Below are 130,397 nucleotides of genomic sequence, written 5' to 3'. Positions count from 1 at the left end.
CTCATGTTGTAGCTCATAGATACCACAACCCATGTATAAAACAAATTTGCAATCATCTCTTTTGGTCTAAACACAATTCTCATGAAACTTATGATCGACAAAATTCACTCTCGAGAGTGAAAAATGATTTTTTTTGGTCATAAATGTTAAACCACTTTACTCACGTGGCTCTAATCTTCACAGACTCCATGAAATGATGCCTGCCTCCCAAATATTTGGTCACATGCTAACTTTTTCCTATAGTTTCCTAGAAACAAGGGGTGGGTCAACTTACCCACTGGCTCATCTTACCCCACTCTCCCCTACAGGATTTGGTTCCTTACAAAGTAAAGGTTAGGTTAGATTCACACTCTGAAATATGAGTGAGGGTCAATCTCAAATACTTTTAAACAGATTGTTTAAAAGTATTTGAGATTGTCACAAACTTTGATCTATGTTCATGATCCTCTGAGAATAACTCTGTTCATCCCTGAATTTTCCTCTTTGTATATAACCGAAGCACATTACAGGGCAAACTTATGAAGTATGGTGGCCCTGAAGGATCAATAATAGGTAAGAAAACTGGGACTACTATGCTGCAAAACGGGGACTATACTGTAGGTGGAAATTAGCAAATACATCTTTTCTTGTCCTACGAGATTAATGTTTATTTGTGAATTGTCACAAATGAGGCCTGTGAGCATGAGAATAACACACAGCGACATAAACAGCCAACAACACCAACACTTCATCCTGCCTATCTGCAGCCGTCACAACAGCCAACAACAAACACACTCCCCCTCTTTCTCTCCCTCTTCCCATCACTGACCCTTGTTGTGAGTACAGGATTTGGTCCCTTACAAAGTAAAGGTTAGGTTAGATTCACACTCTGAAATATGAGTGAGGGTCAATGTCAAATACTTTTAAACAGATTGTTTAAAGGTATTTGAGATTGTCACAAACTTTGATCTATGTTCATGATCCTCTGAGAATAACTCTGTTCACCCCTGAATTTTCCTCTTTGTATATAGGCTACAGTAACCGAAGCACATTACAGGGCAAACTTAGGAAGTATGGTGGCCCTGAAGGATCAATAATAGGTAAGAAAACTGGGACTACTATGCTGCAAAACGGGGACTATAGGTGGAAATTAGCAAATGCTGCAATAACCTGGCTCAAGACATCTTTTCTTGTCCTACCAGATTAATGTTTATTTGTGAATTGTCACAAATGAGGCCTGTGAGCATGAGAATAACACACAGCGACATAAACAGCCAACACTTCATCCTGCCTATCTGCAGCCATCACAACACCCAACAACAAACACACTCCCCCTCTTTCTCTCCCTCTCTCCCCTTTCCCTCTTCCTCCTCCCCTCACTGACCCTTGTTGTGAGTACAGGATTTGGTCCCTTACAAAGTAAAGGTTAGGTTAGATTCACACTCTGAAATATGTATGCAACTAAAAGTAGCCCGAGGTGCGGCGGGATAAAAAAGCGTCCACCCACCCACCGTGAGGAATACGCTCTGTTTCTCACGTCGTCTCGTCTGCACCGACTGACTCCAGCCATCTGTAACCTGCTGCATGCATCCACTTCAGGACGGACGGGGGAAATATTTATTTATAAGATGTCAGTTCTTAGAAAACATAGCACCTGAACTCAGGAAGGAAGGACAGGACCAGACCAGACCAGACCAGACAGACAGGTGCAAGCTTTGTGTCTCTATAGCTATATGTGGCCGTTGTCATGGTGAAGAAAAAACATCTTCGTCAACACCATGAGTGTCATCATCATCCATCCATCCATCCATCCAACCTGTGGCCCCATTTTGCACCAAGTCATCCCCTTTCTATCAGAACTGAGGCAGAAAAATAACGTGAAAAAAAGAAAAAAAGAAGTAGAAGTCACAATTGGAGTGAATCCCATTGAGGTGCATCACTTTTACTGTCCCCTTTAAACACTGGACTGAATTTGCAGCATGTTTGTTGATTTTTTTTCTTCTTTTTTGCAGCACATGAGCTGTCGAACTGATGAAGATGTTTTCTGAGCCTGTTAGTTCATTTTCTGTTTTCTGTCTATTGAGTAATGAGCCGTAATGGGCGGCGCAGCTACAACCTGGTAAACTATGGGAATCACATCAGCCAGTGTATAGCTACCTGTGTGTGTGATGATTGGCAGATGAAAGAGAAGTGTTTCCAATGGGACACTAGTGACGGAAGGACGGACAGATAGATAGAATTGAGAGTCAGAGAAATAGAGAGAGGGTGAGATACAGTAGAATATGGAGAGAAAGATAAATAGAGATATAGTTTTGAGATAGATCGAAAAGAAAGAAAAGTAAAAAGACAGAGAAACGGAGTAGATAGAAAGAAATAAAGACAGAGTGAGATGGATGGATGGATGGATGGATGGATGGATGGATGGATGGATGGATGGATGGATAGATGGATAGATGGATAGATAGATAGATAGATAGATAGATAGATAGATAGATAGATAGATAGATAGATAGATAGATAGATAGATAGAATTGAGCGTCAGAGAAATAGAGAGAGGATGAGATACAGTAGAATATGGAGAGAAAGAGAAATAGAGATACGGTAGATAGAAAAGAAATAAGTAAAAAGAAATAGATAGATAGATAGATAGATAGATAGATAGATAGATAGATAGATAGATAGATAGATAGATAGATAGATAGATAGATAGATAGATAGATAGATAGATAGATAGATAGATAGATAGATAGATAGAATTGAAAGTCAGATAAATAGAGAGAGGGTGAGATACAGTAGAATATGGAGAGAAAGATAAATAGAGATATAGTTTTGAGATAGATCGAAAAGAAAGAAAGAAGTAAAAAGACAGAGAAACGGAGTAGATAGAAATAAATAAATAAAGACAGAGATGGATAGATAGATAGATAGATAGATAGATAGATAGATAGATAGATAGATAGATAGATAGATAGATAGATAGATAGATAGATAGATAGATAGATAGATAGATAGAATTGAGCGTCAGAGAAATAGAGAGAGGATGAGATACAGTAGAATATGGAGAGAAAGAGAAATAGAGATACGGTAGATAGAAAAGAAATAAGTAAAAAGAGATAGATAGATAGATAGATAGATAGATAGATAGATAGATAGATAGATAGATAGATAGATAGATAGATAGATAGATAGATAGATAGATAGATAGATAGATAGATAGATAGATAGATCTGCGAGGTGAGAGGCCGATGGGCCGAGACGAGCCAGACGCCTCAAGGACATCATCACAACACAACTCGAGGCTGTGTGGGCATCAGCATCACAGGCGGCACGGAGACGGTGAAGGAGCAGCTAAGTGTGCACATTCACTGCCATAGCAACTACCCCAGCCCATAATAATAACACACATACAGACAGTACTGTACTCTGAGCTTCATCGGAGGATTCATGGGTGATGAGCTCTGCTGCTGCTGCTGCTGCTGCTGCTGCTGCTGGTCTGATTGTCCTTCATTGTGACTCAGACTCAGCCACAGTGCGGCTCATTTTAAAGGGTCAGTGCACCCCACGCCCAAAAAACAGGATGTAATGTTGTTAATTGGTTATCCATGGTTGGGGTCGTTCCAGGTCTTCAGATACATTCATATTTTCCTGCTATAATCTTGTTTGTGGTGGTGAGGGGAAAAATTCAGTGGAGTCACCTGATGAAGCACAAACATGTTGAGATGCTGCTGGATTTGATTAAAGTCACTGGGAGCTGCTGCCGACACGGAAACCTTCTGTTTAAATTGGAAATGTCCTCAACTGTGCTCCTATAGCTCCTCCTATGGATGGCAGTGAGGGTCAATCTCAAATACTTTTAAACAGATTGTCACAAACTTTGATACTGATTCTCTGAGAATAACTCAAACATATGAAGTATGGTGGCCCTGAAGGATCAATTATACACTGCGATGTAGGCTATAAGTGTAAGAAAACTTGGACTACTATGCTGCAAAACAGGGACTACAGGTGGAAATTAGCAAATGCTGTTTTAGCCTGAATCAAGCCATCTTTTCTTGTCCTACATGATTCATGTTTATTTGTGCATTGTCCTTGTTTTAAATAAATAAATTAATATCCTATCCTAAAACACATGTGCAAACTGCAAAGATACAAATGTGCAACAAATTCAGAAAACCAACTTTTGAATTTGACTGCGCAATTTCAGTGTTTCCAGGAAGAGAAAAAAAAAGTGACAGACCTGGCTGAAGGTTAATGCTAAGCTAACTGTACACAATCTGAATCATGAAACCAAAACCAAAAAAACTCACCTTATTTACAAACAACCCTAACTTAAGTCAAGAAACATTGAACAAAAAGCTTGCCTCAGCTCGGTCTGTCACTTTTATTGAGATTTTTGCAGCTTATGTTTTGTCAAGGTGAATTTGAATTTGTAGCTTTTGTGTTTTTGCATGTGTTTTCTCTTCTTAAGCTGTAGTCAGTGCGTTGAGCCTTCAGGGCCACCGTAGCCGATACTGACGCTCTTAAAAAAGTGAAGATGCTTTCAAAAGAGCATCCCACAGCTCTTCTGTGGACTCGTCTGTCTCTTCATGTGATCACACACACTGCCTCCATGATGCTGAGATCAGGGCTCTGCAGGGGCCGGACCATCTGCTGCAGGAAGAACCTGCACTTCTAAAGCCGCTCAAAGCTTCGCACGGTGCTGTGACAGGATGAACCGGTGATGTGTTGATGAATTGAAAAGTGTTCAATTGCATTCATGGTTACTAGAGGATGATGCATGATCCTTTGACCTTTTTAGCTCCATATTAAAATCAAGAAAAACTGACACTCCTGTGAGCTAGTTACCTTATACAGGTAATTAGGGAAAACAAACAATTTCATTCTCTCCATTTCAGCTGATTTTGAACATCAAACAACTGAACTAACAACTGGTTTAACTTGATTCAGGTTAAAAAATCAATTCTTCCTTAAAGCAGAAGTAAGTGATATATTTGTGTTAATATAAGAGTTATATCTTCCGACAGCAATCACTTACATAGAGTGTTTGGACTGAAACACGGGTCTGTCAGTCCCTCTGCTCTGCTCTGAGCCGAAGAGAAAACATTTATCGTATCCTACAGTTTTTATCCAATGAGGAGAGAGAACGGCATGCAGGGCTGTGTGTGCAGCCAAGGGACGCCGTGAATGTGGTGACGTAGGGACGAGGACTGTTATGGTGCGTTCAAGGAAACTCGTATTTTTCCGACCTGTGAAGTCGTACCAGTTCGATCTGGTACGAGTTCACCGGTCGGAAGTTACGAGTGGCCGTTATAGTGACTTTCACCGGTAAAACAGGTCGGAAAAACACGAGTGGGTTGCCTGGAACGCTACAAAGTCGTAAGTTGTGACTTGAAGCTGTAATTTACGATTTCAAAAGCCTGCCTGGAACGCAGCATTAGCGAAAACGACCGGATCACTCACTTCTGCTTTAATGTAAGACATGAATTAGAGACAGTATACTGAATAAACAGGTGAAGTCTTTTTAAGCTTTGCGGTGCAGAATAACGCTTTCTATTTGCATTTCCATTCCTGTTTTCACTTTATAACGATGTTGATGTGTGACCAATGCGAACCTCCAAGGCCACCACAGCCTCTTTATTCCACACACACAACTCGCACATACCTCAGGTAAATAAAATGCAAAGATGGTCTTCTATCTTATAATCCAGACATTAATATTCACCGTCACCTTTCACCTCTTAACTTGCAAAAACTGCAGGTAAAAGCAAGAGTGAGAGTGAAACAGACTGAGAGGAACTCACGGGAAATCAGAGGTGAGATTCACTTTTCAGCTGAAATGTCGACATTGTGACAAAAATATAAAGGAGAGCGTTTTTTTATCAGGTAAGAGAAAATTAATCGCCTTAATATGCTCCTGTCTATCTTCCTTTAACTTGTTTCTGTTACTTCAAAACATTTTTAGTTTGGATAAAATCAAAATCACATGATTTATTATGAAAATACGTCTGCGTGTGTCTATTTAAGAACGAAGACATTAAATGCTTCAAAGAGTTTCTTGACAGCAGATTTAGCTGCATTTGATTAAATCTAACTTGACTGATCGTGTTAGACTTCATTTTAAGGGGGAAAGTACAAAGACTAAGATCAGTTTACGTTTATCAGAGAGGAACTTCTGTTGGGTTTGGGAGCTGCATGCATGCAACACTTAACTCCTCCAACCATGGGATCATTTAAATAAAAACCAGACAGACATGATGCAATAAAAGAAATGTTGAGCAACTTACAGTAACCACAGACAAGGTTTAAGCGTTGCTGCATTAATCTGTTAAACATCGGGACAAGATTAACACGACGTGACCAAGCTTTGATTGTTGATCTCAGGTTATGATTCACTATGCAACATCAAATTTAAGAGTTAAAGAATCAACAACAAAAAATCCACCAAATGGATCTTCCTCAAGTTTTTTACTATATGAAAAAGAGTTTAAACAAAAGTGTTGAATGTGTTGCAAAGTAAACGATGAGCAGTGAAGCCTGTTTAGTTCCTTTTTAATGACTTGGATTTATAAAGCACTTTTCATACCCGAGGCGCTTTATTCATTCGTACCACATTCACACTGTAGGTGGTAAACTACGACTATAGCCAGACAGCCAGACCCCTGTGACCATGTCTTTAACAGTTGACTATCATCTGCATAGAAATGAAACTATTTTTGGTACGTCCATTTTTGGTATGTCTAATCCAGGGATGTGTTCTTTTTAAATCTAATGACGTTAAACTGGGGGAAACAGTTGGCTATCATCTGCATAGAAATGAAACATCTCTGCATATATCGCAGTGTGCTCATCATTTACCTGATGTAAAATGAACAGAAGGAATGAATCAAGTCCTGGAGCTCACAACACACACACAACATACAGCATACATAATAGATATAATAAATAAATAAATAAATAAGATAAATAAAACCAGGCTAGGATGACAAGACATCATGACAAAGATCACAGTGCACAACGCATTGTGAGAACATAGTTCATATTGGAGGCGACCCCTGAAATATTTATTATTCATGTGGCACAAATCTGTTTTTAGCATCAAGAATCTTTCAAGTATTTCAGTCTTGCATACATTTTAAATATTGAAATGGAACAGTTTACATATGCTAGTATTTCAGAAAGTGACACTCCAAGTTTCCTTTAGCACTAAGGTTATATAACTTTAATCTGAAATCTAAATATAAAAACATATAGGTGTTGTACTAATACTGTATTTTGGCTGTAATCCAGAGCTGCAGACAGAGGAGGAAGTCTGGCTACAGTCAATGAAGGACACAACAGCTGACTCATGACTTCTAGGTCAGTCCTAAAAAAAGAAAAACACGCCATCAGTGGAAAAAAAAAAAAAAAAAAAAACTCTGCAGGTCTCTCAGTTTTTAAAGTAATTACTTGACAGTCTCTAACGCTCTCTCCACTTTCTGTCTGAGACTCGCACACAGCAGGGCAACCGGTGAATTTCATGCTTCAGTAATTGTTTTACATTTAAAGGGCATTTTCTGACACATTTCCTGCCAGGCTTGTAATATTTAATCAGAAGTTCAGCCTCCGTGGTGAACTGTCAAACTTCTTCTCATCACCTTTTCACACTTGTCACGACGACGACCACAGATGAGTTTCTCCTTTTGACCCCGTGTTCCTGTTTTTAAACCGTAACTGCTGATGTCCTTGTTTTGTTTTTATCTCAACTTCCCACATTTTTCATGACATAATGTCCTAAGATCCAAGCTATGGTTTCTTTTTGTTTATGTGTGCAATGAAATGTATCTTGAAGGTAAATAATTTAACTTTTAAGGTACATACCTTTTAGTTGCATGTACGTATGACCTTTAAAAAAGCAAAATCCAAAAGGATAAAAGCATTTTAAACTTACTTACAGACATGCTTTTACACTTAATGATAGGAAATGTAAAACAAATGGATCATTCTACACCCATTTCAGACCTATTCTTTATTCTTGTACTTATATTAATTACAAGAATAAAGAATAGGTCTGAAATGGGTGTAGATGTTTTTGAATAGGTCTGAAATGGGTGTAGATGTTTTTTTGAATGAAAACATGAGTCTGTCTTGCACCGGTCAAAGAATTTCATGGTGCGCGGAGGCTCATAAATGTAGTGTGAGAACACTTTGCTTTTCCAAAACTCCTCGTTGTCCCTTTAAAAGTGTCACCTGGTTTCTGCCCATTAAAGAGGAACTATGCAAGATTTTTTACCCTCATTGAACAGCTTTGGAGTAATTGTGATGGTTAAATGACTTGTTACAGGGAGAATGGAGGCTCTCTGCTTTCCACTGGGCGTCTCTTGGCCGAAAACCAACCTTACAAGCTCAGTGCCACCGACCCGGTGTCCCAGATCTCTCCTCTGCAGCACCATCTCTTTTTTATGACAGATTCAACAACACAAATATACACATTGTTAACACGTACATGATATATAACATTATCCACCATTCAAAGGATTGCTTTCGCCCCAGCCTCATTGAAAACAAATGGGGGGCTAGCAAAATAGCGACCAGACTTGCATAGTTCCACTTTAAGAGGATGTGTTTACCAGCAGTCACTTGACCTAATTTTGAAAATAAAGTCATTAAAGGGGTCTGAAAATGAAAAATGTAATGTAATGTAATCAAAACTGTTAGCACCAAATTATTTTGGAGGAGCAACATCTAGTAGGAACAGTCCAACACTCAGCCAACCAATCATGTAACTTCATCACTCATCACAATCAATCACGTCAGATGTAGTTGTACATACAAAAACTGTATTTTACTACATTTGTGACTTCTTGCAAAAAATCACGAGTGCATTTCAGAATAAGATGGTGCCTTCAAACATAAGTTAGGGTTAGTTCACTTGTAGTAACCAGTGTGAGAAATGTTTTAATAGAAAACAAGGAGCTCTCAAGAAGTGGTTGAAACAAACAAAGAACGACAACTTCACCCAACACACGATGACTTAATGCCATTGAAAATTTATTGTGATATTTGATAGTTTACATTAGAGTGAAAACAGACATGTGACATGGCTTTACTAAGACAGAATGCAAAGCAATGTAGTCAAATAAAAAGCATATAATATTTTTTGTTTTTAAATTTAGGAAAAAAAATAAAAATAAAACAGGCACGACATATAGCCATTATAAATACAACATGCTTTAGACCTTAAACTGTATTATTAACAGTCCTAAGAAAAGAACTTGTACAGTCTTTTCCCCCTGTGTAACCATCTTGCCTTTTGATCAACATCCTTTCAGGTATGTGTCACAGTAACAGAGCTCAAAAAGTAGGTAGCCAGTGTCACGATAAAAACAAAAAATAACAATAATAATAATAATAATAATAAAAAGTAAACAGTATTCAGCAGCAAGTATCTACACACTGTTCGTCCAGGCTGCTTTGACGCTGTTGAGTTCAGAGGATCAAAACATTCTACGGAAAGACGAGTGTCATGAGTGGCAGGATTTTTCCGCTTTTAATTTTGGTATAACTGTTGAATCTCCAGGAGACACTTGAACCCCCCCGTGACCCCGTGTGACCCCTCCCACCCCCCAAACAAACCCCCCACCCCCCACCCCCGGCTTCCCTCCTGCCGTTTGACACATGACACCGTCGCATTCGCTAGAACCTGGTTCTTTATTTGGTACAACACCGGCGGTGACACTGGCAACTGCTGCTTTTTGTTGGTTCAACTTGGACTGACTGATCGAAAAGGGAGTGTGTGTGTGTGTGTGTGTGTGTGTGTGTGTCTCTGTGTCTGTGTGTGTGTCTGTGTGTGTGTGTGTGTCTCTGTGTGTGTGTGTGTGTGTGTGTCTGTTTGTTTGTGTGTATAGAAGATCTGCAGCTGGGTCAAAAAAAAAAAAGAAAGAAAAAAAAAAAAAAAAAGATCTCCCAGCAACCACTGCTGGCGCCATGTTGGAGGCCGTTTGGAGAAAATGGCTGCATGTGTGTGTGTGTAACAAGTGGAAAGTGGAACCAGTGTAGACATTATTAACATGGCTGTGTTAATATCAGAGGGTACAGAAGATTAGTCGATTGGGTCCTTTATCAATAATTATGATCAGTTATTGAGTGTGAAATGTAAAAAAAAAAAAAAAAATCCAATAGCACCAGCTTCTAAAATGTAAATATTTCAAAGTAAGGGATTGTAATCTTTATATATCTTTGTATTTCCAACTGACATATTTTATTTGGGCGTTAGGAGGATGTAACAATGAGTCTCTTATTACACTGGACATTCAATAAGTTATTTAACAGGATAACCGTCAGATGTATTGATAATAAATAATTAATAATGCTGCCCTGCCTGAGCTTTTTCTCTGTGTTGGGGATTTGACACAGAAAAAAAAAAGATGGAAGCAATTTGATAAAATAATATCAGTACAAATTGAACCTGGACCAGTTGTAGATTAACAATTTGGACAAATTGATTGCAATTGATTAGGAGTGTAAGTGATAATTCAGAGTGGTCGTGGGGCTTTTGAGGCCCCTCAGGAGTCTCTGGAGTTTCCAGACTTTATATATTAAAGTAGAATCTGATTAACTTACAAATGCTGAACTTTGTGATCCTGAACAGCACTAGAACGTGTGTCACTTGAAGGACCTTGAAGGCCACACCGAGCCTCAACTATCCTCCCGTAAATGGTGCATTCAGGTGCTCCTCCACAGCGCTACAACTTACAGTTATCACAGAGCTACAGATGTTTGAGTTACTGACATCGCAAAACTCTGAAACACGCTCCAAAAAGCCACCGATTTTCAAGATTTTTCTGTTAAATGTTGTTTTTAAGGCCAAAAAAAAAAAAAAAAAAAAGATCTTTCAGTCTCAGTAGTTTTCAAGTTTATCACCAGGAAACGGCGGTGTGACAGAGTTTACTTTATGTAGATCACCTGAATGCACCATTTACAGAGCGATTGTATAAGGTTCTTGTTTTTTTTTTGTTTTTTTTGGGGAGTGCGTGTGTGCAGGGGGGGGGATTGTGGGATATCGCAACTGATAACGAGTTGACGTTATCATCGAAACAATCAAATCAGCTCAGGACCTCCAACATGGCGGCCAGAGAGACACTGACTGTGGCGGCGGCGGCGGCGGTGGTGGTGGTGGTGAAAGGGTTTCGTAAAGGCTCTCCCTGCGACATGGTGGGAGATTCCAGCTCGCCCTCAACGTCTTCATGGCTCAGCAGAGACCTAAACACCGGCCCCCTCTAACGGGCTCTCATCACCACACGAGCTAATTAAACAAGCTAACAGAAAAACAAAAACAAAAAAAAACAAAAAACAAACCAAACACAACGGGGATAAATCAGTTCCAAACAAAACTAGCGTGACTCTCGGCCTGACAGATCACCAGGAGAGACAGTGACACCAAACAAAGAAAGAAAAGAAAAGAAAAATCAAAGAAAAGAAAAAGAAAAAGAAAGAAAACAGGACAAATAATAACAATAATAACAACAAGAATAATAATAATAATAACAACAACGATAAAAAAAAAAAACTTCCAAACACAAGAGAGGAAATTAAACTGTCCGAGGAAAAAGGAAGTAAACATTCACTTTGGTGTGCAGGCATGCATGTGGGCTAATACACATGCATGCACACACACACTCACATGCACACACACACTCACTCTCACACACGCTCAAACACACACACACTCAGCCAGAGGTACAGTGAACAAAAGTGCTTCAAGTTGGGGAAGTAAAAGAACTAACCCAGTAGAAATACGTATAAAACCTTAAATATGTTACTTTATGTACAAAAAACTGTAACACGGGCCAATAATCAATATCTCAGCTGTTTATGTCTTTTATATTTTCAAGTAGGTTTCACTGCTGACTGGTGAGGGTTTGCATTGTCATCGTTTTGTTTTTTTTGTTGTTTTTTTTAGGATAAAAGGTTGTGTGATCTGACTGACCTTGCCGGCAAAGTAATCAATCACTGCTGATTTTTTTTTTTTTTTTTTTTTAATCTCTCTCCTCTCATCTCATCTCATCTCATCCGATCAGGCCCCTCCTCCTCCTTCTCCTCCTCCTCTACCTGCCGCCATCTTTAATTTAAGCCTTCCAATAAAAGAAAAAAGCCCTGGGCCTCCCTCATAGTCCGAACCTTTCTTTCTTTCTTTCTTTCTTTCTTCTCTCTGAGAAATAATAAACTGAATATCCATCTGCTGTTGCACCTCTAAATCTGAAAATGTAGAAAATATATGCGTTTCATTATGTTTTATATACCAAGTCTCTGTCGTTCAAAATAACAGGGCACAGCTCTATGAGGATTTTGGTGAATATCGTTAAATTCAAGGGCCACTTTGAACTAGAAGAGATGGGAGGGGGCGTCGGGGCGAGAGGGTGGAAGAGGAGGAGAGGAGAAAGGGAAGGGGACGAGGGGGGGGAAGACACATCGGTTCACATGAAGGTTTTCGGAGTTATGCTCTGCACAACGGAAAAACAAACAAACAAAACAAAAGAAAAGAAGGGGAGGCCGTTCATGTTTTTTGAAGAGGCACAAGATTCATACGGCTTAGAGGCAAATCACAGATGGGCGTCCACAATGAGACGATTATTCAAACGAAGAGACGGAGAGAGGGATAAGCATAAAGTGCAAAAAGACCTACAGGAAGAGGAAGAAGAGGAGGAGGAGGAAATGGCGGGATTTCTAGCAGAGCAGCGAAGAATCTGAAAAACTTTTGTCGACATTAAAAACTGAACAGATCAGAAAAAGCTGCTGGACACAACTACAGTTCCCACGAAAACCCTCAACTGAGTGACGCTCAAACATCTTTCTCTCCGTCTCCGACAATCTGTTGTTTGTTTGTTTTTGTTTTATCTGTGAGAAGGCCATAAAAAAAAAAACCGTGAGCGTGAACCAACTTTTCTTTTTTTTTTTTTTTTTTGCCTCTAAACCGAGATGAACCAAAGGCCTCTGCAAAGTGCAAACGAAGTAGCGTCGTCGTTCAAGTAGCGTGACCGTGCACACACGGTGCATGTACACAAACACACACACAGTCATGTTGTGCATATATATACACACACACACGTAGTATGTGCATGACAGCAAATATATAGAATCCATGTTCCAATGTCTACGTACTACGAACATTTTCATAGTATTAATGGATATGTAATCATAGTATGTGTATATACTTCTATATATATATATAAATGTATCTATAAAATCATATGTAGCTGTGTCTCTTTCATTACTAGACAATGGAATAATACAGTCTGCCATAATGTTTTATGACGAGTGGTTCCCCGGTCTAGAAACTTATTCTCTGTGTCTTTTCACCTTCTTTATGTTTCTGCTGCAAAAATGGGACCAGCCACAATCGCATTCATCCAAACACAAATATCCATATATATGTTTATATATATTATGTGTGTGTTTGTTTCTGTGTGTGTATATAAATCCATATATGTCAAATACTAGGTGCTGCTTTCAATGCTTTTCTTTTTCTGTTGAGTGCTGCTGAGAAGTACCAGAAGGGGAGGATATAAGGGAAAATTCACGATAAAGAATAAAGATAAAAACAGGAAAAAAAAAAAAAACATATTAGGTATAAAATCTCACACTACTGCAATCCCATCCTTTGCCGCTTTTAAAAAATAAAAATAAAACACGCGCACACAAGAGAAAGAAAAAAAGAAAAAGCAAGATGCTGCTACATTTTTGTAACTACAATAAACTCCCTTTCCCCTCGGCTCCTCACCCCGTCCCTGATTGCTCATTTGGACATTAGCAAAGAAAAGCATGCTCAGCTAGAGGCAGAGATACGACAAGCCAACGACGAGTAAACAGAAACATAGAAACATAAGAACAAAAACATGAACAACGTGACAGACTCGACAGGGAAATAAAATGCTAACCAGTAACATCCATCTGCCATCAAACCGAAAACAAAGAAAAAGAAAAAATAATAATAATCATCATCATAATAATAATAATAATAATAATAATAATAAACTTTACCAAACCCAGAAGTTAAAACTAGAGCAAATAACATTAAAAAATAACCAAAGTCGTCCGAGTCCGAGAAAAAAACAAACAAAGAAATGTTCTCTCAGTGAAGTTTATCTCCGTACGCACAGTGGTCGCCATGATCACCACAATCACTTGTAAAGCGTGGTTCAGTTGGGTGGAGGAGGAGGAGGAGGAGGAGGTGGTGGTGAGTGGGTGGGTGGGTGGGTAAAAATGGCGGGAAGGAAGGGGAGGCGGGAATCAAACCCACAACGGCTCCGGAGAACGTACAATCTTCAAAGTAAATGACAGGCCTCCTGTTGAAGCTCCGCCCCCTCCTCCTCCTCCTCCTCCTCCTCTTCGCCGTTCAGTTTCACAATGTGTGCACGTTTAAAGGAGACGAACAGGTGGCGTTTAGTGGAGGAGGAGGATGTGTTTGTTTTGTTTTTTTCCCCCTCTCTCTCTCTCTCTCTTTCTCTTTCTCTGAGGGAATGGTTGCCGGGTGGTGGCGGCGGCGGTGATGAGGGGGGGTGGGGGTAGTGGGGTTGGTGGTCGATGGTCGTCGCTCCACGCAGTTCAATAAAGAGCATTCCAAGGTCAGAAAAAAAAAGAAAGAAAGAAAGAGAGCCGCGGCCGCGTCACTCCCATCCGTTGTCCTTGATCATGTGAGCCAGCTCGATGATGAACTTTCCCTCTTTGTACTTTTGACTGCTCTCGAACGCGTGTTCCTGCAAAACAAACAAACAAACAAATGCGACGCATCAGTTAAAGGAACAAAAAATCCGACGCCCACGTTTCTTTTAGAAAAATAAAAACACAGAGAATTAAAAAAAAAAAAAAAAGAAACAAAAAGAAGAAGTGTCGAACATCAGTGAAAGAAATTAGAAATTAAACTTTACATTAGAGTTTATGGTGGCCCAGAGAGGTCAAACATTCGATAGTTGAAAGAAAGCAAGAAGTAAAAAGATGCAGAGAGGGTAGAAAGAAAGAAAGAAAGAAAGAAAGAAAGAAAGAAAGAAAGAAAGAAAGAAAGAATAATAAGACAGAGATACGGGTTAGATAGAAAAATACAGAAAGAAAGAAGTAAAAAGACAGAGAAAGGGGGTAGAAAGAAATAACAGAGATACGGGTAGATAATAAAGAAGGAGATAGATAGATAGATAGATAGATAGATAGATAGATAGATAGATAGATAGATAGATAGATAGATAGATAGATAGATAGATAGATAGATAGATAGATAGATAGATAGATAGATAGATAGATAGATAGATAGATAGATTTGAGAGTCAGAGAAATAGCGAGAGGGTGAGATAGAAATCAAGAGATACTGTATATGGAGAGAGAGAAATGGAGAGAGTTTTGGACAAACAGATCATGAAAGAAAGAAAGAAAGAAAGAAAGAAAGAAAGAAAGAAAGAAAGAAAGAAAGAAAGAAAGAAAGAAAGATTTTTTAGGGTTTCTAAGGTTGCAATGCATTGACCACTTCGGGCCACCGTACTTTTCTCTAAACCTCTGAAATGTCATGATGTGACTTCTACTGTGACGTGTTGAGCTGGTGGACGATTTAGCTCCACGCTGACGATGAAGATGATGAGACACTCTTCAACTATTGATTTATTATTAGTTTCATCATCATCATCGTCGTCATCAGGCAGAAAACAGAGTCAACTACAGGTCTTCACTTTGATCAGTTTGATGCCTGGCCTCATCATCATCATCATCATTTGTCTCTCTTTCGTTCTTTACTTAAAGGGATAGTTCAACATTAAGGCAAATTGTCCCATTGCCGTAATCCCTATAGTCATAGCAGTAGGTTCGTTACCTTTAATTGTCAGTGCAAGCTATTTTTAGAACGGCGGAGCAGAGCCGTGAGCTGCTCAGAGCTACGCTACGGAGGCTCATGGGATTTCTTGGTTTCCCTCATCAAACTCATCAAATACACAATCCAACAACTCCAAAACGCTCTGGTGGACAAGTTGTGACCTGCACATTCACCACGTTATGAGATAATAACAGAACGTTACCACACAGAGTTGTTTTAGAGGGAAATGCAGAGACTGCTTGATGAAAAACTGTCCCTGAAGGCAACGCGCATCAGCAGTTTTGCATGAATTTACCTTAAAAACAACTCTGTCTGGTAACGATCTGTTATTATCTCATAGCGTGGTTGTTGGATTGTGTATTTGATGAGTTTGATGAGGGAAACCATCGGAGCTGGATCTTATGGAAACAGTGAAAACCAACGTTTCCTCCCGTCACCGACAGCTACGCTCCTAATTGTTCCTGTTACCCGAGGAGCCGCTTTTAAAGCGAGCGAGTGTCCCCGGCTCGAACTCTAACTCTAACTCGTCCTCGTCCTCCGCTGAGTTATTTTACACCGTCTACAGTCATTTCAGACAATTACTGGGACAGGCCTCTTCAAAACGGCCTGACATTTAATCACTGCAGACTCTCCGAGGTACCAGCCTGCCTGTCTGTCTGCAGCCAACCTTTCAGCTCTGTAATTATCCCGCGCTCCAGGAGACCACAGAGCGCTCGCACTCACCGAGCCTCAACACAAACCTGAGCAAAAGGAGAAGAAAAAGAAGAAGAAGGAGGAGGAGGAGGAGGAGAAAAAACTGTCACCATGGTTTTAATGGAGCGACGCTTTAATGAGCCGCCGTGTTTCCTTATGACCTGTGGCCGCGGCATTTTGTCCACGGTTGCGCAACAACACAGCGACCGAGTGTTAAGTGGTGCATCAGAGGGAAGTGAAAGGAAAAAAATGTGCAGGTGAAAAGTGCGACATTTTAAAGTGTTTAAGTGAAAGTGTGTGTCGCTTACATATTTCCAGCCCAGAGTGGTTTTACAGTTTTCACAGTAGATGTCCGCCACGGCGTGTAAACCTGTGAGGAGAACCCGCTCCTCAGCTGGCCCGCAGCCGACATTCACCCTGTGGAGGAGGAGGAAGAAGAAGTCAAACAAACGTCAGGAAGAAGAGGCTGAAGTAACACTTGACTGTTGTTTGCAGTGCAGCTTAATACATTTCATTTAAATGAGTTTGTCACTTGTGTGAAAATAGCTGACAACCTCAGATATTATACAGTTTAGCTGGAGGTCTGAAAGTTACGGATACAGTACGAATACTTATTTTAACTTGTGTATTTTGCTCTCTTTCTCATCATTTAGGCATATTGGTCCATTGCCATAATCCCTATAGTCATAGCAGTACGTTCGTTACCTTTAATTGCCGGTGCAAGCTATTTTTAGAACGGCGGAGCAGAGTCGTGAGCTGCTCAGAGCTACGCTACGGAGGCTCATTGGATTTCTTGGTTTCCCTTATCAAACTCATCAAATACACAATCCAACAACTCCAAAACGCTCTGGTGGAGAAGTTGTGACCTGCACATTCACCACGCTATGAGATAATAACAGAACGTTACCAGACAGAGTTGTTTCAGAGGTAAATTCATGCAAAACCACCAATGCAAGTTCCCGTCGGCAAGCAGTCTCTGCATTTCCCTCTAAAACAACTCTGTCTGGTAACGTTCTGTTATTCTCTCATAGCGTGGTGAATAGCGAAGCTCTGAGCAGCTCGCAGCCCTGTTCCGCCGTTCTAAAAATAGCTTGCACCGACAAATAAAGGTAACGAACCTACTGCTGGTATGACTATAGGGATTATGGCAATGAGCCAATTTGCCAAAAATGTTGAGCTATCCCTTTAATACTGACAACTGTACTCTCTCTTGATCCAAATATCTCACACGAGAAGTCATTTGCCCACACACACACTCGCACACACAGGGAAAAATCTAAGCCCACCTTTTTTTTTGTCTTGTTTTTGTTTTTCTTTTCTCTCTGTTCGCCTATTTGGAGTCTTGTTTGTGCTGTGCTGTTGTTTTAATCACCCTTGTTGCATCCCTGTAGTGTTTGATTGTGTGTCCTCACCCTATATTGCACTAATAAAAGTTTTTTTTTTTTTAAGAAAAAAAGAAGATATTATACAGTTTATTGATCACTGATCACATGACTTGGTGGGCGTGGTCACAACACAACCACAGGCCACACTATGGTGGGGCGTTCAGGGTCGAGTCTACTCTCTAAAGCTTTGTTCTTTACAGGCCTGTCGAGATGACAATAAACACACAACAAATCTATTGTGTTTTATTGATTAACTGATCATGGGAACAATGATAGATCAACTTTGACAGTTGTCTTGTCCCACCAAAATAAAAGCCTGTGTTTACATTAGTAAGAGAAATGTAAGAGAAAAAAGTAGTTAAAAGTCGTAGTAGCCTAACTGATTACTTTGATGAACCAGTATTTCAATTACTATTTGAAAAGTAACTACTAGTAACTGTAACTAATACCTAATTTTGAGTAACTTGCCCCGCACTCTTCATCAAAAACAGCCCCTGTCAAAGTCTCATTTACAGGTAAAAAATGACAAAGATTCGGTATAGATGCTAAAACTGCAGATAGAAGTGCTTTCTATCTCAATTATTTCTGTAGATATTAAATATTCACATACTGCTTTCTATCTCAATTATTTCTGTAGATATTAAATATTCACATTTTCTCACATGAGACTTCAACAGTTTTGGTTTATTTTCCTGCACGATTCACTGAAAAACTGTGGAAAATATGTTTCAATAGAAAAGAAAAACAGTTGACATTTTGGCAGATGGATTTTCTTCCTGTCAACAGTGACATTTTCCGAGATTATCTCGTATTGGATATAACATCAGCACTAATTCCAAAATGTATTGGAGAAAAGTATAAATCCTCCCCGAGGTGCATTTGAATTGAACTATGACTGAAACAATCTTAATGTTATATAACCAAGTTGTATCTGGACACATAAAAACTTTTATTGTCTGATTTTCTTAAGCTGTTTGAAGGCTAAATGTCTTTTTACCTGCAGAACGCTGTAAGAAATGTCGACTGGGCTCCAGCTGCTTTGACTCTGAGCTCGTCTGGAAACGATTTCACTCAGACTCTAGAGGCTCTCGTTTCTCTCAGTCAATTGTTTTTTCTGGCAGGTGAGAACAATGTAATTCAGACTCAGGTGGCACAAAAGCAGCTGCACCGTGACACCTGAAAATGTCCCAGGCCTCTGGAGGAGACAAACGTCTGCCTGGTTCATTAAGACTGAAAACCAGGTCAAACAAACAACCAGCCAACCAACTAGGAAATAAACCACTGAAAGCTGTTTCAGGATTGAAGAGATGGACGTTAACCAGCTCGACTGATGTGTTTGAAAGTCTCATTAGGGCCTGATTTACACTGAAACACTGTAATATTAAGGTCCAATATAGTATAAAGTAAGAAACCTGTGTGTAGAGTGATTATAAAGCAGCTCTAGGTTCTTTATTAATACTGTGAAAGTATCAAACAGAGAAATGCACACAGACTGTATTCAGAAACTGAGCCTTAAAACCAGCTGTCAGGACTTCCTGTCACTTTGTGATGTCACAACAAAGCCCCGCCCACCTTCAGGACCCACCATCCATCCATCCATCCAACACTTGCAGGATTTGTTTTTCTCTGAGTGTTTTATTCTGAAATCTGCTCAATTTTTAATCGGATCAATCAGATCAAACAGTCAGCCAATCAGAAGAGAGGCACAGAGCCTCCTCTCTTCTGATTGGCTGACACCGACCTGTTGTTACTGGAGCTCCAGAGAGAAGCTGAGAGAGAGAGGAGATGGAAAACTACACCGAGATGGCTTTTTGGTTCACAGATACACTTGCATCTCCTTATGAATCAGCTTTGACTCTTTAAACTGAACTCAGACCAGATATGTTTCTGTTGAACTCTGAAAAACGTGACGCCCCAAAAACATTTTGGCATCAGTTTTCGTTTTCTACCTGAGAGGGTTTCTGTGAAACTCTGATAAAACAAAATGCAGCAGAACAGGAAATCCTGCCCAGCTCCACAGAAGTCTGACTTTGGGTTTTTAGACACAACACGACAATCTGTTCTCCCAGAGCATGAAGTCTGTGTGTGTGTGTGTGTGTGTGTGTGTGTGTGTGTGTGTGTGTGTGTGTGTGTGTGTGTGTGTGTGTGTGTGTGTGTGTGTGTGTGTGTGTGTGCGCGTCATGCTAATCACATCGTTAGCAGTGGTTCATGAATAAAAAGCCTCTCAGGTGAACGGACAGAGAGGCGTGCGTGCCCACCCACCGTGGACATTAGCGCAAGGAAGCTGTTTAGTCTATTTTATTAATACTTTTAAACTTGTTCCTCATTTTTAGAACAACCTGTTCCCTGCGCACGTACAACCGCTAAACTGCAGCTGCATTGATTAGTTAGCAAACTGACTATTTAAAGGGATAGTTGAACATTTTGGCAAATTGGCCCATTGCCATAATCTCTATAGTCATAGCAGTAGGTTCATTATCTTTAATTGTCGGTGCAAGCTATTTTTAGAACGGCGGAGCAGAGCCGTGAGCTGCTCAGAGCTACGCTACGGAGGCTAATGGGATTTATTGGTTTCCCTCATCAAACTCATCAAACACACAATCCAACAACTCCAAAACGCTCTGGTGGACAAGTTGTGACCTGCACATTCACCATGCTATGAGATAATAACAGAACGTTACCAGACAGAGTTGTTTTTAGGGGTAAATTCATGCAAAACCGCTGATGTGCGTTGCCTTCAGGGACAGTTTTTCAGCAAACAGTCTCTGAATTTACCTCAAAAACAACTCTGTCTGGTAACGTTCTGTTATTATCTCATAGCGTGATGAATGTGCAGGTCACAACTTGTCCACCAGAGCGTTTTGGAGTTGTTGGATTGTGTATTTGATGAGTCTGATGAGGGAAAACCAAGAAATCCCATGGAAAGCTCACGGCTCTGCTCCGCTGTTGCAAAATGCAAATGTGAATTTATAACTCGGTCCAGTGCCCGAGCTGCTGCTGCTTGTGAGTCCATGTGACTTTTGTTTACAATCCCCCAGATCACAGTGTGGTGCGAAGGTGGAGGAAGCAGAAGCAGATGAACTGTGGGTGTGAGGCTCATACTCACACTGAGTTGAACAGATAGGCTCTTCCTTGACTGCCCTGAAATGACTGAAAGAGAGAAAGAGAGAGAAAAAAAAAACATGTAAGTTGACAATGAAGAGCTGAAATCACACCGCTGAGTACAAGAATGTCGGCGACAGACACCCTGGGGTGCTTTTCTCTTTTCAACCCGTAACTGCTGTAGCACACTTGTTCTTCCTCCTTGTCACGGTTCCCATACACACACACACACACACACACACACACAAAACTCTGGCAAGGAGCTAAAAGAGACAAAATGAGGCTGAGGCTGAGGCCTGGGCACACAGTCTATCATCAGCACGTCAGCTCTAATGAAACTGTGCTCAGAGTCGTTTCTTTGGGAACAACTTTCATTTCCTTGTTACAAATCATTACATCAGGCCAGAAAGACAAAACAACAAACTTGTTCCAACTTTAAAACAACAAACGGCTCCTTCCTGCAAAACTCTTATTTAAAAAAAGAAAAAAATCATGCAAATATAGAAAGTTTACAGAGTGCTAGGAGAAGAGAGAGTGTGTTTTAGATGATTAAAAAAAGAAGAATAATCTGGATTAAACTGTAATAAGAGCCACGTTTTTCTCTGCAGCTGCTGCGACGTCGAGCTTTAAAGGGATAGTTCAACATTTTGGCAAATTGGCCCATTGCCATAATCGCTATAGTCATAGCAGTCGGTGCAAGCTGTTTTTAGAACGGCGGAGCGGAGCGGCGAGCTGCTCAGAGCTACGCTACGGAGGCTCATGGGATTTCTTGGTTTCTCTCATCAAACTCATCAAATACACAATCCAACAACTCCAAAACGCTCTGGTGGACAAGTTGTGACCTGCACATTCACCACGCTATGAGATAATAACAGAACGTTACCAGACAGAGTTGTTTTAGAGGTAAATTCATGCAAAACTGCTGATGCGCGTTCCCGTCGGGGGCAGTTTTTCATCAAGCAGTCTCTGCATTTACCTCTAAAACAACTCTGTCTGGTAACGTTCTGTTATTATCTCATAGCGTGGTGGATGTGCAGGTCACAACTTGTCCACCAGAGCGTTGTGGAGTTGTTGGATTGTGTATTTGATGAGTTTGATGAGGGAAACCAAGAAATCCCATGAGCCTCCGTAGCGTAGCTCTGAGCAGCTCATGGCTCTGCTCCACCGTTCTAAAAACAGCTTGCACCCACAAGTAAAGGTAACGAACCTACTGCTAAAACTATAGGGATTATGGACATGGACCAATTTGCCAAAATGTTGCACTATCCCTTTAAAGTCGATGAGCAGCGCTGAAGATATCTGGTGTATTTGCAGAATAACAAAGCAGCGAGCAGACGGAGGAGGAGGAGGAAGAGACTGTAATCCACCACCACCGTCAGAATCTGAGCTTTCTGAATGAAATATCAATAAAAGACGCAGTTTAGTGGGATATTACATAAACCTCACACACACACACACACACACTCACACACACAACACACAGCTGATCACAAAACCGAGCTCTAGATTTATTGATTCTAAACATCCGTCTCAATCCCAAATGAGCACAAGCTGAAAACCTCAGAGCAGAAGTTTTATGTTAAAGATGATAAAGATTCCCCTGTGGAGGTTTTTTCTTATAAACAAATACTGCTGTGTTTACATTCTCACCAAAATGCAGTGTGTGTGTGTGTGTGTGTGTGTGTGTGTGTGTGTGAGAGAGAGAGAGAGAGAGAGTCCTCGAGGCACCATAATGCATTTCCTTCCTCATGAGGCTGTGATTGAGATCCACACAAGTGTCTCTCTATGCAGAGAAAGGCATTATGGGTAACCACAGGTAGGGTTGCAGAAAAGTCATCACGCACAACATCTCAACACCTTGTCCTCTGTGTGTGTCGTGTGTGTGTGTGTGTGTGTGTTTGTGCTCTCTACTTCCTGATGAGCGGAGGCTTTGAAGCATGAATAGACGACATGCAGCCCTGACAGACCTGTTTCATCAGCTGATGTTTTTAATATTATACATTATGTAACCTTTATTGTTTACGTCGTCCACATCCCGTCAGGTCAGGACGAAGCTGCTGCATGTTTTCTATCAGAGTCTGGAAATCTAATCAAACCAACCGATGTTGAAACAGAGGAAAAACTTTAAATTTAACCTGCTTTTAGTGTCGGCCCATGAATTTATCTGTCGCCTTAATGCAATTAAACGCAGCAGCGCAGAGTCAAAGTGGAACAGGAACCTCGGCTCCAGACAGAGGAAGGATGTTAGCGACAAATGCAACAAAGACTGTCTCAACAACAGCCTGACTTGTGGTTTGTTACACATGTCCAGACTAGAGCAGCTTTTTTTGTAACTGTCTGACACTGTCTTTGACTCTATATTTACGGTTATTTTCGTGGCCCTTTTAATGGACTTCATTACCCATAAGCCCTTGCTGTTTGATAGGGCTAAAAAACATCACGGTTCAATGGTAGTGCCAATGAAAGGTCACAGTCAGTTCACACACGTCTGACAGAGATGTGGTTTCACTTTGTTAATGTTTCAGTTTTTAACAGCAGTTGTTTAAATATGCATTTATAACATTTATGTTGTTTTTTAAACCATAAAAATCCTCTGATGCAGCTGTTTTATATCATTTTATGTGAATTAGCAGGAAGAATAGCTGCTGCGTGGCAAAAGCTAATGGGGATCTAAATAAACTAAACTAAACTAAATTAGCATCAACGGATCAAGTGAATACTTCTAGATCTGTTGGGGCTTGAGTGCTTGAAAATTAGTTTTTAATAAACCTATTTGGTATTATGCATTTGATATTCAACTTAATGTCTGTTTATATGGCTTAGATTGATCACATCACATGAATACTGATGGTTTTTGGACAAAATAAAGACATTTAAAAGACATCTTTTGTCTTTGAACTACATTGTTGTTACACTTAAGGTTTCATTTTCTAATAGCAGCGGCTGTAGTGGTCGTTTTTGCCAGAAGGAAACTGGTCGTTTCATGGAGACAACATCATCATAAAAAGAAAATTTGGACTCCAAATTTCAGTTTTGGGGGAAAAATAAAGTAAAATGTAAAACAGGACATCATCATGTTGGAAACACCTTACAATTAAGGCAGATGTGCTTCGCTCTGTCTCCTTTTCTGCTTCACCCAAAATAAACCTGCAGATTCATCTCTACAGTCACGTCGGTGTGTTATGATGAACCTCATGAACCACAGTCTGAGAGACACACAGTATTATCCTTAAAATAGTTGTGTTGAATATAGAGGGGTGGGCTGAATCAAATCTGCCTTTATAAATAAATACTCTGGCTGCTGCTGCTGCTGCTGCTGCTGCTGCTGCTGCTGCTGCTGCACACATGACGTTACTGTATGTTAATGTAAACACGGAGCAGTAAAGCCGTCACAGTGGGTGAGGACGGAGGCTGCCAGAGCCAGAGCCAGAGCCAGAGCGAGCCGCTCTCTGCTCTCTGCTCTCCGGCCTCGCCGCCGGCCTCGGCCCGACAGGCAGGCAGGCAGGCAGGCAGGCAGGCAGGCAGGCAGGCAGGCAGGCAGGCTCCTCAATCGGCTTTGCTTTTTTCCATCGCAAATGAGTGCGGCAGATAAAGTTTGTGGCTGCGGTTGAGGGCGCTGAGCTAATGCTACCTAATAGGAGCACCAGCTGCCTCATCCGCTGACTGCAGCCAACCACCACCACCACGGAGGCTCAGGGGATGATTTTGATTTCTAACCTCAACGTTTCAGAAAAGTTTTTTTTTTCTGGCTCACAACTGATTTATAAAAAAAAAAAAAAAAAACCGCAGCTTATTATCCTTCTTCTCTGCCTGTCCCACTCCCTCCTCTTGTCGCTGTAGGTGCTGATGTCTCACTGTTACATCCTCAAGTTCATTGTTTGTGTTTGAAGTCAAGTCAGTCCAAAACACACACACACACACACACACACACACACACACACACACACACACACACACACACACCAGAGCCACGAGACATGTGACCTTTAGCAGCGAGAGGGAACTAGGTCGGTCCCCGTGGAGTCGACAACAAGTCCTCTCCACTGTGTTTAGGCCAGCGAGGAGGGGAGGAGGGTGGGGGCTGGGGGGTGGGGTTACTCCATGTGACAAGAGCTGGGTGTCATATCTGTGCTTCAGCCATCATCTTAAAGGGATAGTTCAACATTTTGGCAAATTGGCCCATTGCCGTAATCCCTATAGTCTTAGCAGTAGGTTCGTTACCTTTAATTGTCGGTGTAAGCTGTTTTTAGCTACGGAGGCTAATGGGATTTCTTGGTTTCCCTCATCAAACTCATCAAATACACAATCCAACAACTCCAAAACGCTCTGGCGGACAAGTTGTGACCTGCACATTCACCACGCTATGAGATAATAATGGAACGTTACGAGACGGAGCGGTTTAAGAGCTAAATGCAGAGACTGCTTGCTGAAAAACTGCCCCAGAACGCAACGCACTTCAGCGGTTTTGCATGGATTTACCTCTAAAACAACTCTGTTTCGTAACGTTCTGTCATTATCTCATAGCGTGGTGAATGTGCAGGTCACAACTTGTCCACCAGAGCGTTTTGGAGTTGTTGGATTGTGTATTTGATGAGTTTGATGAGGGAAACCAAGAAACCCCATGAGCCTCCGTAGCGTAGCTCTGAGCAGCTCGCCGCTCTGCTCCGCCGTTCTAAAAATATCTTGCACCGACAATTAAAGGTAACGAACCTACTGCTATGACTATATAGGGATTATGGCAATGGGCCAATTTGCCAAAATGTTGAACTATCCCTTTAACCACCAGCACACACACCCAAAAGAAAAAGAAAAACCCACTGGCCCTTATCTGTTTTCCACAGTCTATTTTTACTCGGGCAGCGTTTTCCTCTCTTGCCCGAGCTTCACTGTGGAGAAACTTGGCTCCGGAGCAGAAGGATGCTTGTCACACAGCCCGATCACAGTGCAACAGCACTACAAGTCCTACAAGATCAGTTAAAGGAACATTGCTTTTTTATTTTTTTTTTGAATGCATGGTGGAGGGCCTGACAGCTTTAAAGGCTGCAATAAAAACCTCCAGACTCCCAACAATCCTATTAGAAAGGGCCTGACGGGATTGTTTCTAAAAATGTGTGCAGAGAGACTCGGATACAGACTGGAAGTACTCCCTCAGGTTTTTACCCTTTTTTTTTTTTTGCTGCTGCTGTTTAATAAAACATGAGCAAACGGGGCGAGTGTGGTTACCAAGCTCGTTTTCTTAAGCCTCTGCAATTGCGCTTGTTTAAAAAAACTCTGCTTGTTCCTAAGAAATGAATTCTACAAAGCAAATCTCAAAATCCCTGAATCCTCTCTTGACCACACGGGACTGAAGGGAACAATACCTCGCACAGAGAAATCCGCTCCTTCAGCCAAACTCACGGAATGAAAAAAAAAAAAACACAAATCCAACCCCCCGAGAGGCAAAACGCATCAACTGCAGGAAGCAGCGAATCATCACAGGCTGCTTCTAATTTCACCGACAAATTCACATATGAAATAAGTTTTTTTTTCCTCTTTGCTCCTTTAAAAAAAAAAGAAAAGAAATGTATAACAATGAATCAAACCGAGGTTTAAAATAAAAGATTAACTGGAAGCTATTAACAAACCTGCTGAGGTTGACTTTTGCCATCTGTCTCAACAGATGTCGACTGTTGTAGGTGAGGGTTCAACTCCGACTTACAAGCATCTTGTTAAACCCAGAGGCTCCGTTTAGATTCAACATAAGGCAACTTCTTTAATCTGGCACTGGCAATGTTACATTATGTGGTGGCGCTTGTACATGTAATAATTCTTACAGTAGTTGTCTATGATTTAATCTATTTATAAAGCCCCATCTGAATTAAGGTTAGGGAGCAGTCTCGGCCTTTTAGACCCCATTGTTCTCCAATAATGGAAAATACTTACATCAGCTGATTATAACTGAGAATATCTGCCTTTTTTACTCATGTAAACAAACTTTTAATTAATAGCATCGGACAACAACAATAACTTGGATTTGGTTGTTGTATTGTGTCAGCATTACTTTTAAATACTGAATGTCATGCATTTAGAAACCCCCCCCCCCCCATCAAATTACATATAACATTTTACATGTTAAAGGGATAGTTCAATAATCCCTATACTCTTAGCAGTAGGTTTGTTACCTTTAACTCATTGAGTGCCGCGCTCCTTTCCAAAGTTTTAGTCAAGTGTACCGGCAATTTAGACCATTTTTGACTTTTTATGTAGAGCCATAGTGTATTCTATATTATTGCCACCAACACATACTGTAGCTCAATTGAAAGGTTTAACTTAATGCTTCAAATGACCACAAACCGTTTGTTTCTACGTGCCTCCGTTCCTGAGAAAACTCAAGCTAAACATGGCTGGGTTTCACCAAAATCCCTCCTTTTTTTCTAGAAAAGGAGATAGAGCGTCTTTTATGAAAGGTGCGCTGTTTGTGCCTGTCGCTCTTCTGACACTCGCATTTCTGGATCAAAGGGCTCGTATAAGATAAATATATACAACACTGGTTGTTCTATTCACAAAACCACCATCGGGGGCGGGGGGGGGCGCCACTAAACAACAATAACACAGACGCACCGTGCCATGTCACAGCCACTCGCCGCGGAGCGTGAGGGTCAGTCGGCCACCGCGGCTCGCGAACAACGGTCCCGCCGGTGGTCGCGGTCCGTCTGTGGTACGGGTCGGTGGTACCGGTCTGCTTTGGTCCAGAGACCATCAGATTTTACCGCGGGAGGACTTTGGGGAGGACACGGTGTTGCTCGAGGTGAAGACCGGGCGGGACTGTCGGCTGAGAGCTTCCTGGTTCAGCTCCGAGCTGCTGCAGCAGCGCGGGTGAGAGCAGAGCAGCTGCAGAGCAGCTGCGCTGCATCTGCATGCAGAACTCCGTTTGCAGAAGCCGAGTTATGATAAAAACTTCCAGATCATGAGCTGTCATGTGACTTTGATCGTCATCTATTTCAGTTCTCCTCGTCGTAGAGTCCCCAAATTTACATATAATGTGTATTAAAGTGTCTATTTTCATAATATAAAAAAAAAGCAAAAAACGAAAAATCTCCTTTTTGGCACTCAACGCATGGGAACGAAAAACGAGAAATTACGTGGTTGGCACTCAATGAGTTAATTGTCGGTGCAAGCTATTTTTAGAACGGGCAGAGCAGAGCCGTGAGCTGCTCAGAGCTACGCTACGGAGGCTAATAGGATTTCTTGGTTTCCCTCATCAAACTCAACAAATACACAATCCAACAACTAGGCTTGGGCGATAGGTAAAAAATTTCCAATCGGCCACCGTACCCCTTTAAATCGGCGATTGACGATATATTCGGCAGTTATGACACGTGTGCGGAGCGCAGGTGTGTATGTATAAAGCGGATCAATCACAACCAGAGCACCGACGCGTCAGAGAGAAGCGAGGTGAGCGCAACGCACACCTTATTCTCCTGTGAGGAAGAAAAAAAAAAGAAGCCCGTGGTCCAACCTGACCCGAGTTATTCAACGTTTACGTTTATTTAGAAGTTTAATTGGTGCTGATTAAACTTGTAAATGAATGCTGCTCTGGATCCAAACAACAGAACCATTTTATAGACTATATATTTTCCATCTTTGCTGAGCATAAGGTTTGTTCTAAATTAAATAAAAGCCTGTCCCATAGACGCGTGTCCGCTCGGCGCACACACACACACCCTCAAAAAAAAAAAAAAAAAAAAACTATTGGCAGAAGTCTGGGCCGTGAGAACCGGCAGCCTACCTTTCGTATGGATAATCAGCTTGATAATCTAACGGATTTGATCTGTCCCGGAAAATCCGTTGTTGTGATAGACACATGTGTTTTCATAATGCAATTCTGTCCGGAGCTTCGCTACTTTTATTTCCGTATCCTTCGTAACAGTAACAGTAACCCCCGGTACAAGGATTTCAAAATAAGGGCACACTGAATATCATAAAACATAACGCTCTTCTAAAAATAATTCAGACTCGTCGGAAATCAGTGTGAATAACATAGAACAACATACATATTACATAACTATAGCTGCCAGATCCAATTTACGCACGCTTTGAATTGTGCTCCATGTAAATTAGAGTTGAATTCTGTGGAGGCAGACCATTAATTTGGCGAAATAAAATGCAAAAAAAATCGCCCAGACAATCGCCAAAAATTAAATCAACCGTGACGGACTCAGCCGGTGGTCGATTGGCGATACATTCGTCCTATCGCCCAAGCCTACCAACAACTCCAAAACGCTTTTTGCCATGAGATAATAACGTTACCAGAGCGTTTTGGAGTTGTTGGATTGTGTATTTGATGAGGGAAACCAAGAAATCCCATGAGCCTCCGTAGCGTAGCTCTGAGCAGCTCGCGGCTCTGCTCCGCCGTTCTAAAAATAGCTTGCATCGACAATTAGAGGTAACGAGCCTACTGCAATTTGCCAAAATGTTGAATTATCCCTTTAAAGGCCCCTTTAAGTGCATTTACTGTGCAGGAAAAGTCAGTGTTGCATTATAACTCTTTGGGAGATGTCTTTACTAAATATCATGACGATTCATCCAACTGCTGGTGTGACGGCTAAATAGTCTAATAGAAACCTGCTGGACTGGAATATACTTGGTTTAATTATGATGTAAAAAAAAAAAAAAAAAAAAAAAAGGAGCGAGAACAGCAACATTAAATTGACTGTTCAGTCACGGTCGCCGCAGTCACATGTTAGCCATCAGAGTCTGGGCAAACCTCCAGTCAGAGGAGTTAAAAAATGAAAGCGAGCAGAGGGAAGTGGGTCCATTAATGGCGAGAAATGAAAAGTGTGATCAATCCATTAGAGGGGCTCCCATCAGCCTGATGATGGGTGGGACGAAGCCAAGGTGCTGCATAAAAAACACTCAGCCTTCAGCCTCCTCCTCCTCCTCCTCCTCCTCAGTATTCAGGCTGCGTCGCCGTCGCCCGGCTCGACCACGACCACGTTCACACTGCAGGCCTTCACGCTCGGCTCTCAACTGCTGCTGCTGCCGCTGCTGCTCACACTGCTGCTATCTGATTTCAGGATGGGGCTTGAATCTGCTCTGAGATGTAACCCATATTATCTGATAAGAACAGGAACTGACAGCGATGGTGAAAAGATGCAGCGTGCTCTGGATGACAATAACAACAGATGTCAGCTCTGATTTGGTTCCCCCGCTGTTTCTCTGGGTTTTTTTAACGGCATGTTTTGGGTGAAGGTATCCACTTAAATAAAAGTCAGTCATTATGTTTCCTTCTCACCTCCCTGTCAAAGTTTCGTCCTGTTGCCTTTCGCACTAACAGATCCTCAACCAGTTGACTGTTTGCCAGCAGCAGCTGTGCAGCCGTACAGACTGTGGGTTTCTCTACATGTTGAAGTGTTGGACATGGAGCTGCAGCGAGAGCGATACTCTGTTTACAAAGAGTCTCATCAGTCTTTACAAAACCAGAAACCAGATTTTGACTGTGTAGCTAATAACAGGAGCAGTGCGACATGTACGAAATGAATGAGATTTTTACATTTCTAGTTATTTATAAATACTAAGCTAAATCAACCTTTGTATGAATTCTTAAGGGCATCACATTAAAGGGATAACGAGGAGTTTGTATTTGGTTATAAAAGAGTTTCATATTAATGTGGATGAATCAGTGTTGTTTTTGGCAGGCATTTTAGATTTAGTCTTAGTCTTAGTCTTTTTGACGAAAATACTTATTAGTTTTAGTCAATTTTAGTCATTCCTATATGTGATAGTTTTAGTCTAGTTTTAGTCGACGAAAACTCAATAAGGTTTTCGTCTAGTTTTAGTCAGTTTCAGTAAAAAAAAAAAAAAGTCTTTCAACAAATTAATTCAATAAAGGAATGGTTTTACACATAATGTTTCCACCCAATGCCAAATACTTTATGGTCTAAGGATTATCCATTAGCCTACACATAGATAAAGTGGTAACAGTAGTGCATTCAGTTTTTTTTCTGATGGAGTGACGGCAGGTGTGTTGAGCAGAATGTGCGCTGCATGCCAGGTGGTGGACGTGACCACACAAGGATGCAGCAGTGTTGCAGACACTTGTTGATTTTAATGGACAGATTACACGCACAATAAGCAGAAATGTCATGCATTTGAACGTCTGACCACCCGTCAACGCCGCGGAGCGGCTGCACCGCACTGACCGAGGTCACCAGAGCAGCGGATCACTGCCTGCTGCTCTCTGCCGCTCTAATCACAACCACTGGGCGGCGGCGCACCGCGGCTCGTCTCAGCAGCGTTGTTCTGTTGTTGACGGAGCCGTTGCTAAATCGTGTGCAGCTAGTAATGACAATCCATAATATGGAATGTAGAGGCGATCGCAGCCCGACCACTAACATTTACGTCCGTTCTTGTCTCGTCAACGAAAACTCACACACGTCTCGTCATGTTTTCGTCATCAGAGAGCCATGTTCGTCTCGTCACCGTCTCGTTATCGTCATGAAAAAAAGGGGCGTCAACGAAAATATTTCGTCATCGTCATCGTTAACGAAAACAACACTGGGATGAATACGTTACCCACTTGTTAATGGGTCCATTTTCGATAAATATATTGTTTTGTCTTTATCGTTATTTCAATATTATTATTTAGTTGTCGACTCGCCCAGCATTTCCTACTTTCGGTTTCCCGGAATAACGGGAATAACGCCGCCGAATCGCCATCTATGGTCGGAACTACGATGCTATCTGATCATCTTCGAACCTCCGACTTTAGTTCTTGATCAATGAAAACATTCTTGGCAAATGTTTTCACTTTCGTCCATCTTGTGCCGGTCCAAGAACTCCTCATTGTCCCTTTAACTAAGCATAAACAGGGAATTCATTTTTCAATAATTCATAAATGACTCATAAATATTGATGATATTTTAAATTGAGCCACTTTTTATTTGTTCATTCAAATCTACCTGGAAGTCAAGAACTCAACCCTAACTAACCCTAACACAAACTAATTAACTGGCTACAATTAGCACCAAATTACAAAGGTCTTTCCATGAACCTTTCATGAAACTATGAGGAGATAAAAGAGAAAAGAAAAGAAAAATCAGATTTGCAGCCATAGTGAGACAACTAATAGGTCAAAATGATTAGTTGATTAAATAATTGGCTAAAACATGTTCCTGTTTCAGCCTGTTCTCTGTGACGACATCGCTGTAAACTGAAAACTTTGAGGCTTTGAAAACAAGACATATTTTGAGCACAAAACTGAACGGCATTTATCTTGTTTTGTGATCATGTTTAGATACAAAACAACTAAATGTATTAATAGAGACAATAACTGGCAAACTAATGGACCAACACTGATGAAAGTTGCAGCTTCGAGTGTGTGTGTGTGTGTGTGTGTGTGTGTGTGTGTGTGTGTGTATCACTGCAGGCAACGACTCAGTCTCAGTATCATCCAACACTATAAGAAGCTTTATCAGGGAGTTTCACCGCCAACAGAAAGTTTGCAAGTCTGCAGCAATAAACTGGCTTCTTTTTCCTCTCTCTATCTCTCTCTCTCTCCTCAGCAGCTTCTCACATTTAGTTTAGTGGTTGAGGGCAGGATTGTAGGAGGAGGAGGAGGGAGGGAGGGAGGGGGAGGGGTAACACTGCTTGCTTGCCATACTTCCTTCTGGCCCGTGTGCTCAGGTTAATCCTTTCTTTCGGGCTGCTCCATCTGCATCCTAGCCCCGCCGGCTGGCATGCCTCGAAGACTCAGCGCATAAGCTCAGGGAGCGGAAGCAGTTTCTTTTTTTTTTTTAATTCTTTTTTTTTTTTTTTTTTTATACCTGGCTCAGGAGATTTCCACCAGAACTCAAACTGCAACTGTGGGGAGAAATCTGCCAGAACCTGCAGCTCCTGCACCAACGCCTTGTTGTTGTGTGACTGAGTGTATAACTAGTTTCTCCTGTTGTTAATGTGCACAAGTGAAAGGAGCTCATAGGGAGCGTGGTGTTGCTGCTGCAGCTGCATGATGACACTTGATAAATTTCATTTGGGATGAAAATCAAACGTGGACGGGGCGAGCGGGGGCCCTTGGCAGCGTGTAGTGGAAAACACCAGACCATGGTGTTATCTTCTCCTAAGTAACATAATCGGCTTAGAAGGGGTTGATGCTGAGGACTGGTGATGCTGCCATGGACGACTGAACACACAAATGCCAACGACCGACGTGTGGCACAGAATAGAAGAGCTTATTAATAGGTCAATTTTCAGACATCGATCCACGTCATCGTTTAGGAAATAAAACACTTGCCACCTATTTAAAAACACAAAATCAACATTTAACTCATTTATGATGTAATCGTGCCAAATATTCACTCATCACATCTTCTGAAATGTAGAGGATTTATTACATTAAACTGATGGTTATTGCAGTGGATTGTGTTCCCTCAGATCACAACTGAGTGAGTTATTGTTGAGTTTGTATGTAATCAACATTTTGCAATGGAGAGTTCTGTAAAATGGTAATTGTTGATTTTACCTTTTTAAAATTATGTTTTGAAAAAATTGAAAGCGAAAGATTTCTTCCGGGAGCTTAAACAACCTGATTTTGCAAGACTCTTAATATCCCATCAGTCAACATTGCGATTTCTAATTTTCTGCTTCCACTGTTGATTAACATTAGGATTTTAAGCTCTATTTTAAGTATCTGGGTGATGGGGAGTGGGGACTACAACTATGAACTGTGTTTCCCACGTGGCAGCATGAAAAAGCACAGGTTTCCTCTATTATAATATGTTATTATAAACCCTGAGAGTGTATTTTCTACTTAAATAGTGTGCAGAACCATTGTTAACCTTTTGCACCATTGTGTCTTTTATTATTAAAATCAGCAGCACTAACATGAGTTATCATGACAAAGTCGTATACAACGGCCTGATATCTACCTTTTCTGTTAGAGATTTAAAAGTAATAGGAGCACACATTTATGGAGTTTAAAACCTCAATGGTCTTAAATCCTCAATGAGGTTGCTGCTGCTGCTGATCAGTTACTGAGCTGCGTCCACTTCCGCAACATGATGACTGTGTGAAACCTTCCACAGGAGAAAGAAAGACAGACTGCTGGTGGAAGCTCCCTTAATGAAATCCAATTATTATCAAAGTGGATTGTTGAGACTAATGAGGTCATTTGTCAAGAGTCGCCTTATGGCTTTGGCCCAGTAAACAAGTCGACACAATCCAGACAACAGTTCAGTCATTAAAGCAGCGAACAGCTTTTTACTGCAGAGGAACTCGTTTTCCTCACTCAGAAGCTGAAGGCCGGATGAGGTCAGAGGTCAGAGGTCAACGATTCAAGATGCAGTCAGCATGCTGCATTCAAGTTGCAAAATGTTTCTGGCAGTGAGTTCAGCCCATGTTAGCAATGTTCTTGTAAACAATCCCATGATTACAGTGAAATCGATTCCTCCTGGTCCTGAAGTCAGTGTGTGTGTGTTTGTGTATGTGTGTGTGTGTGTGTAGCTAATGTCGTCACAGAGCGTTCAATAATTCACTGCCTCTCCAGGAAAATTTAAAAAAAAAGATCGTCTGACGTCCTGTCCAAAAATATCCGTCCACGGTGTCCAAGCAAATGTGTTTGTATTTAGCAAAACTTGGGTTTAAAAAGTCGACACAAAGCCAAACATCTGCAGGACAGAGGTTCAACCAGACACAAGAGGGAAATCTTAGATTTCCAAACCGGCTCCTAGTCACACTGACAATCAATCAATCAATCAATCAATCAATCAATCACCTGCTCAGATCGAGATGATGCCATAAACAAATTACATTACTTCCTGCACCGTGCAAATGTGTTAAGGCACTTAAAATGTTTATATTCTCATGTGTCACAGACAGACAGAGTCATAAAGCCCCATCTTCAGAGACTAGAAGGACAGGCAGTCCTGCAGCAGATGGTCTGGCCCCCACAGAGTCCTGACGAGCATCGTGCACTCAGTCTGGGATCACAGGAAGAGACAGGAAACCCTTCAAGAGCTGTGTACGTGCAAGTGTACCGAGGAAAACGAGCGCTGCTTTTCTCTTAAAAAAGCCAAAGCAAAGCAGGGTCAGGTCACAGCAGACTGATACCGACTTGATTTAGTTTTATTCCTGCTGCAGGTCTTCGTATTAAAAAGGTAGAGTCTGGAGTTTTGTTCGTTGCAGTTTGTAAACAAAACATTGAAACTGCGCTCCCTCCTCTCGGGCTAAGCAGCGGTTGTCATGACAACAAAGGAAAGAAATACAGTCCGAGAGAAGCGCTTAAGCCGTGGGCCGATAACCAACTGTCACCAACATCGGGAGCCTCCAGTGTTACGTTGTTACACCGTTGTGGTGAGTTGGGAAGACGGTGTTAGCGGCGGATGCTAACCGCTACCGCTAGCCGTAGTTAGCATCGAGCTAGCTCACCACAACGGTCCTCATACTTGTTACCAGTCGAGGCTTTAGTTGTCGGTGACGGTCGGGAATCGGTCCGCGGCTCCAGCGCTTCACTCAGACTGTATTTCTTTTTCTTTGCGGTCCTGACTGCTGCTGCTGAGAGAGAGAGAGACATGCTAACACTCGTTAGCATCAGAGACAGCTAGTGCGGCTAGCAGCCCTGAGCCTCCTACTCTGCTGCACGTAGCTGAGCTCCATCATTGGCCGGAGAGAAAACACTGACTCTCTCGCCATAGATCTATGCTCTCTCGCGACTCTCTCGCTCTCCACCCAGAAACATCCACATCCACGTTTCAAGTCTAATGTTTATTTTTGGACACAAAACTCAAGCTAACTGCTAAGCTACAAACTGTTCCTGGCAACAATCCTCGTTTTGCTTTTTCTGTTGAGTTATCTTTCAAAGTTTTGCACAGACAGTCAGACTGATGGTACTTTTCTTTACATTTCTTATGATAAGAATCAGAGAAGAACTCGTAGGCTATGCGGAGGTATAAGGACGGTTTCTTCTGCGGGCAGATCAAAAACACAAACTCGATATCAATGTCTTAATATCTAAACCGCAAAATAAACCATGGAGCAGTTTTAATTTATGCTTATGTAAATAGAAACCAGAAACCAGGCTACACCACTTTCCTTAATGTGGCCGACTATTTCAGCGCTCGGGGAACTCCCTGAGACGTGAGCAACTGTGCGGCAATAAATCTAGTTCATTTGCATTTCCCCAGCGCTACTGGTTCTCCAGCATTCCTCCTCCTCCTCCTCCTCTTCCTCCTCTTCCTCCTCCAGCGTCACCTCTGCTAACACTGTGGCGTGCGTGTCACGAATCAAACACACAACACACAAACATTAACGCCCTTTTGACACTTGCAGCCTCTCCCACGCCTCTCATGAGTTAATGTCTCACTCTCTCATCTCATTAAGTGTCATTTAGGAGGCGACAGTCAGTCATAATAAGTCAAAGTCACGCTCAGGAGAGGAGTTTCTGCTGAGAGATGAACAGAGGCAGAAAGAGAAAGGCTGCGTTTGGAGGCAGTGACTTCATACACCTGTGATGCAAAGCGTTTAAAGAGAGAGAGGCAAGTCTTCCCAAGTCGGTTTCGTGTCATTAGACCGTGCAACCAGACATTTAGTAGCATCAAACGGCTCATCAGAGACACACAGGTCAGACAACTGTACAGTAAGACTTCCCAAATAGATCCTGCATTTTTTAAAGCCTCCATGCAGCTGCCTCCAAACAGCTTCCAGAAAAAACCTCATTTACAAGCCGACACTTTCAACAACTGATCTCTGTTTGGCTTTTTGGCGCCGGCTGAACTGTGGATGTTCAGCTGACCTCACTGCGTCGCATCACGGCCAACGATCCTCCTCTTACTACTACTTCAGTCAGTCCGTTCCTGCAGGGCCACATGGGCTTCACAATAACGTGAAAATGCCGCGCTAAATTCTGAAAGAGCAAATTCCACTTAACATTTGGAGTATTACATTTGGGAAAAGAGAACCAGGAGATTACAAGGTCAGGAGAAAAATAGCTACATATTTCAAATAACGCTGGTGGACTGGCAGCTAAAAAAAAAGCCATCACCAGAAAATGGCTAAAAACTGATGCACCAACAATGGAGGATTGGGTCGAGGTAATGCTCATTTATAGAATGGAGAAGCTGACTTTCTCAACTAGACTAAAAACAGAGACTGGGTTAGTTTTGTGTCTCCATTGAGAGCAGACTTTGTGCAGTAAGGACACTGTGTATGGTAGATTACTGATCCCCTTGGTTCAGGCTACAAACTTGTTCATTGTTCATATGTTTATTATGTTTATACCCTCCAACAGGAGAAAATGGACGAGGTAAGAGAGGGGTGAAAATAAGGACAGGAGTGGAAAAAGTGTTTCTTTTTTCTTCAAATTTACTCTACGGTAACTTTCATTTCATTTTGATTAATTCAATTCATGGTATACATTCTACACATGGTTGCACATATTTACATAATGTACACATTGTCACCATGAATGAAAAGGAGCAGGATGAAGAAAACTTATAGTACCTGCCCCTCTCTGTTGTTATAATTACATTGGCTTACTTCAACACCAATATTATACTCTATTTCAAAATATTAAAGATGATGAAACATAGTAGTGACAAGAAAACAAACAAAATATTGTAGCAGTGGACACCACTTGTCTATCTATCTTTTCTTCCCTTCTTTTTCCTCTTTCTCCTTCTTCTTTTTTGTAGATGCTTATCTTTTCTTTTTTAAACATTTTTCTTAAACTGATAGCCTACATACTTGTACAACTTTTCAATTCCTTGCTTTGTGAACTTTCTTTGAGAATGTATGTTTATCTTTGTCTCTGCTCCCTGGTGGAGAAGTATAGGAATGTTTTATACTGTTGGAAAATTGTATATGTAAAATGTTGAATATTGATATGTGGAATAAAAAAAAATAAAGAAAGAAAAAGCCGCGCTAACCTGCAATGATCTGGGTCTCCGAAGAGGAGAAACAGCATCCGATATTTAATATGTTCTGGGAGAGAGAGAGTCCTGTGAGGTTTGGTGCTGCAGCTCAAACAAGTTAAAAAAAGAGACGTCCTGTGGAGATTTTCTGACCACCACCAACTAAGCTGTGTTTTTTTTAATGTTTCTATGTGTGGCTACTTGTTTTGGTTGCACACGGGAACACTGGTGCACGTGTGCGAGCAGCATGTTTGTGCCGCAGTTACACACTCTCCCCTGCCAATGGTTTTCGCACTTTCCCACGGATTTACAGGTGGTGGAAAGGTGTCAAGAGACACCGAGATGAGCCAAAATAAATTTCAAGGAAGACGACTCGTAGCCTACCGCTGCTGCTGCTGCTGGCAAGGAACACGAATATGAACGACACAGGAATCAAAATGTAAGAGAAGAAATGTTACCAAACTGTGAGACACTGTTAACACCGAGGCAGCCTCAGACAGCCGCTCATTTAAACTTGTGATATTTTCATGTCACTGTACTTCTACAGCAGCAGAGCTTTTAAGAAAAATGAGTTATGCAAAGTTTTTCAGGCATAATGAGCCGTTTCCACTTCCTCTAACGTGATAATTTGCTGCTTTAGTTTGACATCAGATGCTTTTCTCTGGCTCAGTAAACTGGATCTGAACCGTTTTAATCATTTCATATTGTCAGATCAGACAAAATGCCAAATGTGTGGACGTTTCTGAGACACTGTGATGGAGATTTTCTCACATTTTAACAACAACCAAATGATAAATCATGAACAGACTCAGCTGATTAATTAGTTGTGATAATAGTCAATGGTTATTTTTGTTAAAGGGATAGTTCACCCACAATTCAAATTGCACTCATTATCTACTCACTCTCATGTCGACTAAGGGCTGGGAGAAGTTTCAGAGTTATCTGGGGGTCTCCATATAACAGTTGCAAATGGATACCACTTTTCTTCGTAACAAAAAGACACACCAAAAAACATCCAAACATCCTCCATGCTGCTCGTATGTAATGTCCATCTTGTATTCCAATTTGGACGAACCAGGAAGAGGAGCTTCCGCTACAAACAAGCTTGAAATATAGACTTTACTTAATTTTTTCGGAACAATTTCTCATGTTGGGGCTTCAATACAAGAGGGACATTACATACGAGCAGCATGGAAGTATTTGGATGTTTTTTGGTGTGTCTTTTTGTTACGAAGACAGTTGGTATCCATTTGCAACCGTTATATGGACATGCACTGCTACGCCGAGACCCCCTGTAACTCAGAGAAGCCACGGAGGACTCTGAAACTCCTCCCAGCCCTTAGTCGACATGAGGGTGAGTAGATAATGAGTGAAATTTTAATTTTGGGTGAGCTATCCCTTTAACATTTTATTATACAACCAGTGTATGACTATGTATTTGGTTGGTTGGTCCCCTATACAAATCCTATACACTCACACTGAGCTACATCCTCTTTGTAATGATAATGAAATGTGATTTATCCATTCAAACAGCAACATTAACATCCTACAACTGAGAGTTTGACCCTTCTTTATATTTTGTTGTCAATTTTACAATAATATTTTACTATACTGTCATAATGTATATCGTCCTGTGAACCTCCACATCAGGCACATCTGCTTATTAAATGTTAATACAACATATGATCCTACATTAAGCGACCTCCTCTTCTGCTAAACTCTTATTTTCCGTATCCAGTTTCAGTTTGTTGCAGCAGCCGTTTAATTTCCCCACACAGAAATTAATCATAAAACACTTTATTGTTCCTTGTCACGGTTTCTGCTGCGAGACAATAAATCCACAGATCTGACGTGGCGCTCGACAGGTTAACTGAGGTGCAGATAAATGATTGTCTCTGTCTCTGTCTCTCTCTCTTTGCTTAAAGGTGTGTCAATGTGATTTACGCGAGTCTTAAACAATTAAGACCCTGTGAAATCCGTGTTGCGCAGACTTCACAACTCCAAATTTACCATCTCGAGGCGTCTTGATCCTGCAGAAAGGAACAACACAAGAGCTGTTTACCGAGCTCGTCTTCCTGCCTGCGTGTGTGTGTGTGTGCGCTGACAAACCGAGAGCCTCCAAGTCTCCGAGCTGCAGGAGGCAAATGGATTTCGACACTGAGATGGGGCGAGTGCGCAGATTGATCATCTTTGCCATTTGAATAATCAGCTTAGTTGCGTGGTGAGAGTGCAACGCACGGAGAGCACAGCACACTGTCACCGTCTTATAATAATAACACATAAAGGTCATCGCTCCAGTTGCTGCAACTCTGGATCATCTGATAGTTCAGAAACTTTACTCACACTTTGCTCACCAGCTGTTTGCGGCCTCAAATGTCAGCGTGGACCATTCGCACAATGTGGACTTCAATATCCAGAAATCCTGTAGCAGCTGACTGATTTCTTTTGCTGTGAAGCTTAAACTGTGTCAGAGGGTGCAACGACACTCACTCTCTCTCTCTCTCTCTCTCTCTCTCTCTCTCTCTCAGCTGTTTGTATTTCACTCACAGGTTCAGATTTGTGGCTCTGTCGGCAGATAAATGACCAGACCTGGCAGGACAATTTCATTTCGGGGGCAAATGGGGCTGAATCTTCCGACATCCTCGTAGTAGTACCGTGTGATCTGACTGTAAAATGGGCTTTTCTGTTTGTTTTTGTCACTGCGAGGATTGATAATTATTGAGGACAGGATGTGGGAGCCTGGGAGGGCTCGAGCGCCGGCGGTCATAAACCTATCAATAGTCATTTTATGATGGCGGAATTGGACTGGAAGTCAGAAATTAGGTTTTTTTTCCAGGACCAAACTAGTCATGCCTACATTTAAAAGCTTCATGCAGGAGGAAGAGCTTCAATATTTGGTGGGACTGTCCAACTTTATATGGTTTACAATTTCTGTGTTGCAAAGAAATATAAACTTCGAGAGAGCCCATCCAGACGGATACGGCTTTAATGAATCCACCCACGTTTTTTTTTATCATTTCGGCGTATTGTCCAGACGGAAACAGCGTTTTTAGGGTGTGAAAACTGTATTTTTTGGGAAAACAGGTCCCCGAGTTGGAAAATCTGAAAACGCCACCCCAGCGTTTTCATGTAGAACGACCTGTCCACCTGTCCGTTAGTGAGGTAACTGCACACATGTGTTTCAGACTGTTGCCTGGACAAAATAAGACAAGTGCATCGCTTACTCACTCGCTCGAGCTCGACCTTCTGTCGGCAAAGTGACAGTGGCAGCCGAGGAAAAACACATTCGCAAACTAACTGTTAACTGATAACAATAATAACTTTGAGCGATTAATACTATCGTTGTTAACACACATGCAGACTTACACTTGTGCCTTTAGTCATATTTTGCAGCAAAAAGTTACACAGGAGGACTTACAGGATGTGCCAGTTACATAGTGTAGTCCCATGAAGACAAACGTACATGGACATAACAGTGCTGCGATAAAAAAAATAATATATAGCCTATATTTAAAAAAAAAGGACGTAGCTGTTCTCCAGCCGGTTCACCTGCAGGAGCCTCTGCTGTCCCTCTCTCTTCAGCCTGGTGTTTGGCTGCACTTTGTATAACAACAGTTCAACATTGTAAGACCTAGCTGCTAATGCTGCTCAGCTGTAGCACCGTGTGTGTTTTATAACGGCAGAAAAATCCAAAAACAACTACGTCAATCGTCCTCTGGGCACAAGCCTAGTCACAGACACTCAATAGAGCATTTGAACCAAGTTTGACCCTTTCAGCTACCGTATTCAAAGATGGCGATGCAACATGGCAGCCACCGTGGTTGCACCAGCTTCCTATGTATTTGTAAACAACTCATTCTAAGCTACGAGACAGCTTTCATTTGTATACGATTGTGATGGATGGTGATAGACGTTGGTAAATACGTATTTATGAAAGCAATATTACACACTGTACCTTTAAACCGTGACGTCAAGGTCTATTAAAGCTTTTTTTTTTGTTTCCATTAGCTTTAATTGGAATTTCACAAGAAAAGAAATGTACCTATTATCTAATGCATGGAAATATACATCAACGCTGCAACAAATGTACACAGTCGGGCATATTACAGCACAACTACTACATAAAAATTGAGTCTATTTTTCAAACACATACTTTTGCCCTTGAGACTTATGTTTGAAAAGACATTTTCCAACTCATAGCTCAATGTAAAAGTTTGTCCGTGCCTCTGTAAGACAGCTTTCTTGAATTATTAGTTTGAGAAGTACTCCCTTTAAATTCAGACCAACACAGCCAGCCAGACACTTTACAACACTTATAATAAACTGTCATCCGGATTCACTTCAGGTCACAGTCTCGCAGAGATGAATGTCTCCGAGTGAGAGTCAACAGTCTGACGGAAACACTGCATTAAACAACCGACATGTCTTATTTCTGTGAAATCAGAAAAGCAGAGACAGTAAAACAGTATTTATGCTCAACAGGAGTGGATGTATTGGTGCAGAAGATGACGGGGACAGAGTTCAGAACCGCATCCTCGGGGGAAATCGATCACAACAATCCAGTGATGACAAAAAAAAACTATCTATCAGTCAAAATGCAGGTTGTTTTCACTCTGAAATACCAGTTATTTGTGACCAATCTTCTTCTGGTAGGTGTTTAAATGCAATATTGACACAAACTAAGAGGGGGACATTGTAGTGGAGTAAAAAAGGCATCAATCAATAATGAGAATAGTGGAAAAAGAAACGAGTCGGTCGGCGAAGACATAATTAATCAGCAATCACTTTAAATGATTTACAAAGTGTAAATACTTAACGACTCTAAGTTTAAGCCTCTCTAATGTGATTACTCACAGTTTTTTCCCTCTGTATTATGTCACAAACGAAGTCCCTTTGGGGCTTTCTAGCTTTTGTTCAGACAAATTAAGCAATCAGACATCAACACAACAGGCTCTTGGATCTTGCAGCGGCCATTTGTCCTTATTTTCTGAAAATTCTCAAGACTAAGAAAAGGTTCGGCTAAATAAAAACAAGAACACTTCAGTGCTGTTAATTCCTCTGAAACATGTGGGCAGCGAAGGCAGATCTGAAGGCCTGATTGCCTCGATATTTTCTTTTTTATCTCGGATTTTGAAAGTTAGTCTGTGGTTTCCAGAGATGCTCGGTCAGACAAGGCAGTGCATTCAGTTTTTATCAGGGAAAAAAAAAAAGCAGCAGCAGAAACAAAAATAGCCAAGGCAGGAACATTTTAGAAAGACTGACCGGCTCTTTTGTGCAGCCGCAAGAAACGACTCCAGTAAAAATATCATCCGTGGCTGTCGGCTAAGCCTCTGAGAATTTATTGGCAGGAATAAAATACAGATGCAAAAGGCAGACAGGTACACGAGCTTTAGAGATGCAATGAGGCAGGTGAACATCAAATAAAGTGACACTTCTGTCAAACCCAAGTGCCATTTGCCACAACTAATACCAGAGGACGACACTAAATCACAGCCGAGTCCCAGGCCAGCTGAGTGAGAATTCACAGTTTAGCTGAGCTGATTTATTCATTTATGAATATTACAAGGACCCTGTCAAATTTTTATCATGACTCACAATGTACTACTCCAAAAGGATGAGGCCAAGATAGGCATTTTAATATCCAGATGAGTCAGCGAATTCATCAGTGTTTGAATAATGGCAAAAAAAAAGAAAAAGAAAAATGGATAAAACTGTAAAATCCCATAAAACAGCTGAACTTTGTTCCAACGCGATGAACTCAAGCATGAAATGTTGATTATGTTTCTCAGTACCACTTATTTAAAGCGGCGAATGATAAAACATTAACATTGGATTAAATGGTCTGGAATGTAAAATAAGTCACTGGGGGAGAGAAAATGATCAAGCTAATAAAATGTGCTTTTTAGCCACTGTGGTTGAAAAAAAAAGCACATTTACTCTAAGGTTCAGTCTAAACTTGTGCCTAGTATCACCAGGCAGATGGTATTGATGAATGAAGAACAATAAATACCAATAAGCCATACTGTTGGCTACAGCACCACGTGGTTGGCACGGGTTCATACGGGTTAGCAACTGGTATTGTGAATAAAGAATTCAGCTGCTATAGAAAGAAAGTGAACTGTCTGTTACTGTAACACCACAACTGTCCGCCTTGCTAAGTGACAGTGAGTCAGATAGCTGTATGACCAGTGTTGCCAACTCCTTAGTAAGGGAAGTCGCTATTGTCTGTCCTAAAAGTCGCTGGAAAAAGTTGCTAAATGGCGCCATCGCCCCAATTTGCATAATTGACAGGCTTTTAATTAATCTTGAACAAATCTTATGCTCAGCAAAAATGGGGAAATCCTCTCAAAGTGTTTTATTCTTACTGTTTAAAGCCCCAGTACGGAGCTTTTAACTGGATACGCAAAAGTCTCTGGTTTCTGCTGATGTGTCTCTGTTACCTACAACAGCAAATGAGCCCATCAGTGTGAAGATACGCTATTTCTAAGTAGTCTAATTCTATACCTCTGGAAGGCATGGTCGGGTCGGACCACTGACAAAACGATATGAATAGATACAATACTACGCACGCTGCAGATAGACAAACGTCTTCATGACAGTGGGAAATGCAGTCTTCAATCCGCCGCTTTCGTCCACAGGGGCCGCCAAAATCAACACTAAATGAAAAGTCTGTACAGGGGCTTTGAAAGAGTAAAAAGAGTCGAAGGAAAGAGCCGGATCTGCAGCACGCACTCATTTAGGAGTTGAATCGGCACCAATTAAACTTCTTCTAAATGAATGTGCTAATTAAATTCTCTTTCGCTTTCACGTCGGAGTCTCCGAACACCAGAAAAGTCTCCAACAACACCGGAAAAAGTCGCTAGATTTGTTGCTAGTCGCTTTTGACAAAAAAAAACAAAAAAAAGTGGCCAAGAGGATTTGGGAAGTCAAAAGATTTAGCGAGAAGAAAGTCGTCAAGCTGGCAACACTGCCTAGCTCTCTGTCAGTTAGAAAGCTTGCTGGCTCCAGGATGTGGATGATGATGAAGACTGTGTATTTGTCCTGGAAAAACACTTTCAGAAACTACTCAGGTAGGAATAATTTTGTTTTTCTGTGTCTTTCTGCCTCAGTTACAGGGATTAGAGAGCGATTTCAGACACAGCTTGGCTTTTTTTGTTTCCTCCAAGATCAGCACCAGGAGTGTTTGTTATCGATCAACAATGCAAATCTGCACTGAAGTCAACCTTGACAGAGAAGATTATCAGAGCTTACACGAATTGAAACGTAAACACTAGCGATATTTTTTGTTTACTCGCTCAAAGTTTGTTCAGGCTAATTCAGTTCAGTTGTCTGCCGTAACATGTTTTGCCTGTGACACAGTAACCTACATTTTCAATCCAGTTACTACCTCACCAGTTTATTTAAAACCTCATTGAATAGATCTAGTAGATATTTCTCTCCAGTTGACCTTCGTTGTGTCACCAAATATGGCTGCAGGGACTGTGACATAACGGAGCAGCCGGTCGCCTCTTTCATTTATTTAAATACAGACAGACCAGTCGAATGTCATGTGAAATGTTAAAGGGATAGTTCAACATTTTTGGCAAATTGGCCCCATTTCCATAATCCCTATATTCATAGCAGTAGGTTCGTTACCTTTAATTGTCGGTGCAAGCTTTTTTTTTTAGAACGGCGGAGCAGAGCCGCGAGCTGCTCAGAGCTACGCTACAGAGGCTCATGGGATTTCTTGGTTTCCCTCATCAAACTCATCAAATACACAATCCAACAACTCCAAAACGCTCTGGCGGACAAGTTGTGACCTGCACATTCACCACGCTATGAGATAATAACAGAACGTTACCAGACAAAGTTGTTTTAAAGGCAAATTCATGCAAAACCGCTGATGCGTGTTGCCTTCAGGGACAGTTTTTCAGCAAGCAGTCTCTGTATTTGCCTCTAAAACAACTCTGTCTCATAACGTTCTGTTATTATCTCATAGCGTGGCAATTTGTGCAGGTCACAACTTGTCCACCAGAGCGTTTTGGAGTTGTTGGATTGTGTATTTGATGAGTTTGATGAGGGAAACCAAGAAATCCCATTAGCCTCCGTAGCGTAGCTCTGAGCAGCTTGCGGCTCTGCTCCACCGTTCTAAAAACAGCTTGCACCGACAATTAAAGGTAACACACCTACTGCTATGACTATAGGGATTATGGCAATGGGCCAATTTGCCAAAATGTTGAACTATCCCCTTTACAGTAAGTGAAGGGTTAGGGAGGACTGGGTGAGTTGTGCGCTCAGCCTCACGTACCTTTGAGATGAGCTCGTCGTGATTGGCCAAGTGCGCCCGGCAGTGGATGCAGCTGTATGTGCGGTGGCAGGACGGCAGGTAAGCCTGGAAGGTCTTCGACTTGGTCATCTTCACCATGTCAGTGGGGCCGGGCTCCTCACTGGTGTCAGGGCTGGCACTGGAAGAGTTGCAGCTCTGCTGGACTTGCTGACAGAAGAAACACTGGAAGATGCAAGCAAAAGCCGTCGTTGTTGTGGAGTGGGTGTGTGGCACGCTCCACACAGACACCACAGGAGAAAATCAAACCTGCGGGAGGAAAAGAGAAAAAAAAAGAAAAAGAGAGCTGTGGTGAGAGGCATGTTCCATATTTCCTATTTTTAGACCTCATGATCTTGATTGCATTACCAATATAAACACAGTTCATTTGCCGAAGCAATCATTTGATTACAATCATCTATTATGTGATTACAATCGCATGTTGTTGACTGCCATCATGGCTGCAAGGTGCTGTACTTAATACCATAACAAGCCAAACAAACCCTTTGTTTATACTGTATGAAGACACACACAACATGCTTCACTTGGTACCGAACAATTTTTCCATTCATAGTTTATGACAGGACAGGAGGAGCACCTCCTTGTTTATTCTGTCCCAGTGGGCCGATAGATGGAGGATGAGATTACTGCGGCTGAACAGATAAAGATAAGGAGTTTTTTACTTTATTCGTCCGTCCAGACCATCAACCAATTTTTCATAAAGGAAATCCCTCACACAACAATCTGTGATATGCCTTTACCTTAAAGTAAACCTGAATAATAATCATTGTCTTAAAGGTGTTCAGAAATGGCCGTTTGTCCTGTTTGTCGCGCCGAGTTTCCACGAGTTGCCGCACGAGTTTACCCGATTAGTCGTTATCGAGCGGGCGGGATATTCAATGTTTAGGGCGAGACCGAGCTCCGTGTGTGTGTGTGTCTCAGACGAATCGTGAGCAACGTGACGCATAATCCGTGTGCCTGCATTATCCAATGCGGAAAAAAACTTCCCCACTTTCATCCCGGATTTAGTCGAAAATAGAATTTTGCAAAAAAGTTTGGGCTACATCGTCTGATAGATGAGTTATTACACAAATTTTATGACCCATAGTGGAATCAAATAAATTTTTCTTTTCTGTACAGCTTTAAAGGGGAACTATGCAAGTCTGGTCGCTTTCCCGCTGTTTTGCTAACCCTCCTCTCGGCCATGTGCATTTTTCTACAACGAAGGCGGCGAGAAACCAGTCAATAGAGCGGTAGATAACATTATATGTCGTATACGATGTTACAATGTGTATATTTGTGTAGTTTAATCTGTCATAAACAAGAGATTACAGGTTACGGGGCGCGTTTGAGATGAGAGCTGGGACACCGGGTCGGAGGATCTGATCTTACAAGTTTGGTTTTCAGCCAAGAGATGGTAGAGAGTTTCCATTCTCCCTGTAACAAGTTAAAGCAGAAGTAAGCGATCCGGTTGTTTTTCTGACTTCTTGTCAGCCGATGGAGTAGCAGTCCCCGCCCTCGTCATGGATCTATTGGTCCTCGTCCCTACGTCACCACATTCACGCGCATCCCTTGGCTGCACACACAGCCCTTCATGCCGTTCTCTCTCCTCATTGGATAAAGGTTGTAGGATACAAGGAAAGTTTTCTCCTCGGCTTACAGCAGAGCAGAGTGACAGACAGACCCGTGTTTCGGACCAAACACTCTATGTAAGTGATTGCTGTCGGAAGATACAACTATTTAAGACTTATATTAACACAAACATTCCGCTTACTTGCTTACTGCTTTAAACCATTTATTAAACTATCACACTTACTCCAAAGCTGTTTCATTAAGGTAAAAAATGTATCTTGGTTAAGCGACAAATCCTGCATAGTTCCTCTTTAAAGTCATAAACAAACAAAAACTGGAAACAGCACAAACCCTAAAAACAACCTCATACAGCGAGAGATAAAAAAAAAAAAAGCATCACCAAACAGGCACACGCTCTGAGAGAATCAGCTCCACAGAAACAAATGCATACCAGCTCCGTTCATACACAACACAGGACGGACTAGAATAGCCGATGAGACAATGCAGCCAAGACACAATGACTGTGTGACCTTTTACAGGCACTCGCCGATTGACAAAAACACCTCTGCAGGTGTATTAACAAAACTATGCCAGACATCCCCACAATGAAGGGACCTATTCACGCTCCCACTGTTATTATATACGGCCTTTGACGTGTTAAGAATTTGAATGCCACCTTAACTATTTATGATGAACATGCAAATCTAATCCTCATTTCACATCGACTGCAACTGAAATGACTCTGTGAAGCACTTTTTACTGCCATTTTTATTGCAGTTCAGAAATATATGCACTTTAAAAAAGGCATAGATTCTCATCATATTTATTTATTTATGATATTTTATTAACTAATTTAAGTAAATCTTGCCTTGTATCCTATTTATTCTCCCGTTTTTTACTTTTAAGCGAAACATTATCTGGTTTTTATGTATGCAAATGCATGAAAATGACTAATATTAAACTGAATCTCAATCTGAATCATTACAAAGAACCAGTTATGTTTTATATCACCCATCTCTGTTTTTTTCCATAGTTGCCATGGTCTCCATGCTGCCCATTTTATGACCCTTTTATTCATATTATCTATTGAATTATCGTTATTAAAAAAGTCCAGTGCACTGAGGTAACAGTTGGTAGCATCTTATCTCAGTGGACAATGACGTCTTAAGGCAACAGAGGCGTCTGTTCAGTATTTTAAATGACACTTCCCTGTACGGATGCTTTTAACGATTTCGACAAAGCTGCATTATTAGTTGACTTCTTTGCCGCATGGAGCAAACATTTTAAAACACTGACATATCGAGGCCTTGGGAAGTTGTTGGTATTGTGTGTGGATGGCTGCATTAGCAAACACTTGATTATCACCCTGCAGTGCAGACACAGAGCGACATCAGCACTCAGAGGCCGCTGGAAAGTGAGATTATGTAATTTAAAAAATAAAAAAACACAAAAACAGCAGCACATTAATCCTCTTAGAAATTAAAAGTTGAATTAAAAAAAACAAAAAAAACATTGCTATATTAAGTTCACCTTGTGATTTTTCTGACGTAAGAACCGGCTTACGGTGGCCAAATGTACGCTATTTTAGTCAGACGTTGTTTAATCGCCCATAATTAGGACTTGATGATCCGCCTCTGTTTGTGTTGCTATGGTTACACAGGTTTGAGATTAACCATTGTCCTTGTGGCCAGAGCCATTGCTGTTCAAAAACTGTTTTTAAAAAAGTTAGAAAAAAAATAAAAATAGCTCCCTCCCTCCCTCTTCAAGCAGCATTTAAAATGTGGCTCATGCATCTTTAATAAGCATCATTAAGTTATAAGGCACCACACATACAGTAGTTCTTCTTAGATATAAGCTATATTACTAAAGATTTACACCCCATTACCTCCCAGTTGTGATGTCTGACATGTTTGTAGCTCACAGTAAAAGACATAACACGGCGTACGGTCGACAAATCTGCCCTGAAACTGGATAAATGCTGTTAAATAACAATATAAAACCTTAAAGATTTTGAATTACACTTCATAAAACGCTAGCTGCAAGACACTGCATCAGTAAGATAGTGAATAAAATCAGATGCTTGTTGGCATAATCTGACTATGACTCACTAACTTCTAAAAAAAACTAATAAAAAAAAGAGTGAAACGTTAAAACTCTTTATAATAGATAAAGCTTTTGAGGCTGTAAAACTTTTAAAACACTTTTCCCACTAATGTCTCCCTGTTGCTCGATTACAGAGTTGGTGTTTTCCCACAAGCAGCAGATTAATGAAATCTGTAGCCTACCGGTTTCGCCGTTTTACATTTGAACAGAGCGATTCAATTAAGGAAAATCATTACTGTCTGTGCACCTCACAGGCTGCATTGCAGTGTTGCTGCTGCTGCTTTTACTTAAGTGAAGTGTGTGTGAGCAACTTTCAATGTCTGCATTGTTCTCTCCCAATCACCTGTCAGTCAAACACCGAGAGGCGGGACTTTGACTGTGACTCACGGCTCCTCTGCTGTTGACTGGACTACATATAGGTGGTGCTGTTGGCTTCAAACACTGCTTATATTTACTTCCAACACACACACACACTTGACTGGAGCTTCTTCTCCAAAGCGAACAACAACAACATACAAGAGGATTCAGGGTTTGTTTATTCTGCTTCACATTGACTCTCAGCCATAAATATTAGGGGCGTGCCAAAAAATCGATTCACATAAGAATCGTAATTCTCATTTAATACGATTCAGAATCGATATAAAATGTCCCAAGATCGATTTTTAAAAATAAAAAAAATGAAACAAATTCTAAGGAAAATCCATTTCCTTAGAATTTGAAAGGCAGCATGTTTAACTGAACTATTTTTTTTTTAAATAAAGAGGCACTTTAATAAGTGATATTGCTTTTATGCAACAGTTTCAACAATTCCATCCAAGCATGGATAAATGTTTAAAACTCAATAAATGTGGAAAAAGACACTTTAGTCATTCTGTCTTGCAAAGCAGACTGGAGTAGATCATGAGGATCCTTTGCACACCGATAGACTGAAGCAGAAATCATTATGAATCAAATCGTTTTGAATCGAAACTCGATTTCGAATCGAATCGTAGCCCAAAAATCAGAATCAAATTGATTCCCAGCCCCTGATCTTGATCTTTTTGAAAGAGTTAGTGACTGACAACACATGACAGTCACTGTCAGTGTTACAGCTTCTTCTACTGATCCACAACCAGGCATTAAAATGAAGGAAAAAACAACTTTTTGCATTTAAATACAACATCTACTGCAGCTCACAGGCCCGACAAAGACAAAACAAAACACAGGTTCAACACAAAACAAAACAATAACCCTGCATCCCAGAGAGTGAAAACAACAATGAAAACGAGGTTTGAGCTTCAGCAGCAGCAGCAGCAGCAGCAGCAGCAGCAGCAACAGCAGCAGCTCTACTCTGGAAGTTTCCAGTGGAGCTCAACAACGTGCTGCTGCTGCTGCTGCTGCTGCTGCTGCTGCTGCTGCTGCTGCTGCTGCTGCTGCTGCTGCTGCTGCTGCAACAGGAAGAGCAGCGCCGAGACAGAAGCCAGCAGCCAGACGAGAAAACAAAGGAGCTTCCGCAACTCAACAGGAAGCAGCCGTGACGTGACGCTGAGCATGGCTGCTCTGCAAACACACACACACACACCAACACACCAACACACAAAGACTAAAACACTGCTGGGAAAAAGGTGGGAAGGAGCCATATTTACATACATACTGTTGTATAATCTGCACAGGTGCCTGAGCTATAATCCCGGTATGAAAAGGACAAAATCCCCCTCCATGAATTAGCCCAGTTTAACCTCGGTGGCACGTGTGTGTTTGTTTGTGTTTGTGTGTGCTTGATTATAATCACACACTTGATTATAAGTGTGTCACACCTCAGCATCATCATCATCATCATCAATCAGCTTTGTGCAGTGCGTCCATAGAGAGTCGTATAGGTTGTCGCCAAATAAGGAGAAGCAGAAGCAGACATGAAGTCTGCACCATGTGTGAAGTGAAACTATTGGTTGGTTTGTTGTGTGTTTCTGTGTTTGTTTTGGTCCCTCGTGCTGACTTCAAAGTGTCTGACAGCGCGTGGGGTTTTTGTTTCCCACTTTTTAAGATGCTACTTTGCATTTTCCCCATTTCATTTTTTTTTCCCCCATTACAACAACAAAAAAAAACACTTCAAAAACAACACAGGAGCGTTTCCTGCCAGCTGAGCTCGTGTCTCTTTTGTCTCCAGCCTTCTTCTTCCTCCTCCTCCTCCTCCTCCTCCTCCTCCTCCTCCTCCTCCTCTTCACCTGCACCAGGTTCAGTTTACACATAAATACTATTGTTGTTTAGAGGTGCAATAAACATATAAAAACAACACAACAGCAGCAGGTTGGAGTGGACAGGTTGAACCCAGCAGGAACAGCTGACACTCAAAGTGAGCAAAGTGAAAACAAAGACTGTGCGTCTGAACAGGAAGAAGCAGCAGCAGCAACAACAGAGTCCAAAGACAAAGACTCCGCTCCAAAAAAAACTGCACATTTACGACATAACATGCGTTCAAACATGATTTTCTACAAACTAAACAAGTTAATCTTGACATTTGAGCCCTTTGCAACATCGCTGCTTCCTCATTTCCCTCCACCTCCTCTTTCTAAAAAATGTGTTTATCCCCCCCAACAAAGAGCAACGAACGACGCCAGCTCAAATGCAACAGTGTCGTTGCGCCTCATGCAGTCAGGCAGTCAGTGAACGCAACACGACACCAGACAACCAGAGCTTTCTTTCTTTATTATCATTATTATAATTATTATGTCGTGTGTGTTAACTGTTTCTTTGTTTTGGAGGTAAACATTGCACTGTCTGCTGCTGTGTTATAGCTACTCACCACCTGGATCAGAAGCAGCTTGGAGGAAAAAAACAGCTTGCCGTAGCACGAGAGAGATGTTTTCTTTTTCTTTTCTTTTTTTTGTTTTGTGGTTTTTAAGTTAAAATGAATGATTGTCGTCGTCCCAGGTTCTGGTCCATGGGTGCTGCTGCCAGATGGGAACTTATTGTTGTGTCCTTTGGGTGCTGACGGATCTCATTTTTCCCCAACACGGGCTTTTGTTGTGTCTTTTGTGTGCGTAATGGACTGGCCTGGTTACTTTGGTACGAAAACGTCACCACGTGGGAGGGAAACGCAGCTTTGAGCGACGGCGCGCGCGGCCAATCGGCGGCTGCGCTGCCTTCAGGCTCCCGTGGGAAAGATGGAAACCAGGTTTATTTTTGGTCCTCAGGTGAAAATAAAAATGTTTTTTATGTTGCTTTCATTCAGTTGAAGCTTCATAATGTAGTTCTGTTCTTTCTTTGTCTCCCCACAACTGGTTAATTTCTCCTCAATGTAATTCTTTTGATCACCGATCATCGATCAATCATTAAAAGTAGGCTAATTCACAAGCAAAAAGTCAAAGTAGCCTATACTTGATGGATTTACATAATCAAATCAGAGGCTTTACTGTTGGTATCTTGGTTTGGCATTATAGGTTCAACTGAATATTTTGGGTTTTGGTTGCTGGTTAAACAAAACAAAACAAAACATTTAGGCTAATGACACCATCTTTGCTCACTGACACAATGTTGTGAAGTTTTAGACCAAACAGTTTAATGGAAATCAAATGATGATCTGAAATAGATGCTCTACTTTTTAAGGATGGAAAATCAATAACATGTAATCAATAAAAGTCATGTTAACTTAAAATAGTAAAGTTATTCTTAATGTAAATCATCTCCATTGGCTCCTACTTGGTTGTTCAGTTTGGATGGAAGTCATGACAGCGCTGCTTTTGTGTGCCACCTGTATATAAAAGATCCTTTGAGTTTTTTTTTTTTTTTTTTCCTTGAGGTTTCAGGTTGTTGACTTTGGCATTAAAGACATTTTTAAATTGAGGTCAAATATGTCTGATGTTCCTTAAACGCCTCACAGTAGTGCAGCAGCACATCTGAAGTGTCTTTGTGTGTGAGCTAGCTTTGACAAAGTTGAGGATAATTAACTACAGGTAACAAATAATGTAGAATATCCTGTTTTCATAAGGACGAGGGTCTTCTGCAAGTTATTGTTTTGTTGTCGCCGAAGCAGCTTATTTCCCTGGCGACGTGAACGCGCCACTGAGGGAAGGCGGGAGCGCGCACATACCCGGATGTGTAAATAAATACAAGATGAGAACAAAAATCTTTTTTTTGTCCTTTCCAAACACGTTGTTTTCCCTTTGTCAAGTTTATTTTTCCACCTGCAGCTCCTCCCTGTGTGAGTCACGTTTGGTTTTCAGCTGATTTTTCACTCAAATTATGAACTCATATATGATTAATATCCTGATTAATTGGTCTGTGGGTTGATTAAAAAGGACATTCGCGGGGGGTAAATCCAGATAATATAAGAAAATAAAAATTCCTCACGTGTTTATATCAAACAAATAAAGCGGTTGGTTTGATGTTACAGGGGAATAAACAGCAGAAAGGTCAATTAAAAGTCATCACGGACACAGAGGAGGAACATTAAGGGATTATTTCAGGATGAAAAACAATCACACAGGTTTTGCGCCAAAACACACACACATACACACACAAAGAGAGAGACTCACTCACACACACACACACACACACACACACACACACACACACAAAGAGAGACACACACACACATACACACCCTGATCATCAGTTCATTTCAGAAATAGATCAATGGATTTCTGGAGTATTTCTGGAGCCTTCAGACAAAACTAAACTGACATTGAATTATTATTATTATTATTACGATCAAAACAGAAGCCTGATCGCCTCTTCCCACCTCCTCCTCTTCCTCCTCCTCTTCCTCCTGCTGCACTGTTTATGTGTCAGCAGCACTGACTGCATCAACCGGACAGACCCACATCTGTTAACATGATGCCATGAATGATGATGATGATGAATAATAATAATAATAATAATAAATAATAAGATATAAATGTATAAAAAGGCTAAAACATTCAACACAACACAACACAGAATCTGGTACCTACCACCCAAACAACAGCCTGCCCTTGTTGTCCTGACGTTGAGGACGCGCGTCAGCCTGAAGACTACAGCAACAATTCATCTGTTGTTGTAGTTGTGTTTTTATTGATTATTTTATATAGATTATTACTATTATTATCATTATTATTATTATTATTATTATTATTACTATTCACTGCCTTTGTTGACAACTCGGCAGCTGCAATACCTCGAAACCCTGCTGGAAATGTGTTGTTGCTTCACCACCACGAGAGGAGGAGGAGGAGGAGGAGGAGGAGGATGCATGTAAACATAAGCGTTATGAAATCCATCCTTTCACTGTGTTTTTGTCGTCCCCTGTTCACGTGGCATTTTAAGCCCCCCCTCCTCCTCCCCTCTCTCTCTCCTCCTCCCCTCCTCCTCCTCCTCCTCTTCACCATCACCGACAAAAAAACTGACCGAGATCTGCGGCCAAACGGACGGACGCACAGAGGAGGAGGAGGATGATGATGATTGTAAAGGAGGAGATGGGACAAATCATCCTCATCTGAGCCACTGCTATTGTTTTTGGTTTTTTTTTTTATCCGTTTGCGCTTGAATGCAACACGAAGATCAAATTGCACAACGCGTGTTTCATCAAAGACAGACAGACAGACAGAGATGTTGTTGTAACGCTATATAGGCTAATGAATGTAAGAAGATTATTACAGCAGGCCCATACAGACAGACAGTTACATAAAGTGTCACCACCACCACCACCACCACGCTTTAACTTTCCACTGGCTGCACAGCACAGCATATTCAATAAGTGGGAGTTTTTCATGCATTTAACAGTTCAGTTGGTTGTGTTATTATTGTTGCATGCACATTTGCAGAACCAAAATACAATAATCCTGGGATAAATAAAGGATAAAGAAACTCTAATTCCCATGGTGCAGCGGGGAACAGCAACAAAATGCTTTAAAAGTGACAAAATAAAGGCTGTAAACTCACTACAAAGCATGTCACATTGAGATGAGTGTGTGTTGTTATTATTAAAGTGAGTATTCAGACCCCAACATGTGTGTATGTGTGTGTCCTCCACCTCCAGCCACACTCACCCCAGGAACACTTCGCCTTCCCCCCGTGTGGAAACCAAAACAACCCGATGACGAACCCGTATCCGCTGGAGATGCAGGCGCGTAGACGGTAAAGTAAAAATAAAAATAAATAAATAAAATTAAAAAAGAAATAAAGTAGTAGTAGTAGTAGTAGAGACACCTTCACGGTCCCATAGGTCGAGTCGATGGCCACTAAAAAAAAGTCTCCAGCCGCACAAATAATGTGTCCTCCGCGGTGGATCTGCTGCTGCTGCGATGCGTTCATGGACCGACGCTGCTGTGGTTGCTGTTGTTGTAGTTAAACCGTGTTTAGAGATCTCCGGCTCGGGTTGTTCCTCCAGAAGAGACCCGCCGTCGGTGGGTCAGAGTCGGGTGTGCATGTCGGAGCAGCTCCTCTTCCTCCTCGTCTGCAGCTTCAGGCCGAGCTGTCCCCGTCTGCTGCGGCCTTTATTTATACCCAAATCCTAATTAGCTCCGGTCGGTGATGCGCAGCGCGCTTTGAATAATGCACAAAAACATCCAGGACACCGGAGCTTGGAGCTGTGAGCTTGGCCGACGCTGCTGCTGCTGCTGCGGCTTGTTTCTCTCCGCTGTCACCCCTACTGCTGCTGCTGCTGCTGGACTGACTGAGTGTGTGTGTGTGTGTTTGTTTGGTGTTAGTGTTGCTGCTGCTGCACGGCGCACAACTGGGTTTCCACGTGAAACTATCGGGTCTGGAAAAGTGGAGGAGAAAAGCGGTGTTTTATTTGGTCTATCGGTGCTGCATTTACGTACCGTGGGACACACGGAAGTCGAGGAGGATTTGAGCGCTGAAGGAAAAAAAAAAAAGAAATAACGTGGGACATGTCTTAACAAGTTCAACCCTGAGGAGTCAGACTCAGAAATAAACAGACGACAACATGCTGGCAATTATGAAACCATCTTGTAGCCTATGTAACTTAATTAAAAAAAAGCAGACTCTTGTTCTTTCTTTGTCCTTTTGTTGGTGATGAGGAAACATCAAATATGGAGCAGATATAAAGACTAAAAACCCGTGCTCAGTTTTTTGTGGACGTTTTTCTTTTTCTTAATATAAATAATATAGGCTACTTGTACGGTTTAGTCCAGACTCGATGGTAACCATTGTCTAGAAATCATGGAGGCCATGTGAGGAACTGTTAAAACTATTTGTTTGCTTTACTTCGAGTGAATAATCACGGTCTTTTTTAAAGTTTCCACTGTTCAGCCTTTGGGTTTTGCACATATTTTCCGATCTCTAACGTGAAAATGTTCAACTGATATGTTTTCGATCTTAAAACCACGTCTCTTCATCTACAAAAACTCTGAAATCCGATTTTAACAGGAGTACGTGAAGGCAGCAGCAGCCTAGCTACACAGCCGGTTCTACAAATAGCGTCCAATCAGCGAGAAGCCGAGTGTCCGTCGGACCAATCAGCAGCCAGAGAGGGTGGGCTGGAGGAGCGCAGCCAATCAGACCCGAGGCACGGACTCGGGACTGCGCGCTCCCGTGACCGGGGGGGGGGGGGGGGGGGGTTGTTTTTGACTGTGCGCGCCACCGACACAGACGCGTGCCAAGAGCAGCTGGCGCGCATGCGCGGCCGCATTGCAAGCACGTGGTCGAAGCAGAGGAAGTAAACAAACCGGAAAATCAATACAGCTGATAGATCATTACAGATGTGATTTACTGTGGTTGTGTCTTATCTATTAACACCTGGTTTTAAACATATTACATTATATTATTTAAAAAAAAAAAACTATTATATACGGATTTTTTTTTTATTATCTTTTGATTGTTGCAATTTGTAATTTTACAGAGAGTTTATAACATAAAATATTCTGATGAAACAGAAAAAAACAAACAATTAAATCAAAATAAAGTATAAGGGACAGGGAGAAATAAAAAAAAACAAAAACAAAACAAATATATAATGTATACAAACAGATACAAGTGTATGTGCAGAATCAATATAAGTCTGCATTGTATTAAATTTGTATGACACATTAGATCATTAACACTAATGCATTAATGTGGAAGAAGCGTTTTATTGTGCTAGTGAATCCAGCAGTTAACAAGATGCTAACTACTTACTACTTATGAACAGTTCTGATGTACACATCTTTGTCTTGGGCACCTGAACGCCTCACAAGTCAAAAAATTGTTGGAAAGCACTGGCTTAATTTTCAGCAGTGCATCATATTTTATAATATCATTAACATATGAGAAAAGTAACTTGTATTTGTGAGATGAATGGAGTAAAAAGTTGATTATTTCACTCTGAGACATGAAGTAGAAACATTAAATGACATAATAGAAATGTTAAAGTACCATAAAAATGTATTAAAGTACTTGATGGTAATTTCCCCACCACTGGTATTAATGTTATTTAATTCAGCAGGTTCATAAATGCAGATTTATCCTCATGCGTTCCCTTTAAAAATGAAACGTTAATGGTCATTGAAGTGGCCGTGAGTAGTTCAATGTCCATTACTCTTCAGCTTTTGTTTCATGCAAATGGGAAGAAATTATTTTTAACCTCATTACGTCCTGCAGGCCACACTTTAGTGAATGACTGTCTTTTATGAATCAGACCTCAGACTGGACTGCAGTAGGTGTTATCAGCTGATACAACAGCGCCCCCTGTTGGACACAGTGGCACAGAGCAGTTACAAAAACACCAAGAGTTACATTTTTCAGTCTTTATTGGTTGTGTGATGTGATGTAATTTAGATTTTCTGGTTTCACTACATCAATCCTGCTTTGCAGAGTCCTTTAAAATCTTTAAAGTAAAAGTAATTTGTCCAAAAAGTTACAAAAGGTTATTGCATAGTTTGAGGATGGTGGTGAAGAAGTACTTAGATCCTTTAAAGAAGCAACACCACAATGTAAAAGTACTAATATATATATATATGTATTTTGAGGACAAGCTACAATTTAATTATTCTAATTAGTAGGCTAGCCTATATTGTAAACTCACTCTGCACATCTCTAATCTGACAGTGTGCACATCATTTTATTTGATGAAATATTTGCAGGCCTGCATGAATTCATTTTAATGTGGTGCAATAGAAAAAAATAGTTTAAATAGTTAAGTTGCATAAACACAAGTAAGTAGTAAGTAGTAGTAAGTATCTAGAAATGTACAAAATGGTCGAAATATTCAGGCTTCTTCACTTTTTGCACATTGTAGTGTTGTAGATTAATTTGAAATGTATAGAAAAACTCAAGTTTTGTTTTTCCAGTTCTGTGATGACAGATCAACAGCTGTTAGAGGTTCATATTTTCCATTTTCTCTCTCTTATTTTGAAGGGTCAATACATGAGAAGATATATTTGTGGTTTTAAGAACCAAAAACCATCTCAGTTTAGTTTTACATCTTCTCTCTCAGCTTCTCTCTGCAGCTCTAGTAACAACAGATTGGTTGGTCCAGATGGTGGTGGGCGGGGCTTTGGCTGACTGCTTTGTTGTGACATCACAAAGTGACAGGAAGTCCTGACGGCTGGTTTTAAGGCTCAGTTTCTGAATACAGGCTGTGTGCATTTCTCTGTGGACTGAGGCTTTGATACTTTCACAGTATTAATATAGAACCTAGAGCTGCTTTATAATCACACTACATGGACATCTACCTTTATACTGTACGGAGCTTTAATATAAACATCTACCTTTATACTGTATGGGGCTTTAACACAAACATCTACCTTTATACTGTCTATAATTAAACTCTGTTCACAAAGACACTTCACAGAGATGTTAATGAAGGTACAGTGTTTTTTAATGAACGTCTATTTAAATGTCTTGGCAGAGTTGCAAAAAAACAAAAACAAAAAACAGATTTTTCAAAGTGGCAGTCAGTCTTTAATAATAACAGCAAAGAAATGCTTCGTTCAAGTCAAATCCTTCACACAACAGCAAAAATAAAACTGACTGATCAATTCAAAAGGATTTCTTATGGCAGGTCAAACAGAAACCTTTAAAACACAACTAAGGATCTTCTTCTTGTTTGTTGTTTGTTTGTCATTGTTTTGTTTTTTTTCTCTTTAAGAAATGTTAACTACACAATTAAAGGTTTATACTGATCAAAAACATACAGAGTGAAGTAGTTCCACTGAAGACAACTCAAACAAGATTAGTGTCTGATAGAAACATGACATTCATTTTACAATAAAAATATCTGCACAGAAACATCAAAAAAAAAAAAAGGCTCAAGGAAAAAAAAAAAAGGGTAATGCAAAAAAATATAAATGTTTGCTTTTCATCTTTTTTCAATACAGTTACAAATCACACAGCTGTGGCAACAAATCTCTTCAAAAAATTTACATAACTGAAAGATAAGGATAACCACCCACCCATAAACCCACTCCCACCCAACCCCAGACTTGATTGTGTTCATTTTTAAGAGCGTATACTGCTGCGATTACAACGGAGTCCCGACTAAACAAAAGCTGCACATCAAATCTTGGATATCAAGACTATCAAAAAAGGCACAAACAGACGACAGGTCGCACAAAGAACTCAGCAGAAGCTTTTTTCTTTTTCTTTTTTTTTTGTAATACAACTAATACCAGTAAAGGTTTTCCAGTGCCCTTTAATGTTTCTCACTGAACTTCCCCCCCTAACTCCCACCCCCACCCCCAAAATAAAATAAAAAAAACGAAAGAAAAACAAAAAGAAAAAGACTATCTACAGGCAAGTCAAGTCCCGGCAGGCACCTCGGATTACAAGTCCCATCCTAACTACTGTAGAAGCAAGTGCATTTAATAAGAAGTGTGTGACGGACAGGTGAGTAGGTGTGAGGAGGTGTGAGGAGGGGGAGGGGGGGCACTGGGACAGACGGGTCTTTACCTCATGTCTGTGCACGTGAAATCTGTGAGTGCAACAAAAAAAAAAAGTTTTGTTTGTAGATGTCGTCAAATGAGTCTGAACTCAGTGGACGTGACAAACAAAATCTGTTTTTGTTATAAAGGCCAAAAATATCTGGGTTTTTTTCCAGGTTAGAATTGATTTTTGTTTTATTCTCTTGAACGTTTCCTGAAAATGACTTTGTAATTTCACACTAACTATATGGAAAATAGAGAAAACTTTACAGATGCTGCTTTTTGCAAGTTCTGCCTTATAGATGAAAAACCAATCAACATTGATTAGTTGGATAATGATTAGTTGCTGTTAACATCTTTATAATAATATTTTTGTTCTGTTAAGTTGGAATAAAAACATTTCAGCACTGGAACAACTAACAATTTATGTGTTATTTGAAACTGAACTAATCCATTTGTTGTTGTCTCTCATTTATGAACTACGACCAGATTACAAAGTTATTTTCAGAAAACATCTCAAGAAATTCACAGACATTAAAATAAAATAGTAAAGCGACAGATCTCAGGTCAGCAGGTCGTCTACAGCTCGTCCCAATGCTTTAGTCACAGATCACATCGGAAAGAAAGAATGAAAAAGAAGAAATCATCTCGTTTTAGACTCAAATCAGTCGTTTCTAACTTTAAGTGCCGGCAGAGTCGTTGAACTTGGACGAATCCACTCAGGTAGATTTGGACTTAAATCAACTCTGAGAAGCTTTTTAGTGTCGTGAGTTTCTGCTCCGACTCTGTAAACACAATAATGAAACGACTCCACAAAACACGTCCAAATCCACATTTAGAAACTTTTTCCACTTTAAATAAAATCTTCAAATTCAACAGTCTTTGATCAGCAGTTACTGACGACGAGAGGTGAACACACACACACACGGTCGACTTGATTTCTGCTGCAGTTCTGGATTGTTTTATTTTTTATTTTAAAAAACGTTCTTTCTTTCTTTTTTTAAAGTCATTGTTGCAGTCGACTGCTGCCGACTGTCATCAGTGTGAAAAAGTGCAATTAAAGCAAAAGGAAAACAAAAGTTACAAAGGACTGAATGGAGAACATGATGGTTTTTTGTGTTTTTTTTAAACGTTCTGGTTCATTTTATCATTTCAGCTTCGTGCCTGGATCCCATTCTCCTCAGGTTCAGGAACAAACAACATGTTTTTTTGTGTTTTCTTGTGATAAACTGGTATAAATACAGATATATGGTTATTCTCCTATTTTGCAACCACAACAAGACGTCGGAGCTGATGCATGCACATGGGAGGTTTGGCAAAAAAAAAAACCAGGAGGAGATTGAAAGAAGAATAAGAAGAAGTTGTAATAGTAGTAGTAGTAGTAGTAGAATAAAGTAGAAGAACGCAGAAGCAAAAAAAAAAAAAAGAGACAAAGAAAAAGAAACCGGACGAAAAGCACCGTGTGACTGGGAGGTGTGTGTGTGACCGACCACGAAAGGTAGAACAGAAAGAGCCTGAGCGCAGATCAGCCCGGCCTGTGTGGCACTTATAACATCGTTGTCTTTGTATACAGAGCTTATAACAGTCATGCAAAAGGGCACAGTTTTATTCTAACAAGGCGCGAGAGAGAGAGATAGAGATAGAGAGAGAGAAAAACAGAGAGAGAGAGAGAGATCAACAGAGACCAGAGAAAAAGAAGAAACAAAAAAAGAAGAAAAAGACACGAAACAGGAAGAAAAGGGAGGCACAACATTTTTTTTTTCCTTCCAGACGAAACGAGTTGAGTTCTCTGTGAATTCTGGTCCTGATGCAGAAACAACCCCGCACCCTCCCTCCCATCAACCCCTCCCTCTCCCTCCCTCCCCCCAATATGAAAAATATCAGACTGTACATACAGACTTGTGTGAAACAAACTGACTTTTGCTTTTTTGTTAGTTTCTCATCATGGCTAAGGCAGAAAACTGACGCTGAAAACTTCCAGACACAAACTGAAGCCGATGAGAAAAATCATGACAATGGGATTTTTTTCCCCCCATTATTATTCTTTTAAACGTTGCTAATAAAAAAAAAAGAAAGAAAAGAAAAAAGGTAATAAATTCATTTGATTCTCCTCCTAACGTCACTCTTGGCATTAAAATATCTTAAGACTCTTTAGGCTATATATTTATATTTATATATTCATATATACTCATATCTATATTTATATGTATATATTTGCATTAGGGCCGCGCATGTGTGTGTGTGTGTGTGAGTGTTTTAAGGATTTAAATACAAGCTCATTGATAAAATATTGATCCTCATCAACACTAAAAGTGATGGCTTGTGGCCCACAAAGTCTCATGTGATTGATTCATGTGATTTCATTGCATAAATTCACTTAATTTCATTCGGGTTAGAGAGAAAAAACCAACAACAAATAAATAAAAATAAAGAGAAGCGTTATTATCCCCTGTAACAACACAACAAAGGTCAGAAAATTCAAAAAGACCTTTTGTTTTGTTTTGTTTTGGATGTGATGGATGTTGCTTTTTAAACCGCTGTTTGTGCAATGTAGGCGGAGTCATGACCACGACAGTTGCACCAATAAAGAAAAAACAATTAACAAAAAAAAAAAAAAAAAAACCCAATCACAACAGCTAATCTATCACTGACATCACAAGGTCGTCAATAGGATGAGCCAGAAGAGAAAACGCCTTTGAGACGCACACACACACAGAAAAAAGTTGTTTATCTTGGCTTAAAAAACACAAACGCCCCCTCCCCGGAAAACTGTCAAAGCTGTGATGTGACACCCTCAATAACCCCCCACCTCACCCCCCTTCACCCTCTCACCCTCACCCTTCACCTCTGATGGGGAGAGGAGAGAAAGAGAGAGAGAGACAAGATGATTGATTGATTTGATTGATTCCTGACGCCATTCCTGAGCAAAGTGGACTTGACGAGTGAGACCCAAGGAATCCCGGTGATGACGTGGAAACAGGAGAAGGAAAAAAAAAAAAAAAAGCAAAAACAACAAAACAAAACAAAACAAAACAGAAAAACTAAATGATCACAGCAACAGTGTGAGGAGGCGGGAGGAGCAGTGGCGACGTAGAGGCCAGTCCACAGAGCAGAGCGACCTGCAGAGGAGGAGGAGGAGGAGGGACAAGACGGGTCAGAACTGTTGCCATGGTGACGGTTACAACAAACAAGACGCAAAACACACACACCTCCCCGCCTGTCCGGTATCAATAAGGTCGCACCCTGCCTGTCCAACAAATAGACGGCTCCTCGGTTTCTAACCAAACTTTATAAATCAGTTTAAGAAGCTGCAGTTTGCTCCGTCACCACCAGGTGTCACCGAACACAACACTCTGCTGCTTTGAGTTGATGCTGCTGCTGCTGATCAGAAGATTGGATTGATTTAATTCATTGATTGTTTAAAATTTTGAACATGTGAAAAATGAAATAAAATAAAAGAACACTACAGATAAGCAATAACAACAAAATGATGAAGAAAGGTCAACACATGGTCTCCCTGTACAATAACTTTATATGTTTCCCTGAATGCACTACTTTTAACAACTCAATTGATAATAATTATAATGATACTAGTATGCATTCACAACTGCATTTATAGAAAGGAAAACAAGAAAAGCAGCCATAGGAAACAGACGTGGTCCAGCGCCACGGGAGCAATGTTTATCGCTGGCTGCGCCGAACAACAGACCGTGCATGGCAACCCGCAATGCCGGTGTCACTATTGGCTGGTACGATGTAAACAGAACGTGACAGAAAGTCATTGTCAAACTCGTCAAAAACATTTTAAAATATTAATTCAGATTAAATAGATTTTTTTTATGGAAAAGCAATACTTTCATTCTGTACCCCTCAAAACGCCCCATGGGTTTATTATTTAAAAAAAAAAAAAAGCTTTTAATAAAGATTCTACATATTCAACCTTTAATTACAGAAAGTTCACTGATCACATGAGTGTAAATGTCCCGTATTGCTGTTCAGACTGATTGATCGTTACGACCACGTGTGAGATTCTCTCATTTAATCATCAGTAAATCAGCTCGGAGCAGAAACATCACACACACACTGCGAGTTAAAAATCTCCCATTCTTAATAATTAAACACGTCCAACACTATCATCTAATTATCTTTTCTAATAAACCTCCAATTATCTTTGGCTTCTGATTTTTATGAGTCATTTATCATCTCAACACCTGGATTACATTAATTACTCATTAATTATTTATGCTGTTGAAGCTCCTTTAACATTAGTGAATACATTACAGATGAGTTGTTGTGAGTGAGGAGGATAATCAGACTGGTAACACACACACAGACACAGAAACACACAGTTGTTGTGTAGCTGTGTTTGTGAACAGCGCCCCCCTGTGGCTCCGTGCAGTCGACTCACCTGTGTGAGATGTTAGGACCTGAAGGCGGGCTGGAAACGTGCCGTCTCTTCAAAGATGAGCTCCTTCAGTGTCTCTTTGGGTAGGTCGTCCAGCTCCATGTCGAACTTAAACGGAGCCTCGGCGACGGGCTGCGGAGAAAACCACACAGAGGAACGGTGAGCGGTCGTGGTGAACACACCGACACCGTGGAAACCGACACACACTATTGTTCAGATTGTATAAAGATCAGAGCTGCGTCACAAACACAGAATAGAGTCTCACCTCGTCTGTGGGGTCGTAGTATTGCTCCAGGTACGGGTGCGCCAGAGCCTCCTCCACCTCGATCCTCTTGTGAGGGTTAAAGGTCAACATCTTGTCCAGCAGGTCCAGAGCTGCAGCACAAACAACAACAACAACAACCATGAGACCGAGTCCTGGAGAGGTTTTCTAAAGATACTGAACCAACATGTTCCAGCTCAGTCATCGTGGATCTAAGGCCGAGTTCAGACTATGTAGTATTATTGTCTTTCACAATGGTCAACATGTTAGATCAAAGAGACCACGAGGAGTTTGCTTTTGGTTATTACCCACTTGTTAATGCGTCCAGTTTCTGATAAATATATCGTTTTGTCTTTATAGTCATTTTAATATTAATATTTAGTGGTCAACTTGGCCAGCATTTCTTGGTTTTGGTTTTCCCGGACGCCGGATCGCTAGTTGGCATCGTTTATGGTCAGAACTACGACGGTATCTGATCGTCTTTGAACCTCTGACTTTCGCTCTTGATTAATGAAAACATTGAACATTAAACATTTCTAAGTTAATTAAAGTTTTGCTAAATTCAACCTCCTGCACGTCGCAGCACCTGAAGCAGCAGCAGAGACACTTTCTATCTGACATAAAGGCCCATGATGCTTTGCAGGGCTCCTCACCTTTGGGGTCGGCGTTGGGGAAGAGGCGGTTCCACGGCACTTTGCAGCGCAGAGGCAGCGACAGCAGGTAGTTCCTGGCCTTGATGTTGATGATGCAGTTGAGATCCTCCTGAGAGGGAGAACCCAGGATCCCTGAGACACAGAGGAGGAGGAGGAGGAGATCACATCACAGTCAGGCTGAAATTAAGTTTTTTTTTTCAGTTGTGTGAAGAAGTTTTGTTGAGAAGAAAAAGATAACAGATAAGCCGACGGACGGATGGGAGCAGCGACATGTGGTCTCACACCAAGACACAACAACAACACTTTGGTTAATGAAACAAACAAACACCGAGTCGACAGGAAACCGGTGCTGATGCTGCTGAGATTAAAGCTCAAGGTTGACGTTGGTGAATATTTTACACAAATGACACTAAATCTATATTTGTCAACTTATAGTAAATCTGATGAATGAATTAAATATCTAATTTATTATCAAGCGATTGAGTTGGTCGTACAATGAAGGGTCTACATTTACAACTACAAACTTACATTAAGTTAATCAAACACTAAAAAAACCCTTAATATCTTATAAGTCTCAAAAAAAATACTATTCTACTTATACTTAGGTAATTGATTAATTAAGTTGTGTCTTTCTAAATTCTGATTGACAGACTCATGTTTTCAAAGACCTGCATCACAGTCAATAACTAAGAAAGTGGTTGTTAAATAAATCATGGAGGCCTCTGTTGGTTTGAACAGGACGTAACAGATTAATTAACTAGAATCATACACGAAAAGCACGAAAAAGAAAAAATCAACTGTAGCTGATTATTTATGGGACAATCTGCTGCTAGGAAAAGCATCATATTTACCCATAATAGCTAATAATCCATAATAATAATAATAATAATAATAATAATAATAATAATAATGATAATTACCCAAAATGTGGTTGAGCTGATCCAAGTAGTGCTTCCCTGGAAAGATTGGCCTGTTGGACAACATCTCAGCCAGGATGCAGCCTACTGACCAGATGTCTATGGACTTGGTATAGCCCTGAGAGAGAAGCACAGACAGGGTTAAAGACACAGCAGCAGGTCGACGATCTGACACCGAGTCACTGATGTCGGCAGCGATACTGAAATTGATGAGGAGCAGCTCGTGTGTCATCAACAGGTTCAGTCTTAAAACATTTAAAAAGTAGTTTTGTGATGCTTAAAAATCTGAAATGAATCAAACAGACGACAGAAAGAGAAACTGGTATCAATTCCAGTGACGCCGCTGGAATGGATCTTCAAAAACAACACCTAATAATACTGAGAGTAATAATTATCTGCAGGAGTCAAAGAAAAGCTCTGATTTGAACTGGTCATTGAAACAGTTTTATGATGTAAAGTGAAGTTAAATCAAAGACCTTTTTTGGTGTTAGTGGTGTGCATCATTGATTCACCAGTCTACGATTTGGTTTGATTCGATTATACTACCCGTTTGCATCATATTCTCAATTTTCTATGTTGCCACACAGGACACAGCTGTCCTTTCAAAATAAATGCATAAAAAGCCCAAAGAAAAAAACAGACTTGTGATCTGGATGGCGGTGAGAAATTTAGCGGTGTTGTTTGAATTTAAAAATCGATTATGTGACATAACTGCATCATCCAATAAAGAATCTCAATGCATCTGCACCTGCACCTGTATTGCTTCCTTTTTTGTTGTTATTTGTTGTTGCTTTCTCCTATTGTTGTTGTTGATTTATCCTCTGAATGTGTATATTTCTTGGGGAGGTGCTTCTTATAAGCCCATGTAGGGTTTTTTAACCTCTCCTGCACTTACTATTCTTCTTTCATTTCTGTTTTTTGTAATTGTCGTTTTTTATGGTGCAAATAAATAAATACAAATACAAAATACACAGTGCGCATGTTTCCACAACAGTCTATTATAAACACAGGTCAAACGTGTGAACTAAAAACAGAGATCCGTTCTGCCTCAGTGTGAGAATAAAATACTTCAGGAGCCAACACAAACACAGAAACAGAAACAGAAACAGAAACAGGCCTGATCCGGGCGACGGCGGCTCACCTTGGAGTTGAGCATGATCTCGGGTGCTCGGTACCAGCGGGTGGCGACGTACTCTGTGAGGAAACCGGTGTGGTCGTGGTCGGGGTCGGCCACGCGAGCCAAACCGAAGTCACAGATCTGCAGGAGGGGAGAGAGAGGAGAGAGGAGAGGCGGCGGCGGTCAGACGACGCTTCAGGTGTGACCCTCCTCAAACATGAAGAGGAAATTAAACTTTAAATGATCAGCGGTGGTGAAAAAGCGACAGTATCCAGGTGGCGACGGCACCTTGAGATCACAGGTGGTGTTGAGCAGGAGGTTGGAGGGCTTCAGGTCGCGGTGCAGGACGTTGGCAGAGTGGATGTACTTGAGGCCTCGTAGGATCTGGTAGAGGAAGTAGCAGATGTGGTCGTTGCTCAGGTGCTGAGTCTTCAGCAGCTTGTACAGGTCTGTCTCCATCAGGTCCTGGACTATGTATCTGCACGGCGCCGGGTTAAAGAGCCACGACTGCAACACGGTGGAAAACACACTCCTCATATGATAAATAACTAGTATTCTAATCCTACAAACTAACGAGGACCGATTGTGAAATCCTGGGCCGATACTGATGTTTAAAATAACAATTTTTACTGACTGATGTTTTTTCTCTGTTGTTTATTCTTCTTTTGTGTAAAGGAAACAAGAAATCTTCATTTCTGACAAAAAAAAAACCCAAACATTTTCGCTCACTTAACTTTAACAAATTGAACGTGCACGCGCCCTCTGTCGTCATGTTCCACCAAAAAAGAGAAAAAGAAACAGAGTCAGCACAATATGCCACTTAATAACTTGTATTTATATAGCAATACATAATGAGTCATTAGTATTTAGCGATGGCCGATGTCAGTCAATGAGGCGAATGTATTCCGATACCAATGTGTTGATGCAAACTACAAACTTTTATTTTCTTATTTATTAATTTTCTTCTTCTACTTTCCCTCTCACTCTTCACCTTCTTTTTCTCCTTCTTCCATTTTTAAATATTGTTGTTGTCTTCTTTATGTTATTGCCTTTGTGATGCCATGCATCATGTATCTTTATTTTTGTTCAATAAAAAAGAAAGAAAACACTTTTTTTTAGTATTACTGACTCAAATATACATTAACTAACTGCAAATTAATTGATAATGATAATAAAGATGAAGAATCATTTTACCAGTTACGATAATACAGATTTTTGAGGATATTTCTCTTGTATCCTAACTAGATTTAGGTTCAGGCCACAGAAGAAAATCTTTCATCATCATTTGGCTCAGACGTGTTGGTAAAACTTGATCTGTTTTGATGACGTATTCATTCAGTCCCTGAGTCGCCTTCAGCAGAGAGGATGTTATGTGACATGCAGGAAGCTGTTTGTTTTTAAGGTAGGACAAAGTGTAAAATGTAAAAACTACACTGGCAGCTTTATGTGTGTATGAGTGACCAGTTTTCTAGTGTTGCTGCCGAGCGACAGTGAAGAGCATCTCTGCCAAACACACCCTGACAGGAGGCTGTTATGTAATAAAACACGACTATAAAAACCTCTATTCAGCCTCAAATCACAAAGATACTGATGAGACGGAGAAATCAGCTCCAAACACCGAGTTAGAAACTTGTCAGATACAAATATCTGACCACACGGCCTCAAGCACAGAACTGGAGGCTACAAACTCTCACTGAGCTCAGGAAAGCGTGTGTGTGTGTTAAAGGATACACGTCCTTCATCTGGTCGATGGTCGGCGTGCGGATGATGTCGTTGATTCCGATGATGTTCTCGTGTTTGAAGCGCAGGAGGATCTTGATCTCTCTCAGGGTGCGCTGACAGTACGTCTGATGCTCGAAGGGGCTGATCTTCTTGATGGCCACGCGGATCTTGTTGTCGCGGTCGTAGGCAGAGCTGAGGTTAAAAGAAAGAAAAGAAAAGGAAACACAGTTAGATATCACTGTTATTTTAGGGATACATTTAGGAATTTGTGAACATGGGAACAGTATTGAGGAAGAACTGGAAGGTGAAATCACTGTTGTTTCTGGTAACAACAAAAAAACAAAAAACAAACTCTGTGCATTGTGAAGTTATAAGCTCCAAGTTGTTGTTGTGCATAAAGCAGATTAAAACATATAATTTGAGTGAACAAATTGGGCGCTGATGCATTCAAAGCCCTCTGCAGAGTTGTGCATTAGTAACTTCGTGAGTTTACAATGGTTTATTGAATATTAATCGTCAGGTGTCACTCTTTCCTTCCTGTGGTCGGCCAGTGGAAACCTCTGAACAGCAGAAAGCGTTTACATCAGCATTGGTTTCGGCATTAGATGGCAAAGAAGAGCATTAAATAACAGAGAGTGGAGCAGTGAGCGGTAGTGAGGCTGCTGCAGCGTGTGTCTGAGAAAAGAGACAGAAGAGGCTCATGGGAGTGGAACAAAGCCTCAAACCACAGACAACTTTACACAGAGCTCCATGCACCGGCTGCACAACCACAGGCTGCAACGCCTCAGGTCGGACAGAGAGAGAGACAGAGATAGACAGACAGAGAGACACAGAGAGAGAGAGAGAAGACGCTGTGAAGTCTGATGGAGATAAACTGACCTCATTCAAAGGTTTCAGATTTTACCACAACACAAAGTGTGAAGTGTCAGTACTATGGTTGTGCCGATTGACGATCCAATCGTCTATCGGCGATTGGAAGGACGAGCGGCGATGTTTTGTTTTCTTGGCGATTTTACACACACACATACTCGCTACTTTTTTATTGATCTAATGCGCAATCTGTTTGTTTTGTTTTAATGAAGCCGCTTGGCTTGCTGCTTCCAACAGATACTCTGTCAAATGACAGTGTTTCACCAATCAAATGCAGCCACTGGCGACGTCCAATCAGACGGAGCCAGGTAGTCATATGACCGCACACAAGATCTCTGTGGTAAAACTGTTTGATATGTTGTAAGCTTGTACTGTTTTAAATGCAAGCAAATGTTTTTTCCTCAAATGAGTTCAAATTGGAATGTATGACATTGTGAATTTGAAATAAAGCTTTGAAATGAAAAAAAAAAAAAAAAAAAAAAAAAAAAAAAGATCTCTGTGGTAAACAGGGTGGCCACTCCGCCTCAAATTTGAGGAAACACGTTTAGCTGGTGTTGTGGCTGTGACTAGGCTGCCGACGCCAGCCCTGTTACTGTATGTCACAGCCCGACGAGGTGTTCACTAAGACGTCCAGTGAATTACGTCCGGATTTTTCGGCTTTCGGCAACGCAACAGCGTTCCGTTTATTGATCATAGCGCTCTCCATTATTAGCCCTCACACACACAGAGAGAGAGAGAGAGAAGCGCGCATGCATGACAGCAGGGCACAGTAAAAGCGATACTCATACACTCAGCGACGCCCCCCCCCCCCCCCCCCCCCGTCGAACGAACACGTGGAACGGCCGCCGCCAACCCCCCCCCCCCCCCCCCCCCCGGACCCCGGCGATAGATAGGTCTATCGGCGATCTCCAGGGAGGGCGATTGGGACGATCTGAAAATGTCAAAATCGCCCAACACTAGTCAGTACTACACTTGTTCACATCTAAAAACTAAAAAGACTTTTTGATTCAATTAACACATGTGTTGTGTTGAGCCCTCAGGGCCAGTTCAACATTTTGGCAAATTGGTCCATTGCCACCTTTAATTGTCGATGCAAGCTATTTTTAGAACGGCGGAGCAGAGCCGCGAGCTGCTCAGAGCTACGCTACGGACTCTCATGGGATTTCTTGGTTTCCCTCAAACTCATCAAATACACAATCCAACAACTCCACAATGCTCTGGTGGACAAGTTGTGACCTGCACATTCACCACGCTATGAGATAATAACAGAACGTTACTAGACAGAGTTGTTTTAGAGGTAAATGCAGAGACTCCTTGATGAAAAACTGCCCCCGACGGGAACACGCATCAGCGGTATTGCATGAAAACCAAGAAATCCCATGAGCCTCCGTAGCGTAGCTCTGAGCAGCTCACTGCTCTGCTCTGTCGTTCTAAAAATAGCTTGCACCGACAATTAAAGGTAACAAACCTACTGCGGAAATGGGCCAATTTGCCAAAATGCTGAACTATCCCTTTCAAATTTTAGGAGCGCAAGCAGAAAATGTAGGGGCACACACTGTCAATCTACTTCCAAAGCAAAATTTCACATTTCCTTGTTCCTTGTTCATTCTTTCCTGATCCTCATACAACTTGGCCTGACACCTGTAATGTAAAAAACTAAACAAAAACAAAAAAACAGCAGATTTACTGGTTACACGTCATGTGCAAGTACATGAAAAATGTACTCGCGCTGGCGCAAGTTTTAGGTTCAGACTGGAGCGCTGTAGGATCCTGATCCTGAGCACAATGTAATAAAAGATTAACAAGGAGGAGTTATGGTTATACAAATATGTAAAAATGTCTGACAGATTGTGTGTGTGTGTGTGTGTGTGTGTGTGTGTGTGTGTGTGTGTGTGTGTGTGTGTGTGTGTGTGTGTGTGTGTGTGTGTCTACACCCAGAAGACTAATTGTTCACTTCCACTCTGAGATCTTGGCGCTGCCTGCAATGAGACACCTCCTCCTCCACACTATAGAAATCTTTCCAGGTACAGACATGTTTGTCTGCACACTGTGGACTTTTTCTGCCTCCCTACAACTTTCTCATGCTCACTTCACTCCAACATATCTTGAGTTTCCCACAGCGGACTGAGGGCCAGAACCTGCAGCATGCACGCCACGCCACGCCACAACACGCCACTAACCTGTCCTGTCACTGTGCTGCTTTATGAACACATCATGTCTGAATGAAACCATCTCTGGCCCTGGGTGTTTCCTTTATTTTTTTTAATGGGTTACAAGAAACGATAGAGAAGAAATTCGGTCTGCCCAATTTTTCAAAGTCTGTCACGATAAATCGGTGCAGATTCTGGACACACAAAACTGGCCAGACGTCGTCCGTCAGTGCACAGGAAATGACACATCAACAGCGAGTCCAACTCACCCAGCCAGCCAGCCAGCCAGCCAGCCAGCCAGCGCCGCCACCGCCAACAAATGCAACAAAATGACCCGACTGCTGCCAGCCCTCCCAGGATTTTCTGGATCTCTACCTCAAACTGTTGCAACTTGGTGCCATCGCAAAAAAACGGTCGATGCAAGACGACAAAATCTGAGAGAACTGAGAAACATCATCAAATGGTTTCCTTTAAGTTCTCCAAATCCTTCATCGTCATTTACATCCAGCCAAGCGTGGTTTTTTTTTTAATTTCTGCACATTACAAACAACAAAAAAATGACTGAACAACGCCCACTCACTATGACAGAATAAGAAAACGAGTTGCTATAGTGACGGGGGGTGTATGGACTGAAATGTAAACACAAGTGTGCCAGCTTTCTACGAGGGAAATATGAGTGACCTTCCCTTCCACTTGTGCAAGAGGAGTGTGTGTGTGTGTGTGTGTGTGTGTGTGTGTGGGAGGAATCCGTTCTCCATGTAACTGTTCTACACCAGCAGATCCCCTCGAGTGCTCGGAGGCAGCGAGCTACAAGACTTTTATATTCAAAGCTCCAGTCTGATCCCGTTTGGCAGCGACCTGCTGCTGCTGCTGCTGCTGCTGCTGCTGCTGCTGCATCCTCACCGTCAATGGGAGCAACAACAAGCTCCACCGACGGTTTGACAAAAAAGACACAACATTTCCTCACGCATGATGTAGAAATGCACACGATTTCTTGTTAATCGCCACAGTTAATTAAAACATTCCTCAATACCGTCGCTTTCCAAAAAAAGATTTATGTCGGAACCGTAACGGCAGATCAGCGCAACTCACACGGAACGAAAACAAACATAACATTGAATTGGTAGGAATTTAAAATGTTAATGTGTCATTTGTAATTGTAATGTATAGAAAAAAAAACATTGAAATAAACTTAAACATTTGGTATAGATGACATAAACACTTCCCGGGGGATTAATAATTGGTCCTATATTAATAGATATTTAAAATAGTGTGTGTAAATAATTAGAAATGTAATTATATTTAGACTATATTAGATTTTTACACATTTGTAGTGTTCTGAAATTAATTAATGCATAATAACCGTGACAATCTTAATACCGTGATTATTTCTCTTTATTTGGATAGATAGATGTCTTTACAGTTTAAAAAAAGGCTAAAGGATGAAATTCACCAGCAGGTTTCTCTGAAGCTCAGACTGAGCTGCTCCGCCTCCTGAACTCGCGGCGAATCCAAAAATAGACAAATAAGACAAAAGAGGACGGAGGCAGGACTTGGGTCGCAGCCAGTTAGTGGAAACAGTGCTCTTATCAACCTGTCACTCAAAGCCGTCACGCCCTCCATCAAGCAGAAACTAATGCCTTATTAAACATAATCGGGTGTGTTATATAAAATTAACTTCCCATAGAGTTGTCATGAGGGAGGAAATGAGCCTCAGAGGAAACAGAACTGATTTGTACCAGTGTAAAACCCTCCTGACAGTCGTATTAATGTTTCATTTACATTAAAACACAGGAGGAAAATAGTTACTCCAACTATAATGATGTGTTGGAATAAAGAAAAGTTTCAGCCTCTGGAAGGTTTGGAGAGTTTGTTAGCTGAAACGAGAAGTGACGGTGTGTTGAGGGGCTTGGGGGGAAATGGGAAATGGTAAACCGACTTACACTTACACAGCGCTTTTCTAGCCATTCGGACCACTCAAAGCGCTTTACACTGGTTGTGTCACTTTCACCCTTTCACACATACATTCATACAGCTCTGTATGGAGACAGGCTTTTGTTGAAATATTGATGGACAGTTTTTAAATGAGAAAATGTCTAAAGGGATGAATGAATGAAATCTGTTGTTTTTATTGTGGTAATTTATACAGGGCTGCAACTAACGATTATTTTCATTATTAATCTGTCGATTATTTAAACGATTAATCGATTAGTTGTTTGGTCAATAAAATGTTAAAAAATGTCCATCAGTGTTGATGGCGTCCTCAAATGTCTTGTTTTGTCCACAAACCACAACAAGAGACTCAGTTTATTGTCATGAAAGAACAAAGGAACCAGAAATATTCACATTTAAGAAGCTCAAATCAGAGAATTTGTACTTTTTTTCTTTAAAAAATTACTCAAATCAATGATTCAATTATCAAAATAGTTGACGATTCATTTAATAATCGATTATTGTGCGATTAATTGTTGCGGCTCTAAATATATCAATTGAAAATGACAAAAATTCTGTGGTTCAAGCTGAAAACGTGCTGCTGCTTCTTGTTTTATATGACTACTGAACCTATGATTAAAAAACCTCACAGGTTAAGAGGTTGGTGGATAACTGGAGCCCCCCAATATGCTGCCTTCAGTCTTACACAGATGTTTTTATTTATGCTGTGCAACTCTCTGACGTGCTGCTAAATCATGACACTTGCAAGCATCTCTCTCACGACAGGTTAAGAGAGAAAGGACGTCAGCGGCGGCGGCGGCGGCAGAGAGAAGCGAGGACGGTCGGTCAGAGTTCACGCTACATTTCTACATTTCACCATGTTGACTGAGGCAAGCCCTGCAGTTCCTCCTCAGTTTGTCCAGACACGCAACACAAGGAACTTTTTGAGGAAGTACAAAGTGCAGCGAGCGGAGTGGAGCGGCGTGTGCTGCTGCTGCTGCTGGTGGCGTCCATACCGCCACACCACACGTCTTACATATACAGTTAATGTTTATTAATGTGAATTTTTTTGTGTGTGTGTGTAATATACTAGATTATTTAAGGTATTGAAGTATAGAATGAAATTTTGGTGTGGAGAAATGGTGATGGTCTGTCAGATTTTTTTCTGTGGTTTGTTCATTATTAGGGAGCTGTCGTTGTTTGTTCTTGTTGCGTCATGTATAAATGTATGTTTCTTATGTGTAAGTGTGAATGTTTATGTGTATGTCGGACCCCAGGAAGAATAGCCGATGCTGCTGCGGGTGCTAATGGGGAGAGAGAAACACACCATTTTCTGTTGTTTTATTTGCTCCTGAATCATTTTCTGAACTGCATTTTGTCTCACACACATTATACTTTTTTATAGTTATATATTCAGCCTCCACCTGCATATTACTGCATGAGAGAGTGAATCTAGTTTGATTTTTATTCTAAAATCAATATGGGATATGTGTGGTTTTCTTCCTGTGCACTGAAAAGAGTTTGCAAACCAGTTTGTATAAACTTTATTAAACAAGATCTACAGGTCACATGTCTGCAGGATTCTTTAGTAAATGTATTCTAGTGATGAAGATGCTTTGTGTGTCTCGTGTCTGTGCAGCAGTGGGTTTTTATTTCTGCTGAGATGTGTTGTTTGCTGAGCATGCTCAGAGCACGGTGGAGAGGAGAGGAGGGGGGCTCTGTTTCCAAGGAGATGGAAATACAAGGCTTTACACTGCAGCCGCTGTGTTATGCAACAGGGCCGTTGCCATGACAATGTTCGAGGGGCTGGGTTGAAGGAAGAAGGGGGAAAAGCTCACTGTGCTTAAGGGCAACGAGAGAGAGACAGAGAGAGAGAGAGAGAGAGATAGAGAGATATGACGTTCAAGCCAGACGGACGTCACAAAGTCGGAGTGTCAGGTTCGACACACACATCGACACACACACACACACACACGGAGCTGTTGCAGCATCTCGTCGCCTTTCTGCAGAGTTCAATGAATCATCAAGACATCAGTGATAAGACAGAGATGCAGACTAACACCTGTGTCACAGTCAGACTGAAGATTACAGTGAAAACTAGAAGGGAGGATGTGATGATGAGTTGGTTTTTACTACCGACATGAATCACCTTTTTTTCCTCAGCATTTAACCAGAGGTTCTCATAACCATGTTTACATGGACATGGTTTATCTGATCAAACGTAGTATCAGAATGATTAGAATCAGATTGTCGAAACAAAATGCACGTAATGTAAACGTGGCTAATGTCTGCTAGACAACACTCCAGGATATTCAGTTCACTACATTACAAGAGACAAAAAAAAGGCTGCACATTCCCACATCTGAGAAATTAAATCCAAATATTTTGCATTTTTGATTCATAATGACCTCCATGTTTTAAAGAGCAGCAGTATGTGCAGCTCCATCTTTATAATTAAAACATTTTCCATTAAGAATCACCAGAGACCCTGTGATACGACATTATCACAATTCTTCTGTCTCCATATGAAATTATTGCTTCTTCTTAGTCTGTTCAGATCGATACTTGACGTCCGTATATTGATAAAAAATATCACGATACTGTGCTGCATCGATAATCTGCAACATCTACAGCTTCATTTTAAATCTGACACTTCAGACATGTGGTAAAAAAAAAAAAAAGTTAATTAAAAAGTAAAAAAGTTATTGACCGTGTAGTGTACTGCTATTTGTATTTTATTTATTGTACCGTTTTTATTCTATGCATATGTACTGTCAGCTGTATTTTATTTTATTTACTTATTGGACTGCGGATGCAAATTAGCGGCTGTTATAATCCAGCATATTTAACTGTATTTTTTAAAATAATTGTTCATCAATATGCACTGTGAGTCCTGTCACCCTGCAGCTGAAGCTTCACCTGTGTTTTGTGATATTTGTGGCAACAAGTCATTCAAACTGAGTTGAAACTGATCAGACATGGAGCAGATAAACAAGTGATGCTGAAAAGCTGCAACCAAAATCCACACACCACATCATGTAACCGTACGAGACCCAGACGATCTACAGTACTGATGGATTCATCTTCTGATATTTATTCTACATTTGATTTGTGTTGATGTTGTGTTTTTAAATTTCTGCACAAAACATCAATTTGTTTCATCTTTTTCCTCAGAACTGACACACATCACGTGAGGTTTTCCGCTCGAGCTTCAGGCTTCGCTGATCATCGCCTACAAGCGTTCACATGGCGATGATGATACGGCCTTCTGAGCTTCGAGCAGAACAAACAAGATTTTCATCGCGGATCTTTTCAACCACAGGAAAATACACAACATGTAAATGAGTTGCTGTGTGTTTTGGACACTTCAAAGATCCATCCATGGCCACTTATTTCAGATTTCCGTCTCATCAAAATAGACTTCCTGTTCCAGTGTACCAACCACAATGAGGTATAACGTTTTAAGACTGTGATAAAACAAGCTCTATGTGATAAACTGGTTGTCATCTTCAAAATGCATCCTCACACACAATGCAGACTTTCAGAAAACAACATTTAAAGCCTGAGATGTTGTCTGTTCTCAGCTGCTGTAGCTGCAAGTCTGATGGCAGCAAAACCTCTACCACAAAAACCACTCACTTCTATCTATAGAGTCGCTGCAGCACATCATCACATCACCAAATACTTTACAGAGTCATGCAAAAGTCTGGGCACCTCTGGTCAAAACTTCTGTTATTTGTGAACAGTTCAGGAAGTGGAAGATGAAATGATGTACAAAAGGTATAAAGTTTAACATGAAACACGGAGGCTAAGTTGTTGGATTGTGTATTTGATGAGTTTGATGAGGGAAACCAAGAAATCCCATTAGCCTCTGTAGCGTAGCTCTGAGCAGCTCACGGCTCTGCTCCACTGATCTAAAAATAGCTTGCACCAACAATTAAAGGTAATGAACCTACTGCTACGACTATAGGGATTATGGATTATTATGGAATTTGCCGAAATGTTGAATTATCCCTTTAACTTTATGCCTTTTGTAGATCATTTCCTCTTCCAGTTGCTTAACCAAACAGAAATTTTGACCAGTGGTGCCCAAACTTTTGCATGACACTGTGCATCTCCAGATCTAAAGACTTCATATTATCTTGTCAGGTTTTTTTTTTTTTTCCCTTCAACAGGAAACGTCAGTGTTTTTTCTGAACCTTCAGACTGAGGAAACTCTGAGGAAGTGACTTTGAGGAAGCAACTTTTCCCTCCTTGCACCGTGCACACGACACCAGCTCTGAGCTGCGATACCAGTCTGTAGAGATCCTCTGTGTGACGTGGAGGATCGTTGTCACAGGGCGCCGTCCTGTTTACTCTCAGGTTCATTTTTTTATTTCATATAAAAGTTTAAGTGCATGTATATTTTATGATGCTGTGTATTTCAGGTGTAGGTTAATATACACACACCTCAGGAGGCCTGTCATTAGCCGTCCCTAATGACAAGCCTCCTAAATGATTAAAACAAGGTGATCAGTAGATGGGAATTACTGCAGATTTAGTCACGGATCACCTTTAAAATTCTTATTTATACATCAACACCAGCATCTATACTAAACATTCCCCTATCAATTTCATCAAAATCTAACTTTTTTCTTGATTATTCAATCAAATCACCAGACGTAGCCCTAAAAAGATCAAGAGAACATGTCAAAGTCTATTGGCCACACTCCACTTTTCATAATAACTACACACTATTAAGCATTAGTTAAGCATTAATAAATACTGAATTCTTCATTTATAACGCATGAATACTCATTATCCCTGCACCAGTCCCTCTACGTAGAGCTGTGTGTGTTAGTGTGTCTGTGTTAGTGTGTTACCGTGCTAGTGAAGTTATCAATGATGAGTAAAACATTTTTAACTGTGTTTATAAACTACATACTAATGAGTATTCATGTGTTATAAATGATGAATTCAGTATTTAATGCTTAACTAATGCTTAATAGCGTGTAGTTATTATAAAGTGTTGTATATACGAGTGTCTGCAAGTCATGATAAGTGTTGATCTCACTTGGCACCAAAAAGGCCTTCAATAGATAAGATAAGTAACAGTTGCCAACACTTTGTATAAAGTTGTTGTGTGTTGGTCTGTTCAGTCATTACGTCATGTTTCCTTATTTCTTCATATAGCAGCCGAGTTACACAACAAACGGCGAAGGAAACGACTGTCGTTCTAAATCCAGATGTGTCTCCTTTGTTACTGTTCACATCTGAGAAGCTGCAGTGACCTCGGCTCCAGACGCACACACCCTGACCTCGCTGACATTCAGAGAAACGGCGCAAAACCTCAAAATGCGCGTCAGCTCCATCTGATACAGTGAAGCGGGTGGTTACTGAGCCATGGGAGCGGATGGGAGGTAAAACACAGGTTTACTGACCGAGGCCTGTCTAAGAACAGCAGCTCTTATCTCTTGGTTTTATTCCGTCCCTCTTCCGGTACACCGGCCGACACCGCTGCTCCGTCGCTCCCAGCGCCGTCGACCCAACACTTGACCCTGCGTATCTCTGTTTGAGCTGGTTATCAGCGCGGCCGTGGATTCCTGCGTCGGCCCCAGAGTCACACGGTGTTTCGTATTTTGCATACATCAATATTCTGCCACTCTCCAATGAAGCACCCTCTTGTTACTCTGAACGAGGATAAACAATTAAAACAAGAGCTATAACAGGACAATACCTTTTAATGAATATGTGAAAGAAACTACTTCCTATCAGAATTCAATCTAATCAGCGCAACATGTATTTAAACAGTCAGATGTAACTTCCTAATTCAACATCACAACCAATCTTTTAACTTATCATCACAGAGAGCTACAACAAGAACTCACTTCCACAATGACAAAGAATTAATCAACTATTGTGCCAGTTAATCAATATATTTAGACATTTTCTTTAGGCTAAAATACCAGACAACAATGTTTAGGATCGGCTCCTTTTCTTTGTTTTGTATGAAAACAGATTAAATATCTTTTGACTTTAGGTTGTTGACTGGAAAAAAAAAAAGAAGAGGACTTTGAAGACAAGTGAATTTACATTTTTGGAGATGGCAAAAAAACGGTTCTCACTCCTCTTTATTAGTTGTTCAATAAAGTTTCTATACGTTTTTCAGGTTCTTTAAAAATGTGAAGTTGTGTTATTTTTTATGTTGGAAAAAAAAGGATTTATATATATTTTAACTGACCTGAGGCCTGAATGCTAAAAAAGCTGTTCACTACAACGCTGCAGGAATAAATCAACCACATGTGTTTGCTGACTGTTTGTAAAATTCACCACCTGTTTTGTCTGATGGGGTTGTCGGACCTGTAGCGTTTCAGAGGGACACACAAAGGACACACAACCTGTTGCAGTGTTGCCAGTTTGCACGAATGCAAATGCGCGTCTCGTCTTAGACGTCGCACGACAGTCGCAGCTGGAGAAGAAGCAGGAGACGTCAGGAAGAGACACGAGGGACGGAGGGAGGTCGTCCACTACGGGATAAATCTAACACACTTTTAACTTATTGTGGGTAACAGACGGCTCTCGTATGTGTCTGTAACTGGTACGGTGACATCACAGTGAGACCAGGAGATACCATCAAAGCCATCTGACCGCTTAAGCAAATTTGACTTTGCATGAAATCACGTCACTGCCACGGTGTCGCTGTGTGTGTTCGTTTCTGAATCCATGGATGCAGCAAGTGAGAGACACATGCAGCAGTAAAACACCTCATCGATATCAACCAACCAGCAGCAGCAGTGTGTGTGTGTGTGTGTGTGTGTGTGTGTGTGTGTGTGTGTGTGTGTGTGTGTGTGTGTGTGTGTGTGTGTGTGTGTGTGTGTGTGTGTGTGTGTGTGTGAATGTTTTACGTGCCTGTTGAACCAGAAGTCATTGTGCTCGTCTTGGCGGACCGTAATCGCCCAAATTACCACAAATTACATCTCCTTCTGAATTGCACAACAGGATCTCAGAGTGTCAAGGCTCTCGTTCTCTCCTTCCCTCTCTCTCTCTCTCTCTCTCTCTCTCTTTCTTCCCTATTGGCTGCCGAGCGGTGGTGCTGATGTCAGAGAGGCAGAGGGGTTGCCGTGGAGACGGGCGTCACGGTGGCATTTCAAGAGGACGGCTCATGGCAGGATGAAGCGGAGCATCGGCGGCGGAGAATCGAGAGGGTCGAGGAGTCGAGATCAGAAGAGCAGAAGGAGTCAGAACCAGCAGCAGGAGGAGGAGGAGGAGGAGGAGGAGGAGGAAGAGGCATGTGACAACAACGTTTAATTAGGAGCCGCCGTTTAATGATGAAATGTTAACGAGTCGTGTTTACTGTAAATGCACCAGTGGCGGCCGGTGCCAGTATTTGTTTTCGTAAACGGTGCAAAGACGAAAACACAAAGCCCGATGAACTGAAATCCAACCAGAGTGCTTTGCCTGCACTCGTTAACAGACTGCATGTAAATATACTGCACATATTAAACTACACACTTATGCAACAACTGGATTCAAACGGTGCTTCTGTAAAAACTTGAGCATAGAAATTTAACAAGGCCAAAGATATGATCAACTTCTCAGTTTGAGGACTTGATGATTTTCTCTGTTCCATCGTGGATGATTTACCAGTTTTGGGTTTTTGAATGTTTTGTATGAAAAAGTTATTCCTGAGCCGACATGACACACTGAACTCTGGGAAACTGAGGCATCACACTGGAGAAGCTGAAATCAATTAATGATGTTAAATTTGACTCTAATTTACTCTCAAAACTATCAAAACAGTTGCACGATGATTCATGCAACTGTCAGTTTCATTATAAAGTGTAATATTACCTCTAGGGCTCGTCATGTAAATTGAAATCTTCTCAAAATGCAGAGTGCAAAGAGTGCAACATCCACACAGAGAGGAGCTGCAGCTTCTTGCTTAAATCTGTCAAATGTGTTGCTGTAACATAACTGAAGCATCAAAGTGGAACAGACTGAAACTCAGCCCTCATGTTTGCATTCAGCTGTTATAATAGTGATTAAAAGGGATAGTTCAACATTTTTAGAACGGCAAAGCAGAGCCGCGAGCTGCTCAGAGCTACGCTACGGAGGCTCATGGGATTTCTTGGTTTCCCTCATCAAACTCATGAAATACACAATCCAACAACTCCAAAACGCTCTGGTGGACAAGTTGTGACCTGCACATTCACCACGCTATGAGATAATAACACAACGTTACCAGACAGAGTTGTTTTAAATTCATGCCTTTTAAGATTTGTCATTTATTTTTAATTATTGAGTTTATGCGACAACTGACATCTACATAATGATCCTTTTCCTTTTATGTGTTTTATATGTTCACATGCCTATGCACATCATACACTAAAGAATAAGCTTCTTTGTTCTGTTGCAGTTTAAATTTATATACTTTTATATAATGCAGTATACAGTAGGATATATGTTGGTGAAGCAGTGAGAGGTGATCCCCTCAAAACCACCAACTTCTACTGATCTTTTTTTAAGTTACAGAACTTTTTATAAACAGGAACCACTTCAGCAATGACTCCCCCCGTTCCCCCCCCCTCCAATGATCTAACTCTTCATGTGGGCGGGTTGAAAAGGTAGAGTACGCCGGCCGCGGCAGCTTGTGAATATCATCACAGAGGGTGATACAGTATCTTGTGATTGTGTAAGCAGACAGTGTGTGTGTGTGTGTGTGTGTGTGTGTGTGTGTGTGTGTGTGTGTGTGTGTGTGTGTGTGTGTGTGTGTGTGTGTGTGTGTGTGTGTGTGTGTGTGTGTGAAGAGGCTCCGTGCAGCCCTCAGCCGCTGGAAAGCCCTGACATGCGGCAGCCTCACCGTCAACAAGAGGCTATTTCAAACTAAAATAGGCCCACTCTGAAAATGACACACAGACAAACATCATGCCTCACAACCGTACACTCACACACACTCACACACAAGCTGCTTTTATAACGCAGCACATCCTAAAACTTTGTGAAGTATATTCTGGGCTGCACAGCTTTTCTAAAAACTCTGCAATTCACTGGTTTGATATGTGTAACAGCTGCAGCTCTCTCATCCCGGCCTGTCCTGGCTGTGCAGCAATAATTTTACTAAATTAGTCACAACAACTACAACAAGCAGTTTCCTCATGGAGACACAAGCACGTTGGCATGAAGACACAAAACCAGACATCTGTCTCTGTAAACACAAATTGTTTTATGAGGCTGCACAAGGAGCGTTGCAGTAATCATCTTATTAAAATGTGGTTTTAAGAACAACAACACAACATGCATCAGAGCTGTGACTGTACCGCTCAACGCAGACGATGCTTATCAAACTTCTCGGTTTGAGGATTTGATGATTTTTTTTCAGTTTTATCACATTTGTTAATGTTTCGTCTCATCCAGTTATTCCTGAGCACGTACAGTATGAACTCCGGGAAACTGAGGCATCACACAACATCGTTCTACAGCCACACAATATTCACACCGGAGAAGCTTAAATCAAAGAACATTGTTCAATTTTACTCTAATTTACTATCTAAACAGCTGCATGATGATTCACCGATAAATTGTAAAAGTTATCAAGTGAATCATGATTAAGTTTTCATAACTTTGTCTTTTAGGGAAAGTTGTTTCAAATCAAATCTTTCTCAGCATTACAAGCTCAAACAAATGTGTTAAAATTACAAATCGAATTGGTAACAAATTCTTTCATAAGGCTGCACAGTCATTGGTAATCATCTTATTTAAATGTGGTTTTAAGAACAACACCACAACATGCATCAGAGCCGGGACTGTGACGCTGAACGCAGACGATGCTTATCATGTAGCCGCGGCAACAATGGTCAGACATTACAACAGACCCAGCAGCTCCTGCCACCAAGTTTTGCATCTTTGATACACAATACACCGCAAACAAGACGAAGCCAGCGAGTAGCTGCTAGTGTATGTAAAAACCTTTCATTATGTAATCAGTATCAATATTAATACCGTTTGTTCTAACCAACAGATGCAATTGGACGCACTAGGTCTTCTAATTACTGCACAATAACAATAATTGTTGTTATTTATCATTGATTGTAACAAAATATTCCATAAATAACATTAATGTTAAAGGATGTGTGGTCCTTGGAAGTTCGTGTAGCTGGAATAAATGAAGAAATAAACAAACAAATCAGAATCTGTTGTTGTTTATTACTGTATAATGAATACGGTGCTTCATTTCAGCATGCTGCTTAAATTCATACGTATATATATATATGTTTTGTTAAAAACTTTGAGGTTTTTATGCTTGAAATGTGAATTCAAACTCAGCTTTTCTGTGCTGTGCTTGTTGCAGTGAAGCCGTTTATGAAATGATGACACATCATGTATACGCTCTATATTGGTCCAATGCTACCAAGAAAAAGCGGCAGATATAGAAGAACTTCCTGAGGCGATTCAAAGGTATTTCCGACGCAAAGCGAGGTGCTGTCTGTGAGTCTGCTGCTGCACCACTTTCTCTGGCTGCTGCATCTCAAGGCAACATGACCAACCGAGTGAAAAAACCACAAGTCTGAAGAAGAAGAGGAACGCAGCAGAGAGTTAGACGGGTGAAACTAACACATCACCCCCTCCCAACGGCCTCTGAGAAACACAGGGACGTCAGCAGCAGCAGCAGAGTGGAAGACCCGGGCTTTTCCATGCTCATGGGTGAGGATGACAGTAAAACTGAGACTTCACTGGACGGTTCACACACCTCGTCCCAGTGCAGCTAATTTAAGACCGACATCAATCACAACCCTCCTTTAAATCACGCTGTTAAACTGTTTATGTTGAAGAATAGAGGTCACATTTAATCCATATTAACCATCTGTAACCTGTTATTTCTCAGATCTCTTTAAACTCGGTGAAGCATCACCAACCTGTCTGTGCTTGTTGCTGTGATTAATGATCCCTACTGTCGGGAAAATAAAGAGATACTTGTTTACTTCATCCTCACAGATCATTTCTGGGATGTTTCCTGGATTTGGTTGCCATCATACTGTAACTCTGAACACACTCCATCACGGTTGCCTTCATTGATAATAAAGACTCATACTGAAAAGCATATTAGGACAAGTTGGTGGGTTTTTTGTGTGTGTGTGCAGTGAGGCTTTGCTCAAACGCGCCCGGATGAATCCTACAAATGGATTAAAACATTCCAGCGTTGAAATAAAAACCAGTCACAACTCGCTTTGTGTGGAAAAATGCCTTTTAAAAATGTGTAGCATTACGATCTGGCTCATTAAAAATGATCAGAAAACACTGAACCGTGATTGGTCCGGGCTGCAGTGGGAGGAGGAGATCAAACATCCGACAGATGCCTGATGATGTTGAAGCAAACCATTCACTTCATCTGAGGTGGTTATTTTATGATTGTATCTATGTAAAGTTCTTCTGGATTGATGTTGAAAATATGTTTGAATCTCTATGTGGGATTTAGATTAACCTACAAAAAGGGATGTTATTTGTTACTTTGAGAAAAAAGATATGGACCAAAGTCACGTCTTCTTATCTTACATTATATGCAAGATTCTATATTCATAAATGCAAATGGACTGAAAGGAAGCCCAATATCCAACAATTTAAGAATGAAACTTTGAAACACTAAAAGAACTGACGAACAAGAAAGCCATCCGGACTGTGACTCTCTACTAGGGCTGCCCTCGACCAGTAGTCGTCATTTATGGCGATTAGTTGACCGGCGCTGAGTGCTTTGGGACGGGGCCGGGACTCACGGCAGCACCCGTTGAAATCGTCGAAAACAACGCAGATACGTACTTTCACGTCGGAGTCTCCAAACCAGAAACGTCTGTAAGAACATTGGAAAAAGTCGCTCTTGACGAGGAAAAAACAAATAGAGACCTGCCGTGCTGCGTAAAAAAAACAACAACAACAAAACAACAACAACAAAAAACTGACAGTGAGTGCATGTCAGGACTTCCTGTATCTGGCCCTTCAAATTAAAAACCCTATAGCCTTCCATATACTGTTCAGTCATATTGATTTTGACTTCATTTTGACAAGACACGGCTCCAAATGTCCAAATTTTGGTCGGCTAATGTTTTTTTGGTCGACCAGTGCTTGGTCAGCCCTACTCTCTACAAAGCCTTAAAATCTTCTCTGCAAAATGAATGTATGTATCCCATGTTTTGATTTGTTTATGCATCTTGGACTCTAATTCTTTATTTATCTTTTTATTTTTTCCACAAAGCCTTTAAATCCTCTCTATGAATCGAATTTAACTATGTACCCCATGTTCAATATTATTTGTTTGTCATTGCTGATGAATTTAAATAAAGATTGGAAAAAAAAAAAAACTTTATCTGAGGTGGTGCTGCTAATGTGTTTTACATTTTACTGGAAGATGCATTTGCAGTAACCAGAAGAGGAGAGCAGTGTGGAGCAGCAGGACGACGGCCAGCGCTGGTGGCGGTGAGTGAGCAAGATAAGCTCCGTTTGGCAGAAACTGAAACTACATTAAAAGAAAGTTAGTTCTGTGAATTAAAAACGTCACGGCGCCGCCCACACGGTGTGAATGACAGATGAGAGATGAAGTGCAGGAACAGCACAGCACTGAGAACCAAGAGAAAAAAAAACCCTCACAAGTTTCCACTTGTAACACATCATCATTAATTGTTAGCTAAGAGGGCAACATGCCCAGGGCTGTGTCTCTGTGTCGACTCTGTGTGAGCTACGGCTTCAAGTACTGTAGGTTAACACACACACACAGGCTCAGAATAATATCACTGTCCAATGTGTGTGTATCTGGAAACAGCTGTGTCCATTTAAAACTCAAAGCTTCATGAGTGGTCAGGCCGTCGACTCAGGGAGGATTCAAGTCCATCAGGATAAACACTGCACTTTTTAATCTCCAGTTACTACTATGTTTCCATTAATCCTGTCCCAACATCTTGTTAGCTGGCTGGAAATGAGGATTATTTCTATAACTGAATAATTACTGTAGAAAATGTATTTTTCCACTTTTATTCCACTGCAAATAAACTTTCTATAACTGCACCTATAGACTATTTATGGATAATTTATGTGTGTAAATCTTTTGTTATGCTTTGATTGTGTATTTCTGAATTGTATTTTTTTTTTATTGTTACACTGATACGGACCCCAGGAAGAACAGTTGATGTGTATTACATCAGCTAATGGGGATCAAAATCAAAACCAGCAGCCATCTGACCCTTAAATAAAACAGAAGCAACTAGTTCCCACAACTATTACAGTGGATTTAAGTTTGACATTTTTGCAAGACAAAAAAAATCTTAATAGTAGCTCTATTAGCACGATTAATTTCATGTTAACCAACTAATCGATTGCTCATTTCAGCTCTATCTGTTTCTAATGGGGGTGGTCCACATTTATAAACATCACAGCTGATTCTGAGTGTGATTAAATCGTGATTTGTTCAGTATATTATCATATTATTTATTAATGTAGCAGTACTAATGGAAAATAATAAAGACAAATGCCCCATCACAAGTGAGATGAGAGCATATGATGTCTTCAAATGGCTTATTTTAAAGCACGGCGGCAGCGACTTGACAGTTTCACATCAAAAGGTTGATAAACTGTCAAAACAGCACCTTATTGTGTCTTTCAACAAGCTAACAGACAGTTCAACATCAATCCATCAGTCCAACAGTGAGGCTGCGTCAGTGAACAGCATTTCATCTGGACTGCTTCGCCTTGCCTTGAGCTACAGCACGTACCAATCCATCGTTTGGTGGGAGGTCGCACAAGAAACAAAAAACCACAGCCTGTGTGTGTGTGTGTGTGTGTGTTTGGCATCTTCTCCCATTTTTTTTTGCAGACAAAAACATGCCGAACAACCTGCTGTGTCTGTTCGCCGTAGGCAGCCTGTGTGTCAAATCAGTGTTCTCTGAAAAACCCAGATCCTCTCCCCACAGAAGAAGGAGAAGAAAAGAACTACACTGCTGCTGCTGTTTGACACAAGGACAATATATTATGTAATATAGCACAGTGTGCACATTTAAGAGTAACTACATCACCACGGGCTACAGAAACAACAAGATTTACTGCTTGTGAAGGGAGGAGAGTAGGATGGGGAACTTAACGTTGACGCAATCCGAGATGATTTGAGGATATAGGCCTATGCCACAACATTATTGCTCCAAAACCCCAGCACAATGAATCCATAAATCAACAAGTAGAAGAAGATAACATAAAATCCATAGATAGATAGATAGATAGATAGATAGATAGATAGATAGATAGATAGATAGATAGATAGATAGATAGATAGAGAAAACAAAGACACAAACACACTTCTAACAACATAAACAGTGCCAAAAATCAATATCGATATGGTCCAGCAACAAAACCTCAAGTGTGCAAATGACACACTGGAAAGCATGTCCTCCTCAGAGAGATGATACCACCACCAGAGTGGATCTTCGCCTACATATTCCCACTTATAGAGCATTTAACCAGCCACAAGCACCAAGGAAAACCCCTTAAAGCTGCTCCTGCAACACATCTGCAGGTGTACCATGCAAATAATATCAGCAACGAAACCTGAAACACAGTGAACACAATCTAACAAGACAAATAAGATGCCATCAAGCCTGTGCATATACCCTCATGTGTTCTTATTGAACTGGTGGTGTGATCGCCTGCTGGCAACTCACTATCAACGCTCATAAGTTACGTAAAATCAATGTTAGTTTAAGAGTGGAGGATTGCACACACCCTGCTGCCCCGCTGGGGAGCCTGTTGTAGAAATATTACAGACAAAAATAGCGAATGTGATCATATGAACGAGTTGTTTTTTGATCTCGATGCGTTAATACAAGGTGCAAATGATTTCTTTTACATATTTTTTTAATGTTAGAAACACGTTCACCGTGGGTGCCCAGTTGCGAAATAAAGAAAGAAAAACTCCCAAGTTGAATTAAACACAGTGACTTGGGAGTCGGTGATCGTTGTTAGACATTAGAGAGAGACAAAACACCGATTATAAGTGGAGGAAAATGTAACCAAGTCGTGATTTCTTCAGTTTTTTTCCTCCTCACAACTTGACTTCTTCTGCTCCGTGAAGCTAATGACACTGTTGCTGCTAGCTTTTAAAATTAACCGTTGGTTTCTGTTGCGTTTCATGGTTAAAAATTCGAATTCGAACGTTAGAAGTTGAATAATAAACCGTTGGTTGGTTGGTGGTTGTGTTTAACGGTGAGAATTCGAACGTTAGACGTTAGCTAAGTTAACGTTCGAAGAGAGCAGGGCAGCCAGGAGGGGTAAAAAAAAAAAAAAAAAAAAAAAAAAAGTCTTACAAAGAGGCTGGGTAAAGTAAACACACTCTTCGGGTTACACTTACCACACCATCCCGTAGGCTCCTTCCCCGATGTAGGAGAGGTTGCTGTACCGAGGCCCGACGTCGAAGGCCTGCCCGCGGACGAGCTCCGTTCCCGAGCCGGGGCTGGGGCCGCCGCAGCCAGCAGGGGCAGACACCGCAGCTGTCGCCATTATGAGATGAGGAGGACTGGCTTCTTTTCTTGCTTTCTTTCTTTCTTTCTTTTTCTTCTTTTTTTTTATATCAAATATTTTTTTTGTTTAACTAAAAGAGCGGATAAGACTCGAAAAAAAGAAGTGTGTGGGTTTATATCTGTCGTCGCTGCGATGTGTGTGCAGGAGAGTTCCCAGGCAGTGTGTGTGTCGGTCTGTCGGTCGGAGGCCTTCTCTCTCTTCTCGACGTGTGGAGTGGTTTTTCTTTCCGTTAACGTGCGCTGCGCTCGAGCGACCACACCGCTGATGTGCTGTCGCAGGCAGGAGCGAGCGGCGGAGAGGTAGCTGCTGCTGCTGCTGCAGGAAATAACGGAGGCGGTCATGTGATCTGCTGTTTTCTTTTTTTCCCCCTTCCCTTTCCTCTCTCTCTCTTTCTTTTTTTCCTTTTCACCCCCCCTCAAACTCAAACTCATTTATTTACTACTTTACCTATTTTGCATCCAGCAGTGATGCGTTCAGGTACTAGCAGCACCCTCCCACTCCCACTAGTTTGCACAGTAACAACCCCTGTGCAAAGACTTTATTAAAGCACTAAACGGGAAGTAAGAGTGATATGAGAGGTAAATCAGTTTTTATTTATACATCAATCCACCCTCCCCCCTTAAAATGGTTGTAAATATGAATATGAAAACAAATCAAATCACCACTTATCCTCTGTTCACCAGGTTTTCATGTATTTTTTGGCAGATTACAGTAGTTTGTCTCAGTGTCTCCTCAGATGATCCCAGACTGACTGCACTGCATGATGTTGGGGAGGGGGGGCAGACCATCTGTTGCAGGTTGGTGCAGCTTCAGTCCCCCTGTCATGCTGCAGAATCACTTTATATCAATGCAATCCGTAGATTGCACAGGTTTTTAACCAGAATCTCAGAATCACAAGGAAGGACAGGAAATAGGAGTAAAAAATATATATATATTCCTCATGTTTATAGAAACACATATTTAGTAACATGACACTTCCTACCCCCAGGCACAACAGTTTACAATAAATAACTTTTATTATTCAAAATAAATTGTATGTGCATATTTTTTTGCAGTAAAGTATTTTTTTTTTATTCTTTTTTTTATTTATCCCTACCTAACTATTTTTTTGGGTACCTTTATGTTTGCACCTGACACCATGACAAGTTCCTTCCTTGTGCTAAACTATTTACTGCTCTTGGCAATAAAAAACATTTCTGATTCTGATTCTGAAAAGCCTCAGTGCAGCACTGCAGTAGCTAAACTCTTGGAAAATGTAGGCTAAATAAAATGAACAATAATAACTAGAAAAAGGTCCAAAGCCTCTAATGAAGAATGACAAACTTTGTTTTCCTGCAGTGTTGTGGACCAAACCTATAGAAGAACACAACACAAACATGATATTTCTCTAGTGGATGAACCAATGGAAAAATGAAACCAGACAGTCTGCAGATCACCTGTGTAAAGTTTTGAAGTTTTGAAAGTGTTGACTGTTGCTCTGTCTTTGTGTCTCCAAGGCTGCAGACCAATTAGAAGTTAAATCAGTGGCATGGGACACGTCTGAGCCCGGTGTCCCTATGATGCATGCACGGAGAGAGCAACAGCAGCAGTGGCAGCAACGTTTTCCTCATCCTTCACCTCTCTGCTTTGTGTTTTTTTGTTTCCTTTTCATTGTTTTCACATCAAAAACACCCAACACACTCGGCCACTCCCAACACACACTGACTCTCCCTTTTTAATTATCTGCGTCTAAGAGCTGAACAGTATTGAAGTGTTTTATAATAACAGTCTTATTCACACATCTTAACACACCTTTGGCAGTTAGCCAAGGAGCCATGACACTGGTCTGACAATAAATGACCTGGACGACCTGCTCGACCTGCTGAGCCACAGGTGTTTGATAATGGATGAATCACCTTCTGAAATCTGTGTATTTTCTGCTTGTCTCTTTGTTGTGAATTAAATACATGTACACTTTGGATTGTACTTTAGATTAAACAAGTGATTTGACATATTCATATTCATTTTACACATTCAATCAATAATTTAATCACTGTGAACTCCATGTCTCCAGTATTCAGACTCATATAACTGTCTTATCTGTGGAGTTATGACGATATTTTCCCCAATTTCCTGACACTTTATGGACAAAAATGTTTAATTAAGAAAATATTTGGCAGATTAGTTCTCACACTTTAGCCCAATATGTGAACATGAATTATATAACACATCACAGTTTGGCTATGAAACTACATTCACATCTTGTTTAACGTGACTGCAAATGTCATATTCCTCTCTGGGAAAATATCCAGTTTTGTGCCGTCGTAATCACATATTTTCTCCCCCATGGACATGATTAAAATTTAAATTTATCTTATCTATTCAGAATCCGACCTAATTAAACTGTCTTCTTCTCTGCCGCAGCTGAAACCAAATCCAACTTACAAATGGGCGGTTGTGGCTTTAGTTTTAGAGGGTGCAACATTATCTAAATGAGTTTTTCCTGATACACATCTCTGTGCTAAAACTGCATCAGAATCTCAATTAAATTCCCTCTGAGTGACTGGAGGAGTTGGAGGCGAATGGAAACTGTTCTGTTATTATTATATGACATAATGTTATGTCCTCCTGACCTCTAGGTGGCAGTGGACAAGAAACATCATGAAAAGAGCAAAGTGAGAGAGTGAGATGGGAAGTACTTGATGGAGAAAATTTGCATCAAGTTTGCAGGAATCTGCACCAACATCACATCCTGCGTGGCCTCCAAATTAAAAGTAAGTGACTATACTTATCAAAGAAGCAGATGTGCATTTTTTTAAATGAGTTTTGGATAAATGAATAGAGTTTTAATCAATAAAATGTGATTAAGTTTACCTTACCTAAGGTTTTCAATGACTCTTTTTTTTGCTTGAATGTTTTCTAAAAGTGAACAGTAGAAGATAACCATAACAAAAATGCCACCTTATTGCTTTATACTTAAAAGAAAAAAGAGAAAGAAAGAAGTTATTTATTTCTACATGTACATTTGTGCCTAATTAATGCCAAAATGATAATATTAGCCCCCCCCCCCCATATCATTTGTTTTTAAATGTCAAGAATTTAAATGGCAGTTAAAACATATGTAAATAACCATATCATACTGTGTCATAGCCTACATTGCCTTCATATTTCATTATTTCCTTCCTTTCTTTTTTATATGTTCTATTATTTTGTAAACAATTGGAACTGTTACTGTTTTTGCCATAATGAAAATCTATAGATGTTACTTCATAATATTAATAATAGGCTAATAAATAATCTTAAAATGTAGTTGTGGATTATATGTTATTTTATATTAAAAGAATACAGTATTTAAAATGTTTTATAGTATTTATTTGTTTTGTTTGGAGATAAATTGAATTGAACGTGTTGTGTTAGCTACTAGTTTGATATTTGGGCTTTTAATTTGAAATAGCAGTAACCGGATGTGGCGCTAAGTTTACGGAAGTGTCTGAATCCTGCCCTTGACTGACCCACGTGAGTCCCGTCTGCTTCCTGACCTCACGTTAAAACTGTCACAGAGGGAAACTAACTGAGGAAAAAGAAAAAAAAACAATAATTTACCTCTCTAAATTTATACTCTAAACGCGCCCGTGGAGCCAACATGGCGGCCAGTCACAGCGGCCGGTCCGTGTTGACTCTGCTGCTGCGGCGCTGCTGTGTCTCCGCAGTCAGGCAGGTAACAACCACGGCACCGGGAGGCGTCACAGCAACAAGAAGAGCCGGCGGCGGCGCGTTGTCATCATCATCGCGGTCCCGCTTCATCCAGCAGCCGCACCGGACCTGGAGCTGGAGCTGCACCGGTGTGCAGCTGCAGAGACTGAGCCGGCCTCGGTGCGCGGTGACCGGCTGCCAGCTCAGCCTCTGTACGAAGGTGAGTCCCACACAGACAGACACACACAGGTGATGAGTCACTCAGGCCTGACAGAGACAGGATGGGATGGGAGCTCAGTGTTGTTGAGATGGATAGATAGATAGATAGATAGATAGATAGATAGATAGATAGATAGATAGATAGATAGATAGATAGATAGATAGACTCAGAAAGAAAGAAAGAAAGACAGAAAAGAAAGAAAGAAAGAGGTAGATAGATTGATGTTTGGATGGATGGATGTTTGGATGGATGGATGGATGGATGGATGGATGGATGGATGGATGGATAGATAGATAGATAGATAGATAGATAGATAGATAGATAGATAGATAGATAGATAGATAGATAGATAGATAGATAGATAGATAGATAGATAGAAAGAGGTAGATTGATGTTTGTTTGGAAGGATGGATGGATGTATGTATGGATGGATGGATGTATGGATGGATGGCCGGCCATACAGCCATATCATCCCTATGTATAACATATACTCTTAAAGGGGACATATTATGCAAAACTCACTTTTTCATTGCTTTAGTATGTGTATTTGCGTATCCAGAGTGCAACTACGTCAACATTTTGTAAACTGCCATAGTCAGAAAATGTGTCTCTTCACGAGCCGTTTTAATTTCACCCGGCTTATTACATCACAAGCCGGGTGATGTGAATATTCAAGCCCTCGCTCCCATGGTTACCATGGTTACCTCAGGTACCAGAGCGAAGATTCTTAACCGACCGTTTAGAGCAGGGCCGTGAAACTGGTGTGTAGAAAACCCATCTGTGCTCAATCTTTTGTTTTTTCTGACCAAAGCATGTTATTTACATTACTTTCAGACATCAAGGTACCATGTCAAGAAGCAGAAATGAGCATAATATGTCCCCTTTAATGTGTGTGTGTGTGTGTGTGTGTGGGGGGGGGGTCGGGTCTTTTAACACTGTAAAGCACTTTGTGTTGCATTTTTATATGTATGAAAGGTGCTATACAAATAGCCTAAATGAAGTTTGAAGTTGACATTGTGTCCTCTCTCTCTCTCTCTCTCCTCCACCACCGTGTCCTCCAGGCCGGGGCTCCGTGTGAGGACGAGTACCCGCCTCTGCCGGCCTACCAGGCGGACTCGGAGCCGCAGAAGAAGGAGGTTTACATCGTCCAGGTGAAGGGACTCCCGTGGTCCTGCACGGCCCAGGACCTGCTGCAGTTCTTCTCAGGTCTGAGGCCATCCATCCATCCATCCATCCATCCATCCATCCATCCATCCAAACATCCAAACCTCTATCTATTTACCTCTTTCTTTCTTTTTTTCTTTCTTTCTGAGTCTATCTATCTATCTATCTATCTATCTATCTATCTATCTATCTATCTATCTATCTATCTATCTATCTATCTATCTATCTATCTATCCATCTATCTATCCATCTAATCATCTATCTCTTTCTTTCTTGATCTATTTGTCCATCTATTCTATACCAAAACTTTATCACTCTATTTCTCTTTCTCTCCATATATTTCATGCTCTCACTCCATTTCTCCGACTCTCATATCTATCTATCTATCTATCTATCTATCTATCTATCTATCTATCTATCTATCTATCTATCTATCTATCTATCTATCTATCTATCTATCTATCTATCTATCTATCTATCTATCTATCTTTCTTTCTTTCTTTCATGATCTATTTGTCCATCTACCAAAACTTCAACTCTCTATTTCTCTTTCTTTCCATATATTTAATGCTCTCACTCCATTTCTCTGTCACTCTTTCTCTCACCCTCTCGCTATTTCTCCGATTCTCATATCTATCTATCTATCTATCTATCTATCTATCTATCTATCTATCTATCTATCTATCTATCTATCTATCTATCTATCTATCTATCTATCTATCTATCTATCTATCTATCTATCTACTTTATTGATACCAACACAAATGAGTGAGTTGTAACTCAAATAATCAACACAAAACAGCAATTCACAATAAACTGACGGGTCATGCAGAGTAATACATTCATTATAGATGAGAAATTGTCTCTAGATTTATCATTGATCATTTCTAGATGAGATCCAAAGAACAAATCACATTGTAGAAACCTGCACAGATCTTCCTCCTTTGTTGTGTGTAATGTACAAGACACTCACAATTAATGACATCCATTCACCAAGTGTTTTTCATCAATATGATTACTACTTTGTGTTGAAAAGAAACTAAAAGAAGAAAGGCTTCACTGACTCCTTGTCCCGGTTGTGGTGGTTGTGTTGCAGAGTGCAGGATTCGTGACGGGGTGAAGGGGATCCACCTGACCGTGGACAGACTGGGCCGGTCGTCGGGCCGAGCCTTCATCGAGATGGAGCACGAGGCCGACGTGGGCAAAGCTCTGGAGAAGCACCGACAGTACCTCGGCCCCAGATACGTCGAAGGTTCGTCTCCTTATCAGTCAGTCACAAATCCATAAACGTCCATGTTCATTCATTCATTCAGACCGACACAAGAAACATGAACATGGAAAAAACAGATTGATGAAGAATGATATTACCTGTTTTATCACTTTTTAATATGAGACTCCACATGTTTGTGAGTAATTTCACATTCAGTTGCAAAACAAAAATGTGCAGTCACATGTTGACTATAAAATAAATGCAAGAGCCGAATCAGAATTGTAATTTGTCAAGGAAGTATGAGGGTATGCGTTTACGTCACGTTGCCCTCGGTTCGATCGGACTGAGTGGCAAAACAAACCTCCCTCAACATGCTGGCGGATAGCGGTGGACTCATAAACTGGATAAAATATATTATATCTCAAAAGGAATCGACAACCAGCTCCCCAAAACTGTCTGCTCCACGGACACTGACAATCCTGTAACACGCAGTGTGACCGCGGCACCTGCAGAGTGACTGACAGGCTCAGTGTTACTGTGCAGAAGGACGAGATTACAGCTGTTACTGTCGTCCTGACAGTGACTCCCGACGCTTAAACACGAGCTGCTTTTATTCTGAAAAACTCTGACCAGTCAAACTGTAGGATGTGTTAGAGGACTAATTTATCTAAACATCATAACTACGACACCTGAAACTGTAAACACAGCTGATCGATCGAAAAAAATGACCGCTCCAGTGAACTTACTTTCCGTCATTGAGAACAGGTTCTTGAATGTAACTCGGTCAAAGTGAGACGTATCCTCAAGATTTTTAGCAGCTCTGTTAGGTCATGCTGCTTTACATGCTGGCAAAGCTAGACATGTCAGACTTGTGTGGGCTCGGAGGAAATCGCTTCGTTACTGCGTCGTTTTTAAACTTTGGCGGCTCTGCCACTCGTCTTTTTGCCACTCAGTGGACGTTCCACAGCGACTTCCGAGTACCGTGACGTCATGTGCATACCCTCTATTAAGACTCAAAACTACGGTGGCCCTGAGGGTTCAATGCTCTGCAACACACGCAAAGACAAAAAGACAATCAGTATTTATAATAACTTAAAAAGTTTAACGTGATGATTTACCAAGATGTTTTCTGAATCAGCAGCACTCTAGTGTGTCTGTGGTTCAGTGTGTTGGCCTCACTAAACCTGTGACCGTGTGTGTGTGTGTGTGTGTGTGTGTGTGTGTGTGTGTGTGTGTGTGTGTGTGTGTGTGTGTGTGTGTGTGTGTGTGTGTGTGTGTGTGTGTGTGTGTGTGTGTGTGTGTGTCTGTGTGTGTGTGTGTGTGTGTGTGTGTGTGTCTGTGTGTGTCTGTGTGTGTGTGTGTGTGTGCAGTGTTTGAGGTAACCAACAGCGACGCTGAGTCCATCCTGAAGAAGGCGCTCCAGGCTCCAGCCTACACCGGAGTGGTCCGACTCCGAGGTCTCCCCTTCACCTGCAGCGAGGCCGACGTCGCACACTTCTTCTCTGGTAGAGACCTCACACTCCTCCTCTTCATTCTCTCTCTCCCTCCTCTCTTCTCCTCCTCTTCTTTCTCCTTCTCTTCATTCTCTCTCCATCTCCCTCCTCTCTTCTCCTCCTCTTCTTTCTCCTCCTCCTCTTCATTCTCTCTCTCCCTCCTCTCTACTCCTCCTCTTCATTCTCCTCCATCTCCCTCCTCTCTTCTCCTCCTCTTCTTTCTCCTCCTCCTCTTCATTCTCTCTCCATCTGCTTCCTCTCTTCTTCTCTTCATTCTCTCACTCTCCCTCCTCTCTCCTCCTCCTCTTCTTTCTCCTCCTCCTCTTCATTCTCTCTCTCCCTCCTCTCTACTCCTCCTCTTCATTCTCCTCCATCTCCCTCCTCTCTTCTTTCTCCTCCTCCTCTTCATTCTCTCTCCATCTCCTTCCTCTCTTCTCCTCCTCTTAATTCTCCTCCTCCTCATTATCTCCCTCCTCTCTCCTCCTCCTGTTCTTTCTCCTCTTCATTCTCCTCCTCCTTCTCCTCTTCATTCTACTCCTCTCCCTCCTCTCTCCTCCTCATTCTCTCCCTTCTTCTCCTCTCTCCTCCTCCTCTTCATTCTCCTCCTCCTTCTCCTCCTCTTCATTCTCTCCTCCTTCTCCCCTCCCCCTCCTCCTTCTCTTCATTCTCCTCCTCCCCCTCCTCTCTCCTCCTCCCTTCTTCTCCTTTCTCTTTCTCCTCGTCCTCCTCCTCCTCTTCTCTCTCTCCCTCCTCCTCCTCATTCGCCTCTTCCTCCTCCTCTTCCTCCATGTGTGCTGCATGTTATTAAAAAGAGACAGAGCATTAAAAGAATAGAAGAGTGAATATAAAATCTTTGCCTTGTTTTTTTTTGTTTGTTTGTTTCTTTCAGGTTTGAGTATCGTAGAGAGCGGGATCACCTTCGTCACCGACCACAGAGGGCGGAGGTCTGGTGAGGCCTTCGTGCAGTTTTCCTCCCAGGAATCGGCTGACGAGGCTCTGAAGAGAGACAGAGACGTGATGGGGAACAGGTAGGACTCAAGTCACTGGCTCTTTAAAGGGATAGTTCAACATTTTGGCAAATTGGCCCATTTCTTGGTTTCCCTCATCAAACTCATCAAATACACAATCCAACAACTCCAAAACGCTCTGGTGGAGTTGTTTTAGAGGGAAACCAAGAAATCCCATGAGCCTCCGTAGCGTAGCTCTGAGCAGCTCGCGGCTCTGCTCCACTGTTCTAAAAATAGCTTGCACCGACAATTATAGGTAACGAACCTACTGCTATGACTATAGGGATTATGGCAATGGACCAATTTGCCAAAAATGTTGAACTATCCCTTTTTAACTCCTTCTTTTCCTTTTTCTTTCGATTAACTTCGTCATTTATGTTGTTTTCTAAACCAATTTTACAATATTTAATTGTTGAGTTTTGATGGATGAATAGTTTTTCTACAAATTCTTATTCCGTGTGTGACCTGCAGGTACATCGAGGTGTTTCCCAGCAGAAGCAGTGAGATCATCTCCAGCTGGAGGAGAACGCCGAGTTCAGCTCCGCCTCAGACCAACGCTCAGCCAACAAACAGCAGCAGCAGCAGCAGCAGCAGCGTCAAACCACCGCAGACCAACAGCAGGACGGGTGAGCAGCGTTTCACAGCTCGTTATGAAATAATTAAAGATAAATAAATGAAGTTTTTACCTTCACCTCGTATCAGTGGGAGACCAGAGTCAGGTTGTGATGGATAATCACTATCTATTTTTGGTTTCAAACTGATGTTTTTACTTTACTGTAATTTTCAGTGACATTTAGTAAAAAAAACAAAAGAAAAAAACTGATTTGATGATAAAGATGAATCCAAATAATCATAAATCAGAGAAATTACATCATGTTACAGCTGCTCCAAGAAAACAGAAGATAGAGAAGATGCAGACACATACAAAATAAATATATTTACATAAAATGTTCTTAGTCTATACAAGAATATAAATGGGAAACATAGAAAATATGTAATAATTAAAGATAAATAAATCAAGTTTTTACCTTCGCCTCGTATCAGTGGGAGACCAGAGTCAGTTTGTGACGGATAAAAGCTGGATAAAAGAATATAAATGGGAAACATAGAAAATATGTAAATAAAACTATTTTTATGAATGAAAAAAATAAGTTATGGAAATAAAATAAAGAACAAGTTACTGTAAATATAACAGTGGTAAAGTTATTAGATCTTTAAATGCATTTATTTTAATTTAACTTTATTTCAGGAGCCAGTCCGAGCTCGGCCGCCCTGCACCACTACATCCACATCAGAGGTTTACCGTTCCAGCTGTCTGGAGAAGACATCGTGAAGGTGAAGATGATTAGATGAAGATGATGTTTATTTTGCTGTTTCATCATGAGATGTGTTTCTATAATATTTGTTGTTTTTTCCTCTTCCGCTGCAGTTCTTCTCTCCTCTGGTCGTGTCCAAGATCCTGATCGAGTGCGGTCCCGACGGGAGGCCGAGCGGAGAGGCCGACGTTTACTTCAGCTGCCACCAGGACGCCGTGGCCGCCATGTCCAAAGACAGAATGTACATAGGTGAGACAGTCGGACATTTATATTACAGACAAACATACAGATAGACAGGTGTATTATACATATGTTATTCAGTATCAGCTCAGGGATTTGAATATATAAAACTGCTCTAAAGGTTTTAGATATTTACATCCTCACACTGAGTCCTTTAATAATCTCAACAGGAGTTTTAACAATCACCAAATAGATCCATGTTTCTATTGAGCCATGTGCAGTTTGACACAGGTCCAGTTTTCAGATTATAAATATTTCACATTCTTTAAATACCAAATTGAAAAGATTATGCAGCGTTGGTTAAAGCTTTAACTAATTGTTTTCATTTTTATAGACTTGGGCAATGTCCAGAATTTTATATCTCAGTACAATTCAACCTAAATATCATAATACACAATAATTTCATTATTATGAGTAGTAGGAATAGGATATTGCATTTTATTTTTGTATTTTTTTTTTTAATAATTCATAATTCTATAATTGTATGAGCAGAATTGACCAAAATAAAATGTTGGGGAATATTGTAATGTTAACTATCATTAAATATTCTATAATCTAGTAATATAATATAATCTGTTTTGCAGGAGAAAGATACGTGGAGCTGTTCCTGAACTCCGAGTCAGATGCCGACAGAAGGTGAGAAACTCCATCACACACACACACATCTGAACATTTTAGAAAAATACGCTTCAACTGCTAAGTTACACATAATCTTACATAATATTTTTTTTTATTAACATGTTGTATTTTCCTCTGCAGGTGAACGCTGTCCCTGACACATGCACAGAACTGTTGTATTTATTTTCAAGCCTGTCGTGAATCTCAAACAATAAACTATCCTTATGTAAAAGGAACAACAACAGTCTGAGTCGTTTTTATTGAACAGGAGGAAGTCTGAGATTTACTGAAGATTCATCATGAGATAAAGAGATAACTGCAGGAAAAAAACTATGAAGGATATGAAGGATAGTAATAAAAGATAATAAAACAATCTAAGGCGTATAAAAGCTTTTGTGTTGTAACTGAGTGAAACTGAGAGAAGAGAAGTGAAATGTTTCTGCAGAACTGTGGAAACTTTCACTCTGACTGTGAAACCTGATATTGGTTTCACAGTCAGGACTGAAATGTCAAATGAAAACAGTGATTATGTGAGCAAAATGTCAAGTTTTATGCCACTTGGACTGAATACTTTAAAAGTTTGTTTGTTTTTGTTGTTTGTTTGTTTTTTTGTTGTTTGTTTGTTTTTGTTGTTTTTGTTTCATCAGGAAGTTGGTTGAATCTCAGAGATGATTTAAAGTCAAATTTCTACAATAAAAATGAACATGTGGCTCTGTAGAAGTGAACTGTCCACACACAAACTCAAAGGAACTGAGAACAACACCGAGTGTAAAATGTTTTTAGTTTCAGGAATTAAAAGATCAACTGAAACCAAACAATCATCAGGAAGGTGTAAAAAAAAAAAAAAATCCAGATTCAAACACGTGTTTGTAAAATTGAATAAAAGTTTATTGTTGATCTACAAAGCATTTCATATCACATGTTAATCAGCTTCAACGAGATTCTACTTCTTTATCATGAAAAATCAACAAAAACATAAAAGCAGCTGCTTTAGAGAGACAGAGCCGAGTCATGTCAAAGTGCTGTAAAATGTTACGATGCCCAGAGAGAAGGTTAGAAGATCCAGACTATAAAACCTAAATGCCGCAACTGTTCATACTAAAGAGAAACCAGAGTTTCTGCAGTGAGTTCTGTGTTAATGCCAGCAACAGAGGAGGAAGGTTTTCACACCCACTGTGTTCAGCTTTGTAAACTGGGGGAGGGGGGGAGGGTCGAGTCGAGATACTCTGGGAGAAAAGAAATGATTTAACACACAGATCCAGTTCTGATGTGGTTAGCTTAGCATAGCATAAACACTGTAAACAGACTGTAAACACAACTCACTAATTAACACGTGTTTGTTAATATATGAATTAATTAATGTTATATAATATTATATTAATGAATCCTCACTTTGGTTTTTTATACAAATTAAACCACATGTTTAACCAGGTGTTTATTGGTTCTGCTTCAGAATCATGCTAACGGTTTCCCTTTGTTTCCAGTGTTTATGCTAAGCTAAGCTAAACTAACATCTTTTATTCTCACCGAGAAAAGCAAACGACCTGTTGACCGACCCATCGCCCCGACACTCTGAACACATCCACACTGTGATAAGAGACTATATATACTGTATATATATATAATATAATGCTTATTTAATGGAGTATTTTCATTATCATAACATTGTGATGTAACCTAAATACTTACAGTCTTAACTTTCTGTGTTACAGCGAAAACTCATTTGACTGAAATAAACATTTGTCCAATAAATGTCTATTGTGTAAAAAGCTTTAAACCGCGACATCCTCTGTGTTTTCACGTCACTGTATTTGGTCTGAAGTGTTTATAAAGACTGATTTTTGTCAGTTTTCCCCTGAATGTGGTGCCATGTTCGATCATTAACTGGTCACCATGATGATATTTTTGTTTTCTATTTAAATAAAACAAATGTGAAAAATCCAGTTTTTCCTTTTTTTCCCCCCGTCTTTTAAAACTGAGGTTAAAAATATCAAATATTGTCAGTTTAACTTAAATCCACTCAGTGGACACTGTGGAGAGGCAGTTTTTCTTTTTTAACACAAATGAGATGATTCCTTTTTGTGCCATTTTTAGCTGCGTCAGTGCAGGTTTCTATGTAGAAAAAAAAAAAAAAAAGGAAATAGAAATAATACCACGGCAGCTCAACACACACTTTCAAACAGGAGAGAGGGTTTATGACCACGATAGAATTTGGCTAAAATAAAAACCTGCACACGCTCCTCAGCTCTGCACATTTGGACACTGCCGACTTAAAAAAAGGATTTTAAAAAACATCCTCAGGTCCTTCACCACGTTTGAAGCCGTGAAGTCAAAAAGTGCATTATTAGCTTTTTTTGTTGTTGTTGTTTTTTTGCCAGTTTTACAAATCAATGCCTCCGCTTTCCGGTTTCCACGTCGTGCGGTCGTGGCTCATGTGGGCGTGGAGGCGTACTGCTGCAGCAGCAGGGAGTAGCAGGCCGTGCACACGGTCTCGGGGAGGATGGAGGAAGGTAGCGGCAGCTCGTTGGACACGCAGCTCTCACAGAAAACACCGCTGCAGTTCTTACACTGTTTCTGCAGAGAGACAGGGAGACGCACAGGATTATAAACAGAAACGTGATACTGGTTTAGTTCAGAACTGCTACATTAGTTGTACACACAAAGCAAAGAATCATCTATGACACTTATCCATTAACAGAGAAGATGGGTATAACCTGAGAGGAAAATATCATTAAATGCCTGTACAAATGTGTGTGCATCTCATTTTGTGGAACAGGTTGAATGAGGAAATCAAAGGAAACAGATCTATTATACAGTTTCAGAAAATGTGTAATATATTTTCAGGAAAAGAGGAAAGGGTTGGTGTTGGTTCAGTAGTGTATAGTTTTAGACCAGATAAGCATGAGCTTCACCCTTCTCCTTTTTGAACACTTCTTTTTGTTTATCACATTGCCGTGCCGCGCTAGTGGAAAAGCGCCATCTGACTCCGACTGAGCTGTGTGGCCTGTTTCAGTGCTTTCTTGTGGGGAATCAACCGATTAATCGTCTTTTTCTTCTTATTATCAAATCTGCCTTTGAAAGGTGCAATGTCTATTAACCTCTATACGAGAGAACCAGCAGGGTCTCTGCAGGTTTCACCAGCTCAAATTTAAGACTTTTTAAGACCTTTTAAGACCATTATGGATGAAATTTAAGACCTATCATGACAAATAAAAAACGTACAAAAGAAATGCGGAGTCACAAAACTAGAAATTGATTGCAATATATAAGTTGCGTGTTAGGCTTGTTTGTAGTTGAAAATACATTCAATAAAGCACAATGAAGTGTCACAGGAGCATTTGCGGTAGCGAGGGCTCTACCATAAAATTTTTTCCAAGGAGCACGCCTAAAGTGAACTATTTGGGGGCACAAAAAGAAATTGGGGAGTGAAATTAAAAATGTTTATGTAACACATTATTTATTTAATTCACTGGCAACCAACAGGCAGATGGCTTTAAGCCTTGAATAATGTTAAGGGTCAAACGTGACCCATTTTTACATTGGAGAACAGTAAAAACACCAACACTTCACCTTTGGCCTGAAATGTGATGACTTCTAATGTGACCCAGAATAGACAAACATGGAAATATTTCAACTTCTTTAATCAACAGACACGAGCCACAACCTGTTCTGTATTATGACCAACACAATATTTGACACATGAAGTAAATAAATTGGTCACCCCTATATATTTAAGCAATATATCACGACAGGCCGCAGTATATGCTCATTATACCACGGCTAAGGGGCGTTGTTCCCACCAAACACGATGAAATAGACGAAGACGCGATGGTCCCGTCGCCAAAAAAAATCTTGTGTATTGCGTCGCCTGGCGTGCCTAACTGCGTCTTTGCATTACGGCCTTTTACACCGCGGACGTAATGAATAAACGACACGTGACGGTGTGTTCACCGGACACAAAGCGAAAATTCGGTGTGAACGGACAACATAACAGGACCAGTGTGGCGTTGTTTCCTCTTCTCACCTACAGCTCTGGAGGGCTCTCCCTTACTTACACGCAACTACTGTTATTGGTGCGTTGAGGCCAGAGAATTGTGGGATTTGTAGTTTTTGAACGATCGCAGGTTGTGATCTTTCTTTTTTGTGATTTTCCCGGTTCACACATGTATTTTTTTAGGGGCAAATGCGAGTGAAATGCTCGCCCATGGTGGGCATAAGAAAATGTAAGACCTGTCTAAAATTATTTAAGACTTGAACACGATAATTCAACAAATTTAAGACATTTTAAGGCCTAAAATTCAGATTTTCAAATTTTTGACTTTTTTAGACTTTTTAAGACCCCGCGGATACCCTGACCAGGCTGAAGGACTGATCTCAAGTCGATGGTGCAGGAAAAAACTCTTAAAAATAAATTCCAATTAGCTTCGCTGCATTTTAAAATTAAGCGGCAGTTTGTGTTTGTATCTGAGAGTTAAAATGTAGGAATTCAACATACTTGAGACGAGCGTGCGTTTCCTTCATGTTTGTACCTTTGTCTTGAGGAGCGAGTCGTCCTGTTCACACATCGTGCACATGGAGGGATGACTGATCTCCACGAAGGACTCGTCCTGCCGAGGACCAATCAGAGATGAGTTATTGATCTAATAAAGACACACTCTATTTAAGTGAAAGTGACAGCAGCTCTGACGTTTAGCTCGGTGTGTGTGTGTCCCATTGCTCGTCGTGACCCATTCATCTTTTTTTTTTTAAGTTCATGTATAATTCATTTAAGGTGACGTCCTCACCTGTTCGTCCTCATGATGAGACAAAGACCTGAGGGGACGAGAACAGAGACGTGTAAAAGTCAAGATTTTCTCTCTTCACACCACAGATGTGTCTCAGACTTCTGTTGAATTGTTTGTAATGTTTTTCCTTATTTACTTTTGTCTTGACTCACTATTTTTAAAGCAGATATCAGCTTCACGCTTACTTACTTCATGTAAGTGATTGCTGACGGAAAATAGGACTATTTAGGACTTATATTAACAAAAACATTCCACTGATATCTGCTTTAACAAGTCTTTTAAACTTTTTAACAATCTTTTAACTCAGACCTGGGAGGAACTCCGCACAAGAATTCCTATTGTACCCAGCTTGCTGTGCACTAGGGATGTCACGATTATAGATTTTCTTGGTTCGATTATTGTCAGAGAAATAATCACGGTATTACGATTATCACGATTATTATGCATCAATAAATTTCACAACACTATGAATGTGTAAAATCAAATATAGTCAAATTATAATTACATAAAGGACTAGATATTAATCCCAGGGGGGAATTGTTTGAAATATTTAAGTCATTAATCGTCATCTATACCAAATGTTTACGTTTATTTTAATCATTTTTTTAAAAAGACAAATGACACGCAAACATTTAAATTCCTACAAATTCAGTGTTACTTTAGATAAATGGACCAGTATCTGTGCATTCACCTTTACTTTTGCGCCAATATGGTTCAGACATAATCTTTTTCGGAAAGTGACGGTATTTAGGAATCTTTACGATCAATTAATTGTGGTGCTTAATACCGCGATTAATATTGGAAACAAGTCATCGTGACATCCCTACTGTGCACAAAATGGCTAAATAAATTTCTTGAGACTCACAGACTGGAGCTCAGACTGGTTTTGTCCTCCTGTCCGCTGAGCGCCTGGTCCAACTCTCTCTTCACCGAGGGGGATTCTGGGAGCTGCTGCCGGACAAAGACAAAACATCAAACATCGCGTCCACAGCTCCTCTAACCAACTCTTCTTCTTCTTCTTCATCATCAGACTGAAAGCAGCTGACAGGCAGACTCACTCTGGGGACGTTCTCCTCGTGTCTCCGCTCCCTCCGAGGTGGAGTACTGGACTGTCTGGACCCACCGCCGCTGCTGCTGCTGCTCGGTTGATGATGATGATGATGATGATGCTCGTTCCTTCGCTCTCGTCTCAGCTCCTGCTCCAGAGTCGACCTGAAAAACGAAATAATTTACACTGAAAACGCAGGGGAAAAAAATGCATCGTGAGCTCCGTTAACTCATTTATTAGACCACCAGGGACCCCATATGGCTCACTCCATGTGATACATAATTTGGTTAAATCCAAATTAGCGGAGCTGTGACGGGTCCTCTCTTCTCCGTCATGTGACCTTCGTGTTGCACAGGGGTTGTGTCAGCCTCTAGTTTTCATTTGTACAGTTTTAGTCCATATTACATTATATTTTCTTTAAAATTCAGTCGATTTTTCAGTTTATAAATAAAAAGTTGTGACGTTTCTCCATGATTAAATCTTGATAAATCAATTATCAAACCAATTAATTTTATGTCCACTGATTAATCGAGTAAGCAGCTGATCATTTCTGGTTTCTGTAGGAACAATATTCTGCCATTAAAGGGGAAATATATATTATGGAAATATCACTTTTTGAAGGCTCTTTAACATATATTTGGTATTTGTTTGTCTTGCCTAACCCCAAAATGTGAGAATTGACAAAGAAATCTGTAATTTTCCTGGGTTGAAATCCTTGTGGTTTTTACGAGCTGTTCCCTCAGTTGTCTGACAATGATGTCATACGTTTTTGAATTTCATTCGAACAGGATGTATTTATTTTAAAGGACAAATTAGCTCAACTTGTTAATTTTGATAGCTGACAAACAGCTGAAAATGTTCTGTATGCAGGAGTTTCAATCTTTTATTTCCGCAGCCTTTAAAAAGAAAATTACATGTGAGGATTTTTGGAGTGAAAGAGAAAATGAGTGTGAGACATTTTCCTGCGGCATCCCGGCAGCTGAAGAAGAAGGAGGAGGAGGAGGTGGGAAGGTTTGAGCTCTAACGTCACAGTTAATGTTTATCCTTCTCAGTGAAGCCATGAATAAACTCTTTGACCCCGGTATTAGCATCATCTTCACGACAGGAGCTGTCGGAGCCGTGGGAGGTGCAGAGGCTTAATTTTGTTTAACAGCTGCACTCACAATAACAACACAGGCAGGAAGCTCCAGAAATCACAATTAACCCGACAGTGATACAGCAGTTTACAGGATACTGGAGGAGATTAGCACGTTTGTTTGGGTTATTATTGTCAACAAACTCCATGAAAAGAGTAAAAACTAACTACTGCTTTGGCTTATCTTTTTTAGTGTTAACGACACTGTGGCCACAAGCACATTGGTTCCTACTGAGGACTTAAATTTTTTTTAAAACAGCTCATAAATCTGCAGTTTCTTGTAACCGTTACTCAAACAGGACAGAATATAGCTCCATACAGTATAAAGGTAGATGTGTGTATTAAAGCTCCATACAGTATAAAGGTAGATGTTTGTAAAGCTCCATACAGTATAAAGGTAGATGTCCATGTGTAGTGTGATTATAAAGCAGCTCTAGGTTCTATATTAATAGTGTGAAAGTATCAAAGCCTCAGTCCACAGAGAAATGCACACAGCCTGTATTCAGAAACTGAGCCTTAAAACCAGCTGTCAGGACTTCCTGTCACTTTGTGATGTCACAACAACGCAGTCACCCAAAGCCCCGCCTCCTCACCACCTGGACCCACCATCCAACACTTTAAAGGATTTAGTTTCTCTGAGTGTTTCATTCTGAAATCATCTGCTCTATTGTTTATTGGATCGCTCATTAAACAGTCAGCCAATCAGAAGAGAAGCTCAGAGCCTCCTCTCTTCTGATTGGCTGACACCGACCTGTTGTTACCAGAGCTCCAGAGAGAACCTGATAGAGGAGTGGAAAACTACACTGAGACGATGAATATTTCAAAATAGAAGCAAATGAAGATTTAACATAACTATACGCCGATTAAGACATAGAATGGAATTTGGTGACAATAACAGAATCACAGAATATCAGTAGTTTTCTCTGTAAACAATTAAACACGCACTTGACACTTTCTCATGTTGAGACTTTACCTGTGTTTCCTCAGCTGCTCCACCTCCTCCTGCAGACTCTCAATCTTATCTCCAAACTCCTGTTTGAAGAGCCGGTTGGCCTCGACAGCCAGATCCCTCTCTTTCTCAGCCTGTTTGGATCTGGTGTGGGGTGAGTGGGTTAACACAAAACTTATGGCAAAATGATAACTTAATGGAAAGGAACATGGTTGGACAGAAAAAAACAAAACAAAACAAAACATTTTGAAGCTAAGAAAAAAAAAAAAAAAAAAGAGAGTAAAACTCAGTGAGAGCAACGGAGAGACTTTAGCCAAAGAAGATGAAGCAGGCTGTTTTTTGTTTATTATTTTATTAGCCTAATGATTACTACAGTTTACACCAATGTTATGTTCACATACAATTCAAAATTAATAAATTAATTTTGCCCTCTTCGTCTGACTTTATCCTGCTCCTGTCCTGTCCTGGCCTGCTGCGACACACACTGCGAATGTGGATCAGCAAATGATAACAACGCTCTTGGAAATATCAGTTCAGATTCTGTCTCTCTGTTTTGTTCTGTTGTTTTTATTTTTTTATTTTTTCCTGTCAGTCTGTTTGTTTTTCTTTTTTGGTTGAGGATGTTTCAAGCACAGTCACAGTCTCGGGTAGTGGTTCAGTTCTTCAGAGTTACATTACAGCGAGTCCACTACCACCCCCAAATATCCAACATGTGTCCATTGGCACATAAATCATCATCTTAAAACCCTCCCAGTGGACTTTTCTACTGTTCTGACCTTTGCCACAAAGAAAGAAAAGCATTAATGGGGATTTATTTTTAAGAAATGCCGACCAAATGAAAGAAGAACCCTGATGTGGCGACCACATCTGTCGGAAAACACAAGGATCAAGGGGGGGGGGGCTGCTAAAAGGATCGATTCAGTCCACACTACTCAAAGCTGATGCTGGAGATTCACTGCAGGAGGTCGTGGGAAGATGTTTTTTTGTTTTTTGTTTTTTCAATTTTATTTTCAACAACAAAGGAGCATCGTACAGAAAAAAGATCAACATCCTAGTTTGGTTATTTCTATATTAGGCAGGGTTGTATGTTTGTATCAGAGGGGAGGGTTTATGAAAGCGGTCAAGGAGCAGAGGGGCTCGGCTACTGCTGCAGCTGGATCAGCTTCCCTGCTGCTGAGTTCAGGTTTCTGGCCTGCTTCACCAAATGTTTCTCACTGATTTATTATAAAAATAATAATAATAAAAAAAAAAAGGACAAATCAACGATAGAGGAAAAAATAATGATCATGAAAGTGAAGAGGGAAAACGACAAGAGATCGTTTCAGGTAAGTGATTAACGATGCAAAACCCAAATCTGTGTTCATGATTTTACTGCTGTTGTTGTGTGTGAGCTCACCTGCTCTCCAGCTGTTTTACAGTCCCTGACATCTGGTTGATTTTCTCCTCCAGGCGAACGATGATGTCACTCTTCTGTTTGGAGCTGGCATCCGCACTCTGAAGAGGACGAGCCACGTTTAGTCAGGATTTATTTTTTTTATTGGTGAGAAAACTAAACAGAAAAGTGACACTGTGATGAAGAATGTAGTAGAAATATCATTGCTGAACGCCAGGGCCCAGTTGTTCAAAAGGTGTAATCTGGATCAAAGTTATCCGGATTTTGAAATCCATTGTTTTGCTATCCAGGATCATGTAATCCGTCTTACTTTTATCGCAGTTGTTCAGATTCAAGATTACCAAATCTGCATAATGAGTGCTCTAAATGAGACTGTATATCACACTGATTGAAGGCTACAACAGTAGGTCTGTAAAAAACAGGTAGAGTGTATTTATCCAAGTATGGTTTTCTTTGCTGTTTTTTTGTTTTTCAATGACGTTTGAACAGCCAGACTTTATCTGACCTACAACAAATAAATAAAAACAAACAAATATACCTACAGTACATTAGTCAAATACATTGTGAATGTGTTTCAAATGCAAACTTCAAAATTCAAATTTAAATTTTCAAATCCAGTAGTTGGGGTAAAGTTCTTTATTTATGGAATAATCAAAATTGTACTTTATTTACTGTATCACTGTAATGGCTTAAAAATCAGGTGTAAAATATCAATGTGTGTATATACTACATTATCAATGTTGTGTATTTGACAAATTTGAATGGAATTTAAATGATATTTTGTTCCTGAAATCCACCCTGAATCCACCAAAGTGCTGGGAACAGAATAATACTGATTTTTGGATCAAAGTTTTCCCAATCCTACTAAAAAGTTTTGAACAACACATTCGGAGGGTTTGATCCAGACTAAAACCAAGATTGACTTGGATCTGATCCGATCTCAGAATCTGTTTTTTTTAGTTTTCGAACAACCCATTTTCAAGACTTGATCCAATCCATCATCCAAAATCCAATCAGATTACTTTTGAACAACTGGGCCCTGGTGCAGGCCAGATGTGGAGCTGTACCTGTGACTTGTGGCTGAGCTGCTGGTTGATGGTGCGCAGGTCGTCCAGCTGCTGCCTCAGCTCCACCAGAGCGTCCTGCTTCTCACAGACGTCTTTCTCCAGCATCTTCATGGACAGCTCCATCTCCTGCTTCATCCCGATCTGCACCTCCAGCTCCTTCTCCACATCCTGCACAGACACACATCAGCTCCAACTTCAGACACTTCACAACCCCAAAAAATAAACACCGTTTGTGACTGATTGAGAATTAGGAGCCTTAACGCACCAATCGCAGCAGAGTTTCCTCTTTGAGCTGCTTGCGTGTTTCGCCCAGCGCTTGTCCGTCCGCTGCCGAGTCGCTTCTTAAGGCCTGAAGGAAACAGGAACACGTGTGATAAGACAAACAGAAACATGTTTCATCACAGATATAATCCTGACTCACCCTGCTGATAAACAGTGTGAGGGAGCGACACATTGTTATGGTATCGTCTCTGAATCATTTCTAATGGGGAATCTTTTCTCTTTCTCTTATTCTTCTAACAAGTAAAATCAATGTGTTAAGGAAAAGTGTCCCATATGGTCTGTAAGTTATACATAATATCTGAAATGCCTAATTTCCTCTTAAACTGCTGCTTTGTGTGATTTAGAGATTCAAATTTCTTGCTTTCTTCCAGCAAAGACAGAGAAATGTTTGTTGATACAACACCAACAAGACTAGACTATATCAAACTGACACCATTTACCGGACTATAATTAAACTGATCTATCAATACAGTCAGTGGAATCACCAGAAGCCCCAGTTAGGCTGTTACTGTATCATTATATTTCATATGATAACAAAAGAAAAGGAAGAAAATCAATATCAATATCTGATGTTATCAAACATTGACTCCAGTCTTGTATTGATTTGTTCACCTTTCTGGACTCCAGCTGATATGAACTCTCCTCTTTTACTCTCTCCACGTCTTCTTGTAAAGTGATGATCCTGTTATTTGCAACCGCGAGCTGTGAAGACAAAAGTTAACAAAAACAGTTCTGTTAATAAAAAAAAGAGTTGTCGCACACATTTTGAGACTAAATTCTTCTGCAGGAGCGAATCCTCCTCTCACCTCCTCTGTTAACTTTGTGTTGGACTTCTCCAGAGCGTCCACCTTGGCTTGGAGGTTGTTTACCGACGCACTGTAACAGACACAAGAATCGACAAACTTTTTTTTAGTCATGGAGCTGGAGGAGCTGCTGAACGGAGGCGAAGAGAGTCGGACCGACCTTAAATGTCTGTTCAGCTCCTCCACGTAATTCTTCTGGTCCAGGATGGCTGTGATCTGTCCGTCGCTGGAGGAGCAGAGAGAGGAGGATGAAGAAGAGGGAAGAGAAGACACTGGCTGCAGCATCACCGCACGAAACAAGCATGTTGTTAGCCATTAGCCATTAGCCACCGTGTAGCGTCACATTATGTAATATGTAAGACATTTTCACCTTATTATGTAATAGCGCAGCATTTTGTAATAAGCTGCCACATTTTATAATAAAATTCTTGCCGCACTTTATAATAAATTGTTACATATTGCATCAGTTAATACAAAATACAGTTGTTGCCCTTTTCTTTTTACAAAGAAAATGTAATAATTTGGTTCATTATGTAACACGTTCAAGAATTTTATTACAAAATGTGGCAGATTATTACATAATGCAGCGTTATAATGTGGCGCTACACACCGTCATTGACTGCGGCTGCCTTAAAAACGTCCAATTGTATTCTGTCACTTTGATAATAAGGAAAATACGGTGGCCCAGAGAGCTCAGTGCACGGCAACTTCAGAAAACCACACGCGCAAATCAGCAGCACTCACCCCTCTGCACTCTTACTACTGTGTCCGCCATCTTTAAGGTACATGGAGAAATCAATCACCCCGACCTGGAGAGAGCGTTTAAGAAGAAAAGGTTATAAAAAATAAAAAATAAAAAAATCAATGGCGACAGAAACCAGACACAGAGGTCAGCAGGTCCCAAGTCTTCAGCACAGACTCAGATTAAACATGAGGTTTGTACAGTGGAGGAGGTTTCACTTCATTATACCGATGAGGACAAACTGGCAGCCTGCCCGTCCTCACGGTGACTCTGGCCTCGTTCCTGAATAGACAACTAATCGAGCATGAAGCAGAGATTTCTGGGTAAGTCTGGGGAGGTGTTTGCTTGTATAAGAACTGCACTTGTGATGAATTTAATGGTGTATGAAAACGGACTAAATGGTTCAACCTTCTCCGATTACTTTAGTTTGTACGGGAGATATTCTGCCTCTAATCTCAAAATGTTTAAAAAAGACTGAAGTTTTAACACCAAAACAAACTGGCATCAGTGTCGGGCCCCTCCCTTACTTCCTGTGCTCATTCAACTTGAAAAGCACAAGATTATAGATGAGTAAACAATTGTGAGCCCATGTCAGCAGCACTGCATACAATTATCATACAGATTAGTGGAAGTGAAAGTGAAATGGGACCAACCTGTGAGTCCAGGTCCTCTCCCTTCATACACAGATTGGCATCAATGACGTTGAGGCCGACGAGCAGCCCGGCGATGACGGCGCCTTCCTCCTCCATCATCAACGCATTGGGCTCATAGAACTCACTGCAGAGAAAACACCAGTTCACGTCTTCATTTCAGACATGTTAAGACCTTTTCATAGCTGATAATATAATCAAATACCAGTCGAACCAGTTAATGATGAAAGGGAAACTAGTTGGGGAATATACAGTAAGGCCTACAGTCACTGAGATTTATATGACATTTTTGTCAGTTCTTCCAAAGTGTAAAAGGTAGAAAAAGTGACGGATGGGTTATCAAATTCAAACATGATTGCTAAATATGATCTAATTTTAATTTTAGTAAAGATCTTGTCCATTTCATTCTGGTGAAACATCTCCTAAATTACTTTAAAACTAAATTATACTCAATGGAAAAAGAAAAAACAATCAGTCATGTTTCATTTCAGACGCACCTGAGCAGGTCCTTTCTGTTGATGATGGTCTTCATGTAGTCAGAGAGCTTCTTCTGCATCAGGGCGAGTCGTAACCAGGCGCGCCCTCTGCCCAGAGGAGTTCTGTGATCGAAGAAGGAGGTCGGACGTTAACACACAGGAAACCCAACAACTACAACAATAAAATGTAAAAAAAAAAAAAAAAAAAACATAACTCTGTGTCGCCTTTTAAATAAATAACTGCGACTTCGACGCAGCTCCATGTGACAACCAAAAGTCAAAAATCCCTACGACTTTCAATCTCAGAGCTCTGATATTCCGACAACAAAACATGGCGCCCTCATCGTCAACTGTAAGAATAAAATCATAACAAAAAGTTATAAGTCGATGTTTTCATGCATTGTGATCTGCTTGCTGCTGCATATTTTCGTGTTCAGCTAATCAGCCACAATACGACAAACTTCTCGGTTACTTGCGAGTTGTCTTGAACGCAGCATTAGTGATCATTTGTAACAAATCTTACTCTTGATATCGTTGTAGGTGATTTTGTGTAGCCCCAAAACAAATCAGCTCATCCTTGAGTCGTAGTGAATGTTTGTGCAAAATTTACAGAAGTTCCTTCACAGCGTTACTCAGATATCGATATGGTACAGATGGGAACCTCCTCCATAGAATGTCAGGGATATTAAAATGTTAAAGATATGACTTGATATGTGAAATGTGTCCTCCCTCTTCCAGGAGACAGCACAGACTCACTTGAGGCCGGGCAGGTCTTTGACGCTGGCAGTGATCTCTCCGGCCTCGGGCGTCAGCTTCTCCACCAGCTCCAACGCCCCCCAGAACGACTTGTTCTGGCCCAGGAAGGTCTTCTTAGCTGATGGTTCAGACACAGTCGGACTTTAGTTTTAAGGAAATGGGGTCAGTGAGTCATCACTGTGGACTTCAATAAGCAGCAGAAACTATTTTAGTACAGAAGAGACAAAAATAAACACTCAATAGAGAACATCTAATAAGTAAATTTGTCATCTTTTTGTCTTCTTAGTTGGATGATGTTAGTGTCTGGATAAAAATAAGTGCGTATTTTTCTTCTTGACAACTATAACTGTGGATATTACATGTGTTCTGTTTTTTAGATATCACAGATGTGTAAGAGCCACAGATCATGAGGTTTTGAGGAGACGACAGTGTGAGTGTGTGTGTCTGTGTGTGTGATACGTACTTTTCAGCCCATGTTTAAGACAGTGCTCCATCACGACAAAGAACTGCTGGAGCGGTGCATAGTCAGAGTCGAGTGTGCGTCCCAGGTTGAGAGCCGACTCGATCAGGCCCTTGATGCTCAGTTTGGCCATGTTCATCAAGTTAAGCCTTTCGATTGCGATGGGATCCTTGGGATCTAAAAAAAAAAAAAAAAAAACACAAAAAAAGAGACAAAAACAGATTTTTAAAAGTTTCTGTAATAATGACACAGATGCTGATTCAGCAGCAAGGATGAGTCAGGAGGAGCTAAACTTATCAAGACCTGTCAGAGGAAAATAAAACTATTTTGGGTCTGGCTCATGTTCCCTTCTGTATCCAAATGTAATGTGAAAACACAGGACAAAATGCAAAGTAGCCTTTAATATGAAACGGGAACTGTCGTTTGGTTTCTCTCTCTTAACCTTACACTGTAAAGCTAGCAATGTATAAATAAAACCAAACCAAACTGATTGGTAATGTTAAGCTGAAACAAAGATTTGACCACACCTAATGCAGTTAGTTACATGAGCCGTCTGTACATGTGTGCCTAATCCATTATTTATGTAAGTTACAGTACATCACAGACATTAAAGGGGCTTTTAGTTGACATGATTAAACATTCATATATCTGACTTTGGTGGAGGAGATGGAGATTTTATATACTGACAGTTTCCATCGAGATTATCAGCTTTGACTTTAATAGAGAACTTTTTCCTGCAACATTAGATTCAGCAGTTAACCAGTGGGAACTTTTCTATTTTCGGTTCTGTTACAAAATGCAACAATATCACAGCCTTACTGCGTTACTAGATGTGCAGTGATGATAATGTGCTAAATTAGGTTGAATGTTTTCTCTTTCCGCTGTGTTTCCGTTAAAGTGTTGATCTGTGATAAGATAGATTTGTGGTTTTAAGAACCAAAAAAACATCTCAGTATCTTTCCATCTTCTCTCTCAGCTTCTCCGGTGTCAGCCAATCAGAAGAGAGGAGGCTCTGAGTCTCTTTTCTGATTGGACTGACTGTTTTCTGAGTGATCCAATAAAAAATGGAGCAGATTTCAGAATAAAACACTCAGAAAAACCAAAACCTCCAGGTGGGCGGAGCTTGGTGCCTGCTTTCTTGTGACATCATAAAGTTACAGGAAGTCCTGACGGGTGGTTTTTAAGGCTTTGATACTTTCACAGTATTGATGTAGAACCTGGACCTGATTAATAATAAAACACCACATGAACATACACATTTTTACTATATGGACCTCAACGCCTCAGTTCCTTCAACATAAACGTTTCCAATGAGAACAAAAGGTCAAAGCTGGAATAAATAGTAATGTAATAATAACAATAAGCCCTCCTGTTTTTGTTGTTTTATGCAAATCTAAAAACAGATTCTCCCTTTCAATAGAAGAATCCATTTACACACAAAAAAAGCAATTGTCATGATGTTAAAGCCCGAAATGCGGTAATATCAGTTTCAGCAACAATTAAATGGTAACTGCCAAGTGATGAATGAAATGCTGATCATCCCTTGGCTAACTTGAAAAACAAAAGTCACACAAGAGTGTCTGTTACATCATTACACCAGCGTGGACAGTAAATCAGCTGTGGTGCTGTTGCTGCAGTCTGGGAAAAGTCTCAACTGCCTCCATTTCTCATGGAAACTGGACGGGCCGAGCTGCCTTGGTGTGGACGGAGAGAAGGCGTGGCAACAGATGAGGAAGTCTCTCCACTGATACAACAGCATCTGTTGTATTGATCAGCTCCCAGTCAGCCGACACTGTGATCTCTGGCACATTCAGAAAAAACAATACACATCACAGCCAACACTTATCTGTTTAAAACAGAGCATGTGCTGCATGTGAATTCAGATTCTCTCAGCGAGAGGAAGGAAACAAGTGCATAAACAACATGCAAATCGAATATTGTAAATCAGATTGACTCTAGTTGTCAGTGTGATTTCCAACAAGCTCTAATAAATGTCTCATGACACAAACAGCCTGCACTTCCTGGTTGTTTGTGTTGCTGCCCATCCCCAGCCTTATTTACCAGCAGCGTCATCCTGCTGCTGCTGCTGTGACTCTCAGTGATATGAAAACTGTCTGGGCTGAAATCCACCATGACACAGCTCAAAAAACCTGGAAACATCACCACCACAGTTTAACTGGGTGAAACGTGCAGCGTCTGCGGGGACATTGAGCTGCCACCACGCCCAAGTCAAGACATCCCACTGTGCCCACACTAAAAAAAAACAACAACAACAAAAAACACACACACACACACAACACCACCTCCTCCTCAGACGCTGAGCTAATAATCTGTCACGTTACCTTCATGCGCCGGCTCGGGGTCGGGGGTGAGGGAGATGTCGTTGAGCTCGCGGAGGCAGAGCCACTCGCCATCGACAGACACGCGAAAGTTGCAGAGATAAATGGTCTCGCGGGCGGCCTGCGTGATCTTGTCGGTGGTGGGGGTCGGGGTTTCGCTCTGAGGCGTCAGATCAGACATGATGACTCAGCTGATGTGAGGCAAAACCAACACCACCGACCGAGGGGACAGGAAAAAAAAAAAAAAAAGGCGTACCAGTAGTAGTAGCTTTTTGTTCCAGGAGCCAGTGAAGGCCCCCCCTCGACGTCTCCCCTCCAAATAAATACAATAAAAAGCTAATTAACAGGCCAGAGAGGAGGTGAAATCACAGGCAGGATGAGATGAGAACAGCATCAAGACAAAAGATGAAGAGAAAAAGGGCCAAGACGGAGCGCAGGCCCCACAGCAGGTGTTTGCTTCTCCTCCTCTTTACGCCTGCATCCTTCTCCTCTCTCCTCCTCTTCCTGCTGCTGCTGCTGCTGCTTTACAACTGAGGGAAAATACGCTGCCGTCTTGAGAAAGGCTGCTCCTGCTCTCTCTTCCTTCTCCACCTCCTCCTCCTCCTGCTTTTTCCTTTTCCAACCTCTTGTTATCCCTCTTTTGTGCAGACTGGGGATTTAAAATGCAAGAGAGCACACAGCCTCTCCTCTGCTCTCCACTCGGCTCAGCTCAGCACCGGGTCTCTCTCTCTGATTGGGGGGGCTGCCCGACCGTCTGCCTGTGTGCACCGCAGTGAACGAACGCTGCTCTGGGTGGGTGTTGACCAAGATGGCTGACAGTCAGTGCTGGGTACAGCAACACACTGTCACGTGAGCAGATGGTGCATGCGTAAAAAAAAAAAAAAAAAAGGGAGAGAGAGGGTGAGGAGAAGAGAGGAGAGGAGAGGGGGGTGGGGGTTTGAGGGGGGGTCCCCAGAGGAAAACCAAGCAATGCTAATGATGCAGCAGAGAGGACTGATCCATCAACTGCCTCCTCTCTGACCTGAAACACAGGCCTGTAATTTGACAAAGCAATTATTGAACAGGCTGCAGCAGCACAGCGAGATCACCAAGGGCAACAGGGCCAAATGTCCTCCGGGTTGTAACTGATTATTTCCACTGAGGGAAAAACCAAGTGATGTGAAATCAGACAAGAAACTCTGCCACAGTTTCAACAGGCCAGATGATGTTACGTGTCAGTAGAGACGAGAAAAACACACACATATGTCAAACTGCAAAGACTCTTAACGTCGGGTTAAATGCGACAATATTGCAGTTATCAGCCTTAAAGGAGACGTATTAAGTTAATTTTTCCACAAATTAAAATAGTTCCCAGGTGTCTTAAAGACATGTCTGTGACATGCTTTGGTCAAAATCCCCCAAGGATCAAACATCACAGCTCTTTTCATCCTCTCTAAACAGCCCTGTTCAGAACGGCTGGTTTCAGTGCCTGTCCCTTTAAATGCAAATGAGCCACTGCTCACCAGGCCCCGCCCCTTCTACCGGTACCGGTACTCACAGGTAGGGGTGGTGTTATGCAAGTTCGAAAAACTAATGACATCATTGTCAGACAACTGAGGGAACAGCTTGTAAAAAAAAAAGCCACATGACTTCAACCCAGGGAGCCTGAAAGTACAGATTTTTTTGTCAATTCCCACATTTTGGGGGCCGGAAGGCAAGTAAACACCCAGACATATGTTAAAGACCCTTCAAAATGTGATATTTCCATAATATGTCCCCTTTAAGAACAGGGAAAGTCAGTATTTAAGCTTTATAATGTCATACATGTCCTGCTGTGCAAACCATGTGTTACACAAATGTTAGAAAGTGCTGTGTCAGAGCTCTCTCTGGATAATCACAGGATTTCCACTACTACTTGATTAGCTGACTTAATTTAAAAGAAATACTGTAGGTCAAATACATTAATCAGATTTATTCTGCTTTCACAGATGAATGTCAACAGATTTATGGAAATCTAATCCTTATTAAAGACCAGCACAGGCAGGGGTGGGCTCATTGCATACGTTGGCCAGTAAGTAACATGAAAATACCAGTGGCCTTCACAGCATTTAAACCAAAGAGAACTAAGTTCATTTACACCAGCACATCTTAGTGTGTTCAGATCTTCAAAATAAAACTTCTTAAATGTGTATTGTAATTTTCCGATAAAATTGCTATCAAAAGGAGTATTATTGTTTGCCAAAACAATAACCACAATCTCCAAGATATTCAATACAACAATAAGAAAAAAGCAACAAATCCACACACTTAAAAAGCCAGCGTAAATTTTTTTTTTTGTGAGTGATCCGGTCGTTTTCGCTAATGCTGCGTTCCAGGCAGGCTTTTGAAATCATAAATTACAGCTTCAAGTCACAACTTACGACTTTGTAGCGTTCCAGGCAACCCACTCGTGTTTTTCCGACCTGTTTTACCGGTGAAAGTCACTATAACGGCCACTCGTAACTTCCGACCCGTGAAATCGTACCAGTACGTCTTTTTGTACAGTCTATGTACCAGATCGAACTGGTACGACTTCACAGGTCGGAAAAAACGAGTTTCCTTGAACGCACCATAACAGTCCTCGTCCCTACGTCGCCACATTCACGGCGTCCCTTGGCTGCACACACAGCCCTGCATGCCGTTCTCTCTCCTCATTGGATAAAAACTGTAGGATACGATAAATGTTTTCTCCTCGACTCAGAGCAGAGCAGAGTGACTGACAGACCCGTGTTTCAGTCCAAACACTCTATGTAAGTGATTGCTGTCGGAAGATATAACTATTTAAGACTTATATTAACACAAATATATCACTTACTTCTGCTTTAATGAATTTATAAAATGATCCAGTATAATAGGGACTAATTCTAAGACAACCTCTTACACAGCTGAAGACAAAGAAGAGACAGCTGTAGTTTGACCCAGATCCCAGACAATGGTTAATTTCATATTCAATTATCATTGGCAGTCATACTGACAATGGCAGGTTAGTGTTTTTCTAAGTGATGAATCTGGAGACTACTTTCTGTTAATGGAGTCATTGTTACAAAAAATATCAGTAGAGGGTCTAATATGGTAAACTATCTAATATCGTAATGATGAGCTGTTGATTAATCAATCAAAAACGATGAAATAACCATCAAAATAGTTGCAGCAACAGACGGTATAATCAAATGACTGTTGCAAGCCTACAGGAAACACATGTTTGAAATGTTTCGAATATTTTCACCTGGATAAATGAAGGTTAACTAAATAAATAAGCATGTGATATGGGAGTCATCTATACCCAGTACTTACATCTTCTTGTGAAACAATGGAGATGTGAAAGCAAAACAAAGTTAGTTTAAAGGTCCAGTGTGTAATATTTGTCAAGGTTTATTGGCAAAATCTGAATATACAGTACTACCAATGAATATATTTGTATAAGTGTATAATCGCTATAAAATAAAATCTGTTTGGTTTTCATAGGCTTATAATTCTTCTTTTATATAGCAAAGGTCTTGCTTAGAGAGTGTCGCCATCTTGCAACGCCATGTTTGTACGGATTGGAAAATCCAGCCAACCAGAGAGCACGTTTCAAGGGTTTCACCAGACAATAAATTTAAAGCAGAAGTAAGCGATCCGGTCGTTTTGGCTAACTTCTTGTCAGCCGATGGAGTTAGCAGTCCCCGCCCTCGTCCCTACGTCACCACATTCACGCGCATCCCTTGGCTGCACACAAAGAGAGGACCGCCCCTTTATGCCGTTCTCTCTCCTCATTGGATAAAGGTTGTAGGATACAAGGAAAGTTTTCTCCTGGCTTACAGCAGAGCAGAGTGACTGACAGACCCGTGTTTCGGACCAAACACTCTAGATAAGTGATTGCTGTCAGAAGATAAAACTATTGAAGACTTATATTAACACAAACATTCCGCTTACTTCTGCTTTAATAGATAAATAATAGAATCTGAGTGCTAGATGTCACTGTTTTCCCCCTCGTTTTACACACTGGACCTTTAACTCGTGGGTGTGAGAACAAGGAAACTTGTTATAAGTATTAACCTACCACGGCCAGCTATAACAACATCAGGAAGCAGATGAGTTTATCAATCACACACCTTGTTTCCATTCCCTGAGTCAATTTACTACAGGAAATGAATGATGTTGAACGAGGATCAGCTGACAAGAGAGTTGGTGTTTTTGTAAACCAGCTGAGGTAGTCACCAGCAGAGGACTTCAGCCACAGGGAGGTGGGGTGTTATTAAGTTGTTTTGACTCACTCCAAAGTTAGCTAACTACACCAGCCAGCTAGTTAGCAAAGCTAGCTGTAGTACTAGGCACACATTGTTTTTGTTGTTGTTCACTGTGTCATTAAGTATTAAGGTGTTTAAGCTGCTCACCGACTCATCCCCACCACCACCAGGCCGTTTAAAATAATAAAAAAAAAAAGTTATTTATTGTTGTGCTGTGCACTGCACTTACTTCTGCGCTTGGACTCGATCCTTTCGATCCTGAAGTCATACTGTCGGAGTGAAGTGGGTGACAGTGACACCGACCCAGCAGCCTTGTTGTTCCCAAACCTCAGGTTGGTGGAGTTCAGCGCCTCCTTGAAGTAAATCACCGACGTCGGCGACAGCGTCTCGGCTGAGTCCGGGCTGCTGTCGGCGGCGGCGGCGGTGGTGTGTCCGTTCTCATCGGAGGAGTTTTGTCTCCCGGCGGAACTTTCTGAAACCTCCGGCGACAGCGGCGCATCTCCCGGTAGCGTATCCCTCTCCGCCATCCTCCTCCTCCTCCCTCCTCCTCCTCCTCCTCCTGGGGTCAGACCCGCTTCATGTGACCGGACCAGGCGGTGGGTTAACGGTTAACAGTTAACGGTCACGCTTGGCTAGCTTAACGTTACAGTTAGCTAGCGTTAGCTGCTGCGGCCAACGGCTCCCAAAACAACCGTCAGTCAGGCTGATGACAAGTGTCTTTTTTTAGTCCCAGTCCTCTCCCTCCAGTAGTTGTCACTTCGCCTTTCGTCTTTCGTTTCGTCCTCCTCCACAACCACCACCACCTGACCCGGAAATAGCTCGGTTTTTGTATTATTTTTTTTTTGTTAAATCTGTTGCTAATTTCGCGAGAGTTTGAGCGGTGTGTCAGCGTTCCAGAGCACTACCAGACACTGTGCACGTGACAAGAGGAGATGGGACACTTGTTTTACTACTGTATCCCTGAGCGAGATTAATCCGCCGCGCGGAATGCTCCCATGATTCATTGCGAGGCACGTCGGGCGTCGGCGGCTCAGAGCCACTTGTGCGCATCTGTTTCTAAAGAGTCTCTGATTAACTGTTTGTACCTGTCTGTGCTGCTAGTACTTGGAGACGGAGACGTCTAGAAACAGCGCAGCTTGCTGGGAAAACAATAGAATTACATTTGAAAGAGGATTAAGTGTTTGATAAATAATTGACTAACATAAATTTTGTTTCAACCTAGGCTATGTATTCGTACATAGTGACGTCTTTATATTTGTATTCCTTGATTCTTCAGGTGTCCTGTAGGCTAAACTTCTGTTGCAAGTGAATTTCTCACACGTGGGATCAATAAAAATGTCATTATTATTCATTCATTATTATATGTCATTTTAGCACAGCAAATAGGAAATTATAGTATTAACATTGAATACACCTGAAACCTGTAGCAAAACAGCCACATTTTTTTTTTTGATAGACTGCCTGGAGTAGTCTATTTGAATTAATAGCAATGGTATTAACTTTATTTCCTTAACATTTTAGATTCAGCAGTAGCAGTATACTATAGTTGCAGGCTAATTATCACATAGATTGAGACCAGTTTTGTCTTTTAATTGTATAGTTTCAGCAACTAACAGAACAAAAGAAAAACTACTTTTCAATTTCCAAGTTTAGTCTCATCAGAGTTTGTCATGGAGATTAATAATCACACAGTGGCTGAATGTTCGTGAGTATTTAATGAGCTAATTGCAGTGTTTAATTTCCAAATTTCAACAACAATTTTTAACACACTAATATCACTTCAGATGGCACTTTCCACTAATGTGACATGAGTCATTATTATCACTATCAGTCATACAATAAATCAATTTTAGAGATAATCTAATGAAAAAAAAAAGTTTGTTTGTTTGTTTAAACATCTGCTATAAATAATATAAGATACCAGTGGCCAGTGATTGTATTCAGCTGAATTGCATCATGATAAAGACTCAGTTTTATGCAACTTTTTTGCCCATTTTTAAAGTCATTGAATGGTTTATAGGGGTTTCAGAGAATAAAAGGTGAGGTTGATCTTGTTCCTGGAACAATTTCACATGAAAAGCGTGAGCTGGCACAAAATAAAACACGTGCATAGACATCAGGGATCAGACCAGCGGCATCAGATAGTCACAGGCTGAAGAGCACATTTCAGACTACAAAGAACCAACCACTGAGCTGATGCAAAGCCTCCTTTGAAGGGAAAAGCTACATGGCTTTATGTTTTTCAAATTGAATTTTAGAGCAAAGCTGGGGAGTTGTGAAACATGCAGCTGGTCTGGTCCATGATGTTGTTCCATCTTCATGTCTTTCAACAGTGCTTTTTTCCATGAATAAAACTTGACGTATGAGGGAAAACATGGAAATGCTGACATGCTTGAGGTTGTAAATGTGTAAAACAGCACCTGTTTTGCGTTATACACTCATGTATGAGGGATGGTCCCTCCTCGCACTAACTTCACTTAAGATATGTCGCACTGATGTTAGCCTTAAAAATATTTTGTGTTATGGATAAAAACATAAAACATTGTTTTGAGAACAAATTTCCACTTGTGGAAAAATAAGTAAAAGTCCAAGACAGCAAACTTTTACTTTAGACCATATGGCATGTTGTTCATCTAAAAGTGTTGCTTATTATGACTTCATGGCTTTGCACATAATTGTTACAATTTTGTTAAGCTTGAAGGCGTGTATATTTAATTCTGTTATTAACAGCAATTGTCAAAATTTCATTTCAATTCAGTCATATTAGAAATTCACATTACAAAGTGTATTTACAAAAATAAACCAGATATCAAATCACTCTGTGTCTAGACAGTTCAAATGACGTCTCGGTCAATAAATTCCTCTGATATCACAAGTCCCTTTCCTGGCTCTGTTTTGTCAATAGAGCCCAGCTTTTCAAACAGTATCAGGTATCTGAACGTGTCTTAGATGACACCCGAAACAACCCCAGCAGCAAGTAATGTTTAACCTTGATTTTCATAGAAATTAAATGGTACTCTCTGTGTGTAATCCAGGAAACCAAATGAGAAGCATGAATTTAATGCAGAAGCAAAGGTTAAAAGAGGGGTCGTGTGTGTTTGAAATGATAAAACTCAATTTGACCGTAGCATTAGAAATACAGTATGACTCAACTAAAAGTCTATAACCATGTTTGAATTTTAATCAGATAAAATTATAATATTTAATGTAATAGGGGTGGTTTGCAATGACAAAATTACTACCACTCTGTAGCTCCACAGAGCTTCTTGGCCTCTGTTAGCTGATTGTTTTGATATCACAGCTCATTTACTACACTGCATGTTGTGTCTCACCACTGTCAGCAGGCAGCTGTTTTCAGAAAACAAGCGTTGATAAAGACATTAGACTGGGGTCACTGGGTTTATCAGCGCCAAAGTTAGGGGTTGAGTGCTGAGGCCATACCAAAGCAAAAAATGAAGTCCTAAGTGAATAGGCATACTTGGTTTGCCCTTGTCAGATGGCAGAAACACAGCCATAATGTTGCTCTGTTGTGATGCTATAGGGCCGCAGTTCCCAAACTTTATAGGGCAGGCCATGCACCCCTTTTTTTTTTTTTTTTTGCATCCTGATGCATCCCCATTGCCCGACACAAAACTAGGTCTAGGCCTATTTATCAACTGGATTTTGGGTACATTTTTTAAAATATATAGGCTATTAATGTTTTTCATTCATATCAGGTTTACAAATGATTTTCTTGAATTTTACTATTTACACTGTGAATTTGAAAGATTTGAAATGAGTTATTTATTAATTTATTGTAAAATATAACACCATAGCGTTGCCATTACCCTCATCATGTCATGCACCCAGGGCCGGCCCTGTACATCTGGGGGCCCTAAGCAGGATAAAATTGGGGGCCCTGCCTCACAGTGTATATATGTACCATCAAATATTCATAAAACCAGCTACCGTATGCAACCTTGCATATTTTATTGTACTTTTATCAACATGATGGCGAGCAGATATTTTATTACTAATTAGAGTCACTGAAACACTTAAAGCTGTCTAATTTCACTTGTCATTTTTTCTTCTACTTTGTTTTTGTCTGAATGTTAATGTTAATATTGTGAATGGCAATAGGTGGCTCCAAACCTGCAGTATTAAATCACTACTTTAGCAGAAAGATAAAAGATTCTACAAAAGATTACAGTTTGAACAGATTTATTTTCTTTAAATTATCTGTACAGCTAAATTCTAGAACCCTTAAAACAAAACTTCAGTTGAGAAGAAGATAGAGGATGTTGGTTGGTCAGCAGCATCATCAGCAGTAACCATTGGAGCTGTGGAGAAGATTAGTAGAATTTTTTTAGCCACTTGTGTACACACAATTTAATTTTCCAACAGAGATAAACATATTGTGGCAACAAACAAGAAACTTACCAACTGTATGACTGGAACCAGCCACAGGGGATGAGGATGTGGCAACATGACATATCTAATCAGCCATTAATAAATGGGTGATTGATCCTTTATCCCCTCACAGGAAAACAGCTGTTATCTTTTCACTGCAAACAGACCTTAAAATCAGCCAGGACATGTGAACTGCAGCAGGCTGGTACATAAGTGAACTAACACAAGCACCGACATGTTTTTTCGGCTAAACGTTCATCTGGTAAACATAACATTAATTAGCCTTACCTTGTCCTTGTTTTTTTTCATCCTCGACCTTCTTCTTTTTCCTATTTTCCGCACCTGACGGATATATCCTTTAGGACATCGTCGCTGTCCACCTCCTCGCAAATCGCGATCTCAGTGAGTGAGGGGGCCAGAGGAGAGAGAGGGGGGGAAGGGGTGGTGCGCGCTCGTTACCGGAGAACGGCCACAGTCTGCGTTACGTTTACGTATGCGTGTCACGGTCATTGTTGCCAGTTGGGTCAAGGGTTACACGTTGCCGTTGTCAGAGACGGTTAGACAAATGATTGAGCAAAGTTTGGGGGCCCCCTAGTGGCTGCGGGGCCCTAAGCAGCTGCTTAGTTCGCTTATAGGGAGGGCCGGCTCTGCATGCACCCCCAAGCAGCAACTTGCGCACCACAGGGGGTCCACGCGCCACAGTTTGGGAATCCCTGCTGTTGGCAAATCTTTTTTTCTTTTCTTTTCTTTTTTTTTTTGCCTATATTTGTTTAAATTTTGGAAAATAAAATGTGCTAGCTTTACTATAATTTTTTTTTTTTATTTGTTAGGTATCCAATAACTTCGTGAGTGAGGAACGCGGAAGTGAACTTTCTTCCGAAGACGCAAACTGACGCAAACAGCGCGTGCGCAAACCGTTGGCCAGTTTACATTTTTGTATTTTTGCGTAGCTAGCTAGCTAGCTTACATAAATCATGTCGGCTTCACTTTACAGTACTCTCTCGCGTTATTTTGCTTAAAATAGGTGTGTAACGTTATTCGAAACTGTCTTGAAACTATCTGTCTGCTGTCGTTATGCTAACTTTACTGCTGCAGCTTTTTGTCGTGAGTGAATCACCGGAACAGGTATGCTAACAGGCTAAAACTAACGTTAGCAGTTTGTTAAACTAGTCGTTTGCATGGGCTCATGGCTAAAGCTAAAAACAATAAATCAAGTAATTTTTTTTCTTTTGTAAATCAAGTAATAAGATGTCATTCTGTTGAATCTGCCAAAATTGAGATGAGATCATTAGGTGTATTCCCCCCCTCTATTTCCAAGGAAAGTACATATTTAATTTTCTGTGTTAATTCCCTCCCTTCCTTGTAACGTTAGCAAAAAAAAAAAAAAAGTTTTTCAGGCTTTAGCCGTGATTGATCTGTGACTCAGCCTCCTGCAAGCTTTGCTGCATCCTGGACACAAGTTAATGAGTTATAATAGTGTGCTGTTGTAGTGGATATAACACACACAGGTTTTCCTAGATACTGAAAGATAATGCAGTTTAAAAAAAAAAAACTTTTGTAGGAATGAACAGAGCCACTCAAACATTCGTATAAAACTCTTAAAAATCCTGTTAGGTTTGGGGGGATAAACTGTATCAAATCCTGTTAAGGCAAATGAGAAGGACAAGTTGAGATACACAAAAAGACAGACTCCAAATTTAGCTTAAAAAAAAAAAAAAAAACTCTGAATATCCATGATGTAATATCACCTCAACAGACCCTTCATAGTTTTTATGATCGGATATAACTTTTGCTACCAAGGCAGTGACAGCCAATCTTGGTATGTCACCGCCAACAGATGGCGCTGTAGATCCAAAATCCTTCATCCACTGCTGAAACAAACTGTCCCAGCAAGTGTGCCCTATAAGAAAACACTGAAATAATCCCGCAAGAGTTTCCATAAAAGATAAAGATACACAATTTTTTAAGGTGCAATTGCTAGAAATTGAGGATTTATTTTTATTTAATTGTGGTGCCAAAAGGCAGGAATATTGAAAGATTGATTTTAAAATATATTTTCTTTTTGTTTATGTGACCACACTCGTCCACAGATCGCTGACTTCGTTGAACCGCGTTGACAGTGGAGTCTGACACAGTCAACTGGAGCCTGCAATGACTTGGTTCAACTGGAAGAAGGAGGGAGAGAGGAAGGGAGGAGGAGGGGGAGAAGAAAGGAGAAAAAAAAATCGCGCAGTGAGAGATGATGGTGCAGCAGTGGAGCAATCTGACCTCCCACCGGAGGAGTGGCGTTGACAGAAGGATGGTCCAGCAGATAGAGGCGGCAGCATGCTGAGCGCAGCCGCCGCACAATGCCATATACAAAGTTACCCGAGCTGTGGAAGTAGACTTCTTTACCTTCATGCCACCGCAGGAGTGACAGCAGCAACAGCAGCAGCAGCAGCCAAACGCACAGAGCCAAAGATTAAAGAAAAAAGCCACAGCGGTAAGTCTTCATCCAACTAAACCAAACCTAAACGCTTGTTTCTTTTTTTTTTGACCTTGCAGCCTGTGTATTTATGAAGACGCTGCCTTGGTTATAAATCACCAGGATTTCTTGTCATTTTTTCCTGCAGCCTTTATTTTATTTTTGCGAAGTTTTGTTGAGACACTTGGGGATTGATCGCACCATTAAAGGGCGGCTTGTGCGTAAACGCGCAGCTGGAGCATGCTTTGTTTTGGTCCGGGTGCTCTATCTATGGGACAGATATGATACAACACTTGACATTTAGCAGGATTTGTGCTAAATCTCCATGTGCTGTTATACTCGTAGACTTTTTCTGGAGTCAGAACAGCTGCATTACATTCATTATTTGTGCACATTGTCACAGAATCACTACAGCTATTGTAATATAACATGATATTTTTGCACGTTTTATTTTTACTTTTATTTTTTTAAGTGTATTTTTGGAGCTCATGTGTGTTCAAACCATCATCAATCATTAATGGTGGACCAGCAGGTGCATAATGTCTTGCTTGGGCACCTGTGCTGTGTAATGTCTCTTGATTTTTTATTTTATTTTATTTTATCATGGTGTTGTTGGAATTGTAGTAGCTGAAGAGACTTTTCTTCTCAGCCAAACACATAGTAGTAGTAGTAGGTTATAACAGACTGACTGTGAAGGATTGTGCAGTGAATCCACAGAGAGCAGAGAAATAACCTGTCCATGTGCTACTTTGTCAGGTCAAACATCAGCAGCCGCTCCGGTGATCCGCTCTGCTCAGCATATTCAGTAAGGAGATTTATTACACGCAACCTGCGGAGATGAGCGGGAGCAAGAAGTAAGTGACTTCAACAAGCTTTACCGGAGCGCCTCTCACTCCACTTGATCTTAAATGAATCGGATGTGTGTGTTTGTGTCTGTAAGAGCACACAAACAGCTTCTGGTGCTCAATATGAAGAGGAGGAGGAAATGAATGTGTAACAGCTCAGGTGCACCTCACCTCAGGAACAAGTGTCATCAAATTACAAGATCGAGCACACGTTCTGTGACGTGCAGAAAAAAGGTTAAACATTTTTACTACTGAGTGAGGCAGGTGTTCTTCAAGTGTAAATCATTACACCTGGTGTCAGTGTGAGGTCATTTACTGTTTAAATATGTTAAAGTTTTAGTCTCAGGACATGAGCAGCCATGTAATTGGTTGAAAGCATACCTCAGTCAGGTATTACGGTGCGTAGA

General features: G+C 40.9%; 4 protein-coding genes across 6 annotated transcripts; 1 reads left to right on the top strand and 3 right to left on the bottom strand.

Moving 5' to 3' along the window:
* Positions 1 to 14,549: 14,549 nt before the first annotated feature.
* On the bottom strand, positions 14,550 to 56,266 carry LOC310991631 (protein yippee-like 1). The gene is made up of 5 exons (XM_083979439.1): positions 55,854 to 56,266; positions 46,159 to 46,443; positions 20,993 to 21,036; positions 16,810 to 16,918; positions 14,550 to 14,711 (listed from the first exon to the last, which is right to left on the bottom strand). The coding sequence occupies exons 2-5, from the start codon at positions 46,273 to 46,275 to the stop codon at positions 14,622 to 14,624; spliced, it is 360 nt and encodes a 119-aa protein (XP_083835565.1). The 5' UTR covers positions 46,276 to 46,443; positions 55,854 to 56,266; the 3' UTR covers positions 14,550 to 14,621.
* A 6,270-nt stretch (positions 56,267 to 62,536) lies between these two features.
* On the bottom strand, positions 62,537 to 90,495 carry mapk1 (mitogen-activated protein kinase 1). The gene is made up of 9 exons (XM_083978355.1): positions 90,052 to 90,495; positions 69,751 to 69,933; positions 68,308 to 68,497; positions 68,044 to 68,160; positions 66,906 to 67,020; positions 65,986 to 66,117; positions 65,336 to 65,445; positions 65,074 to 65,202; positions 62,537 to 63,784 (listed from the first exon to the last, which is right to left on the bottom strand). The coding sequence occupies exons 1-8, from the start codon at positions 90,198 to 90,200 to the stop codon at positions 65,086 to 65,088; spliced, it is 1,113 nt and encodes a 370-aa protein (XP_083834481.1). The 5' UTR covers positions 90,201 to 90,495; the 3' UTR covers positions 62,537 to 63,784; positions 65,074 to 65,085.
* A 3,235-nt stretch (positions 90,496 to 93,730) lies between these two features.
* On the top strand, positions 93,731 to 101,386 carry grsf1 (G-rich RNA sequence binding factor 1). Its single transcript, XM_083979736.1, has 10 exons — positions 93,731 to 94,113; positions 95,175 to 95,319; positions 96,374 to 96,529; positions 97,858 to 97,992; positions 98,870 to 99,008; positions 99,459 to 99,613; positions 100,237 to 100,322; positions 100,417 to 100,552; positions 101,128 to 101,179; positions 101,303 to 101,386. Exons 1-10 carry the CDS (start codon positions 93,844 to 93,846, stop codon positions 101,304 to 101,306), a joined length of 1,278 nt encoding a protein of 425 aa, XP_083835862.1. The 5' UTR covers positions 93,731 to 93,843; the 3' UTR covers positions 101,307 to 101,386.
* Positions 101,387 to 102,037: 651 nt separating this feature from the next.
* rufy3 (RUN and FYVE domain containing 3) lies at positions 102,038 to 123,186 on the bottom strand. Of its 3 annotated transcripts, none has more exons than XM_083979436.1 (18): positions 122,522 to 123,186; positions 115,710 to 115,883; positions 115,247 to 115,364; positions 114,512 to 114,613; positions 114,018 to 114,141; positions 113,367 to 113,431; positions 112,783 to 112,848; positions 112,626 to 112,695; positions 112,432 to 112,521; positions 111,803 to 111,886; positions 111,538 to 111,705; positions 110,474 to 110,571; positions 109,102 to 109,221; positions 107,004 to 107,157; positions 106,811 to 106,896; positions 105,946 to 105,973; positions 105,691 to 105,768; positions 102,038 to 103,735 (listed from the first exon to the last, which is right to left on the bottom strand). In XM_083979436.1, exons 1-18 carry the CDS (start codon positions 122,817 to 122,819, stop codon positions 103,592 to 103,594), a joined length of 2,067 nt encoding a protein of 688 aa, XP_083835562.1. In that variant the 5' UTR covers positions 122,820 to 123,186; the 3' UTR covers positions 102,038 to 103,591. The 3 variants fall into 3 exon arrangements, with proteins under 3 accessions (XP_083835562.1, XP_083835563.1, XP_083835564.1); XM_083979437.1 differs by having other exon boundaries at positions 106,811 to 106,893; XM_083979438.1 differs by having other exon boundaries at positions 103,596 to 103,735; positions 105,657 to 105,768.
* Between the last annotated feature and the right edge of the window lie 7,211 nt (positions 123,187 to 130,397).

The sequence above is a fragment of the Trachurus trachurus genome (assembly GCF_905171665.1).
Source record: "Trachurus trachurus genome assembly, chromosome: 9".
NCBI lineage: Eukaryota > Metazoa > Chordata > Actinopteri > Carangiformes > Carangidae > Trachurus > Trachurus trachurus.
The sequence above is the reverse complement of the archived record's forward strand: the minus strand, read 5'-3'. Positions and strand labels throughout refer to the sequence as shown.

Bases quoted from the DNA above. Each gene is read 5' to 3' on its own strand.
- LOC310991631 (XM_083979439.1), bottom strand. From the start codon at position 46,275: ATGGTGAAGATGACCAAGTCGAAGACCTTCCAGGCTTACCTGCCGTCC. The intron at 16,919-20,992 runs GTGAGTATGAGC...CCTCCTCCACAG, and splicing joins GCCTATCTGTTCAACTCAGT to GGTGAATGTCGGCTGCGGGC. The intron at 14,712-16,809 runs GTAAGCGACACA...TTTGTTTTGCAG, and splicing joins CCACTCTGGGCTGGAAATAT to GAACACGCGTTCGAGAGCAG.
- mapk1 (XM_083978355.1), bottom strand. From the start codon at position 90,200: ATGGCGACAGCTGCGGTGTCTGCCCCTGCTGGCTGCGGCGGCCCCAGC. The intron at 68,498-69,750 runs GTATCCTTTAAC...GGCGCCGTGCAG, and splicing joins ATCGACCAGATGAAGGACGT to ATACATAGTCCAGGACCTGA. The intron at 65,446-65,985 runs GTGAGGAGCCCT...TTTGTGCTGCAG, and splicing joins CCCCAACGCCGACCCCAAAG to CTCTGGACCTGCTGGACAAG.
- grsf1 (XM_083979736.1), top strand. From the start codon at position 93,844: ATGGCGGCCAGTCACAGCGGCCGGTCCGTGTTGACTCTGCTGCTGCGG. The intron at 99,009-99,458 runs GTAGGACTCAAG...TGTGACCTGCAG, and splicing joins AGAGACGTGATGGGGAACAG to GTACATCGAGGTGTTTCCCA. The intron at 100,323-100,416 runs GTGAAGATGATT...CTTCCGCTGCAG, and splicing joins CTGGAGAAGACATCGTGAAG to TTCTTCTCTCCTCTGGTCGT.
- rufy3 (XM_083979436.1), bottom strand. From the start codon at position 122,819: ATGGCGGAGAGGGATACGCTACCGGGAGATGCGCCGCTGTCGCCGGAG. The intron at 115,884-122,521 runs GTAAGTGCAGTG...TTTTTTTTTTAG, and splicing joins GATCGAGTCCAAGCGCAGAA to ATCCCAAGGATCCCATCGCA. The intron at 103,736-105,690 runs GTACAAACATGA...GTCTCTCTGCAG, and splicing joins ACTCGCTCCTCAAGACAAAG to AAACAGTGTAAGAACTGCAG.